General features: G+C 40.9%; 1 protein-coding gene and 1 long non-coding RNA gene across 4 annotated transcripts; one reads left to right on the plus strand and one right to left on the minus strand.

Annotated features, from left to right (window-relative positions):
• Positions 1–36,596: 36,596 nt before the first annotated feature.
• RNF144B (ring finger protein 144B) lies at positions 36,597–120,199 on the minus strand. 3 transcript variants are annotated; one of them, XM_012534381.3, is made up of 9 exons: positions 119,526–120,193; positions 107,340–107,543; positions 81,953–82,057; positions 71,377–71,437; positions 58,488–58,692; positions 56,414–56,558; positions 52,942–53,031; positions 45,700–45,753; positions 36,597–41,146 (listed from the first exon to the last, which is right to left on the minus strand). In XM_012534381.3, the coding sequence occupies exons 2-9, from the start codon at positions 107,505–107,507 to the stop codon at positions 41,129–41,131; spliced, it is 846 nt and encodes a 281-aa protein (XP_012389835.1). In that variant the 5' UTR covers positions 107,508–107,543; positions 119,526–120,193; the 3' UTR covers positions 36,597–41,128. The 3 variants fall into 3 exon arrangements, with proteins under 3 accessions (XP_012389835.1, XP_012389834.1, XP_012389832.1); XM_012534380.3 differs by lacking the exon at positions 36,597–41,146 and adding an exon at positions 41,176–41,429 and having other exon boundaries at positions 119,526–120,199; XM_012534378.3 differs by lacking the exons at positions 36,597–41,146; positions 45,700–45,753 and adding an exon at positions 47,488–51,526 and having other exon boundaries at positions 119,526–120,135.
• On the plus strand, positions 103,620–105,631 carry LOC117202690 (uncharacterized). Its single transcript, XR_004485170.2, has 2 exons — positions 103,620–103,774; positions 105,155–105,631. It is a non-coding gene; the product is annotated as an uncharacterized LOC117202690 (long non-coding RNA).
• Positions 120,200–121,896: the final 1,697 nt, after the last annotated feature.

The following is a 121,896-nucleotide window of genomic DNA, read 5'->3' on the forward strand; positions in this document are numbered from 1 at the left end:
CTTTGGCAACAGTTCCCAAATTTTTAAAGTGTGAGAACTTCCTAAACATCAAAATACAGTTTTGCAGATGTCCCATGAGTAAGAGTTTTGCTCTGAATGTCCATTTATTTAAAAATATTTGACACACTTTAAGAGAATGATGCAAAATGCATAGATGATACTCAATAAATATTACTGAATGAATGAAAACTAGCAGCACACAGATACAATATTTCACCTACAGACAGTGCTTGTGGGGATTGCTCCTGATCTCCAGATTACACTATTTTCCTTGGAGTGAAAAGTGATGGCCTCCTTTGCCCATCTGTCTCTGTGTTAGAGCAAAACTTAAGCTATTAATCAAAAAGAGTCTTGACCTCGCCTGGGCTCCACCCAATTACAAATGAAAACTGTGGAGCTTTCCACACGGCATGTATCCTAGTGGGCTCCTCAACTTACACAAACTGTCAAACTTCCTCCCTGCTTAGCTGTTAAGCACATTGTCTGCACTCAGCCAGCAACATGACTTACCTGTTCTTCAGCAATTACTGAAAGGATAACGCTGAAGTCACTGCCACTTAATTTTATCAAAACCTAGTTAAGAGATTTAATTTATAAAAGATGTCAGGCAGTATATTTTCCTCTAGATATAAGATTTATGCTCAGATCATTGATCTCACTTATACGTAAAATCTGAAATAGTCAAACTCTTAAAAGCATAGTGTAGAATGGTAGTTGCCAGGAGTTGGGGCAGGGCAGGGAAGGGGATGGGGAGATGTTGGTCAAAGGGCACAGAGTTTCAGTTATGCAAGATGAGTAAGTTCTGGAGAGCTAACATACAGCATGGTGACTAAAGTTAACAATACCATATTGTATACTTGAAATTTGCTAAGGCAGTAGATTTTAAGTATTCTTAACACACATACCCACTTAAAAAAAAAAAAGAAAGAAAAAGAGAAAAAGATGATGAAGAAAATGGTAACTATGTAAGGTGATGGATGTGTTGTTAATTAGCTTGATTGTGGTGATCATTTCACAATGTACACATATAGCAAAACATCAAGTTGTTCACCTTAAATATATACGATTCCTATTTGTCAATTATACCTCAATAAAGCTGTTTTTTAAAAAAATTTATGCTCACATCCAACTATTCCGTCAAAATGCAATTTACCTAGTCTGGACACAGTTACTTGGTTCCCCTCCCTCATAGAACTGCTTTCACCAAACTCATTTTACATTTACCCCATTGGCTCACATTATGGAAAGTAAAAAGTTACATGTTAACTTGGAGAACATTGTTCACTGAAGAACACAGGGTTCTCTCCAAAATGGCCAAGGGAGCAGTTTATCTCAGTACCAGGAAAAGTTTTACTTCTCCTAAGCAATTGCTAATTGCTAATTACCAATAAATTTCTGAGTGATGGTATTTTCCTACTGTGTCAAGAAATCGCAGAGCCAATTTTTGTGAATTGAGTTATCTCCAAGAATCTCAAAGAACTAATAGTATATATTTTGTGTACTCACCTGTCCCTAGTTTTTACTGTATTTTTTCTAATCTTCCTAATTAGCTTGAATTTCCCAATGGTGTTAGGTGCTAGACGTGACAGAACTGGTGACTAGATCCACAGCTGAGAACAAGTCTCTAAGCAGAGCACATTCTAAGTTCAGAAGCTCACTAGGTCTTGCAGCCAGCCACTTCCATGAAGAGCTTCCTGAAAGGGACCAGCTTAGCGGAAGAAGCACTGACACCCCCACCTCAACATTCAAAACTGCTCCTACAGTTTGCTCCTGCGCCACCATCCTGCTCCAGCTTCCAGGGGCTTCCTCCCTGCACAGCCTGTGAGCAACAGCCCTTCCCTCGCACCTGACTGGGCCTCTGGGGCGAGGAGGTGCTGCACGAAAGGAAATCCGACGCACAGAGGAGTTAACCGCCTGGTCCAAGATCACAGAACTAAGCTGTGAGACTTGAGTTGGTGTCCTTCATGCATCACATCTTCCCAATCACTTAAGAAGCCATTGACATACGTGCATATTTAGCTGTCTCCTACCTGCCATGTGGCTGACAGGGTCTCGATGCTCTGGCCTGGTGTCAGGCCTGAGCTTCTGAGGTGGGAGAGCCGAGCTCAGGACACTGGACCACCAGAGACCTCCCAGCCCCACATAATATCAATGGGAAAGAGCTCTCCCAGAGATCTCCATCTCAACGCAAAGATCCAGCTCCACCCTACGGCCAGCAAACTCCAGTGCTGGACACCCCATGCCAATCAACTAGCAAGACAGGAACACAACCCCACCCACTAGCAGAGAGGCTGTCTAAAATCATACTAAGTTCACAGGCACCCCAAAACACACCACCAGATGTGGTCCTGCCCACCAGAAAGACAAGATCCAACCCTACCCACCAGAACACAGGCAACAGTCCCCCCCACCAGGAAGCCTACACAAGCCATTGAACCAACCTAACCCACTGGGGGGAGACACCAAAACAACGGGAACTACGAACCTGAAGCCTGCAAAAAGGAGACCCCAAACACAGTAAGTTAAGCAAAATGAGAAGACAGAGAAATATGCAGCAGATGAAGGAGCAAGGTACAAACCCACCAGACCAAACAAATGAAGAGGAAATAGGCAGTCTACCTGAAAAAGAATTCAGAGTAATGACAGTAAAGATGATCAAAAATCTTGGAAATAAAATGGAGAAAATACAAGAAACGTTTAACGAGGACCTAGAAGAACTAAAGAGCAAACAAACAATGATGAACAACAAAATAAATGAAATTAAACATTCTCTAGGAGGAACCACTAGCAGAATAACTGAGGCAGAAGAACGGATAAGTGACCTGGAAGATAAAATAGTGAAATAACTACCACAGAGCAGAATAAAGAAAAAAGAATGAAAAGAATTGAGGACAGTCTCAGAGACCTCTGGGGCAACATCAAACGCACCAACATTCAAATTATAGGGGTCCCAGAAGAAGAGAGAAAAAGGAAGGGTCTGAGAAAATATTTGAAGAGATTATAGTCGAAAACTTCCCTAACATGGGAAAGCAAATAATCAAGTCCAGGAAGCGCATAGAGTCCCATACAGGATAAATCCAAGGAGGAACATGCCAAGATACATACTAATCAAACTATTAAAAATTAAATACAAAGAAAAAATATTAAAAGCAGTAAGGGAAAAGCAACAAATAACATACAAGGGAATCCCCATAAGGTTAACAGCTGATCTTTCAGCAGAAACTCTGCAAGCCTGAAGGGAATGGCAGGACATATTTAAAGTGATGAAAGGGAAAAAACTACAACCAAGATTACTCTACCCAGCAAGGATCTCATTCAGATTTGACAGAGAAATTAAAACCTTTACAGACAAGCAAAAGCTGAGAGAATTCAGCACCACCAAACCAGCTTTACAACAAATGCTAAAGGAACTTCTCTAGGCAGGAAACACAAGAGAAGGAAAAGACCTACAAAAACAAAAACAAAACAATTAAGAAAATGGTAATAGGAACATACATATTGATAATTACCTTAAATGTAAATGGATTAAATGCTCCAACCAAAAGACATAGACTGGCTGAATGGATACAAAAACAAGACCTGTATATATGCTGTCTACAAGACCTACGGACACATACAGACTGAAAGTGAGGGGATGGAAAAAGATGTTCCATGCAAATGGAAATCAAAAGAAAGCTGGAGTAGCAATTCTCATATCAGACAAAATAGACTTTAAAATAAAGACTATTACAAGACACAAAGAAAGACACTACATAACGATCAAGGAATCAATCCAAGAAGAAAATATAACAATTGTAAATAGTTATGCACCCAACATAGGAGCACCTCAATACACAGGCAATTCTAACAGCCATAAAAGGGGAAATCGATAGTAACACAATAGTAAGGGACTTAAAAACCCCACTTTCACCAATGGACAGATCATCCAAAATGAAAATAAATAAGGAAACACAAGCTTTAAATGACACGTTAAACAAGATGGACTTAATTGATATTTATAGGACATTCCATCAAAAACAACAGAATACACTTTCTTCTCAAGTGCTCATGGAACATTCTCCAGGATATATCATATATTGGGTCACAAATCAAGCCTTGGTAAATTTAAGAAAATTGAATCGTATCAAGTATCCTTTCCGACAACAACACTATGAGACCAGATATCAATTACAGGAAAAAAAAACTTTACAAACACATGGAGGTTAAACAGTACGCTACTAAATACCCAAGAGATTACTGAAGAAATCAAAGAGGAAATCAAAAAAATACCTAGAAACAAATGACAATGAAAACACGACGACTCAAAACCTATGGAATGCAGCCAAAGCAGTTCTAAGAGGGAAGTTTATAGGAATACAATCCTACCTCAGAAAACAAGAAAAAGCTGAAATAAACAACCTAACCTTACACCTAAAGCAATGAGAGAAAGAAGAACAAAAACACCCCAACGTTAGTAGAAGGAAAGAAATCATAAAGATCAGATCAGAAATAAATGAAAAACAAATGAAGGAAACAATAGCAAAGATCAATAAAACTAAAAGCTGATTCTTTGAGAAGATAAACAAAATTGATAAACCATTAGCCAGACTCATCAAGAAAAACAGGGAGAAGACTCAAAACAACAGAATTAGAAATGAAAAAGAAGTAACAGCTGACACTGCCGAAGAACAAAGGATCATGAGAGATTACTACAATCAACTGTATGTCAATAAGATGGACAACGTGGAAGAAATGGACAAATTTTTAGAAATGCACAACGTTCTGAGACGGAACCAGGAAGAAATAGAAAATATGAACAGACCAATCACAAGCACTGAAATTAAAACTGTGATTAAAAATCTTCCAACAAACAAAAGCCCAGGACCAGATGGCTTCACAGGTGAATCCTATCAAACATTTAGAGAAGAACTAACACCTATCCTTCTCAAACTCTTCCAAAACATAGCAGAGGGAGGAACACTCCCAAACTCATTCTACGAGGCCACCTTCACCCTGATACCAAAACCAGACAAAGATGTCACAAAAAAAGAACTACAGGCCAACATCACTGATGAACATATATGCAAAAATTCTCAACAAAATACTAACAAACAGAATCCAGCAGCACATTAAAAGGATCATACACCATGATCAAGTGGAGTTTATTCCAGGAATGCAAGGATTCTTCAATATATGCAAATCAATCAATGTGATACACCATATTAACAAACTGAAGGATAAAAAACATATGATAATCTCAATAGATGTAGAAAAAGCTTTTGAAAAAGTTCAACACCCATTTATGATAAAAACTCTCCAGAAAGTAGGCACAGGGGGAACCAACCTCAACATAATAAAGGCCATATATGACAAACCCACAGCCAACATCATTCTCAGTGGTGAAAAACTGAAAACATTTCCTCTAATATCAGGAACAAGACAAGGTTTCCCACTCTCACCACTCTTATTCAACATAGTTTTGGAAGTTTTAGCCACAGCAATCAGAGACAGAAAAGAAATAAAAGGAATCCAAATCGGAAGAGAAGAAGTAAAACTGTCACTGTTTGCAGATGACATGATACTCTACATAGAGATGCTAAAGATGCTACCAGAAAACTACTAGAGCTAATCAATGAATTTGGTAAAGTAGCAGGATACAAAATTAATGCACAGAAATCTCTTGCATTCCTATACACTAATAATGAAAAATCTGAAAGAGAAGTTAAGGAAACACTCCCATGTACCATTGCAACAAAAAGAATAAAATATCTAGGAATAAACCTACCTAAGGAGAGAAAAGACCTGTATGCAGAAAACTATAAGACACTGATGAAAGAAATTAAAGACGATACAAATAGATGGAGAGATATACCATGTTCTTGGATTGGAAGAATCAACATTGTGAAAATGACTATACTACCCAAAGCAATCTACAGATTCAATGCAATCCCTATCAAACTACCAATGGCATTTTTCACAAAACTAGAACAAAAAATTTCACAATTTTTATGGAACACAAAACACCCCAAATAACCAAAGCAATCTTGAGAAAGAAAAATGGAGCTGGAGGAATCAGGCTTCCTGACTTCAGACTATACTACAAAGCTAAAGTAATCAAGACACAAATACAGAAATATAGATCAATGGAACAGGATAGAAAGCCCAGATATAAAGCCATGTACATATGGTCACCTTATCTTTGATAAAGGAGGCAAAAATATAAAATGTAGAAAAGACAGCCTCTTCAATAAGTTGTGCTGGGAAAACTGGACAGCTACATGTAAAAGAATGAAATTAGAACATGCCCTAACACTATATACAAAAATAAACTCAAATGGATTAAAGACCTAAATGTTAGGCCAGACACTATAAAACTCTTAGAGGAAAACATAGGCAGAACACTCTCTGACATGAATCACAGCAAGATGCTTTTTGACCCACCTCCTTGAGAAATGGAAATAAAAACAAAAATAAACAAATGGGACCTAATGAAACTTAAAAGCTTTGCACAGCAAAGGAAACCATAAACAAGATGAAAAGACAATCCTCAGAATGGGAGAAAATATTTGCAGACGAAGCAACTGACAAAGGATTAATCACCAAAATATACAAGCAGCTCAGGCAGCTCAATATCAAAAAAACAAACAACCAATCCAAAAATGGGCAGAAGACCTAAGTAGACATTTCTCCAAAGAAGACATACAGATTGCCAACAAACACATGAAAGGATGCTCAACATCACTAACCATTAGAGAAATGCAAATCAAAATTACAGTGAGGTATGACCTCACACCAGTCAGAATGGCCATCATCAAAAAATCTACAAAGAATAAATGCTGGAGAGGGTGTGGAGAAAAGGGAACCCTCTTGCACTTTTGCTGGGAATGTAAATTGATACAGCCACTATGGAGAACAGTATGAAGGTTCCTTAAAAAACTAAAAATAGAACTACCATATTACCCAGCAATCCCACTACTGGGCATATACCCTGAGAAAACCATAATTCAAAAAGAGTCATGTAGGGCTTCCCTGTGGCGCAGTGGTTGAGAGTCCACCTGCCGATGCAGGAGACGCAGGTTTGTGCCCCGGTCCAGGAAGATCCCACATGCCGCGGAGCGGCTGGGCCCGTGAGCCATGGCCGCTGAGCCTGCGCGTCGGGAGCCTGTGCTCCGCAACGGGAGAGGCCACAACAGTGAGAGGCCTGCGTATCACAAAAAAAAAAAAAAAAAAAGAGTCATGTACCACAATGTCCACTGCAGCCCTATTTACAATAGCCAGGACATGGAAGCCACCTAAGTGTCCATCGACAGATGAATGGATAAAGAAGATGTGGCACATATATACAATGGAATATTACTCAGCCATAAAAAGAAATGAAAATGAACTATTTGTAGTGAGGTGGATGAACCCAGAGTCTGTCATACAGAGTGAAGTAAGTCAGAAAGAGAAAAACAAATACTGTATGGTAACACATATACATGGAATCTAAAAAAAAAAAAAAAAAAAGGTTCTAATGAACCTAGGGGCAGGACAGGAATAAAGATGTAGACATAGAGAATGGATTTGAGGACATGGAAGGGGGAAGGATAAGCTGGGATGAGGTGAGAGAGTAGCATTAACATATATACACTACCAAATGTAAAATAGCTAGTGGGAAGCAGCTGCATAGCACAGGGAGATCAGCTTGGTGCTTTGTGACCACCTAGAGGGGTGGGATGGAGATGCAAGGGAGGGGAAATGGGGATATATGTATACATATAGCTGATTCACTTTGTTATACAGCAGAAACTAACACAACATTGTAAAGCAATTATACTCCAATAAAGATGTAAGAAAAAAAAACTGGTCCATATAATAGGAAGACTGCAAGGGAGCTGGAGATCACCTTTTGAGAGAATTCAATATTTGGTTTAAAAAAAAAAAAAACTACTTCCTCCATTTAAAAAAAAAAAAAAGGAACGGGTATGTTCCACCCTCTCCCAAGCCAAAGGAAGGGCCTGTGCTACCAGGAAAAAAGTCCTTAAATAGAGGATTCCCAGCCTAGCATGAATGCCAGAAAGGAGAGGAAGGTGAGTGAGAATGAAGAGTCTAGACTGGTGGGAGAAGGTTGAGGTTGGGGGATCGAGATTGGGGCTGGATGATAACGGAGGGGAGCTTGAACAGAATGTGAAGTTTAAAAATGAACAGGCGTGGGGCTTCCCTGGTGGCGCAGTGGTTAAAAATCTGCCTGCCAATGCAGGGCACACAGGTTCAATCTGTGGTCCGGGAAGATCCCACATGCTGCGGAACAACTGAGCCCGTGCACCACAACTACCGAAGCCCACGCGCCTAGAGCCTGTGCTCCACAACAAGAAAAGCCACCGCAATGAGAACCCGCGCACCGCAACGAAGTGTAGCCCCCGCTCGCCGCAACTAGAGGAAGCCGGTGCACAGCAATGAAGACCCAATGCAGCCAAAAATAAATAAATAAATAAATATTTTTAAAAATGAACAGGAGTGAGTCACCTAAATGTGACTGTTTTAATAGCCAAATAGCTGTGATTCAAATACTTTAAATGGCTCTCGCTGGTGATAGAATTGGGGTGATTTTTATTTTCTCCTTTGTGTTCGCCTAAAGCACCCAAATTTTTACAACAAACTTGTGATACATTATAGTCAGATGAAAAAGAGTTCATTTTGAAAAAAGTAAACTATTTAACATTAATATCTTGAGATGACATCACAAAACCATTCAATCCCATGAGTCAGCCAGAACTTCAGCAGCTACTAACACAAGTTTTGTGATTCTCACAGTAATTAAGTGAACTTGTACTACCAGATAATAAAACATGATGACACTACAATAACGTAATGTGGTACACACGTTAAGAATAGACAGTGGAACCAAATACTCTAAAAATGGAATCTCATACATATCTATTTAAAAAGAATTTAGTATATGGTAAAGGTGGCATTACTAATCATAGGATAAGAGAAAGTATTATTTAATAAATGGTGCTAAAAATAGCAAGTTAACTATTTTAGGAGGAAGATAAATCACTACCTCACAATGTACAACAATACATATTTTGGATGGATTAAAATGCTAAGTGTAAAAACTATACTCAGGAAACCTAGCAGAAATACATGTGAATTTATGATAAGACCTAGAATGACTTTCTAAGCAAAATGCTAAAGGAAGAAAATAAACCAAAGAGAGAGACCAATTTTCTTATGAACGTGGTATATCTCTCCAGTTATTTAGATCCTAATTTTCACTCCCTCTCACAGGTATCTATGGATGTTGGGATTCTCGATGCTTTTATTTTCTTTCTCATATTTTAGTTATGTTCCAAGGTTTCTATAGTGATCATATAATCCTTTCATAATAAAAATTATTTTAAAAATAAATGTTTAATGAAAAGACTAATTTAAAAGATCTTATAGGGCTTCCCTGGTGGCGCAGTGGTTGGGGGTCCGCCTGCCGATGCAGGGGGCGTGGGTTCGTGCCCCGTTCCGGGAGGATCCCACGTGCCGCGGAGCGGCTGCGCCCATGGGCCGTGGCCGCTGGGCCTGCGCGTCCGGAGCTTGTGCTCCGCAGTGGGAGAGGCCACGGCAGTGAGAGGCCCGAGTACCACAAAAAAAAAAAAAAAAAAAAATCTTATAAATACTATAAACCCTGTTAAGTATCAAATGCTTGATGAGAGTTGAATACCAAGAGGAAATTTGTGCATGAACATTGACATGGCTCTACAGAAAGATTTCAGAAGAAAACATGCTAGTCCAGAGAAAAGGGAATGAAGGAGAGCTTAGAGAATAATTAATTTTCTGTAATAATGCTCTCAATTCAGTTTTGATATCATCTACCACAAATCCTTGCCTTCTCCTAGTAAGCAAGGAATGGAGGTTATTCTGTGCACCAGAAAAAATCAAAGCAGTCTCTTGCAGTTTAGCCAAAAAGTCCAGGGTACGGGAGGCGTTAATCAAGCAGCTGCAGTCTTTGTTATCTGTGTACCTTTTTTTTGTTTTGTTTTGTTGCGGTACGCAGGCCTCTCACTGCTGTGGCCTCTTCCGTTGCGGAGCACAGGCTCCGGATGCGCAGGCTAAGCGGCCATGGCTCCTGGGCCCAGCCGCTCCGCAGCATGTGGGATCTTCCCGGACCGGGGCATCGGCAGGCGGACTCTCAACTATTGCACCACCAGGGAAGCCCTGTGTACCTTTTTGATGCGCACTGAGGGATGGCAAGGACAGTGTGACCTTGACAGCCATGACAGGCAGGCGCTAAAAGCAAGCAGCAGTGTACTGTTGCTCCACAGCTCTGTGATGCATGAGAAATCTTTGTTAACCTCTTGGAATATCACCCTTTGGAGACATCGCTGCTTTTTTTTTTTTTTTTTTTAAAATACGTTCACTACCCAAATGTTGCCTGCAGACACAGCACAAACTTAATGGCTCTACAGCAATTTGCCTTTGAAGAGAGTTCTGGCTCCACGAGATGCCACAGACATATCAAGGGGAAAAGAGACACCTTACAGAAAGGGAAATGTGTGCTTCCCACTTCCGCATGCCCCGACACATAGAGTTTCAGATCCTGAAGCACAGAAGGGGGCTGGGATCGAGTCACAGCCTCTTGGCTCCAGAGAGTCCTGTCATTTATATCTGTGTATTCCGAGCTAACATCCCTATCCAGACATATGTGGGAGAGGTGAGAGCAACATCACTGGCCTCAAGGTAACAAGGCCAATTGGAATTTTGAAGACGCAGAATTCTTTTGTCCTTCAAAGAAACATCCACGTTAAAAGTTAGCCTCAAAAAAAAAAAAAAATTAGCCTCACCTCTCAACAAATAGTTTCACCATCCTGAGCTTGTCTTGTGTCTTCCAAAACGGAAAAAAAATTTTGCACCTCACACTGCTAGGAAATCAATATCCCCTCCTACCTCACTCCCACGCCTCACAACTCTAATCTACCAGAATATTCACAAAGCTCACTACACCAAATGGCAATCAGAGTATCAGCTTCACTAATGGCTGATATTTAATCTTTAAAAACACAAAATAAAGGCAGATCTCTAAGGCCAAGACTGGACTTCCTTTCTGAAATGCAATCTTCTCCTTGAAACGCAAGATCACCCTCACACATCCTGTCAGGTACTGGTGAAGAAGCTGGGCCCAACAGTGAATCTGCTGAAACAGGTCCTGTCCAGTCTGCTTACCTCATGGGGAAAGGCAGTGCTAGTCCCTTCTGCCCTTCTTGCAGAATTATAAGGCAAGCAGAAAAAGAGTAAAGTCAGATTCTCACTTTGGAGGCATATTAACTACCCACTGTGTTGTACATGACCCTAGATTTACACTCCCCAATTAGTTATTTATCTTCCTTTCAGGAGGGTGAGCAAAAGGTGGGTCAGAGAAACAAGAAATGTTTACTCCAGAACTGCCTAGGACTAAGGTGGAACTACAAATGAATGGATTGGAGGCCTGGCAGAATAGAGTATCCTGAGACTTAAATCTTAAAGACCCAGTTTACTACAAAGCTCAAAGAATACATTTTCAGCAAATGTTAACAGTGAACATCAAGGTGGGGTGATCCTAGCGGAGGGAGAATTCTCAGGTCTCCTCAGTTTCTGATAGCAGATGGGCTCAGGCTGGTGACAATGGTATTCTACTTGTCCAGCTAGAGATCCTGCCAGTTTGCATGAAGACCGATCACTATGAAATTCTGAACAACTGTTTTATGTGGCTGCAAAAACTAACATTAGTTAGCCACATCAGCTGGCTCTACCATCCAGTTCTAAGTGTACTTAGTTACAACCCCATTGGCACCATCTTGCTTTCTTATCTGAGACATTATAGTAATAGATGGGCAGTCACATGACAATTGTGACATGGCCAGGCCATATGCTTGCCCAAACAGGTATCTAAGAAAAACTGAGCACAGCAGACCTAGCCCCTTTTATATTATCTCCATTTTACAGATGAAGAATTTAAGACAGAGGGTGGTTACTTAACTGTCCAAAATCACAGCTAGCGTGTTGTAGGGCCAAAAAATTGAACCCGAGTGATCTAGCTCCAGAGTTCATACTCAACCAGTGCACTGTGCTGTGTTGCAAAACTACCTATATATGTTTCTAAGGAAATATGCCCTACTAAGATCAAAAGAAAGAGTGAGCTTTGCTCTGGTTAGAAAAAGAAAATTAGCCTCCACTCAGATTGCCACCCAGAGCCACTGACTTAGAATTAATAAGAGGCTGAGCCATCATCTTGTCCAATCCCCAGTCCAGAGCATAAATCCTTTCTATAAACCTCCTGACAGATCTCATTTCTCCTAGTATGCCACAAATATCACAACCATAAGAGGTAGTATTTATTAAACATACACTCTGTGCAAGACTCTCCTAAACGCTTCATGTAAGGTATCACATTTAGTCCCTATCAGATAAGAAGCACAGAATTGCCATTTTCAGATAAAAAATTTAAGTGTGAAAGGATCTCATACTTTGTAACTAGCAAACTCAAGATTGCCTATTGGAAAGGGGTCTAGGAGTCAAGATCAGGGTGCAAGCCCTTGCCAGGGAGGGGCAGCAATACACTGTGCAGGGCACAGATGTCGTCTGAGCCCCCTGGTATGGCACATGTGCTCAGCAGGGTTGTCGCTGTGGTTGTTCTCTGTGCCATCACTTTATTCTTTCTGCTAGCTGCCTTTTTTGCCCCCTCTCTTTATTTAATCTGTTTTATCTTTTACACATCAGCAGTCATTTAATGAGACTGACATAGGCACTGAGGATAAACCAGTGAACAAAACAGAAATCCTTTCTCTCTTGGAGCTTGTATACTGTTGGGGGCAGGAGAAGTGTGTGTGTGTGTGTGTGTGTGTGTGTGTGTGTGTGTGTGTGTGTGTGTGAAATATATAGTCAGAGATATCTAAATATATCTATTATCTATATATATTTACTATAGATATCTATAGACATATCTATCTATAGACATCTTCTATAAAAGATATCTATATCTATCTTTCTGATATATATCTGATATACCCATCAAATAGATGGATAGATGCAGAGAGAAAGAGAGAAAGCTTTGGTGATAAGTGTTATGATAAGAAAGTAAAGCAGAGTAAGAGAGACTGAGAGTGAGAGTATAGGGAGGAAGATGGAATTTTATATTAGATGGGTGACCTATAAGCAGAGACTTTATTTCATGTACTTTTGGGACCTCGTATCAGAGAGGGGATGGGGTCAATAGTATATCCCCAAAGTAATGTCTACATATCTTCATTCATTCATTCATCTTGGAGTATCTTAGACAAAGATTTCATTATGCTAGACTCTGTGGAAGACACAAAGATGAAGAATAACAACTAGCTGTCTTCAGTTGGTTCCCTGGGTTATATACTCTGAGACCGAGATTTGTGTGCAGAAAGGAGTTTATGGGGAATGCTCCAGGGACAGCACTGTAAGCATTCAGTGTTGGGAAGCAGCATTGGGCAGAAGGACATATCGACTAGTCTTATAGGGAGCTCTACAGCTGGGATGGCCCTACAGCAGCCAGGCCGACAGGCGTTTGAACTTTTGCATCAACCAGTCACTGGATGCAGGCTGTCCCTAAGGACAAAGTGAACTCTGGCTAGGCTGCTCCCCTCTGCAGAGGGCAACTGAAAGTGAGGGACTTCAATCCCACAGCAACCAACACTCCCAACAAGTGCAGAGATGAGCGAATTAACACCACGGTCCTGGAGGGAAGTCTCCACGACGCACCACAGCACTACCTGTGCCAATTGTTTTCGCAGTAGGCAGCATGATGAGATTGTTAAGAACATGTTGGGTCAGAGCGCCTGCAGAAATCCTGTCTCCACCATTTGCCAGTAGTATGACTGTGCCTGCGTTCCCTTGTCTGTAAAATTAAGGTAATAATGATTTCTACTTCCTAGGGTGGCTCAGAAGATTAGATGAGTTGGTATATGTAAAATGCTTAGAAAAGCACCTGGCATACCATGGTAAGCATCAAATAAATGTTAGTTAGGATACCAATTTTCTCTTTCTGCTCTCAGAACATCTCCTGTGCATATTACTATTTCCATTTTAACAAACAAGCTTAGAAAACTCATTCAACCTTTCTTTCCCTTCTTTGCTTTGCAGCCCATGTGGTTTAGATGGGGCTGGCCCCACCCCTCAAGCTCTGGAAATGGGCACATGACTTGAGCTCGGCCAATCAGAGCAGTGCAGAGCCTGCTGCAGATTTTGAAACAAGCATCCACCTGAACTGAGACAAGAATTTCCTCCCCTAAGTGCTTTTGCTGGACTTTCATGAAAGCATGCTCTTTCTCCTGAAAATCCTAGCTCTAAGGATAATATAAAGATTCTGAATTTCTAGGAATCCTCTTTTCGAAATTTTGGAGAGAGCCAGCCTAAAAATGAAGCCAACCCAAAGCGAACAAAGCCAATATATGAGAGACAGTTTCTTAATGACTGTGTTTGAGTTCCTGAATCCTGGAATGCCTGAAACCAAAATTTGGGGTTTTGTAAAAACATGAATTAAGAAATTCCTTTTTTAAGTTGGGTTTTTCCACTGGAAATACTTGGTTAGGTCAGCACAGCTGAGCCAGCTAGAACTCAACTCTAAATTCTGTGGAAGTGAGCATAACCCTGGAGAGTTACCTGAGATCCCAACATAAAGAGAATGAGGCGTCAGTAAGCAATCAACAACCACAGCCTAGGAGAGCCCCGTCAAAAGGAACGATAATCCCTGATACGGATGTGATGAGAATGGCACTTCCCCTCTCTGCTGTCACAGGAAGAGGAACCTAAGGAAACATGATGACTAAATGTAATGTAAACGTGGTAGCCTAGATGAGATCCAGGAACAGAAAAAGGACATTATGCAGAAATTAACAAACTATGAATAAAATATGGAGTTTAGCTAATTTTTAAAAAGGGGGGCACAGGGGTGGGGGAGGGAATAACCTCTGCATTTACTACCAGTTAGTCTTTGCTCTGACAGCTGCGTGGCCTAGGAAGATGAGGGCAAAGCAGAACGGCCTCAGCTCTAGCAACGGGAGCTGCTTCCATCTTCCTGGATTATACCTCTTCATCACAAGGCCTCTCCCACTCATTTAGTACAGCACGCTCTGTGCAAGGTACTGGGGCTCAAAGATGTGCAAGCTATGGGCCCACTCTCAAGGGATTTCCAGTCTGGGTAGCACCGGACAGAAAGGGTGGGTCTCTTGGCTCCAACAGTGGCTCTTAGACCCACCGCCTCCCCAGTAGATCTATCCTTGGGGCTTGGCTTGGATCTTTCCGTCCTTGGCGTGGAGGACCCCTTTACTTTAGACAGTTGGGTCATTAGAGGAGACAGGAGGAAGGGAGAAAAAGGAGTTGGTTCAGTTGGCTGGCTCTGAGAAATGACCAGAGGCTCTTAAACCTATCCAGATCCACAATCCCTTTTCTGAAATCTTTGAGGCAGATATGCTTCAGAATTGAGAATTTTTCAGAATTTAGAAAGCAAATATAATGAATTACTAAGACCTCCAGTAGAATATGGGGCCTTACCCCATAATCAAATGTATTAATATTTTATCAAATATTATCAAAACAAAACACAAATATTCACTCTAAGTGGGATAAATATAATGATCATAAATAATCTCATATGAATTCCAGACAGGTTTTGCCACCAATGAATTTTGGTGCCAAACTTACTTTAAAACTCTTGGTTTTCAGAGCTTTGTGAGTTAGAAATTTGGATAAGGGATTGTAAACCTGCTTAACCTTTCAGCTTCAACCCCAAGAGAAAATCAGTAGTACTCCCCACATCCCTTTCCACTCTCCCTTGAGCTGTGTTTGGTTTATTTCCTAACCCTGCAGGAGACCACCTTTAATGTTCCTTTCAAACTTCTTTCAGCCATACAACAATGACTGTATTTTGGAAGGAGCTGGCCTGAACCGGTTTCACTCCCTAACCTACTTCCCCTTAGTTCTCCCCACCTCATCCACACAGAACTTACTCAGAAGTTCTTAAACTTGAGTGTGGATCACAATCACCTGGGGAACATATTATAACGAGTCCTACAGGCATAGTTTCTGATTCAGTAGGTCTGGGATCAAGCCTGAGAACTGCATTTCTGACAAGTTCCCAAGTGCATCGCTTAGACGGTGCTAGTCCTGAACCACACTTTAAGGACCCACTGCTTTACTTGACGGTGCTTTCTCATTCCACACTGAGGAGAAAAAAATCAATAAACACTCAAACCCATTTTTTTTTTTTTTTTTTTTTTTGCGGTACGCGGGCCTCTCACTGTTGTGGTGGCCTCTCCCGTTGCGGAGCACAGGCTCCAGACGCGCAGGCTCAGCGGCCATGGCTCACGGGCCCAGCCGCTCCGCGGCATGTGGGATCTTCCCAGACCGGGGCACGAACCCGTATCCCCTGCATCGGCAGGCGGACTCTCAACCACTGCGCCACCAGGGAAGCCCTCAAACCCATTTTTTATTTTCATGAAGACTATCTCCCAAATGACCCCAATGTGTATTTGATGACTCACAGCTGCCTGCCTGTCTGACACATAGAGAGACAGAAAGACAGCAGGATACTTGTGAAAAGCTTGCTTGCCATGGGATTTTGGATGGGATGTCACCCTGAAAAGCCCAAGCTAGGCTCTTTACTGATATAGGAATCAAAACATCAATGCTAACGGGGATTAGGGAGGGGGGGTTAGACTTTGATTTTAAAGAAAATTCCTGAATTGAAGTTTCTTTCCCAAACCACTGTATCATGTTGCTATGTGGAAAAAAAAAAAAAAAAAAAAAAAAAAACTTTGCAAATGATCTTCAAAAGTCATTAAACATGCAAAATACTATTTTCCTTTTAACGTTCATAACTGTCAGCCAACATGTAAACTAGCAGACATAGATTCAATTCCTTTGGGAATCAGGAGGTTGTACAAACTCTTGTGAGTTGATTTTCTTAATTTCTCTACTTATAGGCCACTTGCTAACTTCAAGATATCTCTTTTTCACACCCACACATATTTTTTTTCAATTCTCTTCTTCCATCTTTATTTTCTAGATCTTATGCGCTAAGTCCAGGAAAAAAAATCTCTCCTCTTCTTACTCTGCTTCAATTCTGAGGGGAAAAATGGCCAACTTTGAACAAACACAAGAAGGCCACCCATTTTTAGACCAACTTAGACACAAGAATCAGTGCCACCAACATCTCGATACAAAGATATTTTTCTTCCTCATGTTTCTCTAACACTACGTTTACTGAAACATCTTGATAACTAAAAATGTATTTCTACTGAATCTGGCATCTCCTTCATAGTTTTGACTATTCTAGCTGTATTCTTTTCACTTGCTTCAGTTACAAATTGCATTATTTAACCTACCTCATGGGTTTAATAGCTTTTGGAGGGTTGATCTGAAAACCTATTCGTGATTTATAATTTTTGTAATAAAGGGACATATGCATTTTTGCCTCAATAAATATCTACAAGCCAATCCATTTCTTGTTCAAGGACTAAATGAATTTCTGTAATCGCTTAAACATGGAACATGTATTTAACAAGAGAGACCCTTAATGACCATATCTTGGCCAACACATAGATTATCAAGTTGAACTGTGTGATTATTTACTTTGCAAAAAGATTCTTTGCTTTTCAAAAGAACTAACCAGTTTCCTTTACTTAGTCCCATGTTTGACCCACACACATTTTCATGCACACAGCTGTTGCTAAAAGCAAATGTAAAAATGAAATAGAAATGAAGGGTAAGTATCATCACACTTATTTTAGGCCTGTAGACTCTGCCTCCTTAGATTGACTCCCAGTTCCTAAAAGAAAGGCTCAAAGCATGTACCTTTCCATGTGGATGTTAGATTGAACATTAGCAGACATGGCTACATGCCCTCACCATAGCTCAACAATAAGTACCCAGGTGAAACCTAGGGCTAGGGATGTTTAGTGATGCCCTATGCATAGGGTCACCAAGAGCAAGAATTAAAATGTCTAAAGAGCAAACTACAGTTGACCCTCCCTGAACATGCAAGGTTAGAGGCACCGACACTCCACACAGCAGAAAACGTAAGTATAACTTATATTTGGCCCTCTGTGTACTAAGTTCCTCTGTATCCATGGTTCCACATCCACAGATTAAACCAACCTCGGGCCCTGCAGTATTATAGTATTTACGATAGAAAAACTCTGAGTAAAAGTGGACCTGCGCAGTTCAAACCAGTGTTCAAGGGTCAACCATATTTATTTCCAAGTATCTTTTCTGAAGCTCACCCTTAAAGGCAAGAGTTGTGTCTCAGAAAGCTCTGCCTCAGGGGAAACCATTCTAAAATTAAGGCCCATGCCTGTTCTATCGTTCAGCTAGGGTCCCTGACTCTACTCCTAATTCCAGTTTTAAGGATGGGGCCTATAAGTGGATTTTTAACATTCTCTCTGTTTTATGCCTTAAATGCTCTTATATTTTCATATTCCTTAACTATCCTTTAAAATATTCAGCCCTGCTTCTAGAAAAGGACCAGGTTGGTATTTGTCTCAAAGATACATGCCTCCCATTCTCAGGCTACCTGCCTCTGTGAAAATAAACGAAGAATCCCATAACTCACTCACTATCTGAGAAGACCACCGGCCAGCAGGGTGTACATCTTCCTCATCCAGATGCCACTGGGGTGAAATCATACCATCAATGAGAGACAGAATGCATATTCACTGGTACCTACTATGTGGCCAGTGTTTGCTAGGCTAGTGGTATGAAGATAACCAACTTAGTCCCTACCCTCAAAGGACTCAGAGTCAATTAAAGGGATCCCTTCTTTAGGGTTAATTATTGGTCTTTCTCTGTAGCCCTCTTAATATGCAACTACCCATGGGTAAAATGAATAATATAACATGCTATGAATTTGTTCATCAGGTCTTTCCTCCCAATCCTAAAGTATCTTTAAAGAAAACAATTCTCTCAAACCTCTGAAAATCAATACAATGACTCACATACCCAGTTTAAGAAAAACTCGACTCTGTCACCTTAAAGACTCACTTTGCTGCAACCTGTGTCCTTTTATGACTGAGCCATTCCTCTGCCCTTCCTACCGTGAAGCACTAGATGGCACCAGAAAACTGCTGCATCAGAGTAACTGCACAAGCATCCTTGGCTTTCCATGTCTCCTTTCTCATCAAGGGGTCTCAGCATTTCACATATGGTGCCTCAAATTTGCCCTTGTAGGTATCATTTTCATCAGAGAGGAGCTAAAAAAACAAAAATAAATTGATATTCTAACAGAAGAAGCACCTACCATTATCATCGTCAACACTGATTCAATTGCTAGGGGCCAGCAATGTGGCTTCAAGGCAACTTCATGATTTTCCCAGCAACTCAGAGTTCTCATTTTTCTCATATACTAATTAGATCCAGAATCTCATCTACCTCCCTGAGAGGAATGTGTGAGAACAAAATGCCATAATGGATTTGAAAGGCTTTTGTGAACTGTGACGGGTTATTAATTGCCATTAGCACACATTTCCCCCTGAGATCAGAGCTTGTCTTGAGGCAACACAGGCTGTGAAGGGAAAAGCAATTTCTCTGCAGAAGGCATGAGGTGCTTCTGCCTGGGTACACAGTGTTTCCATTGAGCTTGGCCAACATACTCAACAGCATACAGTGAGGGAAGAGAAGTGTTATTCAGTATCTAGACACCAGGGATTTGTTCTCTCCACTCTCTGGTTAAAGTATCACCCCGACTCAATTCCAGTATCAGGCAGAAGCCTCGACACACTCATTCCCTGTCCTCTCAGCAAACTCCACGTGAAGCTGAGTTCTAAGCAAAATGGTGAAGTGAAAAGAAGTCTCTAAAGTTTTCCTCTTCATCCATAGACTGATTTAACTTATCCTTCACAGTTAATCCTGTACCATCACTTTTACCCAGGCTGTCCCTGTCAGGTTGGGAAATGAACAGAAAAAGGTGTATATAGATTAACATGTTACCCCTAGAAACATCTATATTTTAAATGAGAATGGTAACCAAAAAGACAGTGTTTCATCCAAAGGAATAAATCTCTAATGGTTGAGTATGAGGCAGTGTGGAGAGATTTTGTTATCTCTTTGCACCAAAAAAGTCATCTCTCATAGCTTTTAACAGAAGGCCCAGCCAGCTTTTTCTCCTTCTGCTCCCCCACCCCAACTTTTTCTCTCTGGTCTATGCAACTGACCACACTCTGAAATGCACCTACTGTGCTTTCCTTTCCTCTATGCCCCTCAGCAACCACACTTTTAAGTTTACAGGATCTTTCTTTCTGACCCTAAACTCAATGATGACGTTCTCCTCCCTCCCTATACATACATGCTTAACAAAAATCAAGCTAGCCACCATGTAAGTACCAGAATTATAGCTCTTTACACTAATTTATAATTGACAAAGTGTTCCCATCCAACAGGTAACGGGAGGAAAATGAGATGTAGTAAATTACCTGAGGTCACAGGACTAACTGGCAGCAGGATTCAGACCCAAATACAGACCCCTGGCTCCCAGCAACCCAAGGACTGTTCTGAAAACTACGGAAGAAGAACCTAAAGACCAGAATGACACTGCCATGGAAATGCCCTAAGGCCCCACACCTACACCTCCAGGCCCACAGACTTCCCATGGGGACCAAAGGCAAATCATACCTACAGCCAGCACTGGTACCCTCACTTTCACGGGGCTGGGGGAAGGAGATGGAGGACAGAAGTACTGTACTATCTCAGGCCCCGAGATAGCCCCTGATTTAAGGGGACCTTAAATACTTCAGACAAATCCCACCCTGAGCAGAACAGGACCCAGAGTACCGTTTCCATATCCAGATTCAACCTTGAAAAACCATGAGATAGGGGAAGAAAGAAGAGCCCAAGAAAGCAAAAAATTGGGGCAGTAAAACCATGTTCTTGTTTCCAGATTTCTTAAATCTCCCTGAGGACAGCTCACGTAAAAGAGCATTCTAGGCTGTTGTGAAAGAAGGGGAACCATCACGTAATTTTTGGGTTTTCACTGAAATCCCCTACTATGATTTAACCATACACCCACCAACATCCTTTCCTCCCATTAGACCATCCCTACTAGGGCTTCTTCTTTGACCCACAACAGAGCTGCCTTGCCGGTCCTGGGCCAGCGCCTCCTGACACCACACGGTAAAGCCTTTATAAGAGCTGGCACTCCTTCCCCGCTGGGGAGAGCCCAAGACCTGGGAAGAGATTCTCTGCCCTAAACCAGGAAGGAAGCACCTTTCAGCCCTGAGTGCTTCACCATGGAGGAGAAGGTGGTAAAGGGGAATAGGAGAACTGGAAAGAGTTACTGAGAAGGGCCACCCATTTCTGAGAGCGCAGTCCTGTCACTGGCCCCTCTTAAAACTCTCTTCCACATCCATGTGAAATGCTTTCATCCGAGAGCTGGGCAAGTGGCCCCAGCTCTCTAGGGCACCCCAGTGCCCACAGTACCCTCCCCAGTTATACTGCATACCTAGAGATAACTTCCACACAAGGCATCCAAAGGCAGAAAAAGAAGCAGGCCCGAAGCTTATTCAATTAAGATCATATCCAGAAGCCTTGTCAGCACAAAGGTGAGCTTGTGGTCGCTGCTGCCCTGGGACAACCGTGCTTTAGCGGTTTCTTTCTGCATGGCCTACCGCTGCCTTGGCAGAACCTTGCTTCCAAAGGCCCGTATAGACACCGGATAGACATATATATACCCGTGTACACCGGTATACATATATTTATATACATTTCTGTGTATATATGCACATATATACTTACAGCGTCAGCTCTCGGTATCCTCTGGGGACTGGCTCCAGGACACACACGAATACGAACTCGTGGACGCACAAGTCCCTTACATAAAATGACCGTACCGTCTCCTGGTTCCACCCCCGCGGGTTCCGCCCCCGCGGGTTCCGCCTCCCACTGATCCGAAATTGACGCGTAATCCTTCAAGTGTGTGGCTAAATGGGACTACAAAGGAAAAGAAAAATAACAATACACTATACTTCTGTAAAACTTCCTACCTTTATCAAAAACTTTTACACCTATTACGGTATTGTTTCATTCCTAACTCATGAGGTAGATTGGACAGATGTTATTAGGAGCCGTATTTCACAGATAAGGAGATTAAACTTCAAATACAGTATGTTGGTTTGAGTCATAACTAGAATCCAGGTTGAATGACATCCATGTCGTCCTGCACCAAACAGATATTTCTTAGTAACTGTACAATTAAATATGGTGCAGTTTGAGATATAAAATTCCATGTTTTATTGATATAAACCCATTTTAAGAATTATTGTTGCTGATAATACCCCCTGCAGATCACTTTTTATCTCTATAATTAAAATTGGAGTAGAAGTGAGCAAAAATTATTTGGATACTACCTATCCTAAAAGAGCCATTTTGATCTATTACTCTCAACCCTACCTGCATATTAGGAATCAACTACGGATCTTTTTAAAAATATCAGTACCTGGGCTTCACAACCCTGAGCATTTGAAGTAGACCATCTGGCGATGGACAGAGCAAAGCAATTTTTTAAAGCTCCTTGTTGGATGTTAATATGCAACCACAAACTTAGCTGGCACGGGAGTATACAATGTCAACCAATGCCAGATCATTTTGTACATTTTGTGCATGTACGTGTCCCAGGTCTATAATCCAAACGTCCCCAAGTTTACCGGCTATTCAGGGGTCACCCTTTTCATCAATACTCAAATAAAATGACTAGAGCTACCATCTAACATATGCTGAGAAATCCAATCATCTCCCTGATATTTTTAAGGAGTCTAGGAACCATGTTCTCTTGGTTCATATCACTCCAACTTCCTGCTGTTGCTGGTTTCTCAGTCCTACTTACCATCTTGCTTTCTGCAAATGCTGACCTTTTTCCTCATTCTATCCCCTCACCTTTGGCCACCACCTTCCTACCTCCTTTCAACACCCAAAGCAACTGTATCATTACTACTTCATGGAACAAGCCTTTACTAAAAGCTTAGGTTTAATAGAAGAACACCACCAATCCTAAAGAAAAACTTATCACCAGGTATTAGGCATTACTCTTCTTGAAGCTTCTCCATCCTGTCACAGGGAATTCCTGCTGGCTGTTTTTTTTCCCTTAGCCAACAACAACTATTATGTTACCATATTCAACCAGACTTTTCTATCATCCTTTGTCTTCTCTCAGTCCCAGGGGTCCTCACCATTTTTCTACCAAGTTACCACACAAGCAAGCTCACATTCACTTAATTTTTTTTTTTTAACCGAAATGATCCATCCAGTATTTTCCTAAACAAAAAATTCATTACCTTTAACACCTGGCAGAAGCTTTGAAGTTACTGTTTTTCTTTGATTTGTCACAGACTGAGTTTGTAGACTGTGATCCCTTCCCTCACCACTTTCTTATGTATATATTTATATATGTAATTTATATAGCTGTGTGTGTGTGTATATATATATATATATATACACACATATATATGGGTATATATATGCATATATGTGTATGTATGTGTGTATATGTGTATATATGTATATGAATATGTGTGTGTATATGCATATATATGTATATGTAGGTATATATATGCGTATATGTATATGTATATGTGTGTGTGTGTGTATATATATATGTGGCAGGCAATCATTGGCTGTCATGTGGAAGACTGGTTAGAACCTTAGGAAACAAGGGACACGACAGGCAAGTTTTGGAGAGTCCATAGGAAGAGACAACTCCAAAACATGTGGAGACATCTTGAGAGAATTAGGCAATTTCAAGGAGCAGCCAGAAAAGGCTAATTGGTGGGCCAAATGTGAAGTGCTTGAGCGCTGAACCATTAGAGAATGTCCCAAGGCCAATTTCATTTAAGGCAACCTAAGATCTTTCCTCAAGCAATCAAAAATATTTACGAGGAGGGGATCTACGCTCCCAGGGAAGCTGTGCAGTGCCAGACACTGAGCTGGGTAGTTTTATCACAAGCCTTCAAGATAGGGTATGATGGAATTCTCTGGCCAAGATGCCTTCCAGACATCCCATCTATCTCCAAATTACAAAATCGTCCTAATCAGTTTTTGGTAACGAAGGAAGGCAGCCTCCTACTCATGACCCTCAGAGTATTAACTAGCAAAGCTGGCAATTCTGGACTGTATTGCACTGCTTGGCAGAGTGCATAACCAAATCAGGACGATTTCAGAAACAGGGTATCTTGCCATGAGGGATGACCTAGAATTGGGGAACTACAAGAGAACTAAATAAGTCATCTACTTCACCTCTTCATGACATAAAGGAACTGGGGTCTTTTGGACGCTCTTGGATTCTTAGTTGTAGAGTTGAGGCAACTTGTCTCCTGGTTTCCTGTTGTGGGATGTTTTGTGAACACACAAGCTGTCGTAAAGTGTACCTTTAATTAATCTTTATTCTCCGCAATAGTAGAAGAAGCCTCAAGATGTGAAATGAACTATATTTCAATAACAAAATCATGATGGAAAAGAAGTATGTTTCCTGACACAAGTGCCATTTCCTTTCTGGCTACACTGCCATCTTCTTCTCTCTTTCTCCCTGATACCATATCTGTCTACCCACCCACCCCCTACCCAATATATATCGCAATGCCTGAAAACAGAGCCTCTCTTCTGACAACTGCCCATGAAAACCGCCTAGAAAAAGGCAATGATTCAGTCTGACCCCAGGATGAATTAATAACAAAACACAGAGCCCTGAACAAAACATGGCCTTAGTTTTGTTGACTTAAGAGATTTTATCCCAGCATATTTTCTAAACTTTATCACCTCTAGATCTGCTACTTGCTCTGCTAAAAATGTGAAAAAAAGGTAAATCAGTGCCAACCTTACCTATTAAACCATAAACATAAATTTTCCAGCATTTTTTTTTTTTTTTTTTTTTGCGGTATACGGGCTTCTCACTGTTGTGGCCTCTCCCACTGCGGAGCACAGGCTCTGGACGCGCAGGCTCAGTGGCCATGGCTCACGGGCCCAGCCGCTCCACGGCATGTGGGATCTTCCCAGACCGGGGCTCGAACCCGCGTCTCCTGCATCGGCAGGCGGACTCTCAACCACTATGCCACCAGGGAAGCCCATAATTTCCAGCATTTTGATACAATACCAGGCAATCCTCCAAGGAAGTTTATCTCAAACACACACGCACACGCACACACACAAAAGTATAAACTTTCCAAGCTGGGCACAGTGAAAAATGACAGTGAGTTGAGTGGGAGTCAGGAGGCCTAGATATAGTGTCAGCTCTTTTGCTGACTGACATAAGACACCAGCCCAGTGGGCCTTGCTTACCTTACCTGAGATCAAGAACCAGACTAAGAATCCCTAAATTCCTCCATCCACAAGTTTCTTTGACTCCATATAATCATACAGGTATCCTCTGTGACATCCTGAGTGATGTGACTTAGGTTGGGTCATCAAAAAGGATGGACATGCCTCCCTGGGTTACCCTGGCAAAGCATATTAAGAAGCTGAATGTTGATAAGAAAAATTAATGTTGAAAATTAGGGTCACCCTACTTGCCCAGGAGCCTGCTTTACGTGGAAGGAAAACCTCAGAAGCTCAGTGGCCGTGGGTCATTATTGAGGCTGTGGGATTCTTTCCTCACAAACCAAGTGTTGCCTTGCCCAGCACATCAGGGGCCTCTCCTAATACTGGCTCAGAGGGCACTAACCCCCTACACTCTGTTTTCCTTAAAATTTTCTTTATAAACATTTGACTACATCCCACCTCTGCTTATCTTAAATGAATGGACCAGGTATGGCTCCTCTTGGTCCACAGCCAGAAAAATAAGGAGACAAACAATTCATGGCTACTTTACGTCTTTCTGAGCAAGGAAGAAGCAGCAGAAGAGAAGACTCAAATAGGAAGACGGCACTGGAAATAATGGAAGAACCAAAGGGGGAAAAAATGTACGCGTAACTTTTGGCTATAACTAAGTCAGGAATAGGCAGTCAATTGGGAAGGAACCAAGCAGTGGCCTCTCTACTATTTATATGTCAGATTAATTATGGAAGCTGATGGGCAAGTTGTATGATTTGCCTAACAGAGTACACACGTCTCAAGTGCATGCATTCAAGAGGCCCTAATACTCAACACATAATTTGGTGCATGGCACTCTGGCAGCCTTCCAACATGCCTCAACTTCAGATACAAAAAAAGGTTGAAATCAGTGAGGCCTTAAAGAAGTGACCACATCACTGATAGAATATTTAGGATGCGTTCTTGCTACAACAAAGCTCAAAGGTGGCAGAGGAGGTGGAAGTTCTGTGGTGCTTTTCCCTTTCTCCCTTTCATCTCAGAACTTGAGCATACAGAGTGTTGTGGACGGAATGTTTGTGTCCCCTGCCCCGCAAATTTATATGTTGAAGCCATGACTCCCAATGTGATGTTATTTGGAGGTGGGGTATTCGGGAGATACTTAGGTTTAGATGAGGGCACGAGGATGGGGCTCCCATGATGGGATTAATGTCCTTATAAGAAAGGGAAAAGAGATTAGCACTCTCTCAAAGAGGTCATGTGGGGCTTCCCTGGTGGCGCAGTGGTTGGGGGTCCGCCTGCCGAGGCAGGGGACGCGGGTTCGTGCCCCGGTCCGGGAGGATCCTGTGTGCCGCGGAGGGGCTGGGCCCGTGAGCTATGGCCGCTGGGCCTGCGCGTCCGGAGCCTGTGCTCCGCAACGGGAGGGGCCGCAGCGGCGAGAGGCCCGCATACCGCAAAAAAAAAAAAAAAGAGGTCACGTGAGTGACAGCAGCTTACAAGCCAAGAGAAGAGGCCTCAGAATGAAACTTACTTTGCCAGGACCTTGATCTTGGACTTCCCGGCCTCCAGAACTATGAGAAATACATTTCTATTGTTTGAACCCCCCAGTCTGTGGTATTTTTTTATGGGAGCCCAAGCTGACAAATACACCGAGACCCAGAAGTCACAGTCCTTCAGTTAAATCCTTTACCAAGGCTTTGGTGCGTGACATAGAGCACGGGATGTCTTGAAGCCTGAGCTTAATCAACACCACAAATCAGGTCAAATAAATCCCAAGAGTTGCAGGTTACTGAGTAGAGTTTTCCAGATAAACAGGCCTCTGCTGCCTCCTCATTCCTCTAATTTCCAATGTAGAGTTTCCTTCACAGACCATGAGGCAGACCTGGATTCCTCTGACGAATCTGACCATTTGGCTTTTCTGTAGCATGCCATTCAGCACTGAGTTACACACCATCATGGACTTTTCATGTTTTTGTTTTGTGCCTTAAATGTCTCTTCTCCCTGAAGATCAATTTTAAGCACCTAAAGTGCAGAGACCACATCTCATTTGGTTTCAGCCTCCACAAAGTCCAGCACGATACTTAGTATGTAATAGGGAATCAGTGTGTCTTGGATTTATTGGTCAAATAAAGAGTAACAATTTTTGTGGTCAGGCAAAGAGCAATAATTTGCTACAAGCCTCACCTGTGTCAAGAAAAGCCCTGCCGGGGCTTCCCTGGTGGCGCAGTGGTTAAGAATCCACCTGCCAATGCAGGTTCGAGCCCTGGTCCGGGAAGATCCCACATGCCCCAGAACAACTAAGCCCGTGCGCCACAACTACTGAGCCTGTGCTCTAGAGCCCGCGAGCCACAACTACTGAGCCCACGTGCCACAACTACTGAAGCCCACGCGCCTGGAGCTCATGCTCCTCAACAAGAGAAGCCAAAGCAATGAGAAGCCCATGCACCACAACGAAGAGTAGTGCCCGCTCACCACAAGTAGAGAAAGCCCACGTGCAGCAACGAAGACCCAATGCAGCCAGAAATTAAATAAATAAATAAATTTATAACAACAGCAAAAGAAAAGACCTGCCATTTTTACAGACAAGATAAAGAGCTTTGCTCTTACTCAGCATCACACCTAATAGCAATAGTTCTTCATATTTGCCTGGCACTTCATAGCATGCAAAGTGCCTTCAGAATGATTGATTCCTACAGGTTTCTTCCCACCAAACTGGCAAACATGATCCTCATATCAGAGCCCCTCCTGTCAGGGTGAATGGAATTGTAAAAGTCCACCTCATTAAATACCACCTATCTCTCTCCAATCCCCTCAACCAAATCTAGCAATATTTCCATGATTAGAGTAAAAGCGTGAGGCTTTAAACGTTCTATTTACTCACAGACAGGAGTCATGAGAGAAATTCTCTCTACGTGACCTGGACAAGGAAAATAATTTAAAAAGCAGACATAATCAGCTTCCTCACATTCAAAACACCCTCTTGATTGAGGGCTGACTGGAGCCCTTTGTCCCTAGGAAGGTAGAAGCAGCAGAATCTACCCTGCCCTGTAACCCTACACATGAGGGAAAGGTTCTTGGAGACAGGTAAATGGTTTACCTATTTCTTTTATGAACAATAGAACCAGACAGCCTTTAGGGGAAAAATAAATCATAAAAGGGTAACATTGTATTTTTAGCCAGAGGGGTGTATGCAAAAGAGGAAAGACTTGCCAAAATTCCTTTGTCCAATGTTACAAATAAATCTCCAATTTGTTACCCCCAACGAGTGCTTTCACTAAGCAGGCCACCCCCAAATTGGAGATTCAGGATCAGCATTTTTTTTTTAAACTAAACGAATAGAACAGATTACTTCAACAGAAAACAGAGCACCTCGCAGTCAGAATGTAAGAATCGCTTCATAAAACTTTTGAAATTTTATATGTAAAACTGTACTGGATCTTCTTGTCAAATATATTTCTTACTACAGTGCTGAACAAAAAAAAGTTTGAAAGTTTTGCCCTAGCTGTAGCGAGGTTGCTGGTGGAGTAGTACCGTTTGCCCTCTCTTTTTTCCTGGTATTAGCCCAATAAAAGAACAGTATTGTTTGTTTTCTGATAGAGCAGCACTTGCCCTGGGAGCAGCCCCGGCAGGGTGGTGTAAGCCCTGGATTCTGGCCTATGAATCATGGCTGCATCATTGCCCAGTAGATAGGCCTTAGGCAAGTTACTTCACCTCTCAGAGTCTTTCTTCATCATTCTATAGGGATACCTGCTATTTCCTTCAAGAATTTCAAAAAGTAATGAATATATTGCCTACAAAGTACCTAGCAAAGTGCCTACAAAGTACCTACAAAGATACTCAATAAATGTGACTTCCTGCCCTGTCCACACTTCCCACCCCACACCACCCCTTCTGTAGTGCTGTAGGGACTCTGGCCTCTGCATTTTCCCACTTTTCTTAGGTGGGGCTCTGTTGACCCTGAAAAGCGCTACCAAACAATCCATCCACGTCATCTCCAGAAGCAGTCACTGACTCAAAATGAGGCGAACGCATAATTCACTCAAAGTGTTCGGAAACACATGTCTCAAAGAATATGTGAAACAAGGCCTCCAGAAGGACTGTTCTGTGTCTTGGCTTGCAGAGTAAAGGCCTAAGAGAAATGTTTTATTAGATGAATGGTTTCATTGCCTTCAGGGGCTCTGAAAAACGTCAGTTTCATATTCTAAGCAATAAAAACGACTTCTGTATCTCCTCCAACTGACTCCACATTCCTCGTAATCAGGTGGTTTCCACAGCACCCAGGAAGGACTCTCAATAAATATTAACTAGGGAAGAACAGACCAGGAAAAACTCTACTCTTCTCCTTTTCTGGCTGAGCCATTTAACGAAAGGTCAGAGGCCTCATCTGTTCCTATGGAAACACCCCAGTGAGAATCCAACCCGATTTAGCCTGATTCCAACACTCAGTGAGGTGTTAACTTTTCCTAACTATGAAAGATTAACTGTCCCAAATTCCAATACCTTGACGGAAGCAAGTTAATCATAGATGGCCTCCTGCTGTGTCACCCATCCCAACAGAGTTTTCGCAGCTGTATTTCCTCTCAGAACCTTGCAGCTCCTCCTCAGCAAGAATACTGTCTGTTCTCACCTTTGCTGGCTTTCCCTGGCTCTCTCTCCCCATGTCAGTTCTTTCCTGAAACCTTCCCCAGGTCTCTTGTCAGAATACTTCTACTTGTCTTTGCATTGCTTGCTAGTTTGTTTATACCTTCCCCAGATCCCTTACTACACTGGGATGTGTGTTACAATGACTTGAAAAGATGCCCATTCTCCCCCACAGACAGTGAGCACATTCAGAATGTGGACTGTGTCTCAACTGTTATCACCCCTCCCCTGAGCTCCATTCGTAACACAGTGCCTGACCCATCACGCACATTCATCGCAGGCAGTTGAACTGGCTTGACCAGAGTTCTCTGGGCGGCTTCAGTTGCTCATTTGTGCCTAAAACCAAGTCCTGGGGACTTCTTTCTTCTCCATAATATCAGGAGAGAACATTTTAAGACAGGAAAGAAACAGAAGGGCCAGAGAAAAAAGGAAGCTAGAGACAAAACCAAAAAAACTTCCTTCTGTAACATTCATAGCTGTACTTCACAGCTCTGTCTGCCACATCTGCCCATTTGCCCATTCACCACCTCCTCAGCTATGCTTGAGACTGGTTTTACCTGAAAATCAACTCACTCAACTGGAGCTTTCAAAGGCTTCCTGGATTGCTAATGAGAATGACACTGCATTTCAATTTAGGGTCCTTTTTACCATAATCTCAAAGCATTTTCTAGCTAAAGAACCAAACTTGATTAAATCACACGTTCAGTTTGCCTCCCAGCCACATTCCCAACATTCAGGCCTTTGGAGGCAGGCTAAGCTGAGACCCTGAAGAAGGAGAGGGTGTCTTGCAAAATTGTGACTGCCCACTCAGCTCTCTCCATGCATCTACCCTTCCTCTGGTCACTCACAGGCTGGCCTTGCAGCTGCTACTGTCACCAATGTAATGCATGATGTTGCCCGGGAAGCAGTGCTTTTTGCAGCGGCTGGAACAATGTTTCTGACATATGTTCCCATGGCCAGAACAATGACAAGGCTCCTTTCAACTCGCTTTCTTCCCTTGCAGGTTTGGAGAATGCTCTTTGTGAGGCCTGGCTGAGTCACAGATGGACACAGGGCTCAGGACTGCCCCCCTCCCGTCCCTCCCCACCAGGATGCCTAAGGCATTTGCATACGGTGAATCCTCCTGCCAGGCTCTTTACAAAAGCAAAAGAAAGGCATTGTTTTCCTTTCAGGGCCAGGTGGCTTTGACGAGTCGTTTGTTCCATTAACAAGAGCAGCCTGAGGAGATTAGACAGAAAGGTCAGTTTCCCCCCACAATGATTTCACCCAGTGCTTATTTGAAGAGGCTCAGTAGCCCAGGGGCTCTGTGGCTACATCTGATTTCAATCTGGCCCGCACTCTGCACTTCTCAAAGGACGTAGGAACCGAGGCTTTAAACTAGTTATAGACGTTTGCGGAGATCCCACCCTGGCTTGCGCAACTAGGATAATATCTGGAGATTGTCACCTCTATTAGGGTTAATATATCTGGGAAAATACACAATACAGCCCAGACCCCCACATACACGTCCTCAAAGACCAAGGCACAGGGACATGTTTATTCATATCCATCACAGTTTATGGCACCACCTTGGGCCCAGCTACGGAAACAAGCCCAGAAGTCATTCTGGCTGCTTCACTTTTCCCCATATCTAGGGGGTTAACTCTATCTAAATGGCTCTCTTCCCCTTCCTCTCTTCTCCATCCCGTTGTTGCTAAGCTCTATGCGGCTGGTTGTATTAAGTTTGTTGCTTTTCTTCTGGCCTCTCCCTGAACCTCCTTCCACAAAGCTGTCAGAATAATTTTTCTGACGTTCAAGTCCAATTCCATCACTCCCTTGCTCAAAATTCTTCAGCAAGGCCCATTTGTCTTGGAGATAAAAGCTGACTGCTTCAGGTGGCTTCGGGATTTGGTTCTTCCCTACTTGTTCATCCACCTTTATATCCCAACTTCTACCTAGACTCCAGTGACTCTAAATGGTTTTGGGCTCAGCATCCCTGCTAGGCTCTTACATACCTCCAAAGGTGCTCTTTTCCCTAGAATGCATCTGCTCTCTGGTTTGTTCCCAGTGCTCAAGACCGCCAACTATTCCATTAACTTACCTAATTTCATACTGCTCCCCGTGACCAAACAAGGACACGTTAGTCCATTCTTACCTATGTTGTTTCCTTAATCGGTCAAGGTTAGCAGAAGTTTGAGAAGTTCACTTTGCCCACGCCACCATCCCCAAACAAGAAAACCTTAAGGGATATCCCACAGGGTGGAATCTAAGAGTGAAGACGCCCAGGTGGCACACGGAACAGAGGCAAAGAGGAACTGAGTGCTTGGTAACTTTGAGTGACTGAGTAAAGCCTGTCTGGAGCCTACTTCACATCTGGACTTTTCAAGTTCATCAGCCAGTGAATTCCCTGTATTGTTTAAGTCTGTTTGAAGGCTGTTACATTACAATGCAGAGAACCTTATCTGATACAGCAGAAATGAAGAGTATTATCTTTGAAAGAAGCAGCTTTCCTTAGAATAAATGATAAAATAATATTAAACCAAGGGAGCTCAGCAAATGCAGCATTGAATAAAGAAGCTTGAATTCTGGACTTCCCTGGTGGTTCAGTTAAGACTCCACGCTCCCAACGCAGGGGGCAGGGGTTTGATCCCTGGTCTGGGAACTAAGATCCAGCATGCCCCACGGTGCAACCAAAAAAAAAAGCTTGAATTCTAAATAAAAATTTGCCCACAACTTCTAGGGGCCCTGATTTCTTATACTTTATTCTTCTATCTATAAATTGAGTATTCCTACCAACTCCTTCCTTATTTTATAACACAGTTGATAGTAATGAAGCCTTGGAAGATGTTTTAGTCTGTTCTGGCTGCTATAACAAAATACCATAGATTGGGTGACTTATAAACAACAGAAATTTATTTCTCAACATTCCTCAGGGTGGAGGTCCTAGATCAGGGTGCCAACATGGTAGGGTTCTGGTGAAAGCTCTCTTCCATGTTGCAGACTGCCAATTTCTAGCTGTGACCTCACACGGTAGGGAGGGGATTAGGCTAACTCTCTGAGGTCCCTTTTATAAGGGCACTAATCCCATTCATGAGGGCTCCACCCTCATGACCTAATCACTTTCCAAAGGCCCCATGTCCAAATACCTTCACCTTGGGCATTAGGTTTCCAGTATATGAATTTCAATACATGAATTCAGACCACAGTGAAAGAGTTCTTCTGTTCCTTTGTATATGCATTTAGTCATTTAAAAAAAAAGACAAATAAAACTTTTAATGAGTACTTACTATTTGCTTGGTGGTAGGTATTATATACGTAGAAAAACCTGAGACATCCTCTAGGCTAGGGTTTGGCAAACTCCAGCTCACAGGCCAAATCTGGCCCCGCTTGCTGTTTTTGTAAATAAAGTTTTATTGGAACACAGCTGCACCTATACGTTTACATAATGTCTGTGGCTACTTTCACACTGCAACAGCAGAGTCGAGAAGTTGCCACAGAGAACATAGACCTGCAAAGCCTAAAATATTTACTATCTGGCTCTTGATAGAAAAAGTTTGCCAACCTCTGCTCCAGGCTATTCACCACTGCTAAAACTTCTGGTTACAATAAACCTCCCTTTTCTGAAGAGCCATAGTGAAGTATACTCCACCAACTTTTGTGTAACACAGTCCCGAATATCAAATTACACTCCTCCCAAAAAAAGCATGGGGAGAAAGAAAAAAATGTTTTTAAACATACATTCAATTGAATGCATTTTGAGTTTCCAGAATTAATTGGTACCGCAAATGAGATGCAGACCCCATGAATCATCATTAGGATCCTCCTTGAGAGATGGGCAAAAACCACCCCAGCTGGTGTCAATGAAAAACCAGGTGTAGACAATATGACTCATTAACAAAGAAGAGAGGTTTGTTTGTTTCTCCTCCATCCTTTCCCCTAGTGTAGTTTACTTCTCAGAACAATGATTTGATTTCAAGAAACTAGCCCAAGTGTAGATAAGAAAAGTAAACCCCAGTCCATTTCTGAGTATGAATGCAAAAGCTGAAATCTAGAAATTAGGCCCCTGGTTTAATTTTTTCTATATTGGTCTATGGTGACCCACAGGTAAGCTTCTAGCCTAAATATTCCCCTTTTCATTATGCAATAGGGGCTTTTTCCAAGCTCTTTTCAGATGCTAGAGGGATTAACCCCATAAGCACTAACATTGTTATACAGTGGAATAGAAATAGCACAGACTATTGAATCCAACAGATACCTGTGTGAATTTGTTTTGGCACTTATAATGTATGCAGTATAGAAGGAATATATTCTTCTATTCCTCTTCTCTGAACCGTGATTGCCTCAACAGTATGCAGACACTAACTCGTAGAACTGTTAGAGAACACGTGTGTGGTCACACGTGAAAGTATCTAACACAGTTGCAGGCACAGAGCTGTTTTCCAATAAATGTGGCTTTCTTTCCTCTTCCTTTCAACCTTCTATACCTCAGAAAATAAAAAGCATACCCTAATCTGAACAACAGAATCACAACCTCCTATTATTTTGAGTCTTTCCTGTGTTAAAGGAAAAACAGAAGTTAAAAGTTGAGAGATATAAAGAGATTTAATTTAAATAAATAAATAAAGATTTAATTGTGTTCTGGGATTTCCTCCCCCTAACCCCACCATTACCTCCTCTCCCAACCCCAAGATTAAACATGAGAATAGGTTTCTATTTCTAAATGAATAGAATGCTGCAGGCATCAATCAGTAGTAACCACTAATGGAAACTTGGCCACCAGTACCCACTCCAAGGCTGACACATTTGGATCTAATTGGCAGTCTGCTTTAGAGCAGCCAAAGAATATAGTGTCATACACATCACAGATCAAAGTAGAGGCAAACTTGCTAGTGGCCACGGGGCTTTGATTGCCAAACTTAGGTAGGCAGATCTGTGGGTTTTGTTTAGGGACAGGTAAACGCTCACTAGCTTATTTAGAGGAAACCTCTAGAAGACCCTGATTTAGCTAGTTTGGACCCAAAACATGAAGGTACAAGAAAAAGCATTCAGAGTAGCTGGCCACTTGGGTGGTCAGAAGGAGAGACCAGCTTATGTTCATCCTGCCACCACGTACATTGGAAATTACTTAATATTCTCTTCTGGGCTTCCATGTAATGAGTGACTCAGGCTTTTCAGTAAGAAATATGCCTCAGTCTCAAGCTCAGAAATGTCAACTATACATAAAAACACTCAAATCCATTATTTGTAGGAGAAAACAAAATTTCTCCTTTTACTAAAAACCAACAAAAAGAATGCTTTTTTCTAATTCCAGCATTATGCAGAAATACCTATCCACCAGAATTTAAATGATAAATGCTCCTATTGAATACTGTTAATCTTTTTAGTGTCATAGCCTCCTAAAAATTATGGAAACCTCTTTCCAGAAAAATATATATGCAACACAATTTTACACACAATTTCAGTACTGACAGACTTCCTGAGGACATCCCAGGGACCCTCTTGGGCTCTATACTTCCTAGATAAAAGATTACTGTATTAAATCTATTAAACAGAAGAACAAAACCATTTGCCAAATGATAGTCTACCACTATAGGTCTGTCATTACTTCTAATTTATGACAGTCATAGCCAATTTACCATTCCTACAAGGACCTCCAGCTCACCAATCAAAAATTACTGCCTATCTAATATCATCCACTGTGAGAACCCCTAGGAATATCTGATCATTTAATTCATTCATCTAAATATGAACAGACTACTAAGAAACATCAAACATTTGAGAGAAGTCTGCAGCACAAAAGAAGTAAACCATGGCAAACTTTTTTAAAAGTACAGTTCTGACTAGTATCCTTGGAGAGATTAGAATAGATATTACACCTACAACAGGATGTTCTGCAAAAGGAGAATATGAACATTAAAAATAATTACTGGAGATTAAAAATATGACTGCTAAGATACACAATAAAATAGAACGGTTGAAAGGTACCAGTAACGGAAGTCTCCCATAAAGGAGAACAAAAAGATGGAAAACATGAGAGGGAAGGTGAAACATGCAGGATTAAAACAGAGGATTTAATATATAATAGGAGTTTAATAAGAGAAAATGGAGGCAAAGAAATAATAGAAGGAAATTTCCTAGGGCTTAAGAAGAAAACGTGTTCACATTGAAAAGATTTACCAACTAAGAAGAAGGAGGAAGGAAAAGGACTCATAACTCTAAACATTACTGTGAAAGTTAAGAACAGCGAAAGATAAATCCCCTACAGGCTAACTAAGATATGGAATTAATATCTTTAGAATTCTGAGGGAAAAGCATTTACAATCTAAAATTCAATACTCAGCCAAACTCTCTATTGTGAGGGAAGACTAAAAAAATTTCAGACGAGGAAGGACTAAGAAAGTTTGCCTCCCACGCCTTTTAGTTGAAGATTTACTCCAGCAAAACAAGGGGATTAACCAAGAAAAAGAAGACAAGAGACCCAGGAAATAGTAGATAAGAACCAGGAATAAGAAAAGATGTCTCAGCATGACAGCTATGGAGCTGGCCTAAAAGTAGACGTTGAGGCAGGAAGAAGTGGTGATCTGGGAGGGAAGTCACTGAGGGAAGAGTACACACCATAGAATAGACAGGATTTGAGAAGAGGAAGTACCTGAATATACGATAAAATTCACAAGTGCAATAAAAAAACATACAAAATATACTCAGGGAAAAGCAGAAAGTTATATAACAAAGTCATGTACCAATAGAAAGGAAATTAAACAGTTAGAACAGTACCTTGATGGATTCTGTAACAAAGAACAGAGTAAGTCTCAAGTAAAATACAGAATGCTTAAGACTCTTAAAAGTGATAATGATCTAATGATAGATACATGTTTCTTTTTATCAATTAGAGAAAAAAAAGGCAATCAGAAACTCCAGGATAAACAAAAACCAAACAAAAAAGGTATGGAAAATGTAGCATTTTTAACAATTAGTGAAGTATAAGAAAGAACAGTCCATTTGAGCATTCTCCTTTAAGTGGTTCTTTTATTAAGGAAATATAATCATACCACACAGCTTGACTCTAAAAGAAAACAAGTATTTATAAAAATGAAAATATTTACTAGGTTTCAATTTTTAGAATCAATCTCTTGAAAGTGTAACATAAAAGACAAAATAAAAAATAAATATCTGTCTTGAAATGTATTGATAACAATAAAAATAACAGTAACGACAAATATTTAATGAGAATTTACTATGTATCAGATACTGAACTTAGAATCAGCCTCTATTCCTATTGTATAGGTAGAAAAAGTAAGGCATGGTGAGGTTGTATAACTTGCCCAAGGTCATGCAGATAGTAATGTGTGGGTCAAACCTCCAGATAGCCTGGCTTTAGAGGCAGAGGTCTTGCCACTATACTATACTTTCTCCTTTGTTTTTACTAAAAACGTTAAAAGTACAACTGATAGATTTTACAAATTAAAATTGGGAGAGGGTGAGGAGAAAAGGAGGAAGGAGGGATTAAGGATGTTAATAGCCTTTTTTACAAAGTAGGGAGTCAAGATACAGTCTAGTGGATGGAAAGGGAAATGGAGGTTTTAATTCTTAAGCTTGGAAAGGTAACCAAGAAAGGAATTAAAAGTAATGATGTAACAATATTGGGAGGAGGTAGGAAGGATAGGAGGGAGTTTGTATAAGTGAGCTAAATCCTCATAACTAGTAGCAAGAAATCAATTCATATTGTGGTTATATTAAAAGGAACTTCCCAAACAAGAATTTGTGGTGTATACATACTATTCAGACTTACAGAGGCATCACTAGATGAACACAAAACCAAACCGATTAAAGGTTGCCTGGGGAGTGGACTAAAGATGGAAAGAAGAGGTCAGAGGCTCTGTTGTTATTACGCTATTATATTTTTAAATTTGATGTTAATATATGCTAACATGTATTAAAATATGAATTTTATTTTGACTTAAATAAAATAGTTTTAAAAACACATAAGCAAAAACCACCAGAAATACAAGGGAATTGATAAAAATGAGAGCATGGGGGGAGAGGGAAACGAATACCTTCCTCTCATGTAGATAAAGTAGACTAATAGCAAACAAAGATAAAATGGAATTGTATAGTAGTATTAATAAGCAAGATTTGATATTTATATATCAAACTTTGTACCCTTCAGAAGAAGATGGTGACATAGGAGGCTCCTGAACCTACTTCCTTTCACAGACACAGCAAATATACAACTACACACAGAGCAATTCCCTCTGAAAGAAATCTAGATATGAGCGGATCAACTCCTACACACCAGGCAAACAAGAAAACACCCACACGGAAGTGGGTAGGAAAGGCTGAGATATATTCTCACCGTAAACCCCACCCCTGGCACAGTGACATACAATTGAGGAGGAATGCACAACTCCCAGCATCTCTCTGAGGAATCAGAGTTTGGAACAAACATCTAGCACACCTCAACTTTTAGGACTAGGACTTCCACCTGAAGGATGACCCCCAAAATACCCAGCTCTGAGAGCCAGTGAGGTTTGTGTCCACAAGACCCACAAGACTACAGCAAACAAAGAAATAGTTGTTTTGGCTTTTGTTTTTGGCCGCGCCATGCGGCATGTGGGATCTTAGTTCCCCAACCACGGATTGGACCTGCACCCCCTGCATTGGAAGCACAGAGTCTTAACCACTGGACCACCAGGGAAGTCCCCAAAGAAATGGTTCTTAAGTGGCATTTATTAAAATAGTTTGGATGCTATCAAAGTTGTATTGAAAGGAAAAATCATAGCTTTAAATGCTTTTATAGCTAAACAAGAAAGAACGAAAATAAGCAAAGCATTTAACCCAAGAAGTAAATAAAGACAATTTAAAAATTAAGTAGAGAAAATATATTTAAAATAAATTAATGAATTAGAAAGCAAAATAAAATTAATAAATCCAATAACTCTTTGTTTGAAAAAACTAAGAAAACAGACAAATATCTGGCTATTAAGAAAAAGCAAACAAAGAAAGAAAAACCCCAAAAAACAAAAACAAACAAACAAAAAGAAACAACTGAGAGGAAGCCAGATAAAAACATCATTCTGAGAATCAGAGATTGTTTTTGATTATAAAAGATTTCTTTATATCACTCAATTCTTCACCCTCTCAATACAACAAAACTATTAACAATTGATTTACATATACCAATGTCTATGGAAGAACTTAGGAAAACTGTCCAAGCATTCCTCCAAGTTTTACTCTTCCTTCCCGAACCTCAGTTGATCAGCACGCAAGAACTATGGGGGGATTGCTGAGCCTGCGCTCTAGAGCCTGCGAGCCACAACTACTGAGCTCACGTGCCACAACTACTGAAGCCCACGCGCCTAGAGCCGGTGCTCCACAACAAGAGAAGCCACCGCAATGAGAAGCCCGTGCACCGCAGCAAACAGTAGACCCCACTAGCTGCAACTAGAGAAAGCCCGTGCGCAGCAACGAAGACCCAATGCAGCCAAAAATAAATTTAAAAAATTATTAAAAAAAGAACTATGGGGAGTGGGGGTGGGTGGCGGAGGCTGAGCTCTCCTGCTATTCATTACAGGGATGGCCATGTTGGTCTCTGATCATTATATGCAGCTGTTCCTTTTTTTCCTCCTGAAATAATGGGTATTGATTAACAAACCGCCAAACTGGCCAAATTTCAGTGTTCTTCCCCTCTCCTCCCTGGCATCTGTGTTCAGCTGTAGTAAGCAGAGCTCCAACAGCTACTGTGTCCGATGTACAGAGAGCAAAAGGTTTCCATGGGCAAAGGGCAAAAGAATATTCTAATGAGAACGGGTTAATCATCCTTTGTAAAATAGAATCACTGAGCTAAGTGATATTGCTAAAAGCTTTAGTCCTTCACATACAATAAATACTAAAGTATATAACATAAGATTACATCAGCTTATCTTATTATCAGACAGAGTGGCAGCTAAGAAAGGGGAAAGACACACCTCACTGCACTTTCAAAGGGAATTCCTTTCCAAGTAAATGAAAACAACATGGTCAATTAACTTCCTCAAAGGACTTTCAGAACTCAGCTCCATTTCCGGTCTTTGTCAAGCTGGTTGTGTACTTTGTGTTCCCAGCTTTCCCTAAAACAGAAGGTAGTTTGGTTGAAAGCATTTCTTAAACCCTAATGAATTCATTAATGTAAGAAACTCTCCTGTGCTCTCTACTTTCTTATGAATTACTTAAAGTTATTACCTAAAACCAAGTAGAAACATATCCCCCATACAATTTTTCTATGTTTGGTCTGGCTCTTTCATCATGCCCTACGAGGAATTATTATTTATTCTCCGTTTTGTTCCAAAAACGATTTAAGGGAAAATCCTATGAGTAAGCCTCACATTAATAAAACCTTTTCTAAACTGGCTCTAGGTAAAAACTGATAGCAATTGTACGGAGGCTTTAAGATTCAATGTAGTGATGATGTTCAAATAAGAAAATTATATTGTAATACTTTTTAAAAGCACTTATTCTGTAGGTGATATAACCACCAAAATGCTACCGATATATATATATATATATGAAACTACCATATATGTGTGTGTATAAACATCTTTCTCTTTTGCTTTTTTTCCTTTCTCTGGACCAGGTCTTCATTAAGTGATACCTCTAGACTAGTGCAGGGTCCCCCTAACTAGTCATGCCACTTCCAGCTTTCCCCCTTGCAATTCAACCAGCACAGTGCTGTCAGATTAACCTGCTAAAGTGTACCTTTGCACGTGTCACCCTTCAAGCTCAGAACTGTTACTCAGCTCCCCAATGTAATAAGAACCCACCAACTCCTGAGCCTGGCACCCAAGAGTCTCTTTTTCCTCGTCATTTTCTGGCTCTCCTCTGTTCTACAAGTGCTTTGTTTCGGCTTAATTAGGCTAGTTATCAATCCTCAAGCCACCTTGCTCTCATCACGCCCCCTCTCTGTAATGCCCTTGTCTCCTTTGCAATCACAATCCTAACAACCTTTCAAAGCCCTGATCCAGTACCGTCCCTGTAAAGCTCTAACCAAAAAGTTTCAGCAATATCTATCCGCCTCCACCTGCTCCCAACACATAGCTCAGCCACTCACCTGTCATCTATCAGGTATGACCCGATACGGTTATTCATCTTTCTATAGCCCGATGTGTTCTTTCTCCTCAACCAGACTGAGTCACTTTAGGCAACTAATCGCCACACATTTGTTTGTACAAAGATGGAACTGAATACATGCTTCATAATGAGAATGGTAACCTAATAGACTTGCCTTCTTCAGTGTGTTCAACTACAGATGGGCCATGTCCTGGAGGAAACAAGGCAAAGGTGAAGCATCTTTAAGAAGTGAATTTTACTTAGGTAATTTACAATGTTATCTTTAAAATGAAATCAAAATAATATGGAGCAGATTCTAATTTTAGATGAATGTTAAAGACAGAATTAAAAAGTAAACAGGTGATGTCAAAAAGTTTCTAGTCCTCAGCGGTTCACTTTTGGCAATGCTTTCAGGTCATTCTCTTCCTTCCAAGGGTGAGTTCGTGTTCTTATATCAGTTGAGGATGTTTATGTGGAAACATTCGAGAAATACCCTGTAGATTATGAATGAGCAGTAAGGAAGGAATACAGTCATTTCCCTTTTTTTCCCCATTTTTATTTTAAGATGCAATCAACACACATTTTTGTTTTCATTAAAATGGGTAATAGAAATTAAACCTGAAGGTTTGTTTAAGTCTTTATTTTACTTGCTTGGTTATGATATATTTGTGACATCAGATTTAAATATTAGAAATGAGTTTTAGTGTGACCATTCTTAAAATTAAATCTCAAATGTTTAAAAGTCAAAATTTTAAAGAATTTTTTGAATATTGATTTAGCTTTTGCTTTTTAGTTTACTGTTTTTGAAATCCAGAAGTAGTTTTGTGTTCTACTTTTGAAAATAAAATTTATTAAGTCTGAATAAAAATTTCTTTGTTCCTAAGTAGATGTGCCCATCCATCCATCTATCTATCTACTACACACACACACACACACACACTAGATATACAGATAGGTAAATATACTATCATATATACTATCCTATAACACATCCATTAACACATGTACATATGTGCCGTAAATTTAATTCAATTCACAGAACATGCCATGTGTATAGGAAACATAGAGATAAATTAATCAATACTAAGCAACTGAATGTTAAAAAGACTCCTCAGACTGACGCACTCAGAATAAATAGTCCATTGTGTGTTTAAAATAAGGATACTGAGGTTCTGATGTTTTTAATATAAGTACTAGAGGAAACACATCCCTGAAAATTCCCCAAACAACTTTTGTTGTAAGTCTTTTCAGCCATCAAGAGCTGTAAACAAACCAAGTTCAACCATTGTTCTTTGAATTTGCTTATTTTAAATAAACTTGTACTATATTTTACATGCTTCTTTTTATGCCTGGAAGCTTCTTCCGGTAATTACCAGTTCCTTGTCTAATAAGGAGAATTTCCCTTTTGTGTACTATTCTCATGGATATGAGGCTCACAATGGGTGCTACTAATCTTTTCCATCTTACACAAAAGGTTAGATTTGAAGTGGACTTAGAAAATAATCACTTCCAATTTTCAAGATGAGGAAACTGAGGCCAAGATAAATTGTAAATTGTCCAAAGCCAAAAGGAACTAGTAGAGGTCTCACATCTCCCTCTAGTCTTCCATTTCTAGTCAGAAAAGTGGCCATTCTACTTTAAAACATCTAAAGTGTCTGGTCAGGGTCTGTATTCCTGCACTGGGGCAGGAAAATGGAAGAGGTGATGACCTTGACTTTCAGTGCAGGTCCTTCAACAACAGGCAGCAACTCGCTAACTGAAATCCACTGCTTTATTGGTCTGACCTGGGTGGAAACACCATCCTGTACTTTAAGTCAACTCTTGAAAGGAGTTGTCCTTCCTGAATCCAACACAAGATTCAGTCCAATCCTGAATCTTCTGAAGGTTTGTTCAGAAAGATGAGATCAGGTTTTCTTCTAAGCCCATGTGGAAAAATCTGTCTCACGTAAAGACCAAGGACACCTCTCAAGGACGCCAGCCAGAAGCAGAGTTACTGTTAAAACCTTGGCCATGCTAGGCTTAACTGAAAATTCAGATCAACAGTTCCCTCGTAGGAAGCTAGATATTGCTTTTAACTCTTCCCTGAGTTTGTGATTTCTTCTAGTTGATACTATCACGTCTGCAAACTGCTTGGCTTCAAGGGGCAGGGAAACAGAACGGTAAAAAGTTAAATTTCCTATTGAAAATGACAAACATTTTCCCATTGGCCACTTTATAATTTAAAATTATGGAAGTCAGAAAGATGCAGCCAAAGAGGATGTCAAAGAGATCTGAATTATAAGAAGGACTCGACGTGGCTTGAAGATGGAGGGCACCACACAGAAGGCATGAGAACGAACTGAATTCTGCCAACAACCAGTGAGCTTGGAAGAGAACCCCGAGCCCCAAATTAAAACACACTTGGGCCAACACCTTGATCTTCAGCCCAGTGAGAGTCTGAGCTGAGAACCCGACTACATCATGCCAAACTTCCGATGTACAGAAACTGAGATTAATGAATGTGTTGCTTTAAGCCACTATTTTAAAAATTAAAATAATGCTAAGAGGCCCTAGGCTGGCTCATGCAAGATGTGGGTTCAAATTCTAGCTTTGCCACCAACCCACTTTACGAACTTGGGCCACGTCACCTAGCCCCTGAGTCTCAGCTCCCATCTGTAAATTGGGGGAGGGGCATATTAATAGCTACTTCCCAGAATAGTATGAAGAGCCAATGGAAATGTGATTCAAAGTACTTTGCACACCATAAGAAATCTTGTAAATGCAAGTTTTTACCATAAACCTCCCCCAAGAAAAACTTCTTGTGCTTTTATGAACGCATTTCTTTCTCCACATATCCTCCATTTTAATGGAGCATAAAATTAGCTACATGCTTGTGAAATATTTGTGAAAAAGTGACATGAAGGAATATATATATATATATTTTTTTTTTTTTGGCGGTATGCGGGCCTCTCACTGTTGTGGCCTCTCCCGTTGCGCAGCACAGGCTCCGGACGCGCAGGCTCAGCGGCCATGGCTCACGGGCCCAGCTGCTCTGCGGCATGTGGGATCTTCCCAGACCGGGGCACGAACCCGTGTCTCCTGCATCAGCAGGTGGACTCTCAACCACTGTGCCACCAGGGAAGCCCAGGAATATTTTAAATCTAAAAAGACAACATATTTACTGAGGAGGTCATTCCTACCTCACACACATTCACAAGCTTGAAATATATTTTGGGGACCCCCCCTTAGTTCTCTTTTCTCCTTTGGAAAGAATGTCTGACTACAAACTCATCACCCACACTCACAGCCACAGCACACACAGTACAATGGCTCCCTCTCCTCTCCCCTCCTAACAAAGAACACTTAGAAGCACTTTGACATTCGTGATCTCATCCTATCCTCCTAAGCCTGAGTTAAAATAGACAAAATGACACTATGTGATAAATGGCTGGCCCCAAACCACAGCACCAGTCAAGAGCAAAGCCAGGCCTGGAACTGAAGCCACTTATTAAAGCTGGGTGTCTGTCCCCCAACCCCACACCACCTGGACTAGCAGAAGGCAGGGAGAACAGAGGACATCGCCTGCTGGTTCTGTGCCTGGGGTGTCTCAGATTTACCAACACTCTCCCAACTTTGTTCACGTACCCTTGTGGTGCCAAAGTCCAAGGGCCAGGCTGGAATTTGGGACACACCATGCAGGGCAGTGTGTGGATTTCTGGACTTGTTTGCTTTTTTAGTGAAACAAACTGGCTTGACTTCAAAAAAATCAGTCCAGGGCTTCCCTGGTGGCACAGTGGTTGAGAGTCCGCTTGCCGATGCAGGGGACACAGGTTCGTGCCCCGGTCCGGGAAGATCCCACATGCCGCGGAGTGGCTGGGCCCATGAGCCATGGCCGCTGAGCCTGCGCGTCCTGAGCCTGTGCTCTGCAATGGGAGAGGCCCCAACAGTGAGAGGCCCGCGTGCCGCAAAAAAAAAAAAAAAAAAAGTTCAAAAAAAAAAATCAGCCCAGGCTGATGAATAATCAGATGTCTCACAACTCACCTCAAGAAAATCTTCATGTTTATTTTATCTAAATATGTTCAATAGCATTAATGTCAACCACCCATCCACTCCCTCCAAAAGAAAATATACCCCCTCAAATCACGCCAGGTCAGTAAGGAACCACAAGATAAAATGGCTAACATTAGACTTAATCTGCTTCTCATCAAAAGCCTGAATCCTAGTTATAACACACAGAAAAAGGAAAGCTGATAAAACTGAAAGACAAAGTTTATGCAGAAAATGGAATTCAAAGCACGTCTTTATACAGATCAGAAATTCATTAATTTCATTATTTAGAGCCTCTTTTCTTGCTTTTGAAACTGCCAATCGACTGATTTATTTAATTCTAGGCCACAAATACACTTTAGAGTACAAGTTAGTAATGTTAATAGGGAAGAATCTGGATCTGAGTTAATCACGTTGAGTCTTGATTGTAAACATTAAAAGGAACTGATGACAATGTACCTCGTATTTGTGGGGAAGAGGTAAACACTTTGGCTTTTGGAGTAAGTACATGGACACAGCTATAATTCTAGTTCCAATAGCAAATCAGATGCACACTCCTGCATTACTTCTCTAAGGAATCACCATCTGTCTCCTGTCTCCTGCCCTTCTCTAGATGAACCCCAGGGAGTGATTGGGGTCGATCTCAGGGGGTGGCCCTTTGCCCTAGGCATGTTGTCAGACACACCAAAATACAGACTCTAAGTGATTATTTGAAATAACACATTCTTTTATACATACCTCCATTGATGCAGGCAATTGGAAGAGGAGGACATTTTCTTGGAACTCACAGACCTGAGAGTAAAGGCAAACTCAGAATTACTAGCTGGTATTTTTTTTTTTTTTTTTGGCCACGCTGCTTGTAGGATCTCAGTTCCCCGACCAGGTTAAGATTAAACCCGGGCCACAGCAGTAAAATGCCCAGAATCCTAACCACTAGACCACCAGGGAACTCCTGTGGCATTCTTTTTCTATCTGTCACTTATAGATAGTATGACCCCTGGCAGGACATGTACACAAAACTATTGCTTTCTCTATGAAGTAGATCCAATATCTGCCCCACTTATTTCATAATATTGTTCTCAAAAGTTCTTTAAAAAGCATACACAAAAATATATAAATAAAACATACTATAGTTACTCTTAAATTATTCAAAGAAATTCATTTCTTTCTCATAATGTAGAGCTGGATACTACCTTTAGGGTCCAAAAAATACCTAGATTTATTATCTAACAAATGAAAATAATTGAATTACAGGAAAACCTAATTATAATTCTCCACCAAACTCACTAGATTCATAATTTACATTGCAATGAGTTTGCTGGTTAGGGGATTAATTAAAATCACTGCTGTATAAAATGGTTCATTCAATAATTCTTTGGAAATGCAAATTCAAGTTCAGCAAATAATAAGCACACTTTAAAAATGAAATAATGTTGACATTCTAGGAGACGATTAAGCAAATTAAGAAACGATAACCCAAAAATGTTTTTAAATGATCTTATTTCCTCCAAACTGAATGCTTAGAAAATGAAATTTGAATTATAAGTCAGTTGTAAACCTTTGTGCTCAGGTGTCATATTAGAAGCAAGTAACATTCAGCAAAAAGGCATCAACACCAGTATAGGAATGTGAGTTTCCAGTTTTGCAGAGACACAAGTCCTAGTTGTTAAGCAACTTCTGGCACTCAACTTCAGGCGAGTCCTGCCTTGAATACTAATCAAATGGAAATGACCTGAAGTTAACCCTCTACCTGTAAATCCTTTCTTTAAAAATCGTAACAAGGAAACACATTCCTCTACCATACTTCTGGGAGGTTAGAACTGACCTTAGAGCACACGGAACCCAACACGTATTTTATAGAACTGATAGCTCTGATGCCTGGCATTTTTTATTAGGATGATCAAAGACCTAAATATTTATTGGTTATTTTTCTGGATAATGATCAATGCCTGTGCATTGGCAGAGTGAAGTATCACACACACAACAGAAAGTCTGCAACAAGTGAAGGCATCACACTTGATCCTATTTTTTTTTTTTTAAAGAAGATGTTGGGGATTGGAGTTTATTAATTAATTTATTTATTTTTGCTGTGTTGGGTCTTTGTTTCTGTGCGAGGGCTTTCTCTAGTTGTGGCAAGCGGGGGCCACTCTTCATCGTGGTGCGCGGGCCTCTCACTATCGCGGCCTCTCTTGTGGCAGACCACAGGCTCCAGACGCGCGCAGGCTCAGTAGTTGTGGCTCACGGGCCTAGTTGCTCCACGGCAGGTGGGATCCTCCCAGACCAGTGCTCGTCGAACACGTGTTCCCTGCATAGGCAGATTCTCAACCACTGCGCCACCAGGGAAGCCCGCTCCTATTTCTTTTAAGAAACAAGGTAGCAAGAGTTACTTCCATATATGGTATTGCAGATTAGGTTACTTTTTTGTCAGTTCCAAACCTAAGATTTAATAATGACTTGGTTGGCTCCTGGATGATAAAATTGAACGTGTCTAAAAACATGCAGCATAACAAAAAATAACACACTTGATTTCCTGCTCCACATTTATTGGGGCCAGAGAGACTAAAACAGCTATTTTCCTCTCAAATACTTGGAAAAATATAATACTACAGCAATTTCTTAAATACATAACAAAACTTCCTGGATGATGAATCAACATGAGATGTAACAGCCTATAGATATCAACCGTAACAGCTTTATAAAATGTCATTCATCAAAGGCATTCTGAAACTATCTTGAAAGCTACACATATACACATATTCTATATACATAAAGGCATCTGTTCATGAACAGGAAGTCTTTTAGAAGCACTGCAAAGGGAAGGCTAAAGTAATACATATCTAGATTCTGTATAATTTTTTTTTTTTTTGCGGTACGCGGGCCTCTCACTGTTGTGGCCTCTCCTGTTGCGGTGCACAGGCTCCGGACGCGCAGGCTCAGAGGCCATGGCTCACGGTCCCAGCCGCTCCGCGGCACGTGGGATCTTCCCGGACCGGGGCGCGAGCCTGTGCCCCCTGCATCGGCAGGCGGACTCTCAACCACTGCGCCACCAGGGAAGCCCTGGATTCTCTATAATTTTTAAGAGACAATTGGGGTTCTAAGAAACGGTGATTTACATTCAAATAAACATGTAGATTTTCAAACCCGAATAGGTGAGATTTTTGTGATGCCAGCGACAAGAAAATTCACACTGTGAACTGTTGGTTTTTCAAAGGTCTCTTTCAAACTAGGGATTTCAAGTCGGGAGCAAACATCCATGGCATGAACAAATAGGATGCCTAAGATTCTAAAACTTGGTTCCAAGTGGTTTTCCTCTTCACCTCCCTGCCTAATAACAATGGAAAAAATCCCTAGAAGGGGCAACAGCTAAACGTTATGGAATTACATCCAATAGCTTTTCTGGATGGTGAGTTATCCCATCCAGATTACAATGTGGCGAAGGATTTGTTTAATTTCTATTTCAAATGGACTACACTACTTCAAACAAAACCATCTTCTGCCACAACATCCAAAGATAATTAGATAGACCCATATTTCTTCAGAGAATCACTAGGGAAGGACAGAGCTGACAAACAGAGGAAGGCGACAAGGGTAAACCCTTTCTCTGGCCAGTTATACAAAATGAAAACATCAGTCTCTGTTATCAAAGTTGCCAGCTTTCCCCATTATAAACACAATCTCTAGACTGGCTTGCATCTCACCCTTTGATGCACTGGAGATATAAGTGGGTTTTAACCAACCAACCTGTTCCTGTTGATTCCAACAATCTCACACAGGCCAAATAGTTGAGCGCTTTAAGGAAGAAATCACCAGTTTTCAGGCACTTTTCAACATTTAAAAACCTAAATCCAGTTATTTTAAGCTATTCTCTACTTCAGTTCTTTTTTAAAATTATTTTATGTTATATATATTTTTTGGCTGTACTGCATGGCTTGCGGGATCTTAGTTCCCTGACTAGGGATTGAACCCGTGTTCCCTGCAGTGGAAACACGGAGTCTTAACCACTGGACCACCAGGGAAGTCCCTCTAAATCCAGTTATTTTAAATCTATTTGACAAACACTTCCCACTCCCCACAAAAAAAGTAAGCTAATTCTTTTATAGCATCTCTGTGAGAAGACATAGTCCTTCAGTTTGTCAAGGAAATAATAGCATAGATGCTTTCTTCCACTTTTACTCCAAATTCAGGAGCTCTGCCTCAGATAACATAGAATTTTAGGTTACTTGAAATCAGCCCCTGTTTAAAGATTCTTTGTGGAACCCAGCTTGAAGACTGCATTAATATGGGGGAGCACATTGCCATGACTGACATTCTTGGTGCAAAAATTCAATTTCAGTTGAGTCCCTGTGATCCCCTGAGCAGTTGTAAATGCCCTGCACTACGATAAGGCAGTGCAAGAAAAAGCAGATTACTCAAATATATATACCTCCATTTATATTTGTACTAATATGAAATACAGTGCTAGAAGAAGAGATTGATTTGTTTTCCTGAAGTGTGTAGAGTTTCAAAGGAAAATAAAGACACTTAATATTGAGAAATTCCTAATGAATAATTTAAAATATTTTGGGGTTGGTGGCCATTCAAAAGTTTTCCCAGAGTTCTCATCTATGTTCTATAAAAACAGTAAATAAAAATGTACACAACCAATAGATGTACTATACATATATCAGATATCAATATGTACATGTGAATTAAAGTTTCTTAAATATATACATCCCCACTTAGAATACAATCCATTACATAGGCAAAGCATCGTTCTTTAATAACAGGTCCAGGATAGCAGCAATTTAATAGTCTAGTTACCCAGTTACCTCAGAAAATAGGTCCTGATAGGTCTTGATGTGGTACCCCTAGCTTCAAGGAGAGCCGTCCGCTAACATTTAACATGGTTCTCACGAAGCATCAGGTTACTTTGCTAATGGCAACTATAGTAAAAGTTACTGTCTTTTCAAAACTCATTTATTCAAAATCTGACTAATAGAATAATGGGAAAAATAAGCCACAATGAGGTGATACGAACCCAAACTATTTAAGATACATAAAGCATTTACATTTTGTTTCTCAGATATTTTTTGTTGTTTTATCAGTGCCCTGTACATACAAAAAGTACTCTGACTGCCCTAACAGATGCTGAAAGAGCAAAACTTTGCTGCTGGGAAGAGAGCTGCTCTGAATTGTGTCTGAAAATACATAAACAACTTGATTATCAATTAGCGTTTTTACAAACTGGGATGGCACATTGTACTATTTTAAAAGAGTTATGTTTATGAGTCAAAACCTTTGGGGAACTTATGAACTTGTAACCAAAATTTACATATATAATATGCAAAAAATATTTAGGTTGATTTATAATAAACCATATTATAACCATCCCAGAAGAATGGCTTTTAAGTAAACATTTATTTTGTGTGTACTATTGGGTAAATCCATTCATGCCCAATGAATAGAAACTCTAGGTAGGCAGCAAGTTATACAGATTCTAGATATACCTATGGACTTTAATATTCACTCTCGGTGTGTACTTGCAGGTCCAATTCTAAATCTGTTGGGTGCATGAACAGAGAGCTCAAGAAAGGTTCCTGATACCAGTGATGATGATTTTGAATCTCTGCCACTTTACCCATACTTCATATAAAACAATCCTGTAGACCACAGCTACTAGCTGTAAGAAAAGTTCATCACCCAGGGGAGAGATACTACATTAGACCAGATTGTTTTACCTGCTGCAGCCCTTTTCCTGGGAAGGGACAACTCCCTCTGCATAGCAATTTCTCCTGCTTGACACTGAGACCACACAGGAGAAACCTATTGTGTTTCCGCCAAATTCCTGGGGAATCAGCACACCCGCTAACCGGCAGAGGCAGAACCGCCATATCAGCTCCTAAGATAAGCAGCTCTCTTATAATTCTTACAAGAATTACAATTCTTATAAGAATTTCCCCTTAAACAGTCTGATTCTTCCCCTCCTACAGGAGGTTTTCCTCATGCTTCTCATGATGGTCAAATCAACACAACAGACTCTGGCTTCTCAGTTAGCACGTGTGTTGTCATAACTGGCAGCACATTTATTACACCAAGTGTTCATTCAGGCTCCTTGAATGTGGCTGGAAGTTGAACAGTCCAGTGGGATCCTTCAGACGATAGCACGATGGTGTGTTAGTTCCTCCCCATCAACCCCAAAGCTTTCCAACACGCTCCACAGACATGGCCTGGACTGTTGAACTCGGTTCTCTTTACACAGGAACATACGCACCAGCGCTTGGCCTTTTTGGATGCCGAAGGTGGGCAGGCAAGTTCAAAGTCTGGACACAGAGGCACTTCCAAAGTCTGGCAAGGAGGGGGAGGCGAGTTCACTAAGGGGGGCTTTATCACTGTGCTGTCTCGTATAACCCAGACATCTGTGGCACATGGATACGAACGGAGATCTTTAGGTTGTGGATGGGTCATGCTTTTTCTTCTTGCCCCGACAGGACTTGCAGATGCAACAGATTATACATGGGGAAGCCAGGAGCAGCAAGGGTGAAGTCACCAAGGCAATGATGCCCAACCCCACAAGAATCCCGACCACCTGGAAATGTAGAAGAAAAGCCTATTTCAGCAGTTCAATCTTCCTATGTGTACACTCTACCATCAGCTGTGGACTGTTTGTGTCCCCCCCCAAAATTCATAGGTTGAAACCCTAATCCCCAGTATGATGATGTTTGGAAATAGGGGCCTTTGGTAGGTAATTAGGACATGAGGGTGGTGTCCTCATGATGGGATTAGTGCCCTTATAAAAAGAGACAGCAGAGAGCTTGCTTCTCTCTCCATTCTCTGCCATGTGAGGACACAGTGAGAAGATGGCCATCTGTAAACCATGAAGAGGGTCCTCACCAGAACCCAACCACACTGGCACCCTGATCTCAGACTTCCAATCTTCAGAACCGTGAGAAATAAATCTGTGGTTTGAGCTGCCCAGTCTAGGGTATTCTGTTATAGCAGCTTGAACTAAGACACCATCTCAGGCACATAAAGCAGTTACAATTATGAGATCTTCTAGCCAGTGCCCGGAAGGACAAACCAAATGCTAACTCAGGCTCTGGCGCAAAGCCCAGTGGGATCATGAATTGTTGGTGTTGGCTCTCTACCTGTTTCTTCAACAGTCTTAGAAGGATGTTAATAATGGTTACTAGGCTATGAACACTGACTCTCTCAAAAGGAACATGGAAATAAACAAACAAACAAACAAATAAATACTATTAAAAATAAACCAGGACTCCCTTTGAACCTGCCACGTAAACACACAATGATATGTACAGAGGGATCTAAGCCCCAACAGGGGCGCATGGGATTTTATTTTATGTAATAAATTTATTTATTTTTGGCTGCGTTTGGTCTTCGTTGCTGCACATGGGCTCTCTCTAGTTGTATCAAGCGGGGGCTACTCTGCTTTGCGGTGCACGGGCTTCTCACTGCGGTGGCTTCTCTTGTTGCAGAGCACAGGCTCTAGGCGCACGGGCTTCAGTAGTTGTGGCTCACGGGCTCTAGAGCACAGGCTCAGTAGCTGTGGCACGCGGGCTCTGTTGCTCTGCAGCATGTGGGATCCTCCTGGACCAGGGCTCGAACCCGTGTCCCCTGCATTGGCAGGCGGACAATGTGTGCCACCAGGGAAGTCCGGCTCATGGGATTTTAGAGCCCTGCCTTTCATAGCAAATATGCCTCAAAGGGCTTTGGGAAGGTCATTCTCTCCATTTTTTCAGGAAGAACGAGCATTCATCTTCATTCTGCTGGTCACTGTTAATTACTTGGCTGCTCTGTCGCCCTGCCCCTCCACCTCTCCTCTAGGAGACTGTGCTCACGAATTAACTTCAGGCCCCAGAAGTTCCCCAGAACCTCTCAGGCTGGGCTGGGTAAATAGGGAATGGAGTGGGGAGGATAAGTAGGCGGGCTTTTTAACCCATCCTATGTCTGGTTTCTCTCACGCTCCTTTCAAGGTCAGGGTACCTGTGTTCGGTTCCACATTACTGAGGCTCTCGAGTGGCCGAGCTTATTCCTACACGGCCCTTTGTCATAATGTCTGAGGAAAATGTCATTCTGAAAAGCAAAGAGAGGTTTCGGTAAACACGCACTTTTGAGTTGAGAAATGGATACGAACCCCATCAGATCACCTCACTGGAAGCAAAGGCTCTTTCTGGTGATATTAACGACAGCCTGTGGAAACTCCAAGCTGACAATCCTTAGACAGTATCTTAGTAATTTTACAACTCATCGAGTGAAAACAGATGATAGTTCTTGAGACTCCATTGATTCTAAGCAAGATTAATGACCAGACCAATTACCTTTGAAAGGTAGCTCTAGCAGAGGTGCAGTATGGAATGAGAGGACCACGAATGAGGCAGCTAAAAGGCTTCGTAGTCAACCAGCTGAGATAAAATGCCAGTGGCTGAGATGGAGAAGAGGTAAATACAGCCATGAAGAATTAAGAAGGTAACTAACTAGACGGGGAAACAGGGAGAAGAAATCACAGATGAGGGAGAAGCACTGCATAGAAGGCTTTATTGAGGGAAGTGACAACATAGAGATGCATTTTATTGGGAAGATGATGACCACAGTTTGGACGTGTTGAACTTGAGAGATACTTGAGACATTTAAGCACTACTGTTCAAAAGACAGCTGATTACATAGATCTGGATTTTGGGAAAAAGACTTGGGAAGCAACGTCCGTGGGCTGAAGAAACCACAGAAGTAGATGAGATTACCCAGACAGAGGGTGCAGACTGAGAAGTGAAGAGGTTATTGAACACAAACATTTAAGAGAGGGCCAAGGAAAAACCTGGAAAGGAAACTGAGCAGTGGCCAGAAACAAAGAAGGGAAATCAGAAGAGATGGTATCACTGGAGCAGAGGTGGTTGAGATGTGAAAGGCAGCGGAGAATCCAGGTAAGATGAGGAATAAAGTAGGCACTGGATTTTACCCAAAAGGAATCTCTCACAGTCTTGGAAGAATGCAGTCAGGGTGTGTCTAAGTGGCAATCTGAGTCACTGCAGTGACTGGAGTGTCAATGGCTAGAGGCGATTATGCTTATTTGAGTCTTGGCTTCTAAAGGAAGGAGAGAAATAGAATGGCAGTAAGGAAAAGATGTAGGCGTGAGAAAAGCGTTACTCGTTTTTAAATGGGATACAGTTGAATGTGTGGGTAGGTTAGAGAGTAGAGAATGGAAGCTGAAGTCACAGGAGAGAGAAGATATAAATGAAGGGGACAAGTCTCTGAGGTTCCCAAAGCAGAGGACGAGGACTCTCTCATCCTCTGAAACAGCAGAGATGAGAATCAAGGCAGAAACAAACCCAACTCCCCACAGCAAAACTCAAAATCACTCTTTCTGGTGTCTGTCTCAGGCTTGGCTTTTGGATAACCACCCTTCATCTAGACCCATGCTCTAAAACTTTCCTATAAACAAAGATCAACCCCACCATCTGACGTGGAACACTTGTCTACAGGAAAACATCATTATCCACAAGCCAATGCCCCCTGACTAAAACTGAGAAAAATGAAACCTCAAAACACAATGACCAGAAGAAGATGCTGTGTATCTAGCAATTTCACATCTGTAGCGTTTTACTCGCGTACCAGAACAGCACAAGTGACGGAACACTGTGTTCTTTGCAACACCATACCCAAAACATATTTCAGCCAAAGGAAGGAGTGATCTGGCACACATATTTATTCCCTTACTCTCTTGCCTCCTAAAGAGAACCTCATGGGCTCAGCCTCCTAGTGGATATGAATCCAATTACTGCTTTGGTTAAACCTGAAGGAAATCGGAAAAGATTTCTTTCATTTATAAAGCATGAGGGGTGTACAATCGTGAGTCATACCCTCAACCAGAGTATCGTTCATTTGGAATTAGGAGAGGTCTCAAATATCAAACATAATTGTAATTCAAGGGGTTATAATAAATAGGATATTTTCTAAAGAATGAAAACATGTCTTTCAATCTGACCTGCTGGGCTTCTAGAGTCTAAAATGTCAACTTTCTCCTCCCCAGTGCATACCTCTTCCTGAAATCCTGACATCAAGCTGATTAAGATTCTTACTCATAGATGTCAGCCTAAACAACTTATCTAATTTTCAGTTAAAAATCAGGCATGTGGTGGCCAGAACGCGTGCCATGTTAACTGCACTCGCTCACTGAGTGTGTATAATACTAAAGCACTACACAAATGGCCTATGAAATTAAAGCAAACTAAGCAATTAAAATGAAAAGTTGAGAAAAGAACGGCCACCCATCCAACCATGACTGAGGGCTTACACCGATATGAACACATCTTATGGGTCCAAATTGTCAAAATAGGGAATATCTATAAGCAACTTATGCCACCCCAAACTGTAAAACACTGGAATTGAAAAAACTCTCTCCAATCCTTCACATCACCTTTTAACTGTGAGGTTACTATTAGCCTCAGCACTGGACTGAATGGAGCTGTACCTGAATTTGAGAAGACACACTTCATGCATGGCGGGGGAAAAGAATTAGACGAGACCCCTTTATGTGGGAAGGGAACTCTGAGAAAGCAGTAACTAATGATCCTGCCTTCACGCCAATGAATGAGATAGTAATTAAGAGATGCCATTTATTTGAATGGCTTTTTTCCTTAAATTCAAAAAGAAAAAAAACACCAATCTAATCGTGGTAGGCAGAATAACTGCTTCTCTAGAGATGCCAATGGCCTATTCCCCATAACTTGTGAATATGTTACCTTACACGGCAGAAGGGATTTTGCAAGTGTGATTAAAGACCCTGAGATGGGGGAGATTATCCTGCATTATCCAGAGGGGCCCAACCTAATCACACGCATCCTTAAAAGCAGACAAGTTTTCCCAGCCTGTCGGAGGGAATCACTCTGGAAGTTAAGACCGTGGAAGAAGGGTCAGAGAGATGTGATGATGCTGCCTTTGAAGATGGAAAAAGGAGCCATAAGCCAATGAATGCAGGCAGCCTCTAGAAGCTAAAATAGGCAAAGAAATGGATCCTCTCCTAGAGCCACCAGAAAGAATGCAGTCCTGAGGACACCTTGATTTTAATCCAGCGAGATCCATATCAGACTTCCAATGGACAGAACTAATGACAGTAAATTTGTGTTGCTTTAAGCCACAAGTCTGTGGTAGTTGGTTACAAAAGCAATATAAAACTACTACACTAATAGTCCTTTACATAATAAAATGAGACCGTGCCCCCAAAGCAGGAAATGTCCCTAAAACAAAAGCTTGCCTTTAAAGTTAAGGTGAAACACCTAAGGCAATCAAAGAGAGGTATCTACAGTAGCAGGCTCAGGATGTCTCATTAAGAAAAATAAACTTCTTTGGTGAACAAGAACAGGCTCAATATTTCAAAAGGAAAGCCCATCAGATACCGGCTGTCGCACAGATACGGGATAGAGAAGGACCACACGGGGAGACTCTTCCAGGTGGGACTTACGTCCAAGTTCTGGAGGCAGTACCAGCAAAACGTGTGCTTGCAGTTCTTACACATCATCTGAGCACAGCCTTCGTTGCGTTCAATATAAACCCGGCACACTGGGCATTGCTTAATGGGGGCTTCTGCCTCCGTCACGAAGAGGGCCCTAGAAACAAAATGAATGAGAAATTATAGGGGAGGGATGGAGAATGCTGCCTGGGTTTTTAAAAAGCAAGGACCGCAAGGTGTGCACTAACCAGAGCTATGGGAAAAGTGGGCTGAATATAATTAATTAATCAGCTAAATATGCTCTTCTAGACTCAACTTTATGGTCATCAACTGAACTCCCAGGGCTCCTATTGGGTAGGGAGTGAACTCTCTTCTATCTGTGCTTGATTCCCCAGCGCAGGAGAAGGGTGTGGGTAACAGTAGGAGAGATGCCGATTATTTGTTGTTCAGTTAACTCAAAACAAAGAAGAACCTTAATTTATTTATCTTTGGCTTTGAGTGAATTACATAATTGTATTTTCCACAGCTGATTGAATTCATTGTTTTGCCAAATTAGTCTTTCATTCTCTGAGCACACCCTGTCTGAATAAAAAGTACAAGAAGTCTGCCACACAAGTGGAAAAAACAGCTCAGGATCAAACGGGGGGGGGGGGGGGGGCGGGGGGGGTAGGGATCATCTATCTAATGATCTGTGCAAATAAACAAACGGAGGGGATTAGAGGGAGTCAATCATCAATTCTTTCAAATAAATGCCCAATATCATTGAAAAGACCTGCTCCAAATAGATGAATAGGCCAGCAAGGCTCACAGGCTCAAGGGGCTTAGAAAATAAGTAGAACAAGCTGAGGTGGAGGGAGGCCTGGGTGAGCCAGAGCACTGAGTTGCATTTTAGCTACTGTTCATCAAAACCACCACCCAGCACGTGGAAACATCAGTTTCACAAAGTGTGCTCAAACCTATGACTGGATTTGGTGCTCATAATAACCCTACACAGCAGGGGACAGCCACCGTTTTCATTCCTCCCCTTTGTTTTTTCAAATAGAGAAATGACTCATAGAGGCTGAATGACTTGCATGAAGTCACAGATACCAAGTGACAATGTCAGAACTCAATCCATCTCTCCTCTAGGATCTTTACATCGTCCTGTGATTCCCCGGGGACCTTGCTGCGTGGCAGTGACAATGTAGCAGGTACTGGCTAAGCGGGCACATGCCTGCCACGTGTGTTAGCTCTTTTTCTCCTCTTGATGTGTTTGGTCTGCAGTTCAAGCACAGCATCACAGCCAGGTAGCATTTCTGTTCCTGGAGAATGGCTCTCCGCACTCCGAGGGTGCTGGGTGATTAAGCCAGCTGGACGGTAACAATGGTATTTCTGATCTTGCTGATGCAAAAGAGCTATAGCCTCAAGCAAAGCAAGGGATCAAACACAAAGGTCTCTCACTCGAGGCCCTGCTGCTGCCATAAAAACCCTCTGTCCTAGAAGGTACAGAGTGCATTGCTTCTCATCATAACAAAATCTCAACCTCAGCACTGTTTTTTTTCAGAGCACAACGTACTGAAAGATAAGCTCTCTTTCTCTAGTACACACGAGTTTTAGCAGCGTACTACACTGAATGGCTGTTGCTTCTACTGCTGTGTTCCTTTTGATATGATTGGCACACCTCACAAGCTGGCAAGTGAGTCAGGGAAGAGAATCATTTCTGCACCTCTTCGCAAGCAGGAAGAATGAGGTGTATCAATTGTAGGCGGTCACGGTACCTAAGCAAACGGCTGTGGACAAAAGTCATGACTTCCTACGGAGAACCAAGGGACCACATGCCTCCTACCTAAAAAGAAATCAAAACTCATATAGACTCTAATGTCAGCCGTATCTGGAAGATTCTCTGGGGGTAAATAACTAAAATTCCTTTAGACATGCTTATTTGGTTATTCTTTGTTAATAACTTACCAATCCTGAGACACTTCTCAGGAAACCTCTGCAGGGAAATAACTTACCTTGAAATTTCATCACAATATAACTCCTTCTCCAAGCAACATATTTCTAAGAACACTAGTGAATAATTCCAAGACGAAGTTTCCTTTCTTACCCATGCTCTGTTGGCAGGACGCTAGGCTGACTGTCTCTGCAGGAGACCTCTGCGTGCCAAGCATCCTTGCAGCACGAGCAGAACTTCAGGTGGCAAGAAGGGCACTCCACGAGCACGGGCTGTCCTGGCTCACTTGATGCGACGGGGCATACTGTCTGACAGTCTGCGACAGGACACCACGTTCTGTAGGGGTCCAGGTGAACTTCTAAAGCGTAAAGAAAGAAAATGTGGTGGTCTGTCTATCTTTCATTCAAGCTTGAGGCTTTGCTTTCTCTCCTACATTTATTCTTTTATAGGTCGACACTTACGGAAGCTTAGTACAACCAATGGCGATGATTTCTACTACTGGTCTTCACAGTGGATCCAGACCTACAAGGTCACCCAGCCCTGCCACACTTCCCAAAGTACGTACTCAATGGAATAGGCCACCATCGCCCTTACGAACAGATAAGGAGGCTTCCTACTAACCAAAATGCACAACTCTTGGAATATTTCTCACCTTTCAGCATGCGAAACAGGCAAAAAGCCCAAGTCCCTTCTACAATTATTCTGGATACCATCTTGGAGAAAAATTGGACATGAAGAACCAACCAAAAGAAAAGAAAAAAAGTCCACAAAAGATTTTGTCCTTTCAGGCACTGATAAACAGGTAGTGAGGTTTCTTCTGTTGTTTAGAGAGAAACTAAAGAAGAAGAATCAAATAGTTTTAGGACCAAACAGTGTCTGGTGTGGCTCGGTCAAGAAGTCGGATTAGCCGTCAATCTGGATATTCTGTTGCCCTGCCAATGTGCTGGTGAGGGACGATTTGTAAAAGACACACATGCTCTAAAAACAAAAGGTAGGGACCTTCACAGGCCATAAAATGATCAGACACCACACTGGCTAGATCCATGTGGCATGCAGAAAAGAAGATACGGTTTGGGAGATGTGCAACTGTCTTTCTATGCGAGTGTTTACAAACCTTGTTCAGTTTTCCATTTTCTAGTCAATAACAGACTCCGTATTCTTGTCATATAACATAACCTTTAGTGGAAAATATCATGTGGAAAATGATGTTATTTAAGAGGTAGAGTAGCCCTTTTTTCCCTGAACCAACGTATTTTGCAAATTTTAAACTGATGAGATTCTAGTTTCAAATCTCTTAAGGCTTGCGATTCTTGGAAATTTCCATGCAAAAAGCAAAAAAAAAAAAACCCCAAAGAATGGTGCAAAAACAAAATGAAGGTATTAAGTATGAGCTTAATTTTAAAGGTAATAATTTTACAAATTCAGTACCAGCGGGGGGGAAAAGTCTGAAATCTTCCAGGAAACACTGTCTCCAATAATGCTGCATCTAGAAAATGCAACAATTGGACCTATGCTTATTATAGGTTTTCATTCAAAAAGAGCATCCTTAAACCTATTTTCTTATCTAATAATTCTGGAGGGCAGGATTAGAGAATGATGGGCCAAATATAATCAGAAAAGGGAAGCTTATGATTCACAGGTCCTCAGACTCCGAGAGATGAACCCCTCTAAGATACCCAAAATTTTGGGACAGGATGATTAAAATGTTAAGGAGACACTGACACACATATGCTTCAAGACCCTGACCTTTGATTTCCACACCATTTATGTTTTCTCCCAAACTCTTTAAACTGCTTTGCAAATACTAAGCCCAAAGAAATGAAGTCTGGCATGTAACTTAGCACTAAGGATTCCCACCTTAAATATCTACTTACCATTCTAAATCACAGGTCTTCTAAAAGTTTGATGATAATGGAGGGAAAGGAAAGTTAAGAGATATTATAAAATTTATAGCATCCCTACTGATCACCTTAAAAAGATTCAAGTATGCAACCTGTCTTCATAGCTCTAATCAATGAAAATTATTTGGTGGATGTTCTGTTTCTACCCCCTTATTATTTCAGGTATCTGGGTGGCACAATAGAAACAGAAACAATAAATAGGGGAGCAATGAAAGACTCTGATAAACTCCTATTAACAAAAGGGCCTTAGTATGCAGTGCAGCTATGACACACAGTCCAATGCAAACGCTAGGGAAGAGTCGGAGACACAGAAAACAGAGATCGTCTGTAGTTTTCTCCACTATGACAGTACATAAGTGACAATGAAAAGGAGTGTGGAAGGAGAGGCAGAAGCGAGACATTACAGGCTTCTACTCATTTCTTTCATTAGAAGTCCTGTTCTGTAGGAATACCCTATAGAGCTTAACAAACACCAAAAGTGGAGTTACTAGGAGGTGGATGTGACTCAATTCAGAAATGAAATTGGCTACTCCAGCCAATTCTAGTGTTATCTACTCAATATCTATCCTTACCCCTGTCAACCCTCCTTGCTGAGAACTTTTATCTATCTCTATAGAGGTGGAATATTCCAGAGACTTGCTTTCTCCGCCTTCCCTGCAGCTAGGGCTTGGGTATGTGACAAGAGTCCTGCCAACAGGAGGTCCACCAAGGGGCTGCTGGGACAAGATCTCTTCCCTGATACAGGGGGAAGAATCGTCCTTTGGTCTTTCTGCCTTTGAACACAGCCGTTCAAAGCTGACTGAAAGGCTACTTTCAGTCTGGCATATGAACAACAGACTAAAAATAATTTTGGAACTAAGCTGTCCCCTGGAAAATCATTTACTTTTTATAACATTGAAATATATTCAAATTTCCCCTTTGTTTCACCTTCTTTTCCAAATATGCAGTTCTCATTCTGTGCTTTTCCTTCCCCCTAAAAACCCCCTCTCTTCTCTACCAAGTCGTGGCCTATCCATTCCTAAAGGACCTACTTTCACGTGCTTGTCTTAATTTTTGGAGTCACAGAACATGCATCTTGTTCACTGCTGTTCTCTATTCATTTCGTAAAGATGGTCTTTCTCTCTTCAGACTGTAGGCAAGAGCTATTTCTTACTCTATTTGTGTGCTCCAATATACCTGACACAGTGATGGGATGTTACCTATTGATATAAAGTAGTAATTCCTGGGGTTTTCAAAAGCATAGACAGACTGCTCTGCAAATAACTGATTTATAATACATACAGTAATAATACCATCTTGAACTGCCTTGCACCAAAATTCCCTTCTGGGACTCTCATCAATAGATGTGCACACTAAAATCATCCAATATCAGTCCTGGTGTTGAAAGTATGTGATGATCTATATTAGACCATAGATCTCCACCCACCTCAATCAGGGCTCTCTACATCTGAAAAGATGTCAACTTGGCAAAACATGGACTTTTACATATAGCACTTTCAAAACTAAACCTCTTTTATGAAGTGTCACTTATAAGGGCAATGATGAAAAATGTTTCTAACATTAAAATGAATAAGTATCCCTTCTAGAATCCTACTTTCTCTCTATACCTAACATTCATTCACTTCCTATCTCATCTTAATCCTTGGGTGAGCGATCCACATTCTCTGATTCCCATTCCTATCCCCTCGTATCCTCCTTAAGTCTTTAAAACAAAGTTTTTACTCCCAACACATTAAATAAACTGCTCTCTGAAAGGTACAACTGACATCCCTCTAGTCACATCCAACAAATGTTTCTCAATCCATCTTTTATCTGATACTCTTCTTGTAACTCTATCTAAGGCACTGGCCTCTCCGTTTTCTTCCCACAATCTTCCTTTCCCCTTTATCATTAATACTGCTTCCTTTGCTCCAACGATGGATGGTATCTAAGACTTAGTCCTAGATTTTACTTATTTATAGAGCTCACGCCATGACTAAGCCTCAACTCTCATTTTAATTTGGACTATTCCAAATTTCTCCCTCAGGTCTTACTTCTTGTGATGATAAGACTGAAAATTAGACAAATGTCTATTATTCATTGTTCATTCAACACATGATCAATTTCAGCTACTTACTGGACACCCTGTGTATAGAGGCTTTGCTCCTGAGAAATCTTACAGTATGAGAAGGGAAAGAGATGTTTAAATACAATGTAAAAAGTAATAATAATAAGCTATGTAATAACTGACAAAACATCTCACAAGATAACAAAAATAAAACTGTTAACAAATATCTGTGAACAGATCTTAGGGGATGGAAGTAAGAAAGTTTTTAAAATACAGAAACATTCTTATATACAGAACGTTTTTTATGCTTTTTTGTCCAAGTATCCACAATTAAAGTTTCCCTTTTTAATCAGCTCTAAAATCAGAAGGTAAAACTAGTCCCTCCTAATCACAGTACAAAGCAGGTGACACATGCTGAGATGAAACACGAGATTAAGTTAGAAAGAGCTAAAGCATCACATAAACACAGATTAAAAAAAAAAAAGAAATCCCTGGAATAGCAATTCTGTAGGCAGCCAGAGTTTACAAGGTGTAAAAGTGAAAGAAGAGTCTCCTTCCAGATATTAGAATAAAGATTCTGCACTTAGAGGAAACACTGAGCAAGGATACTGGCAGTCACCTCCAGAAGTGGGTTCTTGCCAGTTCACAAGAACCCACTGCATCTCTTTCCAACTCCATGTTCAGCGACATCACATTGGCTGCTGGAAATCAGCCACAGTGGAAGTATTTACACCACAGAAATTGGTAAGCACTATAAATCAAAGCCTTCCCCACCCCCCTAAAATCTGTTTACAATACATCATTGAAAGCAAGCCAAACTGAGAGTGAACACATAAATATATAAAACCAACTCCAGCACAGACAAGTGTGGAGCACCGTGTGGGAATGTGAAGGACAGAACTCACACAGCACAAAAAGAAGTCAAAACTATAATAGAAGGGATGGTTCTTTCAAACAGATTTGCTGATCAACTCTTCCCACTTCCTGAACATCCTATATACAGACAGGTATTTATCCCGGAAGTCACATTCACAAATGTCTACATCTTCTTCTAAAGAGTACTTAGTATTTGGTTATATATTCTAGTTTATTATTCATTAACTGCTTCTTGCATATCTGTCTGGGTTCTTCAACTCCAGGGAGAGCTACCCTAGAGCACAGGCTTAGGTTCCACTTAGAAACACAGCACATTACAAGGAGGTGTTTCTGGGTCTCCCTAACAGGCTTCCAAGCCCCCCTCACTAGGCCAATCAGTACCATCAGATGGGATGCATTCACTATATTCCCCTCCATCCCAGCGGATCAAAAAATTTCCTTTTATAAATGTAGGGGGCTCGGGGAGAAAAGGAAGACCAGATATCTACTAATTTAAACCAATGACTTCTCTCAAACGGGGCCCCCTTCTCCCATCAGCCTCCCTTTTAAATAATTTAAATAAAAAGAAAGTCCTGCTAGTTAGAATCACATAATTAAAGCCTGGAGAAACGTCTATCCATACAGGAGCTACCCACAGTAGCAATACAATATCTTTTGTTTATGGAACGTTTGTTTTGGGGCACAGATTTTTTTTTTTTTACACAGGTACTTGAGCGTGTCCTACAACTTTTAAATACTGCTCTGCTTATGTAAAAGATACTTGCCGAAAAAGGTGTGTCATTATTGCCTTCTTGATAAACCATTAAAGGCAGAGTAAATGACTACCCTGGTGGGTAGGAGGGTTGGGGATGGGGTGGGGGCAATCTAGCCAAATTCATTAAAGTCCTCTCAGTTTATATTTCTATGTTAAAGTAAGGAGCAAACTAAGTTAGCGAATGAGTATTCAAAGGAGTAGTGACTCAATTTCTCTTACTGGATGTACAGACGGGACCGCAGAGATTTCTCCCTTATAGTCAAACAGCCACACGCTGCAGAAATTCATGATGGACATTTCTGAATGAGAAGAAAAGGTACATTGGTGTTTCTGGGCCTGAAGACACGAAGAATACTTAATGTGTTTTTCTCTCTGCCTTCTCTATTTTTGATTAATGACAGAGACGGCTCAGCTCAAATGCACACTTTCTACTCTTTCAACTGGGTGACTACAGTATTAATTTGGTCAGAATTGGGAAAGATAAGCCTTTGGGACTGTTAACATTTGTAAGAACCAGATGATACTGAGCAAACATCACTTCTGTTTTTGAGGGTTTTTTATAGCTGTGCAATTTTAAAAATCACATTTAAGTCTATAAGTGAGAACCGTGAATACGTAGCCAACCTACATATGGTTTTTGGTCTGAAAGATTTCCAACTTTTATCCAAATAATGCAAAAGAAGGGATTTACACATGTAATAAGGCAGTCCAGTCTTACACGGAGCTAAGTAAGCAGAGGGGAGCATCACAGGAAATAATCTGGGGATAGTCGTCAAGGGTCTGGTCGCAGATGATGATGATAAGGCCTAAACGTGGTGAGAAGCCACTGGAGGAGAAGGCCATTTGATCAGGGGAGTGCTGTGATATGGCTTCCACTTTTAGAAGATTATTCTGGCTACTGTAGGAAAAATAGGTGGTAGCAGAACGAAGTGGCAGCACAGAGATCTAGTAAGAGGCTATTGCAGTTATCTAACCCAAGATGATACGTCTAATCCAAGATGATATACGTTAGAAGTGGAAGTACTAAAAATGTGGAGCATAGTTTGAAGGTGAAACTGTCAAGATTTCCTGGTAGAGATGCAGTTGGATGTAGTCACCCAGTTGACAGCTACTGACCTAGACACGTACCTGGAACATAGTATTCATTGAGTAAATGAGTGAAGCAACGTAAGAAATAGTATCTGTAGGGCTTCCCTGGTGGCGCAGTGGTTGAGAGTCCGCCTGCCGATGCAGTGGACGCAGGTTCGTGCCCCGGTCCGGGAAGATCCCACATACTGCGGAGCGGCTGGGCCCGTGAGCCATGGCCGCTGAGCCTGCGCGTCCGGAGCCTGTGCTCCGCAGCGGGAGAGGCCACAACAGTGAGAGGCCCGCGTACCGCAAAACAAAACAAAACAAAACAAAACAAAACAAAAGTATCTGTAGATCAATTCCCTATGGTAATAAAAGATAATGAAAGCATCTATGGCAAGGTTCTATATTGTTCAGCCCTGCGTCTAGATATTTTCAGAGAACAGACACAACTCTTCAGAGAGATATTTGTATAGGGCATCTTGGAGTCTCTTGGAGAAGAGCTTCCCACAACAGAACAGGGATCTAGACATACAATTCTGGCCAGGTTACACTGAAAAGGGATCTGAATACAATATGGCACCTGTCCTTCACATTATCCTTCGGCCTGGCTCCCAGAAAAGCAGCTACAAGTAAAAGTCAAAAGAAGCTAAAAGAGTTGTCTTGCTTTTTTTAAATTATTAACAGTCCAATGTGCCATTAAGAGCACCATTTTGCTTCACATACCTCAGGTAACAGAGTATACCACAAGCGGGGCCTAGAAGCCAGAGTGGTAGAAAAGGTGAAAAAAGCTGAAGAGCCATCAGAAGTTGGCAGCCCCGGCAGCTAACAGGACTTCCCAGAAGCCAAGCCAAAAAGGAACATATTAATGGATACCAGGTGGTAGCCAAATCGCTATCCCACGAACAAGAGCTGTCTTCTCCTCCACACCAATCATCTGAGAGGAGTGTGAAGGGAAGGAGAGCCCCCGGGGTTGAACGGAGGACTTTCTAAAACACTTTTTATTACTATTACTGTGAATTCAATTCTACCTCCTGGCTTTGGGCTCAGGAAACACAGTTATTATGTAGATAAACAAAATGCACATTATTCAAAACATTTAAGGTTCAGTTTCTTCCTCCTCCCAATTTCTATTCCAAAGATGGAAAAAAAAAAAGAACTGATGCATATTCAAATAATTTCTTCTGTATCAGCAGTGATGAAAACTTTCTGCAGCTTTGAGATGGGGCAAAGCTCAGAAACCTAGAAAAAGAGAACAGTACCCTCAACACTTTAATATGGACATGACTGAAAAGTGATTAATTGTAACATACTTACATCAGAGACAGACGAAGTCACAGACTTGAACCGGAATTTACTTATGAAAATTAGAATTGATTACTGAAGTAAAGCCCCACTATTTGATCTTCAGATTCTGCTTCTTCATGTAAATTACATAAGGCAGGAAACGCTATTTAAAACTATTTTCTACTTCTATACTCTGACAATTATTAGGACATAGACACATTCCAAGAAAATAAAACTGTCATGAAACCTACAGACCACGTCTGACCCCAATAACTGTTTTCAGCTTTCAAAAACTAAACTCCAGACCCTTGGTTTTCCCACCTGGAACTAGATATGTGAAGCTTACTTTTTATTCGGCTAGATATTTTCTCAGCTAACACAAGTTGTTTTTCTGCCATCTTCTACCATTGTGAGGCTGTACCAAAAAAGACATCGGAGGCACGTCTATTATTGTGGGAAATGCCATGCACTCAAGCTAATTTAATTATCAGCTGAGCTAAATCAAACTGTTTTAACTTTTACAACCCACTGCATTTTTAATTATGCCAAAATTAATTTGCTTTCTACTCTCTCAAAGAACAAAGGTCTTCTGCAGATAGTTAAAATGCAATTAAACCAAACTGATTGGAATTAACATCTGCTACAGTAAATACCCAAACAGAGGTGGCCATCAGCAGAGGAGTTGCTCTCAAGATAGTTGATGAGAACCACAGCATTTCAAACTTGGAAACAACTTTTGAGGTTATCTAGTCTAACACTGTTATATTGAGACCAACAGAAGTTAGGAGTCTGCATAACACATGGTTAGTGAGTATGTGACGGGATCAGGCCTTTTTACTCCTAGAATACCATTATTTATGTAAAAACACAATCATGTTATTAAATAGATTTCAATCCCCCCATCACCATGGAAATCGTTTCTCTTTGAAGCAGCAACTCTGAATGCTCCATCTCAGCAAGTCACAATCTCCTTGGAGGTGTTCAGAGAAGGCGGATTGATGCTTTGAGTAAGAATACACTGTATGAAGGAAACTGATATGATAGGTGGGGTAAGGAATTTGCCTTGATTATCAAATTTCTATACAACTCTCTAGAATCTAGGACAATAAGGAAGGAAACACACTGAAAAAGATCTGAATTAAGATGAAAAGAAAACAGAGTGATATTATTGTGCACTCACTCCAAGACATGATCTGGGTTCTGAAAGATTCTTTCTTAGTTTAGTTTAGAAAACTGGGGACAAGATTTGGGGGTGGTAGTGATGAATAACAAGAAGAATAACAATAATGGCATAATAATTCATTGAATGCACTCTGTGACATACACAATATTAACTCATTTATTCTCTACAGCAGCTCTGGGACCATCATTCCATTACTATCCCCATTTTATAGATGAGGAAATGGACTTGCAGAGAGGAAGAGGAAAACACTTATGAACACTGTGCCTCTTATTCAGGTCCCTTTAGAAACCTCACCCAACTTGCTAATAAATGTCTTTTCTTGCAGACACTTCAGTTTTTCAGAGGAGAGCTGTAACATCTAGAGGGTGCTGTGTTAGGTTTAAAACTGATCAACAAAATGAATGGGATGGTAAAGTTGAAGAAGTGTGAAGCCAAGGAGAAAGTGTTACCACCTGAAAGCACAGAATAGCTTGGGAAGGAAACCCTAGACTTAGTCATACATTTACCACAAAACACCAGAAAATCAGGCTTAAAAAGAAAACACACACACACAGATGATAAGAATGAGCTTGTGATCAGAAACTATGAAAAGGAAGGTGACTAATGAGAGATGGGAGGTGTTAAAAAATAAAACTGAACTCATGATAAAGTCATTTAGTATCACCCAGTCTTAAAAAGTAAAAACACTAAAAGAAACCAAATAGCTACACAGGAGCTCTGGTGAGATAAGACCTTAATAATTAGATAGAAATGATGGAGTGGGAGCATCTCACCAAGGGCAAATGCAAGAGCAAGATGAAATTTGAAGAGCCGTCTCATAAATGTTAAGGCTCAAAATGAAAGGAGGCTTTTGTAGGGACTTCCCTGGTGGCGCAGTGGTTAAGAATCTGCCTGCCAATGCAGGGGACATGGGTTCGATCCCTGGTCCAGGAAGATCCCACATGCCACAGAGCAACTAAGCCCGTGCACCACAACTACTGAGCCTGCGCTCTAGAGCCCATGAACCACACCTACTGAGCCCACGTGCCACAACTACTGAGCCCACGCACCTAGAGCTCGTGCTCCACAACAAGAGAAGCCACTGCAGTGAGAAGCCCACGCACCAGAACCAAGAGTAGCCCCCCTTGCCCACACACAGCAGCGAAGACCCAACGCAGCCAAAAATTAATTATTTTTTTTTAAAAAAAGAAAGGAGGCTTTTTGTGAAAAATGCTGAGAACAAAAGAGCTTTCAAAGAAAAATGGAACCATAGCTTGAAGCCACATCTGGAATTGCACCTGGCACACACAGATACTCAGTACATAAATAAGTACATATTGAATACATGAATGAATACAGTAGGATTAACGGATGATAACAGGAAAATAAAGCCCTATTGTATTCACTTTTTTTATGAAGGAGAACAATAATGGCATTTAAACCATTTGTAAGAGTCTCTAGCCACTTGGTAACTATACAAATATCCAAGAACAGACACATTCACTCACCAAGGAACTGAAGCAACTTGCAGTTACAGTAAGTAAAAAGGATCACGAAAATTAGAAAAAAACTCTTAAGGACTAGAGATGCATAATCTTAACCCAACTTTCCAAAAAACTAATTTGAAAAAGTAGGTTCTGGAAACAAGAGACAAACAAAATTCTAGCCTTAATAATCAGACATGTGCTTTGAGAACCAGAAGAGAGTAAAGCAATAATCACTAACACATGCCAAACTCAGTATTCCCTTTTCTTTGTTAATACTGGAAGACAGACACAGAAAACCCACAAACACAGCAGTAGCCAATGGAAAAATCACAGATGGATGAAAAGTGGATTCACAGAATCCACAGCATCAATGCCAAGTTGACACTTCCCTGCTTTGTGTAAACAGAGTGGTGATTTGGGACCATTTCTGTTCAAAAGATTTTCCCCACAAAGATGCAGATGAAAACAAAGACACAGAAGACAAGCTAATCATATATGTAACATAATGTAGAAGAAAACTAAAACACTGGATGACAAACTAAAAACTAAAAAAGAACTTGGTAGGCAATAAGAATTGGACAAAACTAATGATAATTTTTCTTACTAAGATACAGAGCTGCCACTAATCTGATTCTACATTTTTTTCAGAGTAAAAACAATCTCTCCAATTCTATCTGAGTCCAGCCAATGAGTTTTAGTTTCCACCAGTTAGTCATTTAACCCATTCATAATAGTAGTATTTAATACATCTCAAGATCCCCTCTTAAAGAGTTCCACATAAAATATGTTCATGACATAGACCTCAAAGTCACCTAGCTGGTAAGTGTTGAGTTAGAGGTGAATACGAAGTCTATTATGTAAAACAGAGGTATACAATTTAGATAAAGATTATTCCTATCAAGTAAACTGCATTTACTTAATTCTTACTTGAATTAAGAATTATTCTTACTTGGAATGTTATTAAACTTATTCTTACTTGGAATGTCTATTTTCTAATAATAATTATTTATAATGGATGCTGAGGAAGAATTACATGAGTACAAATTGCCTTCCAAAATCACCTACCAGCCACATCCATCCATGGGGTTAATGCCTAGGTTCCAGCAGTAATTTATTTTTATAATGGAGGATATTGGGATAAAGTGGGAAAATGGCAGGGCAGATGTCTGATACCATTCATCAGCATCTGATGTTATAATGCTCAACCTAATCAGCCCACGTGGATGGATTAGGGAGGGTCAATATAAACTACCCCATCATTAATTCCTCCAGTTAGCTCAGAATCTACATAGGACAGTGTAGATGGCATATCAGGCTATGTCTTCATCCATTAAACCTAAAATTCATTTGACTCTTCTGGTTCTGATTCTATGTTCCACAACATCCTTTTTGCATCTTCCTATAGGGCAAGAATGTAATTCAAGTAATGCAGTCCAAGAATTTTTAAATAAACTCCATATATCAGTCTTATAAATTTAGTTAAATGATATACCCATGAGAGATGAATCTGTTTTTGGCTTGCTGAAAAAAAATAAGCCTGTGAGACTGAACCAAACTTTGGTCAAAGGTAGTGAATGCCATCCTGCGATTCTCCTGCGAATATTCCTATTCTTACCCCCTTTATGCTCCACATGCTCTTTTTTATTTTTTCATGTAAGAATTATCTGTCAGGGTAATTGCAAAAATTAAATGAGATAAATTGTTTACCAAATTTACTGGCACATTAAAAAAAAATGTTCATTTCTTCCCCTACCCTCTTACCTCTAGACTTTATTAATCCAGATTAAAAAGGTAGCAATCAGAAAACTGTACATTCATGCTAGATTAGAGTTGATTTTATATACGATGAGGCCTATGAGTTCCAGAGGAAACAATTTTCTTCTACTTCTCAGATATGGAAAAGTACACCAAAAAATAATTCCTACAGATAAAAAGCAGTACAAATAGAAAAGCTATATAAATTACCCCAAGTCTAAAGTCAGAAAGAAAATTAGTCCAATACATTGGAAATAGCATTAGAATGATTACTTAGCCATCACTCTGACTGAACAAGAACAAACGGTGACTATCACAATGAGCAGTGAAAATGTTTGGATGGATGAATGTTTTGAAGTGATCTTCAAGAGCAGGGAAGTTGGTGGTAAAACCATTTTGAGGGTCACTTTCTTTGTCGTACTGTTATTGTGAAACTACCCAACTTTTGCAGAACTTCTCTCACGTGAGCCCAATTAAAAATACAAAACAACCAACGTAAGGAAAGTTCTGTTTCCTGCCAGTCTGCATTTTTTTTTCCTGGCTGTGGCTGAGAAAGTTGAAATTTTATGTTGCAATTACCGTTTGTCTTTTTCTGAGTACCCTGGTGGCTTTTCTGACAGCTCACAGCTGCCTTAATCTTCCACACAGGTTAGGGTTAAGATGGTCACATTCACCATCAGGATAAAAAGAAGAGTGTTTACATACCTCGTTCAGATTTTAACCGCTGATAAAGCTGAAACTGATCCACAGATACCAAACAGGCAATCTGAAAGCAGAGACATTTAAAAGGTGAGATTTCAGTCATCACAGAGCCCTGAGTTACCAGTCTTTTTATGATCCCTTTTTCTTGTTTGGCTTACTGTATCCTCTCTATACCAGCTGTCCACAAACTTCTTCTTCCTTATACTGTTCATGCAGTAACAGAAGCAGCAATTCCCAAATCATCCCCAGTCCTCTGCCATGGCTAGGATTCGCTGCTCAAGGCATCAGTTACAGAACTCAGGGATCACCTCCTGTTCTTTTATCAGCATCTAACAAGACCAGACAACCAAATTTTTGGACTTCCCAAATTATCTGGGCACCTATACAAATGATGCTCCTCTTCTCTTTTAAGACATTTTTATTTTTATTATTATTATTTTTTTTTTGCGGTATGCGGGCCTCTCACTGTTGTGGCCTCTCCCGTTGCGGAGCACAGGTTCCAGACACACAGGCTCAGCGGCCATGGCTCATGGGCCCAGCCGCTCCGCAGCATGTGGGATCTTCCCGGACTGGGGCACGAACCTGTGTCCCCTGCATCGACAGGTGGACTCTCAACCACTGCGCCACCAGGGAAGCCCTTAAGACATTTTTAAAAGATTATAGTTCTACTGGGCATCATTCTTTAAACAAAGCCTGAAGATTCAAGTGTAGGGAGTAGCTGGTGTGAGTAACAACGAAAAAAGATTATAGTTCTAATCTAAGAACTAAGACTAAGCTAAGAAAAGCTAAGACTAAGATCAGGTAGATACTGTCTCAGGAAAAATGAGAACTTCATTAATCACCTAGGAAAGAGTACTTTCTAAGCAACAGAAAAATCATTTCTTCTGACGAAAATCACCTCACGGGGCCTTCGGTGATCACTCATTGCCATCCATGCCCTGGTAGAAAAGAAATGCCTGAGATATTTCTTGTGGCTAGACTCCCACTTCCATTTCAGATGCCACTAGGAAAAAACAGTGATTCACATCTAACTAAATGACATTTCAGATTAATCATTTTTAAATTGCATTTCAAAGGCAGATGCAGGAAAAGCTAACTGCTCTTAAACTGGCATTCTAAAAATAATAATTCCACTGACGTCAACATATAAATATATTGACATTGCTTAAAAGACTTATAACTGAGAAAATCAAAGGACTTTAGATTAGGTTTTCAGACATTCGGCAAGTTGATAAAGGACACAGTCTTAGCCTTGGCAATTCCAGCTGTAAAACATGACATATTTTTGGTATAAAATATATCTAGATGAAAGTTCTTGCAACTAATGGAAGGAAGTCTGCTTTGAGAAAACCCTTAAAAATGAGGCATCTAAAATGTTATTTAACAAATATATTTTAAAAGGGAATGAAAACCTAATTCTCCCCCTCACAAAAAAATTCAACCTGTTTATTTTGCAAATGAATTAAACTAAGTTAGCTAAAATGTATGAAGAACCACAAAATGGGCAAGTTCAGTCTTCTATGTGCCAAGTAAAATCTCCTAAAATGTAAATTTAGTTATAACATTTTTTCCAGTTGGGGGGAAAATGTTGCATTTTCATCTGGCACCTTAAATAAAAGCTCCTTAGCAATCACTGGGAAAAAAAATCATGGTTAATTTTACATGATGTGTATTTTACCATAATTTTTTTAAAAGTATGGTTAGGCTTTTCTCATACTGAAAGCCAGTTTTGTTTCATCTGTTATAATACTATGTGGACATCTTTCCTGAAAGACAAAGGTGTCTCAAATAAAATGCAGAGTTGGAGACAGAAGGTACAGGCTCGTGAAGAGATCGGAGGCATTAAGAATCAGAGTATAATTCTTGACTTAGTCACTGATTCACTGCAGGTGGAGGACAAATACTCTAATACGACATTAACTTTTGGGCCAATGGTACTTGGGGAATGATGTCATCTGGGCCTGAGAGACCTCAGTGATATTCTAGAAATCTATTTTTAACAACACGCCCCCCCCTCCGCAAAAGAAGCTACTTGAGGTCTTTGATTCTATGGGACAGTCTTGTACTCTAACTGCCACCACCTAAAATAGTTTCTGGACTGATGAAGACCTTCTTCAAACCCCTGAAAGGCAACCCCTAAAAATTATGATTTTTTTCAATGACAAGCAATTTATATAACAGCTAAGTCCAACGGAGTTGATGGAAGACAAAGCAAACAGGAGATATTTTAGACACAGATGAAATTCTAATGAGAAAAAGGACAGAAATTAATGCAGTAAAAAGTCAACAATGATAGTGATGGAAGTTAATTTTAAATTAGAAAGATAAATTTCATCCGAGGACACATTACTGCCAACAGGGAAGTCAGAGGTCTCTAACTTTTTGTCTCTTACTCTACCTTGTATCTCCTATTTATTATTTTATAGCTCAAAGGTTTGTATGGAATTAGGTCTTAATATGGTATATCAATTTTTCTATTGAAATGTGTGATCAAAAAAGCTAGTTCCATCACTTCTCACTCACACAAAAAGTTAGTTCCATCACACTCACGGTTTGATCCTTTTGGAATAAAGTTAACACAAAACACACCAGTCTATTCTCCAGCCCCTACCTCCTGGACTTCTTTTCCATATACTCATTGAGAGTCTATTACAGGCAAAGCATTGGCTGGAAGCTTGGGATACAAAAGAGGAAGGAGATACCAAAGCTGCCTTCAAGAAACTTAAGTTACTCAGGAGGCAATATGTACACATAAGTTTAGAAAAAGATCTATTCCTTGATCTTACCATTTTTCAGATGTCATAGATTAGAGGTAATTTTCTGAAATATTTTTATATACTTTGACTTTAGATGAGAGAAAGCTGAACCCAGTTTAAAAAAAAAAAAAGCTGATCCGGAGTATTAAATTCCTGGTTCTGTTACTATGTGGAGCTAAGTCACTATTGCTCGAGGTCTTTACAATTATAAAATTGAAATAAATGTGTTAGGATGATTACCGAAGGTTCAATCAGGCCACAGGTTAAGGGGCTACTGCTTAGAAAAAAGAAACAAATCAAAAGGACACTAAGATTGATTGCAAAACTGAAAATCCTAGAGAATAATAAAAGAGATTATATATAATGAGGTGTCTTATGTATTCAATTATCCTCTTCCTGCCAACAAACAAATTCCAAATCATTCAAAACCACACCAAGACACCTTTTTATTTTGAAATAATTTTAGACTTACAAAGAGTTGCAAAAAATTGTATAAAGTTCCTAAACGCCATTCCCCCAACTTCTAATGGGAACACCTTACATAACCATAGTTAATTATTAAAATAATAAAATTTACACTGATACAAAATAATTAATCTGTAGTCCATATTCAAACTTCACAAATTGTCCCACTAATGTCTTTTTTTTTTTCAGTCCAAGATCCAATTCAGGATACCACCTTGCATTTAGTTGCCACGTCTCCTTAGCCTTCTCCAGTCTATGGAAGTTCCTCAGCCTGTTTTTGGCTCTTATGACCTTGACATGTTTGAAGAGTCCAGGCCACTTATTTGTACAATGTTCTCCTATGTGGGTTTGTCTGATGCCTTCTCATGATCAGGCTGAGGCTGTGCATTTTTAGCAAGAATATCACAGAAGTGATGTTGCGTCATCAGGAGATACATGACGACAATCTGTCTCATTACTGTCGATGTTAACTTTTTAACTTGATTAAGGTGATATCTGCCAGATTTCTCTACCCTTTGTAACCAGCAAGTATCCTGTAGTGAGATATTTTGAGATTCTGCAAATACACTGTTTTTCATCATACGTTTTCCCACTAATTTTTGTATCTATCAATAATTCTTGCCTATAATAATTATCACTGTGTTACTTGCTTAATAATGATTTTCTATTTCCATCATTCATTTCCGCATTTATTAATTAGAATTCTGTTATAAGTAAGAGTTGTCCCTTATCCCTCATGCATTTGTTTATTCATGTCGATATAGACTAACAAGGCTTATTTTATTCAGTGAGCTCTAATCCATTACTAACCAGACTCATATTTCTTAGAAACAGAAATTTCTAAGTATTTTCTCATCTATTGAGAGAACTCCCCCCTCAAATCAACTACTAAAAAATCCTGAACTTGATTTAAAGTGATTTTTCGTTATTTATCTTTTGAAATTTTTACTAACCTACCTGTTAAACAAAAATTTTCCTCTCCTCCTATCCAAAGACCACGTTTTCTCATCACTATTGAAACTTTCCAAAAAGAAAAAAAATTTTCATTCAAAGAGAAGGCAAATTCAGTTTCATTTTAATAGAACAAAAACAATAATATCAGAATAATAACAACAAAAGGCTACTAATTACCTGCAATCACTGTCTTTTTTGTTGTTGTTGTTAAAAATGAACCTGGGGGTATTTATTCAATACCCAGTTCCTACTCTGATGAAAGTATTCACTTTTTCACCCCCCTCCACCTACAGCAGAGCATAGGCAGGGAATTCAGAATATACGTATATGTGGGGTGCTAGAACTATTATATATAACAGTTAATTGGATATAGCTAAAATCCACAAATGAGAAGAAACAAAAAGTCACACCCTTGTGGACCATTACTAACTATGACCATAATATTTGAGCAGACATCGCCACCTACATTGACACTAACCCTACAAAAACCAAAGGAAAAGAAAGAGCAGACAGGGAAGCCTGCTTGCCAGAGAAGCATTAATGCTAAGAGTACAGTGTGTTCTCATTATATTGATAAATACAATATATGCTTTTAGTTAGAAAAATAAAATGGTTAAAACACAAAAGCTAGGGATTGGCTTTCATGTATGTACTACCCATCAAGGTCTGGAAAGCCAGGACAGAAGAGGGAAAAAATAGGCTGGACTTTACTTAGGTTTGACCCTTTAAATCATACTTCTGCTATGGCTGCTCTTAAAAATGAAAGGAACAGGCTGAACATAGAATACAAAAGATCAGTAGATATGGAGATGAAACTGACCACAGAAATTGATCATTACAGCATGTCAAGGTTTTGGCAATTTTTGAAGGGCTGTGACTTGCAAAAATACTGGTAAGAGAAATAGTACTGGCCGTATGGATAAGTGCCCTATCACGCTAACACAGAAACTAAGAATGTTTCCTATCACAACCCAGAAAATAAAAACTGGCCCATCCACCCATTCATATGACTGCAATAAACGAAGCTCGCACTAGCTATCAAATCCTAGCTGAAAAAACAAGAGGGCATCATTGTCTGAGAGCTGGAAGGTATGGCCCATTGGGGAAGCAAAAGATGGAGGAGACCTGGAATTCCAGGGCCAGGAATCTTTCAGAAAGGGCTGCTTTCACTCCTCTTTTTCCACCTGTTCTGCAGAGGCCTCAGTACATCTTCCCACATCATCCCCCGCCTCTCTCCCTCAGCCCATCAGTGAGTAAAAGGGATATGCCCACGTGCACATCCACGTGACACATTCACCCCACTGCTGCTGAGTCTTCTTATATTTGCCTTTACTTAAAGGAGAAGCTTAGAAACATTACTCTCCATTTACATGCAGTTTTTTAAAAAATTATATAGCTATACCTTTTTTTTAAAAAAATCATTTATTTATTTATTTTTGGCTGCATTGGGTCCTCGCTGCTGCGTGCGGGCCCTCAAACAACGTTTTAAATATGTTCTAAGACAAAATTCAGCTTGGAATCTCAAAAACATCTACTAACTCCAGCATGGCAGATTCCTTTATCCTGTGCCACCCCAAAGTTTTATTCTTCTCCAGCCAACAGGGAACACAGTCAAAGGTTGTTTATAGACATGCTCAGTCCCTTCCCATTCAGGTCCTTAAACTACAGGAACATCGATATGGACACTTGCCTGGGCATCCTCATTTTTCCTCTGCCCCAGCTTCATACTCAGATAATGGGGGGGAAAATGAGTTAAATGAAAAGACGGCAAGTGGAGACAGGGCTAAAGGGTGATTTGGGGGGAACAACTGGATCTCCTATAATTCCAGCAGCCTTTACATAAGCCACCCTAAACAAACACATGATACGAGTAAAAACTGTGTTTATTTTGCAAATATAACTTCAAATTTCTTGGCACTCCACTCCTCCATCCCCCCATCCCAGTCCTTCCACAGTGCCCCACCCTAAATCCCTTCCTATAGCAATTCTGGAGCTCCCGTTCTTGACAAGAACAGCTGCACCCATTCATCCTCCGGGTATGTGCTGTGGCATCAGCAGTAAAGGCAGGTCATGTCAGTGCCCCAGGACTTGGAAGGAGTATTGGTGGGTGAGAAGCTGTTCCCTGTCATCCACTGCCAGCTGGCAAGGGGTAGAAGTTCAACTTCTCAGGCCGTGTAATTGTAGGTATGTGCTCCACTTAAATTTTTTTTTTTAATATGTATTTTTTTAAATTTACTTTTGGCTGCGTTGGGTCTTTGTTGCTTCATGCGGGTTTTCTCTAGTTGCAGCGAGTGGGAGCTACTCTTCGTTGCAGCGCATGGGCTCTAGGGTGCGCGGGCTTCAGTAGTTGTGGTGCATGGGCTCAGTAGTTGTAGCTCTCGGGCTCTAGAGCGCAGGCTCAGTAGTTGTGGCGCACAGGCTTAGTTGCTCCGCGGCATGTGGGATCTTGCCGGACCAGGGATTGAACCTGTGTCGCCTGCACTGGCAGGCGGATTCTTAACCACTGCACCACCAGGGAAGTCCCTCGCCACTCAAATTTGACATGGCCCAGACAAATGGGTCAGGTTCTCCCTGTGGTGGTATGTTACTTCCCTAACACAGTAAGGAAACTGCTTAAATGAGTCATCACCTTTTTAACAGGGCTACTAACTTCAAGCAAAGACCTTGCCTGAAGAAATGCTATCAGGACCAACCATCTGTGTCCTGCCTTTCATAATTCCATGTTGGACAAGATTCCTGGATCAAGTGCATTCGAAACGCTGCTGAGCAACAGCTGAAAGCACCAGATGACGCAAGTAAGGTTTTCCTTTTCCCCCGGGGTCCCAGTAATTGCGCCTCTAGGGCACAAGTCCTCCAGTCACTGACTCCCGCCAGCTTCCATGACATTGAAGGGAAGCTGCCCTTTCTGCTGTTTCTTACGTAAATAGTATTTGGGTTGGGCATTGAATGCTTTGCTGATGAAGCTACTCCTGATAAATAGAAGTGAAGGGGCAGAGCCACAACTGAGCCAATTTGGGAGCATTACAGCTTGCAGGAGACACACATATGAAGCACAGTCAACTGTGTGAGCTAGACCTACACAGGAAAGCATTCAGAGGTGTCCTTTGAAGATGAAAAATTTTAGACTTACATGCATTTTGTAAGACAATGAAGGGTGAAGAACCATATATCGTACTATAAATAGCTGCAGCACAAAGGGAACCTCAGCCTTAACCAGAATTCTGCTTTTTTTTTCAGAATTATTCTTAACAAGCAAAGTATATTTATGTGTTACCTATAAAAATAAATACTTTTTTAAATGACGGAAGAAGCAGTCATAGAGACAGAATCCAGTCGAGCACAATGTCGATAAGCCCCATTGTGATATACTCAATAATATCTAGATTAAGAGCTATGTGATAGAATAATAATAACTGTATATGAGAAAAGCTTGATGTCAAGTCAGAAAGGGAGATGGTACAGCCCAAGCTCCTGTGTGTCAGGTATTTGCTTTGAAAGGAATAGTCCCATATAAACTGTCGAAGCCACCAATAGCTCCATTATAACCTACTCATTTCTCAGTTCAAAAATGAGAGACAATCACCACCACCACCACATTTTTTTACTCTGAAAAAAAAAATAGTGGCAAGTTAATTAAGAACATTTGATTACTATAATTCACGCCCATCTTCAGTCAGGCTCTTAGCCAGACCTATGAGTACAGAAATGGTCCTTTAATGTCCTGGAGTGTCTCTTACTTACCTAATGGGAAACAGACTTTGGAGAATGTAAGAAGTACCATAGTTTAGTTTGGAGTATGTTTTCGTTCTGTTTTTCAAATATCCTTTTGTCATTTTTAAGAGCCATTATGGGTTTATTTGCTTTTAATGCAGCCTAAAAGTAAAATTGTTTTTCGAGTAAAGCTGGGTAAATGGAATCAGCCCTAGGGAAGTGTGAATGAGCACGTGAACAGAGGGAAAAGTAAGGATTAAGAAGGAGAAGAGAACTACAGGGGAAGATGACCAGGGAATGTCTATACTAAGAAAACCAGAAAAGTTAGACTGTTCTAGAGATCTCTCAGACAAACCATGGCCTGTCTTCATTCATCTGTACAACATTAGCCCCAACATTTGATATCCAAAATGTCAATGGCGAATGGCTACCATTCATTCAAAGTCTAGAACGCCACTGTGTAATGAGCTTTCTGCAAAGATGGAAATGTTCTGTTCTGTGCTGTCTAACCTGGTAGCCACGAGCCACATGTAGCTACTGAGTACTTAAAATGTGATCAGTGCAAACAAAGGAATGAATCTCTAACTTTAATTTTAGTTAGATGTAAATAGACACCTGTAGGCTTATCTAGAAGAGAGACTGGGATTACTTTCAAAGGCTTGTTTAGAAACGTCACTTCATTTATGTTTAATAGATTTTGCATACATGAATTAAATAAGATTCCATGGCAGACACGGCTCTTGCTGCCTGTTCCGTCTCACACTTTTTCCTCTTATAATTATCTGGCTCTTTATCAGTATAATGTCTCCCTGCTAGATCAGAAGCTCCAGGAGGACAGCACTGGGACTGTCTTATTCACCTCTCTGTCCTGGCCCAGAACAGGGCCTGGCACATTGTACACTCAGTAAAAAAAAAAGAAGCATATTCCCTGGAAGGCTTATGTATAGGAAGATGCTCCTGCAAATCTGGGTCTCATTTTAAAAACCACTTCCAAGTTGCACAGATCAATAGTATTCTTGGTAGATAACCTAATTTTCCCCCATTTTAATTTCCTCTACCCATTACTCACACAAAAGTAAACATTTCTCACCACAGGATGTACATATTCAATACTGCCTTTTTATTTTAAAAATTCAATTTATTTCATGATTTTCCTAAAATGAACAACTTCTAAACCATTATGTATTCCTTTTATTCTTCCCCCCAAAACACTTCAAGCTCAATTGTACCTCTTACCCGATATTTCATAAGCTAAACACAGGGCGCTCAGATGCAGATTGGTTAAATATGGTCTATAACATCTTTCTGACTGCTTTGCGTACAAAGCAAAGGATATATATGTAAAGCATATATATTTGTATACAAAGCATGTGTGTGTATGTATCGTGTTTACATACACATATTCATACACACACAGGCACGTATCCACATACATACATATCCACACACCTATATATCTATACACATATATGCACTCTATTGGGCTTTCAATTGTCAAGTCCTTTATCATGCATTCTATTTATCTACCTAGTTCTACTCTTAAAGCCATGTAATTTGTCAGAAAGTATTGGATTGGAATTCTAGCTCTTCTGCTTTTTAGATATGCACTCTTGGGCAAATTACTTAGACACTCTGGGCTTCAGTTTTATAAGTTTGTTGAAAGGATTAGATGGTATACTGGCTAAGAAAGCAACTACATGAACACAGACAAGATTTAAAGTGAGCAGGGCCGGAAGGTTGAAAGCAGATTTAAGGGCAAGCTACTAATCAGGGATTGAAAAAACAAAGGAAAGAGATACATCACAGTCTTAATACAGTGGGAGAAGAACTCACTCAAAAAAGACATTTCTATGCCTGATAAATATTGAATGAAAGGCCTTTCTCTGCTCTTTGGAAATGGTTCAACTCAGGCTACCTTTGCAGAATCACAATAATTTATATTATCTATAACCGTGGCTAATCTGTCACCTGTTGATCTGACTATTCAGATAAGGCCACTGACTATTCAGCCTCCAAACCTCACATTTGGTAAATTTCTAGCACCTTAGCCTATTCTAGAGCTTCTTCAACAATCAGAGGGCATTTAGAAATAGAACCAAAGTAAGTAACAGCTTTAACAGTTTCTATAAAGAATCCAAGGTATGTAGCAATAAAGTACTCCTTTAAAAAGTTAACCTCTGGGGATTTCCCTGGTAGCACAGTGATTAAGAATCTGCCTGCCAATTCAGGGGACACGGGTTTGAGCCCTGGTCCGGGAAGCTCCCACATGCTGCGGAGCAGCTAAGCCCATGCGCCACAACTACTGAGCCTGCGCTCTAGAGCCCGCAAGCCACAACTAATGAGCCCGTGTGCCACAACTACTGAAGCCCGCATGCCTAGAGCCCATGCTCCGCAACGCGAGAAGCCACTGCAATGAGAAGCCCGCGCACCACAACGAAGAGTAGCCCCCGCTCTCCACAACTAGAGAAAGCCCGCGTGCGCCCAGCAATGAAGACCCAATGCAGCCAAAAATAAATGAATAAATTAATTAATTAAAATAAATAAGTAAATAAAACATGATCTTTAAAAAAAAATAAAAAGTTAACCTCTGTATTTTGTTTCTAGACTCTCTGGCAGAGAAGTACATAAAGAGTCAAGATCGTAGGAAATCATGTCAACAGGAAAGAGGGAAAAATCAGTGCAGTCATCCATACCTCAGCTTCCTGTAGGGTCCCGTGGTTTAGGCACACCATGTCAGGGCAAGTGATGGGAGACCCACATCCTTCTCGGATTGCCAGCTGCATGTACTGTCTCAGACACTAGGAGTTAAGAAGAAAAAAAGACAGATAATTACCCACTGCATTACAGAAGCACCAAGGTTATATAACCGCCACTGCCTCTTCTTCCTTAATTGGCAGACCTGGGGCTCTTGTACTCAGGAAACATAAGTTATCATGAGTGTGAATAATACTAAGAGCCATCACTCTGGAAAGAATGCAGAGACAGGTAATTAATTATGTATGACTTCGTCCTAAGAATACTGAGTTTATCCAAGGCAACAAGTCAATGCCTGTATGCTCACACATTTTATCTACCATAGATTGGGAAAAGGAGAAATGTTCTTTTGCACTAATGGCAAAAGCCTTCTTTGTACTTTTTTTTTTTTTTAACTTACATGACTTCCCGGTTCCATTTTTACGCAGTGGTCCTCTCCCTCAAAATTTGCCAGGAAGTAGAACCCTGTGACCCTCGTGCTGAGCTTGCCAAACAGAATCAAAATAAGATTAAGGCACTGGCTCCCCTATGAATACTCTCTATAGCAAATACACCTGGAAGAAGAAGTGTCAAAGACAATTTGGGAGAATGAGACCTTCCCAGAACTATAGGCCTTGGTAGATGCTATGATGAGGAAGTTTGAGGAGAACCCGGGGAGAGAAAATATTGGATAGGAAATAAGAAATCCGGAGAGAAGAAGTAGAACACCGTAGACAAACTTGGTCTACTCATTGCCTGTTGCGTGTGGATCTGGGGCACTGGGTGGAGAAGTGAGTCAGACTGAAAAGGAACTGAGAGCATTAGGAAGACCTCCCACCCCTCCCTTCTCCCTTCCAACCCATCCCCACAGGCCCACAGGGAATTAAACGGCATAGTTCCGGGAGATCAAACTCTCAAGAAATTCAAAAGCTGGCTCCTCAATTTCTACTAATTTGCTTATAATTGGTGAGCTCTTTTCTATATGCATGATGAAAAACAATCAAGCTCAAATGTTTGAGGAAGACACCCCCCAAAATACATAAGCGTCAATAAATTAATGACTCTTACAAAGTAATGATTAAGTCATAATTTGGTTCTGATTTTTACAACACTATACATTTATGTATCAACCTGCTACATTAAAAATACTGCTGTTGCACCTTTTATAAAAGCTTAACTAGTAAATAAATCCTAATGACATAATTGTGAAATCTTTTCCTTCCATTGACCATCTTTATGCATTTTCCCTGTCTGAAAATAAAACTATCACAACTGTATTATTTCAGAAAAACAATCATGCATTTATCTGATTGAAGTTACTGTTACAATGTAGTAATGAATTAATGACTAAGGCAAACCATTTAAACCATATTTTTAACTCGGTAAATACTTAAAAATTCCCTTTTCCAAGGAGTCAGTTTTTTATCACAGAAAAAACTAGAAAATAACCTAAATATCCAAAAAAGAAAAAGGCCTCAATAAATTATACTAAAGTCATGCAATAGAATGCTGACGAATCGAGAGAAGTATTTTCAAATGATGTTTAAAGACATGGGAAAATGCTTAAGATTTAGTATGAATTGGGGAATAAAAGATGATTTAGTATGATTGGAGAATAATCAATATCTGAGAACAGAGTCCTCTTAAGTCACTCTTCCCCTACAACTGACCACGTATAGATATAATATTTTAACTTTCACTTTTTTGCTCAAGAGAAGAGTGAACAATCACTTGCTCTAGGAGTTACTACACCAGACAAGGTCTCCAGTACGAGGAAGAATGATAAGAAAGCAGTAGCAAGGAAATGTGGGGACGAACTTCAATGTACAGGCAAAACTCGAGAGGAACTGCAAAAGTGGCTAAGAAAAATAGTGTCACACTAAGGGACAAATAAATGAGTCAATGATGTGAAGCCCTGTCCACCCAGCTTTGCTCCTGAGGACCTCTTGGCCTTCCAACTGCCACACAGATTCCAGCGTTCCTGCCTTGGTCTCTCCCGCTGCCACTTGAAACTGATGTAGAAAGAGTGAAAATGTATGGTCTCGAGGCTCAAAGGGAAGATATCTGAGAAAAACAAAGTGAACAGTATAATGAGCGTCAAATCCCAATATCTGGGCTCTAGCCTCAGTGCCACTCTATCAGGTGACAATGGGACCATTACCTAAACCATGACCCCGACTTGCCTCCCTTAATTTTTAAAATGGGGACAATAATACCTGTTATGGCTACTTCACAGGGTTTTAAACACTCATACGCACAAACACAAAGCTAAAATTGTGTACATGGAAGCCCTTCGGAAGTGTGCAAAATGCAGAATATTTAGTCATATTTCTACTGCATTTCACCTGGTCTCAGACTTCTAAAAACTTGGTGGAGAAATGTTAATCCTTTAGCCTTCTGAGATTATTCTTTCTCCACTCCCTTCAGGAAACTCGTTAAACCACTTGTGGTAGAGAAGCTCCATAAACAGAGCAGATATTTATAAGAGAACATCACACACACCTCTATTCAATCCTCTCTGTAGAACTATTTATTTGCATCTATAGAAAAGGCTTAGAGTTAAGTAGGAACTAAAGAGACTATGTGAGTCTTTATAGGCAAAAAAATTCATCTCAACTTATACTGCAAACTTGTAAAGCTGAAATCTAAGTTTTCCCAAGAGTTTATAATGTATGTTCTATTTGCTAATGTAATGCTCTTAGATACACTGCAACCAGGATACATAAACCCAGTGAATTTTGAAGCTTCCCACAAAGACTCTCCTGACCACAATATTATCTGACCTGTGCTTTTAGGACAGAAGTTGGAGGTGTATACACTGACTACAGTGTCTAAGTATATAACCTTTTTTTTTTTTTTTTAAATTCTGAGAAACACTGCTTCAAAATAGAGATTCGTAAGTGCATGTTGCTAAGTGACGCTACAGCACAGGCACTTGACACTCCCTCACTACGGGCATGCATTTCTATTCAAAGGCAAAGAGGGAAAACAACCAGCCCAAGTTACTGCCTCTTATGAATTTTCAAGTAACTTAGGTTCATTACATGTCTTCTATTAGCTTTCACAAAAATTTAATCTCAAACCCTCCCTCTCTTCTTCAGTACCTCTGGCTAAAGCACAAAAGAACCATAAGCATTCACATGAACCCCTGTGCACGTTACACAAATTAAACCTACGTACAATGGTTAACAATTCTGGGAGAAATGGCACCTAGCTTGTAAATACAGAGAAACACAGAAAGAGAAAAAAGAAAACTACCGTCATTGAGTCATATTAAAAAAAAAATCACATTCCATTAAACAACAGGATTAAACAAATGTCTAACTATGCAATTTTCATAACAGCTAACAAATTCGAAGGGAAATGTTTCAAAAATTGAACTTTTCAAAAATCTTTTTTTTTTCACATCTTTATTGGAGTATAAATGCTTTACAATGTTGTGTTAATTTCTGCTGTACAACAAAGGGAATCAGCTATATGTATACATACATCCCCATAACCCCTCCCTCCCAACCTCCTTATTCCATCCCTCTAGGTCATCACAAAGCAGCGAGCTGATCTCCCTGTGCTATGCAGCAGCTTCCCACGAGCCATCCATTTGGTAGTGTATATATGTCAATGCTAGTCTCTCACTTCATCCCAGCTTCCCCTTTCTGCGTCTTTATTCCTGCTCCGATGACCCAAAAGATAATGAAACAACTTTTTCTTTTAAATCGCCAATATTCCATTTAGTTTGATAGAACATAGAAACATCTTTAGGTCATTAAGGGTCATGTATAATAATGATTGTTCCTCAAAATCATTCCACAGCCCTCAAGAATTCAGATGGGATCTAACCAAGGATTTAACCATCAAACACCTGGTGAACCAGATGACGTGTCTCTTCCAACCCTGAGAGCCTATGAATTATGTACAGTGGAGTCTTCCCAGAAAGGGGTTTCTTCTAGGCCCCTTTCAGGGATGTTATTTTCCAGTTGACCAAAGGGCATTCTTCATTAGATATTCTCATCTATTAGGTAGACAAGGCAGAAAGGGCTACAACATTCAGACAAAGCTCCTATGTATCCACCACAAGAATTATACACACACACACACACACACACACACACACACACACACACAGACACACCAATATATTTACTATACAACTGCTCATTCTGTTACTACATTATAGCTTTCTTAAAGGTTTTTTCCTTTTTCCTTTAAGAAAAAGCATTACAATGAATAGTTGATGGAACTGGATTCTAATGATCAAGATTGAAGTACAAGCTCTAAAAGTCTCCTCTGCATCTTGGGCAAGTCATTAACCTCTCTCGCTGCAGCACTCACAGTTATAAGATGGGACAATACCACCTGCCTAGCCTACTCTCAGGGAAATGGAGAGTCCTCCATGAGGATAAATACATGAAAATACTCTGAATAGTGAAAGAGGAATGCAAAGGTACAGAAGAAGACGATGGAATAGAAGTCTCTGAACTTCAGGCAGGCACGCAGACATGAAAGCCCCAAAAGAGATGTGACCCCAAGAGGGTGGGGAGGGGAGGTAAGAGGACAACGGGCACTGTTGGGAGAAGAGAGGTAATGAGTGCCATTCACTGAAAGTTTAAATTGAGCCCCAGGATCGTGGACACTTCTAGGTGCCGGTGCTGGGGTTCTGAGGTCAAATAAAAACTGGCAGCCCACGTGGCTTGAAGCTGAGTTGGCGACCTATTGACTTAGGGTTTCTCATCCCTAGCTCAGCCGTGGGTGGGAAAGAAGGTGATGAGGGGGGAAGTACTTGAGGTCAAAAGCTAGACAGGCCTTGAGTAAGTGTCTGTTCTGCTTTTTATCATTCCTAGTACAATGCTGTACACTAAAATGGATATTTAATAAAATGCAGACTAACACTTCTCGGCCTCGGTACACAATTACATCACAATGTCTCAAGTGTGTTCTAAATAACATCTCTTATTGAAGCCAATATTCTGTTTACTCCAGTTCAGACTATGATGTGTGTACACGATCCAAGAATAATGCCTTCTTTGTTGGATGCCGTTGAGCTAAATTATTAGTACAACTCAAGATGGTATCTCTTCCAATTCAAAAAGCCTTTTAACACACCCAAAGTATCCTGGCTTGGAAACATATAATGGGTTCAAAAAAATTCAAATAAATCAACAACCCATAGCTAAGCAGTAAGTTGTTTCCTGGTACAGCATGATCCTAAAACTTTTTTCTTACAAAACCCCTTTCAGAAACCTTGACTTTTCACAAATACGATATTCCTAGTGACGGGGATCACCTTCATACTCCTTTGTCAACTACACAGGACATCAGAGGACTGATAGGAAAACCTGGTACCAGATGACTACAAAGAAGCCCCAAATCAAACAACAAACCGTAACTAATGTTAAAAAGAGACCTTAGTTTTACATTTCTCATCCTTAAGCTTCTCTTATTCGAGAAAGCCTTCCTTGCCTTGGACCCCAGTCTGATGCAACGCCCAGACTGTCTGCTCTCACAGCACCTTGATGACCAGCTAGCACAGTACTTTTCAAACTGGGTGCAAAGGTGCATTCTTGGGAGCTCCCAAGTTCTCCATGGCTAGGTTTTTTCCCCCCATTTTATGTTTATTTAATGGTATTAATTAAAGCAGAGAAGACCCATTTCCACTCAATGTCAACGCTCACACTTGTGCTGGTGGGGCAGTCCTGTTTTGCCAAGCAGGAATGCTTTCATTGTCACAGGCTGATGAGAAAACAATGGAAGTATCTGGGCCAAGTGAAAGCTGTACAAATCAAGATTTTTAGTGATTCCAACACAGAAAAGTGGCAAGATCACTGAATTACCACTTGTTCACTGGAACACACCAAACTCAGAGCCTAACTGTTAAAAGTCGTTTAGTGGAAACTAAACATCGCCCATCACATCAATGTTCACTTGAATTTTATCGGTCTATAATTTTAGTTAATATTTAGCTTATGCATTTATTCTGATGTTCTTGTTGTTTGAGATAGAAGTTTAAGGTGCTTATCCTTTGTATTATGTTTTATCAGTTTAAGTGAGTTTAAAATTATTTTTACTTTAGCCTATCTCAATATTGGGGTTCCAGTTATTTTCCCCTTCAAAAGAAATCCCTACTAAATCCATCAAAAGGAGGAGAACAGTGTGATTCTCAACGGCAGTGGGGCTGGTAGTATAGCACTTTCCCTTGAGGATGTATTAGAATATCAAGTCCTCCAAAGAGAATCTTATAAACTACACAACCGCCTCCTCTCCTCCAATTCTCCAGAAGACTCGGATTTCCCTCCCTACTTGCCAATATTCCCATCAACACCTTAGGTAACACTAGATTTTAACAACTGAAGCATGTTGTACATGGAAATCATGCAGCGATTATCATCCTACATTGCAGGAGACTGTGAACTTGCATATCTCTCCAGTAGCCCAGACACCTTCAAGGTCTGGATCCTGTCTTACTCCTCTTCATATCCTCTGGAACCACCCATCACAGGAGCTGGTACATGGTAGACACTCAGACATCTGTGGGAGCTGGAAGCATGAATCTACCACCTACCAGCTTTGCGGCAAAAACTCCTTCTGTTCCAATCACTGAAACAGAAACCCACCCCACCTGCGGCATTCCTCTCTTTTCTTCTCCTTGGACACATATGAGCTGATACCACCTTCCAGGGCCAACTCCACTGTTTTCTAGTTCCCATTCCCCGCTGACTTTCAGGAAATTTACCCTATTGATCATCTAGTTTCTTTCCTATATCATGCATATTCCCCCATGTATTGGGTTCTTCCCCAGCAGTTAAACATGCCTAAAAATATCCTACTTAAAGAAAAACAGTCCTCCCTTACTCCTATTGCTGGCTGTACACTACCTTCTTCATTCCTCTCTTCAGTCAGTGTGTGAAAGTGCTGTCTGCCCTCGCCTCCTTCACCAGCCCCATCCCCATTCTTCCCCTACAGTTTCACTGAAGTGGGTGCTAAAGTCAACAGCCACCTCCATGTCACTACATCCATACACACGTTCTTTCTTCCTGACCTCTCGGCGGTCTAAGACCCAATGAACCCACCCCTACTTTCTTGGAACTTTCTCCTCCCTTGCCTTCAGAATTCCACACTTCTCTGAGTTTCATTCTTCCTCTCCGGCCATTCCTCCTCAATCTCTTTTACTTCCTCTACTCAATTTTTAAATGCTGGAATTTCAGGATGGGATCAAAACTCTTTTCTTTTCACGCTTTCTTTTTGGTCACCTCACGAACTAGATATAACTAGTTATTTATCTGGTCCACTGCCTATTTGTTCTCAGGTCCATTCCCCACTTCCTGCTCTGCTCCGTAACGCAGAGAATGTACTTCCCGGGTTCCAGGGAGACTTGGCCAATGGGAGGCATTACTAGAAAAACTAGAGGGTGGGAGGAGGGAAGGAGCCTGGGCATTTCCACCTCCACCCCTTTGCTTTCTGTACTGACCTCCGACAGTGGCTGCATCTCCTGCTCCTCCTGGACAGGACCCTTCCCCATGGCTCTAGCTCCCACAGTGGCTCTAGCTCTCACCAGATACCCTAACTCCTATTCTAGTAATACCTTTTCTTCCTCTTGTCCCCTAGCTTCCAGGGGAGTGATGCTTCCTGTTGTTGCTAATATCTAGGTGCTTCACTGCCCTATTTGGCTTCTCGGTCCTCCATCACCTTTATAACCAATCACCTGAACGAAACTTCCTGTTTTGAAAGACCAGGAGTGATTTCCATTCTCCTGGCCAAATCTCAACCAATAAATCAATGAATCCCAAATTTACCCTTCCAGGCCAGGTCTCTCCACATGTGCTCCAAAGCTGCTCATCAAACTGGGTACTTAGCATACTGGGCCCTGAATGGCTCATAGGGACCTCACACTCACATGCAAAGCTGAATTCATGATCCCCTCCCCCAAATCCCATCCTTGTCCTGTGTATTCTATCTCTAGGAATGGCATTTCCATGCACGCTGTTGTACAACCCAGAAACCTCAGAGCTTCTGGCTTGACGCCTCTTTCTCTCTTACCCCTATATCCAATAAACGCCTACTACACATCTTCACCTGGTTGTCTAATCACAGCCTCAGACTTGACTTAGCAGAGCTTTGGAATCCGCTTGCCCCATCATATCAACACACATGCTTCCCCACATCCCCAGGCTTCCCATCTCAGTAACTGAAACCAATTACCTACTTGTGGAGCCAAAGCAAAAACCATCCATCCCTGATTCCTCTCTTCCTCAAACTCCACAACCAAAACAGGCCCCAAATCTAACCACTTCCTACCACACCCACTGCAATTCAAGTCACCATCACTCTTTCAAAGACCCCTGCAAGAACTTTCTCAGGGGAAAACTGAAGTTTTCCCTTTTGTCTCACCTGTGCTGCCTTTCTTAACAGAGGCAGGCCCCAATTCTAATACTAGTTCCAAAGGGAACCCTCTGTGCCAGATGCTATCTTACGACACAGTACAGCCAGAAAAGCAACCAATGGTTCCAAGAGAAAAAAACAACAACAAGGCGGCTTGCCTGCCAAGTTTACATCCTTCCATTTCCTCCAAAGAAACATTAGACCTCAGAACTGCCAGCCCTCAGCTGGCCCCAGCGCCCCAGCCCACAGGCCCAGGACAGGCAGTGAGAATAAGGACATCCCAGATTAAACATCGGTAGATTCCACTGAACTCATTTATCACTTTCTCCCTCCTCCTCCTGTGTCCCTAAAGAGTCCCTATTTGAACTCTCAAGCAGCCCTTCTGACTCCCTCAGAATGCACACAAGGTCTCAGCAACACAGAAAGGAACAAATCCCAAAATAATAAAGGGTCAAGAAACTCCTTTAGCCATGACGTAAGACTAAGCAAGTTATCTGTGTAAAATACAACCATTCAACCAATCTAAGCAAACAACTGGAGAATGCAGTACTTACATTCTACAAGAGAATTCACAGTGAGTATTAAAACTATATCATACAGGAAATTCCCTGGCGGTCCAGTGGTTAGGACTCTGCGCTTCCACTGCGCAGGGCACAGGTTCGATCCCTGGTCAGGGAACTAAGATCCCTCATACTGCACAGTGTGGCCAAAAAACAAAACAAAACAAAACAAAACTACACAATACAAAGGACAGAAGGATAAATTAAAGGGATGGACAACAGATGTGTGACGAAGCAAGAACAGTAAGAAGTTAATGTTAGAATCTATGAGGTGGTGGGAATATAGATATTCATTGTTAAAATTCTTTTGTCTTGGGCTTCCCTGGTGGTGCAGTGTTTAAGAATCCACCTGCCAAAGCAGGGGACAAGAGTCCAAGCCCTGGGCCAGGAAGATCCCACATGCCACAGAGCAACTAAGCCCGTGTGCCACAACTAAAGACACAATGCAGCCAAAAATAAATAAATAAATAAATTTGTTTTAAAAAAAATTCTTTTTGTGTTTTGTTTTGTTTTTTAAATTAAGGGTACTTTAATTAATTTATTTATTTATTTATTTTTGGCTGTGTTGGGTCTTCGTTTCTGGGCAACGGCTTTCTCTAGTTGTGGCAAGCGGGGGCCACTCTTCACCGCGGTGCGTGGGCCTCTCACTGTGGTGGCCTCTCTTGTTGTGGAGCACAGGCTCCAGATGCACAGGCTCAGTAGCTGTGGCTCACGGGCCTAGTTGCTCCACGGCATGTGGGATCTTCCCAGACCAGGGCTCGAACCCGTGTCCCCTGCATTAGCAGACAGATTCTCAACCACTGCGCCACCAGGGAAGCCCTTTTTGTTTTTTTTTTAAGGATTTTTTTTAACATCTTTACTGGAGTATAATTGCTTTACAATGGTGTGTTCGTTTCAGCTTTATAACAAAGTGAATCAGCTATACATATACATATATCCCCATATCTCCTCCCTCTTGCATCTCCCTCCCACACTCCCTATCCCACCACTCTAGGTGGTCACAAAGCACCGAGCTGATCTCCCTGTGCTATGCGGCTGCTTCCCACTGGCTATCTATTTTACATTTGGTAGTGTATATATGTCCATGCCACTCTCTCACTTTGTCCCAGCTTACCCTTCCCCCTCCCCGTGTCCTCAAGTCCATTCTCTATGTCTGCGTGTTTATTCCTGTCCTGCCCCTAGGTTCTTCAAAACACATGATAGTGAGCAACTCATATGTACTTCACTCACAGAGTGCTCTGCAAATACTCTGGACCAGTGCATCGGAAACCCCTGGAGGAGGAACTGAAACACAGATCACAGGACCCCATCCCCAGAGTTTCTAATTCAGTAAGTCTAGGGTGGGGCTCAAGAATGTATAATTCTAACAGGTTCACAGCTGCTCCTGATGCTGCTGGTTTGAGGACCACTGGCCTAGAACTAAAATACTCATTACATGAGAGGCAGGAGAAAGGAGGAGATGATGGCAATAAGAATATTTGTCGAGCTCCTATGATAGCGTTGGTATGCGTCTTAAAATTATCTCGTTTAATCTTCATAGTAACTCTGAGACGGAATTATTCCCACCTCACACAAAGCAGTTTGGTAACTTACCCTAAGTTCCCATGACTGGTAAATATAGGAATTGAGATTTAAACCAAGGTCTAGTGGAGACAGAGCCTTTGCTTACTTCCCCCCTACCTCACCACGATTTCTGCCATTAGAACAAAAGCAGGAGAAAATACTGGAATCTTTATAACTTGAAAACACTACTTTTGTTCCATCTGAAGGTTACTGACCCCATAAACCACAGAATTATTCAAAAACTAGACACCATTCCATATTAAAATGATCTGCATTTCATACCATACCCAGGAAACTTTTACAGCTATAAAATATTTTTTTCCAGTTGCAATAAAGATCTCTTTGCTTTAGAGTCTCTCATTCATTAATTACCCTCAGCACACGGGAAGCACTTGGAAACAATTGGAAGACTGACGACCGCTAGGGAACGCCAGTAACTCCACAAGCATGATGCATGAGGGGGTGAAAGAACACTCATCTTTGAATTAGGAAGTCTGGGCTTGAACCCTGACTTCAGTTTCAACATCTAAATATACACTAAGTGTACTGGAAGCTTCCAGGTGTGTAAAACAGACCTCTTAATCTCTCAGCACTTGTTTTCCTCAAATAACTTGCCTGAGGTCACACAGTTGAACGTTCATAGCACACCCCTCAATCCCTTCAACCTGGGGCTATGGCCACCAGTGTATTCAGATTATACATATACTCTCTGGTCTCTGGAATTCCTTGGATTTTTTAAAATCATTTGCTACTTACATCTTCTTTGTACTGACTCACCTTTTACGTACATAAAAACCAGTTGTCAATTTTACATTAGAAAGGCCATTGTCCAGCTTTAGAAATTTTTAGGATTACAAAAACCTAATATGGGCCTCATCCATTGTTCACGCTAACAAACGAAATTTAGGGAGCACATACCATGTGCTAGGCGGTACATTATGTATTTTCACAGAGATTGTTCTTACTTCGTCCAAACTACCCTATGATTCAGGAATTAAGAGTATGGAACTTAATTCTGCACTGGTTTCTTGATCTGTAAACTGCAGGGTAAGAGTAAATGGGGGAAAAAATAATTATCTTACAATATAAATATTACATAGTAGGTACTCAGATGCTCTTGCTTGCCCTTCCTTGATTTTTTTTTTAAGGTAAATAAAGAGAGGGTCAAAAAGATTGAATTAAAACCCTACATTCACGTGGCTAATAACTCACAAACACTTTCCAGAAGAGGCGAACCAAAAGGACCTCCTTACTGGGGGTGGGAAATGATTCAAAACCACTGAGGCTTTCACTTAACACAGAGCTATTTACTTCCATAGAAACGGGGCACTGACTGTGTCCAGCCTGATCCCAAGAGGTTCCATGCATATCTGAAATCCATATCCTAACCAAACTTTGATTAACTTAAATGTTCAGAAAATGGTGTTTTAGAGTTAATTGAATTTTCTAGTTAACTCACAACCTTTTCGGCTGCCACTTGTCTAAGTTTTTAAGTTTCTTTTCCTACTTAGTAACATCTTGTCGCTGAACATAGAGTTTGTGTGTGTGTGTGTGTGTGTGTGTGTGTGTGTGTGTGTGTGTGTGTGTGTGTGTGATAACGCATCTCCCACCACCTTAAGCCCACCGCTATGAGCGTTATTTTTTCATTCATTCATGTCTCCTATGTGTATACTTTTCCAGACAGGGCCCATTTTTCTAATTTGACAGCACTGTGAATACCAAGGTATAAAATCAGCTTGAAACTGTACTGGCACTGGACGAGCCACATAGTTTTTAAAGATAGATTCATGAAATGAGTTTGTTTTGCTGCAATTAACTTCCTCCTTTAAAAAAGGAAGCATGGATTAAACAATGAGATAGTATGTTCTTTTCACACATCAGATTAGAGAAGGTGAAAAGTTTGAGAATACCCAGAGTGTCAAAGAAGGGGTTTTTTTCCTACACCATTGGTGGGAATGTAAACTGACACAACAGTATGGAAAGGCAACATGGCAACACATGATGATTTAAAATGCACACACCTTTTAATTAGGCAATTCCACTTCTAGAAATTTATCTCAGATATATTTTCATATTTATGTAAGTACAAAAATGTTTATTTATAATAGCAAAAACTGGCCCATCATTAGGAGGGACCTAGTTCAATAAATTTTGATACGGCCATACCAGAGAACATTATGCAGCACTTAAAAAGGAAGGTAGGTCTGTACATTATTATATAGAAACATGTCCACAAAACATTAGGTTCAATTTGTAAAACTCAAGTTACAGATCCCATTTGTCTATTACGTGATGTGCACGAATGTGTATCCATCCATGTGTTTCTATACATTAACAGAGAAAGAGTCTAGAAGGGGATACAGGTGAACTGTTCATATAATCAAGACTTTGAAAGGTTTTTAACTTTGTTTTAAAACCAGCACATGTCACATTTAAGATTAAAAATTAATTTTTAATTTAAAAAGAAGAGAACAAGGAAAAATGGAATAGAAGACAATAAGTAACTGAGATTTCACTCTATTTCTAATTAAATTCTCTACCCCCATCAGCATATACGACACTGGTCACCAAAACCTTTGCATTTAGCTGAGGTCTAAGACTGAAAGCCATTCTGAGTTGACAACTGAAGGGAAGAGAGAATTCAGCCAAGTAGCTTTTTCTTCTCACTCTTCTGTTGGGGGCTTTCATTTGCCTGTTGGCTTCCTATTTCTACAAAGAGATAAAAGAGGAACAAAAATCTTCCACATGTCACACTGAAATTACCGCCAACTTTGAAGAAGGACTTGAAGTTAACTGGAGTAGCCATCTGGTCCTGGCACAGTTGCCCCTGCCTGTCCCGGTACTTTTGGAAACTGGCAATTAGGTGAATGATTTGCTTGGGATGGCTGATTGGGCCTCAGAACATGAGTACCCAAATCCCAAAAACTGTTATACTAGCAAACAGGCAGTTACTGTATATCTACTTCATGATCTTCAAAAATAGAGATTTTTTTTAAAAAATTATTTATTTATTTATTTATTTTTGGCTGTGTTGGGTCTTCATTTCTTTTCGCGGGCTTTCTCTAGTTGTGGTGAGCGGGGGCCACTCTTCATCGCGGTGCGCGGGCCTCTCACTATCGCGGCCTCTCTTGTTGCAGAGCACAAGCTCCAGACACGCAGGCTCAGTAGTTGTGGCTCACGGGCCCAGTTGCTCCGCGGCATGTGGGATCTTCCCAGACCAGGGCTCGAACCCGTGTCCCCTGCATCGGCAGGCGGACTCTCAACCACTGCGCCACCAGGGAAGTCCCAGAAATAGAGATATTTTTTAATGACTGATTTGGGTCATGATATGGATGAAATAAGTGAAAGTACTTAGAAGGATGCCTTGCACTAAGTTGGATAAGTTTGCTGCTATTATTATGACAACAACAATGATGATTAATGACACCTAATTACCTTCCTGGGTTTCTGCCCTCAGTGAACTTCAAGTCTAGGTGGAAAAATAAAATGGATCTATGCCAAACAGCTAGAGTACAAGACAATACAGATATTTGTATGAAATCTTTTAAATCAGATTTTAAATGCTAAATGCTTTCAGAGAGAAGATGATCATTTTACACTCAGGTAACATAACTCAAATGTTACCAGGGTAAGAACAATGTTTGAGCTTTTCATCAACAAATCCTCCCCAATCTAGTGTTCTGCTCGTCAAAATAAGTATTTGTTGAATAATGAGCAGAGGTATGCTCTGACCAAGCAATGAGACATCATTAGAAATTGAGCAGGGGGAATAAAAAAGAAAGAAAAGAGGACAATTCTAGGAAGAAGTAAAGACCTGGAGGTATGAGGTACCTCACACACAAGAAGAAGCAGAGGGTGATTTGGGTAAACACTGTGCAACAACGGTTCCTAGAGGAACTTGAATGTTAGCACTAAGGAGTATGATTCAAATAGGATCACGTGAATCCCTAATAATGGCAGTAGCATTATGACAGCAACATTTTAAGAAATCTGACAGTAGTATCCAAACGGATAGGAAGGAGGAGAAGTTGGGGACATGAAAATAATTTAAATACTCCATACCTCAAAAGTACAGTCTACCATGATAAATACAGCATATGTTGACCAGGGTGTTCTCTGAGCTCTACCCACCTGCCCTCCTTCATCCTACTCCAGTTCTGTGCACTTTCAGACCATTCTCAACCGTATGCCAAAGCCATCCTCCCCACCCCACACCCAAACAAAGCCTTCCAGTGCCTCCATAATGCTCTTCAACATGGCATACAAGACCCTGCTTGCCTTTCCAGCCTCCTGCCCAAGAACACCCATACTTCCAACAACATGTTCCAGGGATGTCTTTCAGTGGGGTTCCTCAGTAGACCTCTGCTCCTTGGTTCTGTGCCTCACACGTGGTTGCCCCTCCTCCCTGTAGCACGTCTATCAATCAATCTCCTCTTCATCTTTTGGCCTTATCCCCTCAGGAGACCTTCCCTGACCTCCTCAGGAGACCCTCCCTGACCTCCTCAAGTCTAGTTTAAGAGGGTTCCCACATGAACCCTCAGCACACTGTATTTCCTCTATCAGTGGATCTGCTTCCCACGTGAAGGCTGGACTGATTATACCTTATGCAGACAATTAGCACAGTGGCTGGTACACAGTAGTAGCAAATGGAAGAGTAGAATCAGGACTTAGATGGGAATAGACTTAGAGGAAATTGGAATACAGGTGATACTTCAAAAGAATAAACTTTGGTGACTCAGTGGATGGAAGGGAAAGTTCTCTCATTGGACACCTTCTTTCTTTTTCTTTCCTTTCCTTTTCTTTTCTTTTCCCTCCCTTCCTTCCTTCCTTCCCTCCCTCCCTCCCTCCCTCCCTCCCTTTACAGCTGTGTTGGGTCTTTGTTTCTATGCGAGGGCTTTCTCTAGTTGTGGCAAGCGGGGGCCACTCTTCATCGCAGTGCGCAGGCCTCTCACTATTGTGGCCTCTCTTGTTGCGGAGCACAGGCTCCGGACACGCAGGCTCAGTAATAGTGGCTCACGGGCCCAGCTGCTCCGTGGCATGTGGGATCTTCCCAGACCAGGGCTCGAACCCATGTGCCCTGCATTGGCAGGCAGATTCTCAACCACTGCGCCACCAGGGAAGCCCTGGACACCCACTGTTGCCCACTCTCTGGTCATGATTTGCATGTTTGGCCAGCCTATCACATTCTGCTATGTGGTTCAAAGAATTAAACACTGGCAAGGTATGCTTTAAAAAAAAAAAAGACATATAAGTGCAGATTACCAACATACCATCTGTTTATAACCTTCTTTGTGAAAAAGAAATTAAATCTTGGTCCATTTTCTAGAACCACCCTGCTACCCTGATACTACATGCTTTTCTAAAAGAAAGTAGAAAAGCCTTAAGTACTTGTTCAACCCATGATCAAAGTCAAGAATGTTGTGCAAATGAAGCTTGTTCCAAAAGAATTGTGTCAACCGAACCAGGGGAAGGGGGAACAAATTTATTAACATTCCCACATTGGACAGAGCCCTGTGGGTGAATTTTTAATGAGTAACCTTGTCCTTGCCCTCTAACAGAAAGATAACCTTCATTCAAATAATACAAGGCTAGTGAATAGAATAAAAATTTGATTTCAACCAATTTTATTCTAGAGAACAGAACTCATACTAATAAGTAGAATTTATATAGAAACAGGTTTCAAATCAATGCAGAAGAAAAAGATAATTCAGGATTAGAATTTCCAATAACTGAATAGCTAGTGTTATGGTATGTCCCAATCCTGGACGTTTTCAAGCAAAATCTAGATGATCACACCAAAACCAGTAGAGCTATACATGCTACCTGTATTCCAGGCACTGTACTACATGCTTTATCTAGATCTTCTAACCTTAAAGGATGATTTATTATTATCCCTACATTATATAAAAGAAAATGAAGACTCAGACTATCCACAGACATAAATGGCTATCACCTGCTGGTCCAAGCCACTCTCATTTCTGGCCTGGATTATCATATTTACCTTCTACCTAGTCTCCATGCTTTCACCCCTGCCCCTGTAATCCATCCTCTACACAGCTGGCAGGGTGATTGTGATGGTTAATTTCATGCGTTAACTTGACTAGGCCATGGGATACCTGGGTATTTGGTTAAACATTATTTCTAGGTGTGTCTGTGAGGGTGTTTCCAGATGAGATTAGCATCCAAGTTGGAAGACTGAGTACAGCAGATCCACCTGCCCCCCAACCCACCATGTAGATGGGCCTCATCTAATCAGTTGAGGGCCTGAATAGAACAAAAAGGTGGAGGAAGGGAGAATTCACTCTCTCTGGTCGACTGTATGAGCTGGAACATTGGTCTTCTCCTGCCCTCAAACTGGAACTTACATCACTGGCTCTCCTCATTCTCAGGCCTTCAGACTCAGAGTGGAACCACACCACTGTTTCTGATGAGTCTCTAGCTTACAGACAGTGGGTCATGAGACTTCACTTCCATAACTGCATGAGCCAATTCCTTATAATAAATCTAAGAGAAAACAGAATCCTAATAATAGAACCAATAAAAGATGTATGTGTATATATGTATGTACGTATATACTCTTACATATATACACGTACATACATATGCATATATACATATATGTAAGAGCATGTGTATACACACATACATACGTATCTTTTATTGGTTCTGTTTCTCTGGAGAACACTTATTAATACACTGATCCATTTAAAACAACATTAGATCCAAAATAACCCACAAAAAATAAAATAAAAAGGGGGGGAAAAATTACATCATGTTACACTGTAGGTTAAAACCCTCCAAAGGTTTCTGTTCTCACATCAACCTAATGTCGAAATTCTTATCATAGCCTGCAAGGTCCTACCCACAAACACCACTATCTCTCTGACCTCATGTCTGATCTCCCTACACACACACACACACACACACACATGCATACACGTGCATGCACACGCACACTGGCCTCCTTGCTGTATCTGAACATATCAAGCACACTTCCAGCTTAGGACCTCTGCTTCCCTCCACCTAAAACTCTCTTCTCCCAGGCATCTATACAGTTTGTTCCCCATGTTCTTCAGGTCTCTGCTTAAATACAGAATAATGTATTTTCTGCTTAAATAAGAAATAAATTAATAATACAGAATAATGTATTTTCTGTTTAAATAAATAAATGCTTAAATAAGTCAACCCTCTGTATCCGTGTGGTGGGCAGGTTGGTTGGTTCCAGCACCCCCACCAGATAACAAAATCCACTGATGCTTGAGTCCCTTAGACAATATGGCCTAGTACAGTCGGCCTTCCACATTCCTCAGTTCTGCATCTGCAGATACAGAGGGCTAACTATAACACCTTGTCAGTGAGACTTCCCTGACCATCTAACGTAAAATAGAAACCCCCTCTCCTTTAGCTTTCCCTATCCCCTTCCTCCTGCTTTGTTTTTCTTCAGAGCACATATCATCATCTGACGTCTGCATTTACTTATTAGTATCTGTGTCTTGCACTAACCTGTGACCTATCTGAAAACCAGACCTTGATCTGATTATTTACGACTGTATCTTCACCATCAGAGCTGTGCATGGCACAATAAATCTTTGTTGAATAAATGAAGCCCAGACAACCAGATTTGAAATCTATTCTCTTAAATGTCAAGCCATTCTGGCATCCAGGAAAGGAACCTCTTTCACTAGGAAGGCAGGGGCATTAGATCTAAGGTCCCTTCCAATTCCAGGACTATGATGCCATGACACCATCATTAGGGCCTTAAGAGCATGGTTCTCTCTGCTGCTCTTTCCTTTGGCCACATTTTACCACTTTCCTTGAATAAGTAAGTGGTAAGCATTAGGCAATGGATGAGATCATAGGTCCAGGAAGCCAGCTCCCCCTTAAGTCATCTCTAGTCCATTTCTCATGCTACTACAGTTTGCCTTTATTTCTCAGATGCTATCTGACCTGCAGCCACTCAGTTGTCAGTGGAAAAAGAGAGTATCAAAATTTGTGTTTTCACACCAGTGGCTTGACTGCCAAATATACAAGTCATCATAGTTTTATCATTAAAACTCCAGTCAAGCATAAGCAGCAAGAACATTGAGGTCATTTACAAATAAAGACAAAGATAAATTTACCAACTCACCATCGATCGTCCAAGATAAAGTTAAGGGAAAGCATAACACCAACCTTGCAAGCCAGGTTATATTTTAGTACCAGAAACCAACAGAGCAAGAGAGGGCTCTGAACTGGCAGAATTTACTTCTGTCTATCTAGTACTACTAGAAGACATGGGAATCCAGGGAGCTGGAGATTTTAAAACTTCAGGAAAGGCTGGCAGGTCACATGACCAGAAGAGGGGACGGAAAACTGTTCCATAACATTGCTGGAGTAAGATGCCTCATTATTTCCTGCAGTCCACAGAGTTCTCAGTAAAAGACACTAAAAATGATACTAGATTAAACATTATCAAGCCAGTAAGTAATTATATTACTATATTCTTATTGGGGGTCAGCAGCTCTTAAACGTTAGCTTGAGACACTTTCATCTGAATCTTTTACATCCACCAGAAATGTACTCATCTGTTGACTTTCCAAGTTGTGTTGGTTTTTGGTTTTTCCTATAAGTCCTACTGCTAGGTCTTCAGTTGAAACATGCAGCCATTAGCCACTCTTTGGACAGATCCAACAGAGAAATTTCTCTTTCTCAACCCTAACTGCTAATCTGTGGGTGTCTCAGAATAGTAGTGAGTTGAAATCACCTATATAACCACCTTTTTTTTTAACATCTTTATTGGAGTATAATTGCTTTACAATGTTGTGTTAGTTTCTGCTGTATTACAAAGTGAATCAGCGATATGTATACATATATCCTCATATCCCCTCCCTCTTGTGTCTCCGTCCCACCCTCCCTATCCCACCCCTCTAGGTGGTCACAAAGCACCAAGCTGATCTCCCTGTGCTATGTGGCTGCTTCCCACTAGCATTTGGTAGTGTATATATGTCCATGTCACTCTCTCACTTTGTCCCAGCTTACTGTTCCCCCTCCCCGTGTCCTCAATTCCATTCTCTACATCTGTGTATTTATTCCTGTCCTGCCCCTAGGCTCTTCAGAACCATTTTTTTGTTTGTTTTTAGATTCCATATATATGTATTAGCACATGGTATTTTTCTCTTTCTGACTTACTTCACTCTGTATGACAGCCTCTAGGTCCATCCATCTCACTACAAATAGTTCAATTTCGTTTCTTTTTATGGCTGAGTAATATTTCATTGTATATATGTGCCACATCTTCTTTATCCATTCATCTGTTGATGGACACTTAGGTGGCTTCCATGTCCTGGCTATTGTAAATAGAGCTGCAGTGGACATTGTGGTACATGACTCTTTTTGAATTATGGTTTTCTCAGGGTATATGCCCAGTAGTGGGATTGCTGGGTCGTATGGTAGTTCTATTTTTAGTTTTTTAAGGAACCTCCATACTGTTCTCCATAGTGGCTGTATCAATTTACATTCCGACCAACAGTGCAAGAGGGTTCCCTTTTCTCCACACCCTCTCCAGCATTTATTGTTTGGAGATGTTTTGATGGTGGCCATTCTGGTGTGAGGTGATACCTCATTGTAGTTTTGATTTGCATTTCTCTAATGATTAGTGATGCTGAGCATCCTTTCATGTGTTTGTTGGCAGTCTGTATGTGTTCTTTGGAGAAGTGTCTATGTAGATCTTCTGCCCATTTTTGGATTGTATAGCCACCTTTTTATAAAAGGTTAATGAGGAAGCAAGTCAAGCCTTTACACGATTTCCTTCCTCTAAAACATTTTCGAAAAACAGAACAGCTCAGCCTACTGACAGAACTTAGGAAAGAGAGGAATAATAATGTTAACTTACTAGGGGTCTGGGACTGTGCTAGTTACTGTACGGGGATTCTCATTCGATGCTTCCTACAACACTCTAAGATAGATACTACTATCCACTACTCCCCCTTCATCCTACAGGTGAGAAACTAAGCTTCACAGAAGCCAAAGAACTTGCCTAAAGTTATACACCAGTAAACAGCAAAGCCTGAACACGAGCCTGGGTCTTCCTAGCTCTGCATCTGCACTTTTAACCACTATGAGTACGACACTGGAAGGGAAGAATGGAGGTGGGAATAGAAAAATGACATTCCTTCCTCCTTATGTAGGTATCGGTTAGAATCCAGGAAAGAACCACTGCAGGTTCTTTGCTTCATTTGAAAGTTACCAGTCCGTGTGGGTGCGCATGTATGTTTGGATGTACTCAGAAACATACACAACGTATGCACGCACACACACTGCAAATCTTCCCACACTGTAAATGTCTCCCAGGCTCTATGTGGGCCTTGCTTAAAGGTCACCCAACAGGCCCCAAGGAAAAGAAGGGCTTGGTTTAAAAAGCTTTATATTTCCTCTCACTTTTTCAAACACTGGAAAATCCATTTGGCTCAGAGAAATGAATAGTAAAAGGAGTTCTAACTACTTAGAGCCAACAAAACATAATGGAAAAAAGGCAAGAATATGGCTGGACTTTATTTTCTTTTTGCTCAGCACATCCTGTCTTTAATCTGAATGGTAAATAGGCCATGCCAACATACTAACTCTTTTTAGGTGAAATTATCTAGGTTATGAAAACAAGCAACAACTGTGTTTTCATTATTCTTTAATTCGTGGCTGACAGAAATAGCTTCCAAAATAAATCAGAGAGGCAAATATTGCTCACAAGGGAGAAACCCACAAATTTTCCCTCCTTTGATAATGGATTTTTGTGAAATTTTTTTTCTTTCCCTTGAATTATAATTGTGTGGTATTATCTGAAAGAGTGTGTTGCAAAAGCTAGAAAAGGGGAATTTGAATTTTCATATTTGCATTATTTAAATCCATGGGGGAGGGTGGGGAGAGAGAGAGAGACTTTTTCCATATTATTCATTATTAATTAACATCCCTGAGATATTTAACTTTCAAGTACAACAAGGAATTTTACAACACCTCCCTCTGTAACTCCACAATATCTTTGGCTCCGTGATGCACCTAATGATTCATGACTTAAGTCAGGCTAGTGAGAGCTCCACCCATCTTTGTCCGTATATTTAGCTTCCCTTGCTTCATACTATACTTTCTTCTCTATGTTAAATCTGAGCAAACAGTCTAACAGAAACCATCTTCTCAAACAGAACATGGTAAAGCTTCTTTTAACAAGAAACTAGATACATCGATGGATTATTTGAAGCAACATCTGTCCCCTTCCTTTCTCTGGATGTCATTTAAATCAAGAATTACATCCATGGGGTAAGTCAAAGCGGCATTCTTCCATGCACTGATTGTGGGGAAATTAATAGGTATTCCACTCAAAAAGAAGGTGGCATTGGTCAAACGGAAATGCTTCATCAGGAGAAGGTCAACAGGGTCCCTTTGCTTTCTTTCTAACCACAAGATTTCACAGAGTCTCTAAAATGCAATTATGCTTTACATGCCTCCAAGAGAGGACTAGAAAACATACACGTTTCCAAGCTAATTTGACTTGGAAACAGAGCTGGAGGGTCATGGAACACCCTTGGGTTAGGGAACACCCGCTTAAGCGCCAGGTCTGAGCTGGCCAACAGCCAATGGTCCAGTCAGACATTGTCCATCCTGTACTCTCCAAGCACACTGATCTGTTTCTTAGGGAAAACAGGACAGGGACAGAATGTATAAAGAGCTTTATTGAACTGATGAAAATATATAAGTATAGCACAATCTCTAGCAAGAGAACCATTACATTTGGACATTCTCTTCATGGGAGGGGGAAGAGGGAACCATCTTAGCAAAACCATTTTAAATATATGGCATGCACAAGAAGGCTTTCCCAGTCGATAATTGGAAGATGTCATCCAATCGTACTTAAAATTGGGAATTAGTAGTATGTAGCCTATTAAAAAATGTCACAGGTTTCTTTTCAGCCTTGAAAACACAAAACACATTTAATATCTTTAATTCGAATGCAAATCAAAATCTAGGGGGATCAGACACATTTTTAACTGGTATTTTTAACTGGTTTTTAACATCAGTAACCCTCAGATACATTTTTAAACTGGTTTTTAAAAAGAAGACATAAGAGCTCTAACAGAAACGTTAGAATAGTATTTCAGGTGAATCTGGTATCAACTGCAAATTTATAGACACTAATGTAATCAAACACATACAGCTCACTATTTTGGCAGATCATAGAAAACGGGGTATTGGGAAGCCAGGGAAGGTTAATGTTTACAGCGATGAAAAGTTCCCAAGTTGGAGGGATACCAACAATACGAAGCCATTTGTCTTTCTGCTCTTGAGTACTCCCCAACAATGAGGAAGTATGAATCTAAATGACAGAATAATCTAATTGTATGAACTCCTACCCCCAAACTGCTGAAGGAGAAATAAGAAGCAGTTGTCTGTCTTTAACTGGGAACTAAGCTCTATGGAAACAATAATATGGCAATGGCAGTAATCTGTGAGTATGAAACACAGCCTCTGCTTGTCTGCGTATTCCTTACCCAACGCTGACGCACACATTTGAATTCTGCTCTTCGAGATCTCATTGCAAAAAGTGAATTCCATATCCTGCTTTGAAACATCATTAACCCTCAGACAAAAATTTCCACTCTGGCTTTAACCGAATGTTGCTTCTGACTCATTTGTTTCAAGGATTAGCAAAGGTCCTGAAGCGATGTGAGAAAGTCAAAGAAAACAGTTTTGAAGCACAGCACTCAGAAACAAAGTAGACCAAAGGAAACTGAAGCTGCCCCGTGATGACAAGGCCGTTTCCTTACTTCCTGCGAAGCAACACACGCTGACAAGATGAGGAAGAACCAGCCTAAACATCACTTACTGAAGCCTCCTTCTGTCCACCCAACTATCAGTGTAACATCCTGGTCCCTACACTCCTAACCTCCTGCTCTGCTTTTTTTCTAAGCCCCTATTACCCACTAGTATGTAACTTACCTATTTAGTATGCTAATTATTTATTATGTAACTCCTTTGATAGCATGTAAGTTCCTAAGAGCAAGGATCTATGCTGGGTTTTGTTTCTTTAACTGATAAATCGCGGCGCCTAGAACAGTTCCCGGAACACACAAATGCTGCTCATTAGATATCTGTTGAATAAAGGGATAAATGATACTATTTCTTTGCCATCTTTGGATCCTACAGTTGAAAACAGAAGGAAAGGATTTTAGTCACTTTCCTTTTTACCTAAAAATTATTCCAAGCCTTCTCTCTATGCTAATCCTCAATCCAAAAGAATTTAAGAAAATTGATATAAACTAGCTAGAAAATGTGTCATGTGAGTTAAATTAACTTAGAAAAAAGAGATGGAGCAAAATTTACTTCACCTTAACTGTTTTTTTTTAAAAAGTATGCTTAGTAAAATGTCTTTTTATAAATTATTCCAGTATTTCCTAAATGATTTCTTTCTCCTCATTCCCGTTGGTTTAAGCACTGATCACTGTATCTAAACTGGTCAATGTCCTTCACAAGTCAGGGGTATTAAATTCACATTTGGCTGGTGATTATTATGCTTATTGTATAATAAATATTAACAGTCTGTCCATACAAGGCCTACCAAAGCAAAGATAGACAGTTGATTACTGTGATTTAGGCATAAGGCCCTCCCCTCTACCATGCTGAAATGCCCAGCACTCTTCCTAGCTGACTCTTACTCCATCCTTAGTTTAAAAGTGTAGCTATTTCAAACACACAGGACACACAGGAGAGAGGTAGGTACCATAAATAGAGGAAAGATCATTTATTTCTGGGCCTATGAATACAGGCCCAGAGTAGCTATATCTTACTACTTTTTCATTTTTTCATGAAAAATTTACCAATTTGTTATTTGAAATTTCCCAATTGGGGATGCAAACAAAAATGTGTTGAGGCCCGATGTGGCCCACAGGCATCAGTTTACAATCTCTTGTTAAGGCCTCAGGTCAGAGAGTACTGCCACCAGGAATCCCCCTCCCACTCCTAAAGTGAGTGAGGCACTCCTGCAGTATGTTACGTCTAGCCATCCCTGATTTCACCAAACTCTTGTATAGCTCCTGCAATGTGTCCATCTTTTCTGTGGGGAGTATCTTACTTATCTTTATATTCCCAGCATCAAGTGCCTAGCACAGAGGAGGAGCTCAAAAAATGCTTTAATAAATGAAAATTTGAACAAGACCACCTGGTTCACACTTCTAGTAGTCCCCGTGAACCCATCAGTCCATTTCCTATCTTTGTTCTTTAACCAACCAGCCTTCAGGGATACATGCAATCAAGGTCACGGGCCTTGATACCAAGTGCCAAACTAAAAGAGACAAGCCCACCCCTGCAGATCTATAGGGTTATATTTGTTATGAGGAATAAGCAGCATTCGGCATATTGTGAAAATAGGAAAAAAATTTAAAAAGGAAATTCGACAAAGTAAAACAATTGTATACCATGTGCTTTGTAGGAGACGAGCAAGTACATGAAAGAAAATTCAGCAAATTGCTACCTGATTTCTCCATCATTCAAAACACTTGATGAGCTTCTTACAGATGATAGTTAACTAAGGCATGTTTAAAATGTCTATTTTGTTCCTTAGCTAGAGCTTTAAGAACAGAAAGATGCTGCTTATTCAACCAATAATTCAACTTCATATACGTGTTACACTTTGCCTAAACCCCAGTAAATATCGGGTTTACTATTCAAGATAGTATTTGGAATCATATCCAAATGTGGAATTGCGCTCCCAAGCAGAATCATATTGTAGCAAACTTTGGCTTCTCGGTAAGTCACAGAAGTATATCCTGTATTTTTACAATTCTTCCCTTTGTATTCTCTCATGATGAAAGCATCAGGGTAAACTTACAGCTGTGCAGAAGATGCACCGGCATTCCTGGAGCGTGGTCATCTTGTCCAGAGACTGTTCACACAGGCAGAGTTTGCAAGTGACGAGGGGGGCCAGAGCTAGGTCTCCAGGTGTGGGATTTTCGGCAGCGGTCATGGTGAGACAGTGGAGCCTACCAGCTGAGCCCATCAGCCTGTCTTCAGCGTTCTTCAGTCTCCTCTATCCCTACAGAAAGGCCCAAAGCAGAAAATATTATATTCATTGATACAGCTATTGTTTAACCAACACATCTGGGCACCAGCAGGGCAAATCCTCACCCTCAATGATCTAAGTGTACAGTAAATGCACTTCTAAGAACCATGGATTAGAGAGCTTATCACCTTGGCAACCTATTCCTAGACTCCTGAAATGTAAGGTGACCTCACTGTCCTGACTCATATCAAGTCAACTATGGAAATTAAAAGACTACTGTGAACAAACACACCATTTAGGAATCGCATTGCTATGATCAATTCAACAGATTCAAAAAATACTTAAAAAGAGAATGTCACTCAAAAAGTTAAATATAGAATTACCATATGATCCAGAAATTTCACTTCTGGGTGTACACCCAAAAGAATTCAAAGCAGGGACTCAAACAGATACTTGCACACCGATGTGCACAGTAGCATCATTCACAACAGTCAAAAGGTGGGAACAATCCAAATGTCCATAACGGATGAATGGATAAACAAAATGTGATATAAACGTACAACGGAATACTATTCAGCCTTAAGAAGGAATGAAATTCTGACACATGCTACAACAGGGATGAACCTTGAAGACATTATGCTAAGTGAAATAAGCCAGACACAAAAGGGCAAATATTGTATGATTCCATTTATATGAGGAACCTAGAACAGTCAAATTCACAAAGACAGAAAGTGAAAGGGGACTACCAAGAGCTGGAGGAAGGGCAAACGGAGAGTTATCACTTAATGAATACAGAGTTTCTGGCACGATGAAAAAGTTCTAGAAATGGATAGTGCGATGGTTGGACAACATTGTGAATGTACTTAACACCTCTGAATTACAGTTAAAATGGTTGAAATGATAAATTTTGTTATGTATATTTTACTCCAATAAAAAAAATTTCAGGGCTTCCCTGGTGGCTCAGTGATTAAGAATCCACCTGCCAATGCAGGGGACGCAGGTTGGAGCCCTGGTCTGGGAAGATCCCACGTGCCACGGAGCAACTAAGCCCGTGCGCCACAACTACTGAGTCTGCGCTCTAGAGCCCGCCAGCCACAACTACTGACCCGTGTGCCACAGCTACTGAGCCCTCACGCCACAGCTACTGAAGACCGCACGCCTAGAGTCTGTGCTCCACAACAAGAGAAGCCACGGCAATGAGAAGCCTGCACACCGCAACGAAGAGTAGCCCCTGCTCGCCGCAACTAGAGAAAGCCTGCACACAGCAACAAAGGCCCAACACAGTCAAAAATAAATTAATTAATTAAAAAAAAAATTTCAATAAGGTGTCAGTGTTAATTGTGTTCCTTCACATGCATTATTTCATTTAATGTTTTGCAACCACAATGATTATTTCCTTCATTTTATAGATGAATTGAGGTCCTGAGAAGTTAAGTAATCTGCCAAAGTTCTCAGAGCTTATACACGGCACAGCTAAACTCAAACCTCCATCTTCTGAGGCCAAGTCCAGTGCCTGGTCCATTACCCAAGAACTGCCTCACAAGTGGATACTATGTGGAGGGATGTAGCAGGGAGAGAGAGAGATATAGGAATAGGGAGGGAAAGAGAGAAAGAGAGAGAGGTGAATTCCATGACTACGGCTATCGTAAGATCACTGAAGAATAAAATTTGTCTCTACACATAGCATGACTATAGGAAAGGATATTTCTACACCGAAAAATAAAAATTATAACCGAAGCCCTTCCACTAGATTGTTTTTATTCAGAATATCTTTAAAAGAGGTAAGATAATTGTGAAAATAATTTCCCTACATATACATAGTTTATATCACATCAAGAAATTTCATGTTCTGATTAAATAAAAGCAAAATCCTTAAGTTCTTACTATTTTAACAGAGTACGGCCAATTCTAATAAATTTGGCCATAGAAATAATTGTATCCTCTCCCCCCAGAAGAACCAGACTCTCTTCCTCCCAATTTTTGGGCAAAAGAAATTATTTTACATATTCAGCATCTGTTATACAGCCCCACAGCGACTTAAGTCTCCATATATTAGTACAAAAGTACTAAAATACGGGAGAAAAAACCAGATTAGATTAGAAAGAAAAAAATCTATGAGATCTAATTGCACTAACTTTCTCAGTGGCACATCAGAAAGAGTCAACAGTTTCTAACTCTAGTGCCCTGAAGTGTTTATGGTTTATCACCTACTCCTTAAGTAGTAGTAAAAGACTTGACCAAAAATAAATTAAATAGGAAGCTAACCAATGACTGGCTTCCAATATGATAGATGTTTCTCGGGAAAAGACCAATATGGTTCAAGACACAGTATTCTTATTCAATTAACTATTGACGATCTATCATCCAATAGCAAATTAAATTCAAATCAACCTACACATCAAATCCAGGATTTTAAAGTTAAAAAAAAAATCCCTTTAGGGTCAATTAGGGGTAAAAGTGAATGATTTTACTTCTCCCCTGTTCCCAGTTTATACTTAACACAACTATCGCCTGTTTTCTTCTCCAAGACTCCTCCGTTGATAACATACATCATCTTATCGAAAACGTCTTTTCATCTCTATTTTCCCAACACTGCTCATACCACATATTCTGAGTTATTTTCCCCCTCAAAAAAAGAAATCCCAAGTCACACAAGAAGAAGAAATGTAGCCAGTAAAGGCTTCCTGTGTAGGGAAGATGGGAAATGACACAGGCCAGAAACATCCCACACCACAAATGTCAATTACACTAACAGCCCATTTGGAGGAAGCTGTTGAGAATAGATAAATCCTGTTGTCCCAGCCTAGGCAAGAGAGCAAGGTATTCTTCAAGAAAGTCATTTTTTTCTCACAATCTATTTTTCAGAAGGGGACATTTAACAGGCCAATGTACTTGAAAAACAAAGACATAAAGGGATACTTCTTAGAAGGTTATCTCTGGGACTTCCCTGGTGGCACAGTGGTTGAGAGTTTGCCTGCCGATGCAGGGGACATAGGTTCGTGCCCCGGTCCGGGAAGATCCCACATACCGCGGAGTGGCTGGGCCCGTGAGCCATGGCCGCTGAGCCTGTGCTCCGCAACGGAAGAGGTCACAACAGTGAGAGGCCCGCGTACCGCGAAAAAGAAAAAAAAAAAAAAAGGTTATCTCTTTGAAATAGTCTTCTTTTGAAGGCAGGGAGAGAAGTTGTGTGAATCAAGGACATCTGAAACGTAATCTTGTCCCTTGCAATATACATAAGTTTTTACTCAGTTTGTGAGTTACATGCCTATAGGCTATGAAATCAAAGTTGTAAAAATATAAAAATATCACCTCCAAAAGTTTTCTCCTGCCCCCTTTATTTATCATTGTTTTGTGTGCGCGTGATTAAGAGCACTTAACATAAGCTCTACCCTTGGCAAATTTTTAAGTATACAATACAGTACTGTTAACCACAGGCACCATGCTGTTCCACAGGTGTATACTTACTTCTCAACTCATCAAATTCTATACATTAAATATGTACACTTCTTGGTCTGTCAATCATACCTCAATAAAGTGGCTTAAAATTTATACATATAAATTTAAACTATATATATATATTCTTATAACATAAAAACTTTTTACAAAGCAGAGACCAATTTTGTTTAAAAAAAAATTCCAAGCATTCCAATCAAGGCAGAACTTGTGACTGAGACAGAGGAAAGAAGTCACATATTTCATCTCTTTGAGAGCTGAACAATCCAAAATAATTCTTCAAAACGAAGTGATTTATCTTTCTGTCTACCAGAACCCCAGTTCCCCAAAGTGATAGCTTTTGAATATTTTTAAAGCAGTGGAATTTTATAAAAACAAAATCTTAAGCACCCCGCCTTTGGATAACAGAGATAAGGTAGACTAGCGCCAGTTGAAACAACACGGGGAGACCCCGTCCAGGTACCCTTGACTTTCCCTTCAGCAGCCTCCCAGGCACCGTCATGGAAGGCTTCACCACGCACAGTTCGAAACCAGCCCTTTGGTTTTCACTCTGGGCAAAATCAGTAATGAATGTTTTAGAAATAAATGACACACAGTAGCACTTCATAGAAAAAGAGTAACAAACAAGAAATCTGTTCACCATTGATTCATTAGAAATTGAGCCCTTCAAGTAATAGTCTGGGGAATCCCGAAGTCCTCTAAACGAATCTCCCCCGCACTTGAGATGTTTGTGAATGGCTCCAAGGTGTCCTAGTGTTTCTTCGTTTATGTCTTAAGATTCACTGGTCTCGGGCTTCCCTGGTGGCGCAGTGGTTAAGAATCCGCCTGCCAATGTAGGGGACATGGCTTCAAGCCCTGGTCCAGGAAGATCCCACATGCCATGGGGCAACTAAGCCCACGAGCTACAACTACTGATCCCACACTCTAGAACCCACAAGCCACAACTACTGAAGCCCGCGCACCTAGAGCCCATGCTCTGCAACAAGAGAAGGCACCGCAATGAGAAGCCCGCGCACCGCAACGAAGAGTAGCCCCCGCTCGCCGCAACTAGAGAAAGCTCGCATGCAGCAACGGAGACCCAACACAGCCATAAATAAATAAATAAATAATAAATAAATTCTTAAAAAAAAAAAAATTCATTCCTCTCTACAACATGAAACCACCACTGGCAGAACTATCCCCCCACCCAAACTACTAAACTAAATGCCAGGAAGCATAGAGGGGTGGCCAGAAGATGACCAACCACACACTCGCAGTTCCTCCTGACCTGCTCACGGAACCAACATCCTCGTAGGTACACTGACAATACACACACTCCCCTCCAGGTTTCCAGAAAAGTCTTCCTTCCAGAGAGCCAGTAACTCACTCTTACTGGCTTGCTCAACTTGTTTTGCCTCACACTTCACATTTTACCTAAAATAAGAAAGTGACTTGAATATTCCATCCTCCTGCTTGATTTAAAATGGTACCAATTATAATTACTTTTACAGTTATTACAAGTGCGACTGAGCCTCTTTTTGGATGTCAAGAACCCAACGAGAAAAGAATTTTGGTAGCGAATGTAAGAGCCATGTTGCAAAGAAGAAAAACGTGACAAGCTAACTTCAAGTTCAAATGTTCTAAAGTTGGTGGCAGGGTTGAGGGTGGAGTGGTGAGGGCAGGCTTCACCCAGATTGTAGAAGTCTCACTTGCTTAACTATAAGTAACCACACAAGAGGACAGATTGGCTGGGGCATGCAAGGAAGGAAAGCCACTCTAAAACATCTGATTTTGCACTAAATTACCGGGAAAGGGGAATCAGCAGTTCTGCCTACTCTGAGTGTCTCTTACCCTACAAAGTATTCATTATATGAGAAGCAACCACCTTCTGATAGGAAAGAACAGGACACTTTTTCCCTCTTGTGTTTTCATTAGAATTGCCAAAGAAAGGAATACTTCAGAAACGGTGCTGGAAAGCTCAGGATGTATAAGGAATTTTCATATTCTGCTGGCGGCCTGAAAAGGCAATCTGCTCCAAAAACGCAGTGGGTGAGAGAGCCAACCTTCAAAGTATTTTTAACTAACGTAGTTTATATCCGTTTCACTACCCAAAATCATAGCTGTTATTCCACTGCACAAAGATAACATGATTGGAGAGGATAATGTTTTACTAGGATACTTGTCTAGTTATTTAGGAATTTTTACACCATCTGTAAAAACTTTAAGATTTAGATAAATTGGTAAAGCACAATTAAAGGGACTAAGAGAAAAAGAAAGTTAATACAATGAAACAGCTGGATGTTACTTATGTAATAGAAATATTAATTTATGTAAAAATCCAGTTGATCTGTGGTGAGGGGTCTTAATTCCAGGCCATGATATGAAAGTCTAAGAGTTACTCAAGAACAAGGGACAAAACAGAAGAGACACATGAATGTTCTCAAAATGTTTACATGCCCCTGCAAGACACTGAGTCATCCCTGCAAAGTATTCATAAAAGGTATGAATGCTTCACAGTGACAGGGAGCTAACAAAGGGAAGCGTTTTCAGGAAGAGTAGGTAGTGGGGAAGGTAGGGCTGAAGTGCTGCCTGTATAATGGAGAGACATTCTCAGGAAGCAGAGCAGAAAGAAACAGTAATCCGAAGGTCCCACCTCTGCCTTGTTGGGAAAGCCCTCCCAATATCAACTAAGACTGACATGTTAGGCAACCAGCCCAACACAATCCAAAAATTAGTATTTTGTTGACCTTGGCATTTCTACCCAATGCAATGATTTATTTCACTGCTGGTTCACGTTCTTGACCAAAGCTATTAGTGACTCAAATGGTACTGACTGAACCTAAGAAAGTGCTGACCATCATCAGCCATTAGCCACTTGCTGAAATTCTACCCTAATACAGTTTGGAATGGAAGGTAGACCAGCTGACTGGTAGAGTACCAAGGGCTATGGACATTGGTGGTAAGTGAGGCAAGGGCTTATGCAAACCTCCATACTGGCCAGTGTTGTAGTTCTACTCCCTTACTACATCTTTGACCCATTCTCTGGCCATTCATCTGGCCACTCAGGGACTAGATGAACCAGTGCACAACCAGTAATATCAGAAAAACAGTTCTAATACATGCCTTGAGAGGGCGAGAACAAACGGGAACACAGGCAGCCTCACTAGTAATCACAGAAATGGAATTACTCAAGTATATTTTATGTCTATTTAATTGCTTTGTAAAAGAATGAGTAGATGCATGGCATCACAATAAGATACTTCATCATTATTTGAAAACAATAAAACATATTAGAAACTATTTTCTAGTACAGTCGTCCCTAGATATCCATGGGGGATTGGTTTCAGGATCCCTGGCAGATACCGAAATCCTCAGATGCTCAAATTCCTTTTATAAAATGGCCTAATACAGTTGGCCCTCCGCACCCGCGGCTTCTGCATCCACAGGTTTCACCAACCACAATGTAGGACCCACCAATATGAAGAGCTGACTGTAAAAACAAACCCAAGAAATGCTTAATTCTTAGCAATAATGGAGGTAAATATTCACCTACTCAGGCTTTGTGAGGTGGTAGCATTGCTGCAAAACACTGTTTATCACTGTGATAGGAAAGGGAACTTCGGTTTTCTTCCCCACTGTTTCGCAGCTTCATTCAGGGGAAATCAAGAGATGAAAAAATATTCAGTCTAAAATTCTTTTAGTTTTAACATCTTCATCTCAACAGGTTCCAGGATGTCAATAAGATTATAACTCTGTAACCTGGAGACCCGGTTTCTTCTAAAAATGGAACTGATATGCAAATATATCGCTACTAATTTTTTTGTGGGCCAAAAAGACAGATACTCCCTTAGGAGGGGAATCTTAAATATTACCAAAAACTGTTTTCTAGGCAGTCTCTTTGCTATTTGAAATTACGTAATGAATAAAGCCCATTATTTTAATAAGATCTATTTTTTCTAGCTTTATTGAGATATAATTAATACAAAAAAATTGTATAAGTTTAATGTATACAATGTAATGATTTGATATAGATATATTTTGTGAAATGATTACCATAATAAGGTTAGTTAACACTTCCATCACCTCAGTTACCATTTTTTTAAGATGAGAATAATCAGATCTAATTTTTATATTTTTTCCTACAAAGTACATAGGAGAAATATATGGAAAGACATATGAGATCACGACCAACAAAGTACATGATATTGTGATAAGCTAACTCTAAACCTTACAGAGTACAGGGCATCTGGGATGTCAAGTTTTAACATTTACAAAACGCCTATCCTTCTAAAAAGCACGTTTCTTTTTTCTTGCCTTCTTTCTGTATTCTCATTACCACTGAGAGGTAAGGCCCAGGAGGCGGAAAACCATTCCCAGCTTTCCTAACAATAAAAACTTATCAAAGAAGGTAGGAGTGAATATGAGAATAACAGCTCAATGATATTTTGGGCATTGTAATTTTACATTCATCATTGTAGGTCCCTCCTCAACACCACCGCTGTGCCCTGCCCGCCTCTTATTTAATCAGTGGGTCCCTTGCCTCCCACAATTACTCATACAGCCCTGCTGAATAATTGCCTTCTCCCTGCCTGGCATAACAACAAAGCTCAGAGGCAGGAAGGAACGCCACTTACAGGCAGGTCAGACAATGATGTAATTAACAGATCAAGGAGAAGTGTTATTTCAGAAAGCCCCATTGAGCAAGAGACAGGCTGCATTCCTGGGTTATGACACTACCAAGAAACTACAGTGCCTAAAGAACGAATATCTAAACCAAAATGTTTTCTCCAAATGAATAAAAGCATGTGTAAATATTACGCTCTCCTGTGAAAGTTAAAAGTTGTATACAGACATTTTATAGACACAAATTTAAAACCAGTGTGGGAAAAGAACTCCTCCATCCCACACCAAGCAAGGTGCAGGGCGTGTATTTTTGTACATCTTTGCCAAATGAGTTTCTCAAGGAATCAAATACAGAAAAATGCAAAACGCAGAAAATAAGGTCAACCCACAAAGAATTGAACTCCATACGTTAGGTGCTATGGATGGAAAGGTGATTAAACATAGTCCCCACTTATAAAGCATAAACTGGTTGAGGAGGCTGTCAACAGACAGGTTCATATAATCATACACAGGACAATTTGTGGGTTTATAGCTTCAGCCACAAGTCCAACAAAAAAGAGAAATGAGATAGTCCTGTTCTATCTTCCCAAGAATGACAAAGAACCAGTTGACTTAAGGTCTGAGACTCAGACTCATGACTGCAGAGGAATTAGAAACCACTGAGACATAGCTTTCAAAGCATGTTCTTTTTTTTTTTTTTTGGCGGTACGCGGGCCTCTCACCGTTGTGGCCTCTCCCGCTGCGGAGCACAGGCTCCGGACGCGCAGGCTCAGCGGCCATGGCTCACGGGTCCAGCCGCTCCGCGGCACGCGGGATCCTCCCGGACCGGGGCACGAACCTATGTCCCCTGCATCGGCAGGCAGACTCCCAACCACTGTGCCACCAGGGAAGCCGCCCAAAGCATGTTCTTTAATAGATACCACAAGCCATGTGATCAGAAGTATCCCCAGCTATGAATAAGAGAAGTGTATTTCACTTATATTGTTGTGTTTTCAATTCAAGCAAGGGAGCCAATCACAGATGAGAAGTTTCTCATTTCATGTTGCGAAAGCACTGATCACTTTCACTCTTTAATGTACAGTTTTCCATTTTTTAATAACTACTAAGGTATAATGCATTGGGTTTAGGAGTATTCATCCACCAAGTAAAGAGCAAATGCCAATGTTAATAAAAATAAAATGTTAGTGCAAGACCTCCCACATATGCCTAAAGGTGAAAAAACAAATTTAAAATTAAAATAATGAAATAAATTAACTTAGATGCTCTTATGCCTCTTTAAATTACTTAACACTCAGGTGACATCAGGGAAACATTATCAAAAAAAAAAAAGCCCAAAAAACAAAAACATAATTAAAAGGACAAACATCAAAGTATTTTTCATTCTCAGGTAAAAAACAACGTGAATTAAAATTACTATTCTTGTCCAAAGTCACTTTCACTTCCAAGCTTATCCAGATTCTTTCAAGGCAGAGGCTACATCTTATACATCTTTATATACTCAGCCTCTAATCACTCAATACCACAGTAGATAACTTCTCTCATGTACATGGAGGAGAAGAAATACTCAGGGCCTGATTCTCATCTGGATTCGTTTCCAGCAAGTCAAAAGCTGAAAATATTGATAATTTGTTATAGCTAAGGCACTTCAATAAATTAAGGCAGGCATCCCTGAAAAAAAGTCTAAGTACTCAAGAGCAGTGGCTGCAGATACCAGCTCCCCAAAGCTCAGCTTGGCCCAATTCCCATCTCCGAAATAATCAGTTGCACAAAGTAGGTTTAGTCCCCAAACTGTCTGGACTTTGTTCCTCCACCAACATCTGGGTTCAACATGATTCCTGACCTCTACCTCAAACTAGAGATTTCAAACACTAAGAACCTCACTCAACAGGAAAGTAATACCATAAGTCAAGGCCAGGGGAAACACAGAAGCCAGGACCAGCAGAAACAGTACAGGGAAATGATTCTGATGTCCTTAAAAATGTTCCTAAACATCTAAAATATTGAAACAACTTTTCAAAAAGGAAAACTTAAATATAAATTTCTCAGATTAAAATATTTGTATCATTCAAGAGAAAGAGAGTTTCCAGAAAGCTAAATGGTCTTACCATTTAAATAAAATGAGCTTTTCTCTTTCTGATAGAGCATACTTTCCCCTCTGCTGTAGGGTTTGGCTCTGAAAACCTGGATCATAATCTGGGAGACCCAAAAACTAATTATTATGTTTAAAAAAAGACATGTCTTAAACTGACCTAGTTTGGAAGCCTGGATGCCTTTAAATTGCCAATGAACTGAAACCATTCATGAGAATGGGGCTTTTGAATGCTGAGAATGTTCTTTGGGGCTCAGCACAAAGATATTTGGCATAGGTGACTGTAAATATTTGTAAAACTCTGGGTAAATGGACAGTGTTTGACCACACTCAGAACTCACGTCCAGCACAGTACTGTAGAAGCAAGTTATCTAGGGTGATTGGTTTGGGGGTGGGGCGGGGCGGGGGTGGCTGTTGGTTGAGGGGTTTTTTGTTTGTTTGTTTTAAATAAAAAGCCAAGCAATTCAATTCTGCTACTTGACATCTTTTTACATTTTCTGTACCTTGAGTTTGTTTACTCATCAAGACAGTTCGACTTTATTTTCTTTCCCACTTTCCTAACCTTATGCGCAGCACAAAGAATAAAATCCCAGTCACAGGTGTGCAAAAGGGAAGACAGGAGTTTTATGAAAATGTGGCCTTGGACTTCCTAATACAATTATCTCCATGTGGCCTTATGGATCTGATATAGATGTCTTCCTTTTTCTCGCTCTCTCTCCTCTTCAAGATAGCTTCAGAAATACTGAAGGGACTGTTACCCATGAAAAGGACTAGGGTCGAAAAGGGAGGACAGAGTAAGGAGGAGGGACCAGCAGAGGAATTAGATGTGAAAGGGACTGGGGACCAAGAGGCTCATCTCAGTGAAAGCTACAGCAGCCAGATACTTTAATTAGCCAGCAACTCAGTGAAGACTGGTTGGGTTCCTTTTGCCTCTTACCCACACCCTAAAAACTGAGTCATCTCAAAGTTCATTTATTTTGCTTCTGGGACTAGACTCCCGCAATCGGCTGCTTCAGAAACGTTAGATACATTGTTCTTTAATTCATACCTGGCAACGTTCAAATAAACCTCCAGAAATGCCAGTTCAGAAAAACACTGCTAGTCCTATTGTGAGCCCCAGCTAATGTTTTGAAAAGATATGTGCTGCAGACAGAAATAAGAAAGCGAGACTAGTGCAAGCGTGAAGACAGAGAACATTTTTCCAGAAAGGGGAAATCATTTCTGAGAAATCCAAATGTGAGAAGTATATGCTTCAGGAGCAGACTTACAGCAGAATCCCTGAAACTAGTAAGAAAAACAAAAGGTACCCTGGAAGGGGTAAGCTAAAGATACCCTTAGTCTGCTGATACAGGAATTGGTTTCATTTTAACTTAAACTTGGGAACAGCAATATAAGATCAGAGTTTCACCCTGTTTTATCAGCAGTTACACGGCAAAATAAACAGCATAATATATGACCAAGATCCCACAGATAATAAAATATCTTATCCATATCTAGGTATGTCAACGTATTGCTGTGCATTTCCAAATAGCAGAAGGCAAACATCTGATATTATGCCAAGTTTGGTCTCCGCTGAAGACACAGCGAGGTTTGATCTAATCTGGAATTTTGCAATACATTCTGAAGAGACTGTTTTATTAGAAATTAAACTCGTTTCTTTTTACCTTTACAAAGGTATCTATTTTTTAAAGTTAACAGGTGTTTCAGGCATTCAGAACGAATTCAGTTCTGTATGTTTAAGCACTGGAGGCAGAAAATAAAGCTAAAAACCATGGTATCAGAGATAGTCTCTCGTCCTTTTTTCTTTTCTTAGTCCAACCCCACTGCTGTCTTGCAATGCCTGCAGCGTTTAAAAAGCTCGCTAAACCTACCTGGCAGGAGAGCTACGTTCTTCCCCGCCGCCGGGCTTCTCAGCAGACTCCCTCGCGCTCACCGCCAGCCGGGGCTGCTCGCACCCCGGGGAAGAGGAGTTGTTCCATTCTCTCCCTCTGCCGCTGACAGCTTCGCGCTCTGTAGGACTGCACCAGGGCTCGGGCTCCCAGACCTACTGGGCCGGAGGAGGAGTACCTGTAACCGCCTCCTGCCTCGGGGCACAGCTGCGATGCCCGTGAACCTTGCAGAGCGTGGGGATCCGCACGCCAGCAGCAGCCCCAGGAGCCGCGCGTTTATTTATACAGGAAGCTCAGGCGCGGCACTTCCTACTTCCCATCTGGGTCGCTCTTCAACTGCAGGTGATGGTCTTAACCCTGTCTGAACCCGGCTGCCAGTGCGCCCGAGCAGTCCCGCCCTCCTGCACTCGCTCCACTTAGCAGGACCTCTCTCTTGTCCTTCTTGGACGGCTGCTGCAGAAATGCCGAGCAGGGTAGCCGGCAGCAGCCCCTAGTGTCCTTCCTTCTGCCCAGACAGGGGCACTTCACCTACTGGCTCTCAGAACTTGACGCTTCTCTGCACGCGTCCTCCCAGGACGCCTGTCTCCCTCCTTCCCAGCTCTTTAAGTCTCTTGTTTCTACTTATCACAACCCAGACCTGCCTTCCCACCTTGCCGGAAAACTGTTTCTGTAGAAACACTTCCCATGCATGTTTCATCCAAAACACATGTACTTGATTTGTCCTTTTGCATCTAATGATAAAATTAGATCGCAGGCAAATCAAATCAGGACAGTCTCAGTTTACCTCATATAATACAGGCACACTTTTATGAAACAATGATTTTGCTGGAAGTGCTTTGTCAACAAATTATGTGGGGAACTGCTCAGTAACCTAACAGGTTGTACTCCAGCTAAAGAAAATGTAACAAAGTAATTCAGAAGCTGTGGGGTACTAGGATGCGCCTTCCTCACTCCAAAACCTCAGACACTTAGTCTGTGTGATGTTTATAACACATTACATACCTACTCACTCCCTACATCCGCCAAAGGTCACAATCACAGTCCCAACTCCGTTGAACATTCCCATTTAGAAACGTGGCTCTTCCAATCGGGAATCTTTCTGTGCTCACTCTCTACCCTCACTCTGCTTTTGCAACCACAGTCAGGAATGTGCTGCCTACAAGGAAGGGACTCACAGCCCTTTGTGGAAGGAATCTGAGCATGCCAGTGAAGTATCAGCAGTAGGCACAGTGCCACAGGACGCAAGCAAACTGCTTCTCGGCTCTCCACGTTGAAGAAAACCTCGAGGTCAAAGCCAAGTGCCGAAGCACACAGTGTATCTCTGTGTATGGTGGTAGACAGGCAGGAGGACCAGTCCACTAGTGGGGGAGGAAGGGAAGGAGGCCGAGGGAGATAAGATGGTAAGAAAACATACAGTGGGGACCCAAAATAATAGAACTGAAGGATATTTGAGCTTGACAAGTCCTTCTAGCTAGTTTAGTCCAGACACCTAACTTTAAAGTCCAGACACCTCACTTATGTCCAGGGAGATTTAAGTGGTCGGCTTGAACCAGACGGGGGCAGAGCTGGAACGACACCTAAAGCTGTGTTAGATGAGAAAGGTATTTGTTAATAAAAACCACCCCACGGATGTCTAACTTCAAATTTAACAGTAGCTTAGGTTCTGGGATAAACAATCTCAAGATATTTTCTTGGTGTAGTGACCATTGTGGATGGACAGGAATCAGGAAAGATAAAGCACGTTCTAAGAGGTTACTTTATTCATTAGCGTCAATACAAAACTTTGGTACCTTAAACCAAAGTTCAACAGAGTCCACGTTTTCAATTACCATGCAATGAAGTTATAATCTCTTGTCAACAGGATAAGGGAAGAAGCTATTGCTAATATGAATGAAAACATGGGTTAAGCAATAATCACGCTGCCTGTTGCTGCAAATGGCAGATGGGAAGAAAAATATATTGTATAATTAAATAATATCAGCACTGATTATTTTCAAGTTTATAAAATCTGCATGCAAATTTTTTTTTTTTTTTTTTTTTGCGGTAAACGGGCCTCTCACTGTTGTGGCCTCTCCCGTTGCGGAGCACAGGCTCCAGACGCGCAGGCTCAGCGGCCATGGCTCACGGGCCCAGCCGCTCTGCGGCATGCGGGATCTTCCCAGACCGGGGCACGAACCCGTGTCCCCTGCATCAGCAGGTGGACTCTCAACCACTGCGCCACCAGGGAAGCCCTGCATGCAAATTTTCATAGACCTAAATAAACATATAGAACACTATAGTATTACGTGAACAACTCTTTCAGATCTGGAATAAAATACATAAGAAAAAATTTAACCAAGGAGGTGAAAGCTCT

The sequence above is a fragment of the Orcinus orca genome, chromosome 10 (genome assembly GCF_937001465.1).
Source record: "Orcinus orca chromosome 10, mOrcOrc1.1, whole genome shotgun sequence".
Taxonomy (NCBI): Eukaryota; Metazoa; Chordata; class Mammalia; order Artiodactyla; family Delphinidae; genus Orcinus; species Orcinus orca.

Bases quoted from the DNA above. Each gene is read 5' to 3' on its own strand.
- RNF144B (XM_012534378.3), bottom strand. From the start codon at position 107,507: ATGGGCTCAGCTGGTAGGCTCCACTGTCTCACCATGACCGCTGCCGAA. The intron at 56,559-58,487 runs GTAAGAAAGGAA...TTTTGTTTCTAG, and splicing joins GTCCTGCCAACAGAGCATGG to GGCCCTCTTCGTGACGGAGG. The intron at 53,032-56,413 runs GTAAGTCCCACC...TTTGCTTTTCAG, and splicing joins ACTGCCTCCAGAACTTGGAC to AATGACATTTTCCTCAGACA.